General features: G+C 41.4%; 4 protein-coding genes, 1 long non-coding RNA gene and 1 pseudogene across 27 annotated transcripts, besides 9 other annotated features; 3 read left to right on the top strand and 3 right to left on the bottom strand.

The window, feature by feature from the left end:
• Positions 1-2,315: 2,315 nt before the first annotated feature.
• On the top strand, positions 2,316-15,830 carry LRRN4 (leucine rich repeat neuronal 4). The gene is made up of 5 exons (NM_152611.5): positions 2,316-2,546; positions 3,572-4,231; positions 5,393-5,597; positions 11,696-11,833; positions 14,130-15,830. Exons 2-5 carry the CDS (start codon positions 3,577-3,579, stop codon positions 15,352-15,354), a joined length of 2,223 nt encoding a protein of 740 aa, NP_689824.2. The 5' UTR covers positions 2,316-2,546; positions 3,572-3,576; the 3' UTR covers positions 15,355-15,830.
• Positions 3,178-3,979: an enhancer, noted in NCBI's record as "H3K4me1 hESC enhancer chr20:6033043-6033844 (GRCh37/hg19 assembly coordinates)". NCBI's record gives its function as "activates a minimal SCP1, AML or CMV promoter by ChIP-STARR-seq in primed H9 embryonic stem cells {active_cell/tissue: H9 hESC(primed)}" and the evidence as "EXISTENCE:reporter gene assay evidence [ECO:0000049][PMID:30033119]".
• Positions 15,831-16,322: 492 nt separating the features above from the next.
• CRLS1 (cardiolipin synthase 1) lies at positions 16,323-50,438 on the bottom strand. 13 transcript variants are annotated; one of them, NM_001323562.2, is made up of 7 exons: positions 50,265-50,438; positions 46,464-46,601; positions 40,886-41,015; positions 25,006-25,091; positions 24,296-24,364; positions 21,821-21,912; positions 16,323-19,302 (listed from the first exon to the last, which is right to left on the bottom strand). In NM_001323562.2, exons 2-7 carry the CDS (start codon positions 46,572-46,574, stop codon positions 19,218-19,220), a joined length of 573 nt encoding a protein of 190 aa, NP_001310491.1. In that variant the 5' UTR covers positions 46,575-46,601; positions 50,265-50,438; the 3' UTR covers positions 16,323-19,217. The 13 variants fall into 13 exon arrangements, 10 of the variants coding, with proteins under 10 accessions (NP_001310491.1, NP_001310492.1, NP_061968.1 ...); NM_001323563.2 differs by lacking the exon at positions 50,265-50,438 and adding an exon at positions 49,762-50,253; NM_019095.6 differs by lacking the exon at positions 50,265-50,438 and adding an exon at positions 49,824-50,253.
• Positions 47,759-48,053: a silencer, noted in NCBI's record as "tiled region #14083; HepG2 Repressive DNase unmatched - State 5:Enh". NCBI's record gives its function as "represses a minimal TATA promoter and a strong SV40 promoter by Sharpr-MPRA in HepG2 cells {active_cell/tissue: HepG2}" and the evidence as "EXISTENCE:reporter gene assay evidence [ECO:0000049][PMID:27701403]".
• Positions 49,790-50,179: a silencer, noted in NCBI's record as "silent region_12661". NCBI's record gives its function as "represses an Ori minimal core promoter by ATAC-STARR-seq in GM12878 lymphoblastoid cells {active_cell/tissue: GM12878}" and the evidence as "EXISTENCE:reporter gene assay evidence [ECO:0000049][PMID:35858748]".
• Positions 49,790-50,511: a biological region, named in NCBI's record as "H3K27ac hESC enhancer GRCh37_chr20:5986511-5987012".
• Positions 50,010-50,511: an enhancer, noted in NCBI's record as "H3K27ac hESC enhancer chr20:5986511-5987012 (GRCh37/hg19 assembly coordinates)". NCBI's record gives its function as "activates a minimal SCP1, AML or CMV promoter by ChIP-STARR-seq in naive H9 embryonic stem cells {active_cell/tissue: H9 hESC(naive)}" and the evidence as "EXISTENCE:reporter gene assay evidence [ECO:0000049][PMID:30033119]".
• Positions 50,270-50,359: an enhancer, noted in NCBI's record as "active region_17534". NCBI's record gives its function as "activates an Ori minimal core promoter by ATAC-STARR-seq in GM12878 lymphoblastoid cells {active_cell/tissue: GM12878}" and the evidence as "EXISTENCE:reporter gene assay evidence [ECO:0000049][PMID:35858748]".
• Positions 50,555-65,581, top strand: MCM8-AS1 (MCM8 antisense RNA 1). The gene is made up of 5 exons (NR_110101.1): positions 50,555-50,603; positions 54,979-55,100; positions 55,701-55,855; positions 62,452-62,582; positions 64,908-65,581. It is a non-coding gene; the product is annotated as an MCM8 antisense RNA 1 (long non-coding RNA).
• On the bottom strand, positions 54,346-54,643 carry RN7SL498P (RNA, 7SL, cytoplasmic 498, pseudogene; annotated as a pseudogene).
• On the bottom strand, positions 57,399-105,724 carry MCM8 (minichromosome maintenance 8 homologous recombination repair factor). Of its 10 annotated transcripts, none has more exons than NM_001281520.2 (19): positions 105,299-105,724; positions 104,213-104,365; positions 103,848-103,952; positions 101,686-101,768; positions 101,125-101,274; positions 99,147-99,250; positions 97,650-97,848; positions 93,017-93,102; positions 88,789-88,940; positions 88,351-88,546; positions 84,339-84,369; positions 83,180-83,320; positions 78,359-78,500; positions 73,211-73,406; positions 71,376-71,595; positions 70,245-70,454; positions 69,018-69,094; positions 62,681-62,870; positions 57,399-62,077 (listed from the first exon to the last, which is right to left on the bottom strand). In NM_001281520.2, exons 2-19 carry the CDS (start codon positions 104,358-104,360, stop codon positions 61,985-61,987), a joined length of 2,523 nt encoding a protein of 840 aa, NP_001268449.1. In that variant the 5' UTR covers positions 104,361-104,365; positions 105,299-105,724; the 3' UTR covers positions 57,399-61,984. The 10 variants fall into 10 exon arrangements, with proteins under 10 accessions (NP_001268449.1, XP_016883594.1, NP_877954.1 ...); XM_017028105.2 differs by lacking the exon at positions 84,339-84,369 and adding an exon at positions 83,650-83,800; NM_182802.3 differs by having other exon boundaries at positions 88,351-88,498.
• Positions 86,352-86,918: an enhancer, noted in NCBI's record as "OCT4-NANOG hESC enhancer chr20:5950104-5950670 (GRCh37/hg19 assembly coordinates)". NCBI's record gives its function as "activates a minimal SCP1, AML or CMV promoter by ChIP-STARR-seq in naive and primed H9 embryonic stem cells {active_cell/tissue: H9 hESC(naive and primed)}" and the evidence as "EXISTENCE:reporter gene assay evidence [ECO:0000049][PMID:30033119]".
• Positions 105,708-105,847: an enhancer, noted in NCBI's record as "active region_17533". NCBI's record gives its function as "activates an Ori minimal core promoter by ATAC-STARR-seq in GM12878 lymphoblastoid cells {active_cell/tissue: GM12878}" and the evidence as "EXISTENCE:reporter gene assay evidence [ECO:0000049][PMID:35858748]".
• TRMT6 (tRNA methyltransferase 6 non-catalytic subunit) lies at positions 105,843-119,148 on the top strand. 2 transcript variants are annotated; one of them, NM_015939.5, is made up of 11 exons: positions 105,843-106,098; positions 109,843-109,970; positions 111,462-111,571; positions 112,123-112,214; positions 112,345-112,428; positions 112,693-112,817; positions 113,590-113,948; positions 114,340-114,425; positions 115,031-115,133; positions 115,237-115,323; positions 117,650-119,148. In NM_015939.5, the coding sequence occupies exons 1-11, from the start codon at positions 105,971-105,973 to the stop codon at positions 117,839-117,841; spliced, it is 1,494 nt and encodes a 497-aa protein (NP_057023.2). In that variant the 5' UTR covers positions 105,843-105,970; the 3' UTR covers positions 117,842-119,148. The 2 variants fall into 2 exon arrangements, with proteins under 2 accessions (NP_057023.2, NP_001268396.1); NM_001281467.2 differs by lacking the exon at positions 111,462-111,571.
• Positions 116,255-116,443: a silencer, noted in NCBI's record as "fragment chr20:5920579-5920767 (GRCh37/hg19 assembly coordinates)". NCBI's record gives its function as "represses an EF-1alpha promoter that drives an FKBP-Casp9 reporter gene in an ReSE screen in K562 erythroleukemia cells {active_cell/tissue: K562}" and the evidence as "EXISTENCE:reporter gene assay evidence [ECO:0000049][PMID:32094911]".
• Positions 119,149-119,800: the final 652 nt, after the last annotated feature.

Raw genomic sequence — 119,800 nt, 5'->3', positions numbered from 1 at the left:
GACAGTCCAGAGGGCCAACCTCAGGTCAGCCTGGCCAGGCCAGGCCCTTGCCACCACTGGCAAACTGGCCAGCAAGCAGCAGTGGCAAGAAGTTGGCTCAGAGGGCCTGGGGCTTCAGGCAACCACAGGATGATGCCTCCAGGGGAATTCCTCAGCCAGGGCCACTCCAGAACCCTCGCCTACTGGTGCACAGAGGAGTAGCACCCCGACATGGCTCCCCAAGGTCCTGTTTTATAGGCCTCCGCAGTGAACCAGCTTCCTTCCCCCTCAGGGTCTCTGTTCAGTCCAGGCGTGTTTCCATGGATTTGGCTCCCTCTCATCTGGGAAAGCCCTGCCTGGACTCCCCAAACCCCTGCTGGCCTCAGCATGGTCAGTCGCCTTACATGGGTGGACCTGGCTGGTTTAACTCTGAGGGAAACATGATGTTCTAATTCTTTTTGTTTGTTTGTTTGATAGAGACGAGGTCTTGCTATGTCGCCCAGGCCTGTCTTGAACTCCTGCCTTCCTGCCTCAGCCTCCCAACATGCTGGGATTACAGGCATAAGCCACCATGCCTGGCTTAATGTTTTAATTATTGGGCGTGGAGCTGTCCGTGCAAAGGCAAAGAGGAAGCAGGCTGCCCACTGGTCTGCGTGCTGACCCCACCTCTAAGCTGAACCCACCTCTCTCTGACTTCTTCCCACCTGGCCTCCTATGTCTCCATGGCATGTGTTTATACCTCTGGGGCCTGGGCCCAGGCTCCCTGGGAGGTGACTGCATGAGCCCCAGGCTGGGGAGCACAGAGCGGCCTCTCCCTGCCCCGCTCGGGCAGAGGAGCAACGCTTGTGAGCAGCAGGGTCCTAGCTGGCACTGAGACTGGAAAGATCTTCAGGCTGTGGGTGGAGAAGGCCTCAATGGAGATCCTCGGGAATTTCCAATTAACCAATCAACCCTAATAGGCCAGTTTCTGAGGTATCCTGGAGTTCCTCAGGGCTGTCCAGATAAGGACTGACAGGAGGAAAGTTCTGGTCTCAGTGTCTGTCACGCAAAGCTGTGGCTCATTAACCCTGATGAACTCTCAGATGGGGCTAGGCGGGATTGGGGGAGGATGCAGATCAAAGGCCCTCAGAGGAAATGACCGAGCTCTGCCTTGGGACTCTGGGAGAGAGAGGTGCTGTCTGCTCTAAACAAAAAAAAAAAAAGAAAAAGAAAATAAAGCCACCTAAATCCCGTCATCCCACCATCTAGAGATAATCACTTCTAAACATTTTGTTATTTAGTATTTCCTTTCATTATGACTACAACATAGAGTATAATAAGTGAACATTTATTATATATAGGTGTGTTAGTCTCTTTTCATGCTGAAACTGGGAAAGAAACTGGGAAGAAACTGGGAAGAAAAAGAGGTTTAATTGGACTTACAGTTCTATGTAGTTGGGGAGCCCTCAGAATCATGACGGGAGGCAAAAGACTCTTCTTACATGGTGGCAGCGAAAGACAATGAGGAAGAAGCAAAAGCGGAAACCCCTGATAAACTCATCAGATCTTGTGAGACTTATTCACTATCAGGAGAACAGCATGGGAAAGACTGGCCCCCATGATTCAATTGCCTTCCTCTGGGTCCCTCCCACAACACACAGGAATTCTGGGAGATACAATTCAAGTTGAGATTTTGGCGGAGACACAGCCAAACCATATCAATAGGTGTAAGATAAAAATGAATATTTTTATTTAAAAACTAAAAAAAAAAAAAAAAAAGGTCTCTAAACAAAGCTCACTCAAGCATCACATCTTCGGGAGACCTGGGGCTGGTAGTCAGGACCCATCCTCCCAGGCATGCAGCGGGAATGTTCTTTCTGCATTTCTGTCCTCTGTTTATTCTCACTCCTTACGAGAGACAAACGTCCACACTGTCACTGAGCGGGGGCCCAGAGCCACCAAACAAACTGTCCTCGGGGCCTCTTGGGTCTGGTTTGAGCCTGCTCTGCCCCAGACCCTTCTGAGGATCCTCTCTCCTGCCACTTTTTCCTGGAAATCCCTGCAAGCTTCCTCTAGACTCGGATGCCTTCCCTCCTTTGGGAGAATTGGCTTCCAGCCATCCCAGAAAATGGGAGCCACCTGGCAGGAAGGATCAAATTCCTAAGAGGTGACAGCGCTGCTCTGCCTCACTGCACTCCACTAGCCCTCACCGCTACTCCTTTCATTTCTCCAGCCTGGGAAAGGTAGTGTTCCGAGAGGTAAAGATGGGGAGGGCTAGGAGGAGGTGCCAGGCCTGGAAAGGGCCAGGGGCAGGCCCTAGCGGGAGAGGAGGGAGCTGAGCAATGAGGGTGTTGGCTAAAGACAACAGCGTCTTGATGGGAAAGGAGGAGCAATGGGAAAGACTGGAGTATCTCAGTCCCTCTCAGTGGATGGGGGTTGTGGGAGAGAGGCAGCTGGGAGACAGGCCTCCCTCTGGAGTTCATAGCTGAGTTGCTGTCCAAATCAGTGGTCCCTAGAATCTATAAAACAAAGCTGAGAACTTCAGAGGTGCATCCAGAGAAGCCACACTCCAAAAGGACCACTTCCAGGTAAGCATGACACACTGCTGGGTGCACACGCTCCTGGCTTCAGGTTCCAGGATCTTTCTCACTGCCTTCATCCCCAGCTAGTAATAGGGAGACCCTTCCCCTGGAGCCTGGGTGGTGACTCGGAGATCTACTGGTCAGCACAGAGAGCTGGGGCAGGAATACACATCTGCAGTGATGAGGGATATGGAGCAGTGACCTCATGGCCAGGGCATGGTTAACGGTATCTTTGCCACTCCCAAGCTAGCCCATGGCTGCCGGATCTTCCTCTGCTTGATCTCCTAGCTGACCTGTGCAACCCTAGGTAGTCCAGAAATTCCACAACTAGCAGCTCTCAGCCATCCCTCCTGGGCAGGGCTAATACTGGGGGCTCTGGCTTTTGTTGGAACCCACATGGGACCAGCAAATGTTTGACTCCAGGGTTCACAGGGCTTTGTTCTTCTGCTGAAGGCAACCCTGAGCATGCTGCCAAGAAACTGACTCCAAGACTTATTTTAGGCAAACTAGGATTCCCCTGCGGCTGGGCAGTTCTAATGGGGAAAAGCGGGGTAACTGAGAGTTGCTGAACGGACAAAATCTTCCTCATGTTTCTAGCCTCCTGAGGGCATTCACGTTTATGGAGCAGTGACTGTTTACCTGGGGAGAGTTTGCAGCAATAAAGGGGACATCCCTTTCCTGTAGAAGCTCACAGGATGGGGGTACATAAACGGAGGGAGTTATTGAGAGATTCAGGCCCAGATTGGACAGATGAAGAAGGCCTCCCTCTCACGAGAAGAGGAAAAGGCATCCTTGAGGGGAGGAAGAGCAGGGGGTATCACCGTGCTCCTAGGGGAGACGACAGGGCAAAAGCAGACAGGGGAGAGGTCACTGCACACTAGGCGACTCTGGGAACGTCTCCCCGCCCTGCAGGGAACATCCAGCGCCTGTGCTCCTCCTCAGAGCCCTGGAGGTAGGGTTGGGACGCGCATCTGACTCTTTGTGCGGGGGTTCCTGTGGATTTGATGGGCGTCCTGCTGTTCTCTCCCCAGACGCCATGCGGCAAACCCTACCGCTGCTGCTGCTGACGGTGCTGCGCCCCAGCTGGGCAGACCCTCCCCAGGAGAAGGTCCCGCTCTTCCGGGTCACTCAGCAGGGCCCCTGGGGGAGCAGTGGCAGCAACGCCACCGACTCGCCCTGCGAGGGGCTGCCCGCCGCGGATGCGACGGCCTTGACCCTGGCGAACCGCAACCTGGAGCGCCTGCCCGGCTGCCTACCGCGCACACTGCGCAGCCTCGACGCCAGCCACAACCTGCTGCGCGCCCTGAGCACTTCCGAGCTCGGCCACCTGGAGCAGCTGCAGGTGCTGACCCTGCGCCACAACCGCATCGCCGCGCTGCGCTGGGGCCCGGGTGGGCCGGCGGGGCTGCACACCCTGGACCTCAGCTACAACCAGCTGGCCGCTCTGCCGCCGTGCACCGGGCCCGCGCTGAGCAGCCTCCGCGCCCTGGCGCTCGCCGGGAATCCGCTGCGGGCGCTGCAGCCCCGGGCCTTCGCCTGCTTCCCCGCGCTGCAGCTCCTCAACCTCTCCTGCACCGCGCTGGGTCGCGGAGCCCAGGGGGGCATCGCCGAGGCGGCGTTCGCTGGAGAGGATGGCGCGCCCCTGGTCACGCTCGAAGTCCTGGATCTCAGCGGCACGTTCCTTGAACGGGGTGAGTCCGGGCGCCCCGCGTTTTCAGCCGGCCTGAGCGCAGAGCCAGGCTGCGCGTGCGCTCCGGGGGGCAGGGCTGCGTTCTTCCTCGAGGGGTGACCCGGGTGCCCAGCTCGTAGGAGGGTTCAAAAAGACACCAGCTACATTTTTCGAGCAAGCGGGCCCAGTTTGAAGCGCCACACAGGAGTCACTTTCTTGAATCCTAAGAGATAGGAACTGTTACCATCTCCTTTTTACATATGAGGGAACCCTGGCACAGAAAGGCGAAACTTGGTCACACATTAAGCAAATCTGAACCCAGGCATTCTGGGTCCAGAGCCCAAAACTTTAACCACTCTGTTCTGCTTCCCAGCATGGCTGGATAAGTGCTTGTGGAATGGGGAAGTGAGTGCATGCTTTGGGGCTGATGAATGGAAAAACTGAGCCGCAAACATGCAGTTAGCTGAAGTGACTGAGGCTTCCAGGATGAATTCACTGATTTTTCTACCTGGTTGGGCAAAATAGTTTCTGTGAATGTTTAATCACTCAAGCCACAGGAGAGTGGTGAGGATAACCGGTCTCCTGTTCTTGGTGTTCTTTGATTCACAAGGTCGGTTTTACTATTTTTTAAAAAACACTTCACGTGTCTACAACCACCTGTTTCATCAAAGACAAAGAGAAAAAACAGCTAGAATGGGGAATACCGAGGGGAAGGGGCACGTTCTCCATGTATTAGGAGAGCCACAAAATGAGGTTTCTGGGGGCCCCTCGCCTCCTTAATTACGTTCCGCAGAAGTTCCCCACACTTGACAGACATCAGAGCAAAGTCTGGTTATTTTCTGTGTGGACTTTAATGAGAAGGTGGAGCAGCAACAGACTTGGAGACAGTGTCCTGGGTTCAAGCCTTGTCTCTGCCGCTTTCCAGCTATGTAGCCTTGGGCCAATCAATCCCCTCTCTGGCCTTGGCCGACTCAGATTGGAAGAAAGGAAGGACTGCTTGTCCCTGAGCACCCTTCCAGCTGAAATGACCACAATTCTGAGATTCCCAGAGCTGCTAACTGTGCCCGTGCTCAGCGATGACCTTCACCATTCACCTTGCCACTCTCGTTCTTCCTTCATGCCGTGCTGGCCTCCTGGGTTTGTGCGTTCTGGAGTAGTTGGCAGTTTCCCTTCTGTGTTTCAGTTGAGTCAGGGTGGATCAGAGACCTGCCGAAGCTCACATCCCTCTACCTGAGGAAGATGCCTCGGCTGACGACCCTGGAGGGGGACATTTTCAAGATGACCCCCAACCTGCAGCAGCTGGACTGTCAGGACTCCCCAGCACTTGCTTCTGTCGCCACACACATCTTTCAAGATACTCCACATCTACAGGTCCTTCTGTTCCAGAAGTAAGTGCTTCTGAGGCACATCTTCATCACATGACTGATTTTTGCCCATTACGCTATGTTGAATTTTATAGAACAAACCAGACCTTAATTTTTCTCCCACTACTCTTCCAAATCCTCTCTGGGGCTTTGTTTTCCCCCACCCTTTGGGTGATATCTTGGGTAGGTCCCAGATAGTCCACCCAGCCATCTAGCCTTGCAACTCAGTCCAGTTCAGAGTAGCATTAGAACGCCAAACTCCTATGCCTTTAAAGTTTATTTTAAGCCCAGTCTTAGAAATTTACAGTGGGAAGAGGTGAGGAGGACCTCAGGTCTCCTCTCTGTCTGGATCTGCTTTCTTCCCCACATGTCATGCAAGTTCAGTCCCTTCCAGAATTTGAGTGGGTCTAGGGATGAAAGTATTGATATTGTTAGAAAATCCCTTGGAAGTCTATGGGCAGGCCCTGTTAGTCCTCTTTTACACAATGCAGTCACTAAAGATGGAATTATTCTTCTAAAAGGATGAACAACTTTTCAAAGCAAAGGCAGAACCATTCACTCATTCTGTCCTTTATTCAATAAATAGCTATTGAGCACACGATGTTGTGAGGAGAAATGCTTTGTATCTCTGGCTCAGACTCCTTTGAGCTCGATAAAAACCCAAGAACTGTGTAAAGTGCCAGGATACAAATATCAAGCAGTTTCTTTATCTGTAAGATAGAGCTATGACAATAAAAGTTTGCTTTGGGGCTTTTCATGAGAAAAAAAGTATATGGTTTATGTAGAGCACTTAGCTCAGTGCCTGGCATATGGTATTTGTCCTCTAAAATTAGTGAAGATGATGGTGGTGGTTATAATGGAGATGCTGATGGTGATGACAGTGATGGTGATGGTGTTGATGCTGATTGATGTCAGTGATGGTGATGGTGATGATGAAGGCTGTTGGTGCTAATTATAATGCGAGGATAGTGATGATTGTATGATATAATAGTGGTGGTGAGGCCAGGCATGATGGCTCATGCCTGTAATCCCAGCACTTTGGGAGGCCGAGGTGGGTGGATCACCTGAGGTCAGGAGTTCGAGACCAGCCTGGCCAACATGGTGAAACCCCATCTCTACTAAAAGAAATACAAAATTAGCTGGGCATGGTGGCATGTGTCTGTAGTCCCAGCTACTTGGGAAGCTGAGGCAGGAGAATTGCTTGATCCTGGGAAGTGGAGGTTGCAGTGAGCTGAGATTGCGCCATTGTACTCCAGCCTGGGCAACAAGAATGAAACTCTGTCTCAAAATCAAAACAAAACAAAAAAATAGTGGTGGTGAGAACACTGACAGTGGCAATGGTGATGTGATGGTGGTGATATTAATAAAGATAATGATATTGATGGTCATGATGACTTTGGTGATGGTGACGTTGACAACATGGCCACTGCTTTCAGGGAGCTCACAGTTCAGTATAGGTAGCAGATATCTGCCACTTATCATAACACATCATGATCCATAGCAGAGACACACGCCATGTGCTGTGTTATAAGACAGGTGGGGGTAATGATCCATCAGACTGGATCAGAGAGGCTTCTTCAGGAACAGCATAATTGGTCCATATCTCAAAAGGCAAGTCCAAGCTCACCGGGTGAATGTCAGAAGAGAAAGGCCATCCAGGCCCAAGAAGAGCAAGCATCCCAGGTTGAGAAGTGATAACCACTTCCTCTCATCCCTCTACTTGTCAATTCACTGCAATCTGACCACCCACATCAGCTGCCAAGTCAGTGGACACTTACGTCTGTGGAGCCTATTGTTTATTTCCTCCCTCTTGATGTTCTCTGTCTCTTTGGCCCCCAGATGTTTCCCTGGTGCTTCTCCAGCCTTCCTGGCTAGGCCTTCTTAATGTCCTTGCCTATTTCCACTTATAACTGTCTTGCAGGTCATTTGTCACCCTATGCACTACTCCAGCACCATCCCCTTCCCTAAAGCCTAATGCGTCCTCCTCCATCTCTGTGCTGAGGATGCTTAGTTGAGTATCTCCAGCCAAGGCCTTCTGATGAGCCCCAGAATCACGTATCTAATTGCCTGCTGGATAGTAAAGATCTATGAGGCATCCAGGGGAAATGTTCAGTAATAATAACACGAACCTGTTGTACTGTGCCAGGCATAGTTCTAAGCATATATTGAAGTATTTACTCTTGCAGCAATCCAGATAGGGAGGATTCAGTCATTATTCCCATTTCGCAGATGAAAAAACTGAGACACAGGGATGTTAAATACATTTCCCCAGTTCACATAGCTAGTAAATAGCAGAATCAGAATTTGAGCCCAGGCAGTTTGGCTCCACATCTGATACCTTAAACACAATGCTGCATCAGACTGAAGCTTGGAGGAGGAGAGTCTGAGCCAGAGGTATAAATTTGGGAGTATAAAGATGATATTTGAAGCCAAAGAAATTCATGAGATCACCAGAGAGACAGTACAGAGAGATGAGGGCCCAGAACTGAGCCTTGAAGAACCCCAACTTTTAACATCGGGATGAAGAAGAACCAGGAAAGGAGATCAAGAAGGTATGACCAGTGGAGTAGCAGAAAAACCAGGAGAATGTGATGTCCTGGAGGTCAAGAGAAGAGAGTGCTTAAGGAGGGAGGGAGTGGTTGGCAAAACCATCAGGAGCCCTAGTCAGCTGAGAATGGGGTGACCACGGGATTTGGCAAAATGTGGGACATCAGCGACATTCATTCCCAAGGGAGCCAGGTGAAAGGGGTGGAAGAGTCATTGCAGGAGTCAAGTCCCCAGGACTCATTTCATTTCCATCCCCAACAGCCCCTGTGCCAGCCCCCTTCCCTTTGACCCTTTAGGGCAACTCTAGATCAAGTCCTCTTCGTCTCCCATCTTCCTTACTGCCTTCTGATAGATGTTTCCATCTTCACAGGCCCCATTTTAGACCAGGGAGGTCTTATTTTCATTTATATTATGGGCCCTTTTGACAGTCTCGTGACGCCTGTGGGTCCACTCTTTTTTTTTTTTTGAGATGGAGTCTTGCTCTGCCACCAGGATGGAGTGCAGTGGCTCTATCTCAGCTCACTGCAATCTTCACCTCCCAGGTTCAAGTGACTCTCCTGCCTCAGCCTCCCGAGTAGTTGGGACTACAGGTACACGCCACCACACCCAGCTATTTTTTTTTTTTGTATTTTTAGTTAAGACGGGGTTTCATCATGTTGGCCGGAATGGTCTCTATCTCCTAACCTCGTGATCTGCCTGCCTCGGCTTCCCAAAGTGCTGGGATTATGGGTGTGAGCCACCGCTCCCAGCCATGGTCCACTCTTACCAGAAGAGTGGTGTGTGTCTCTGTGTGTGTGTGTGTGTGTGTGTGTGTGTGTGTGTGTGTGTGTATGTGTGTCTGCTTCTTTAACACCTTAAGTGACAAAATCTACCAGTAAGTCTAATAACTTTCATCATTTTAATGATTGTAAATGACATGGAACTACTGGAAAGTGACATGGAAGTATCTGCAATTTCTATTAACAATTCTCCAATAGAAATTATTCAGGAGAGCAAATGGAGACTTCTTCCACACTAGGGCCCTATCAGAAGTAGAGAATACCCAAATGTGACATGCATCAGGAACCAGCCAGGCTCTCTCCTTCCTCAGCATGTGGGACTTCATCACGTGTAGGTGGCACTGGGTGGCAGAAAGAACCACCAAAGCGAATTGTACCTTTTCCCCTAAGAATAATTTTCTTTACATGTAGAACATGTAACATGCTGTCTACCTCACTAAGTCGTCATAGTGATGTTAATGAGACAATGTAAGGAAAGGACTCAGCGGTGTTACTCAAAGAAAAAAAAATATAATCCTCTTCCTTTCCCACTTCAGGGAAAAAGAAAAGCATTTCCTTTCCACACACACACAAAAATACTGATTGAACTCTCATTCTAACATTTCCATTCTAGCTATGTAAAATCTGCAAAAACAAGCATACACGCATATATACATATATACACTTGTATATGCACATATGGCTTAAGTTTTAATATAAATGGCACATACATAAATCTGGTGTCCCAGGGGTGACTGTCACTTTCCTACTGGCCAGAAGTGATAGAGCAGATGTGGGTGACATGTCCTTCCTTTCCCAGAACAACAGCATCTTCTCCAGAGTAGTAAAGGGCAGGTTCCCAGGCAGACTGAGGAAAGCCAGCCTTTGGTCAGAAGAGACTTGAATGTAAAATGCAGCTCCCATTGCCCATGATGAATTATCACTGAGTACATGTAAATGAGGTAAAATCTGGGAGGTCCAGGAGACTCAGGGAGTCGAGAAAGTCAAGGCCAAACACTCTGTGAGACTCTGGGTGAGAAAGAGAAGGGAGCCAGGAGCAGATCTGCCATTGCTAGGTATGGTAGACTCTATGCAAAAATGGCCTCAGTAATTCCCCCCATCCCTGTAGGCACAACTCTTTGCAACATGACTGCAGCTCCTCCTATATATATATTTTTAAATTTCAATTCTTTAGAGTCAAGGCCTAGTTCTGCTCCCCAGGCTGGAGTGCAGTGGCACAATCATGGCTCACTGTAACCTCTAACTCAAGCAATCCTCCCATCTCAGCCTCCCAAGTAGCTGGGACCACAGGTGTACTCCACCATGCCTGGCCAATTGTTAAATTTTTTTTGTAGAGACAGGGTCTTGCTATGTTTCCCAGGCTAGTCTGAAACTCCTGGCCTCAAATGATCCTCCCACCTTGGCCTCCCAAAGGGCTAGGATTACAGGCATGAGCCATTGCACCAGGCCCCATATTTCAAGGAGTCTATTGCTCTACCTCTTGAAGCTGGGCTTGGCCTTGTGATTTGCTTGGGGCCAGTGGGATATTAGCAAATGTGATGTAAGCAGAAACTAGAAAGCAATTGAGCACTGGGGCCTGCCCTCTCCTGCTATTGGGGATCCCTCCACTACCATGTGAATAAGCCCAGGCTAGCCTCCTGGGTGATGACAGACACATGGAGAGAAGTCCCAGCACAGCCAGTTGAGGCTTACACATGAGGCCATCCCAGATCATCTGGCCCCAGCTGAGCTAATCCAGACCACAAGAACCACTGAGCCAACCCACAGAATCATGCAAAGGAATAAATATTTATTGTTTTAAGTTACTAAGTTTGGAGGATACTCTCTACTTAGCAAGAGTTCACTGATGCACTTAAATGAGGCATCTTCCAAAGGACTGGTGTTGAGTGTCACCAGCCACAGTGCAATAACACTGGTCCATAATAACAATATCTATTTGTATGTGGAGATTTGCATTTACAAACACTTTTATCATCATGCATTCTTTTTTGTGTGTGTGTTTTTGTTGTTGTTGTTTGTTTTGTTTTGTTTTATTTTTTGAGACAGGGTCTCACTCTCCTGCCTATCCTGGAGGGTAGTGGTGTGCTCTTGGCTCACCGCAACCTCTGCCTCCCAGGCTCAAGTGATTCTCCTGCCTCAGCCTCCCGAGTAACTGGGATTACAGGTGCACCACTACCGCCCGGCTAATTTTTGTATTTTTAGTACAGACAGAGTTTCACCATGTTGGCCAGGCTGGTCTCGAACTCCTAACCTCAAATAATCCACCTGCCTTGGCCTCCCAAAGTGCTGGGATTACAGGTATGAGCCACCGTGCCCAGCCAACACACATTCTTTTTGATACAACGATCAGTCATGGGAATATTGTCCCCAGTTGATATGAGACAATGTAAGTAAAGGACTCAACGGTGTTACTCAAAGAAAAAAAATGTAATCCTCTTCCTTTCCCACTTCAGGGAAAAAGAAAAGCATTTCCTTTCCACACACACACAAAAATACTGATTGAACTCTCATTCTAACATTTCCATTCTAGCTATGTCTCCAGTTGATATGAAGGAATATTGTCCCCAGTTGATATGAAGCATAATATTTCCTGTTAGGTTGGTATCTCCATTTTACAACAGAGGACAAAAAATGAAGTTCGAGGTCATTAAGAGTTTTGCCCAAAGCGGTATTCTCCAACCCCTATCAGAATGCTTCTGATACCATGGGCATGGTTCTGACACCATGCCTCTCTGGGAATATCTTTGATACAATTGTAAAAACCTGACTTAATTAATTTTTTTGTTTGTATTTCAGCTGCAACTTGAGTTCCTTCCCTCCTTGGACCCTGGATTCCTCCCAGGTCCTATCGATCAACCTCTTTGGCAACCCCCTCACTTGCAGTTGTGACTTGTCTTGGCTCCTCACGGATGCAAAGAGAACTGTCCTAAGCAGGTAACACATTTACAAAGCAGATGGCTGAGGGCAGAGGGTCAGCCTTCAGGAGCTGAAGTTCTCCAGCTTACATCTTGCTCATGTGACCATGCTTGGCACTTTGGCCATGTTGGGCTGGGCAGCCTTTCCCATGTAGTCATACTCAGGGATCCAGGTGATGGAAGCTGCCTCCATTCCAGCCAGCCAGAAGGGGCAAAGAGCATGGAGGAGCAGACCTGGAGGCTTTTGGTGAGCCAGGCTGGGAGGTGTTACTCCTCACTTCCACTCACATTCATTAGCCAGGAGCCACACCTACCTGCAAGGGAGGCTGGGAAGTGTAGTCTGGCTTAACCACTGGGTTCTACTGAATCTTCAAGATGGAGCCTGGCCTCCTGCTCCCGGGTTATCCAGTCCTAGGCCCGTGGGCTTACAGAGCTCTCTTGGGAAATTCCTATGAAGACTATTGGCTAGAAAGAGCTGTTTTTGCAGTGAGGAGCCACATTTAGGCTGGCCACCAGGAGACAGTGGGAGCTGGGGGGCTGGGAACACCCCCAGTCCTGAGCACTTTCAAACCATTTCCACCAAGTAAACACTATACCTTGGGAGGCAACCCCCCTCACCACCATTCTGCAGGATTCTTTTTGTTTATTTGTTTGGAGACAGGGTCTTGCTCTGTTGCGCAGGCTGGAGTGCAGTGGTACAATCATATCTCATTACAGCCTCAACCTCCTGGGCTCAGCGATCATCCTACTCAGCTTCTAGAGGAGCTGGGACCAGAGGTGCAAGCCACCACACCCGGCTAATTTTTTTTTAATCTTTTTGTAGAGATGGAGTCTCATCATGTTACCCAGGCTGTTCTCAAACTCCTGGACTCAAGTGATCCTCCCATCTGGGCCTCCCAAAGAGTTGGGATTACAGGCATGAACCACCATGCCCGGCCAAGATTCTTTTCTCATCTCCCACCCAAGCCCAGCTGTGAGGTGGGGCTCAGTCTGCCCCCCAACCCCACATTCCCTCCAAAGAGAAGCACCTGGGCCCTTTGCAGTCAAGGGTCTCATCACAGTATTAATGATGAAGCTGAGACTACAGGCTCTGGAGCCAGAGAGTCCAGCTTCATCCTACTTACTACTATTTTATTAATTTATTTTAGAGACAGGGTCTTGCTCTGTCATCCAGGCTGGAGTGCAGTGGCATGATCATGGCTCACTGCAGCCTCAGACTACTGGGCTCAAGCAATCCTCCTGCCTCATCCTCCCAAGTAGCTGGGACCACAGCCATGTGCCACCATACCTGGCTAAGTTTTTGTTTGTTTGTTTTGGTAGAGACGAGGTCTCACTATGTTGACCAGGATGGTCTCCAACTCCTGGCCTCAAGTGATCCTCCTACATGGGCCTCCCAAAGTGCTGGGACTCCAGGCATGAGCCACTGTACCTGGTCTACTTACTACTGTTGATTTGAGCTGAGCTATTTCACCTGAGTTACTTTGGCCTCTACCTTCTCATCTGTAAAATGGGGTAATAGAGTCTACTGCAAAAGTAGTGCAGACTAAATTAGTTGACACATTGGAGTGTGAAGAATAGCGCCTAGCACGTGGGAAGCACTCAGAAATGGTAGCTAGTATGAGTATTTTTTTTTTTTTTTTTTTGAGACAGAGTCTCCCTCTGTTGCCCAGGCTGGAGTGCAGTGGTGCAATCTCAGCTCACTGCAACCTCTGCCTCCCAGGTTCAAGTGATTCTCCTGCCTCTGCCTCCTGAGTAGCTGGGATTACAGGCACCCGCCACCATGCCCGGCTAATTTTTGTATTTTTAGTAGGGAGGGGGTTTCACCGTCTTAGCCAGGATGGTCTTGACCTCCTGACCTTGTGATCTGCCCGCCTCAGCTTCCCAAAGTGCTGAGATTACAGGCTTGAGCCATCGCACCGGCCCGAGTATGATTTTTATTACTAGTGCTTTCTTGCCAGGAAGCAGACAGGTGAGAACAAAATGGCAAATGACACTCAGAGAATCTGGACTCCTTCTCAGTGCTTGCCCCGGGGTAGGCTCTGCCATTGCTAGCTATGGTGTCTTGGGCAATTAGTTCCTCCTTCTAAACTTCTGTTTGCTTCTTTGCCCAGTGGGAGTGAGGACAGGAGCTTCCTCCAAAGGTTTCCCCAGAATCAATGAGGTGATGTGTGTGTGCGGCGTGTGTGCCCTGGGGTGCCTGGCAGAGACGCGTTGATGGGCTTGGCAGGGGGTGACGTCGGCAATGAGGATTCAAAGCTCTGCGCAGAAGTGTCCCTGAAGCCAGACGTCTTCTAACTGGTTGGCCTCCCCTCCAGGGCAGCAGACACTATGTGCGCGCCAGCTGCGGGATCCAGCGGCCCCTTCTCAGCCTCCCTGTCACTCTCCCAGCTGCCCGGAGTGTGCCAGTCCGACCAAAGCACCACTCTCGGGGCTTCACACCCACCTTGCTTCAACCGCTCCACCTACGCACAGGGTACCACCGTCGCGCCCAGCGCAGCCCCCGCCACCCGGCCTGCGGGAGACCAGCAGAGTGTCTCCAAGGCCCCTAACGTGGGCTCTCGCACGATAGCTGCATGGCCGCACAGCGATGCACGGGAGGGGACTGCCCCCTCCACGACCAACTCTGTAGCAGGTCACAGCAACTCCAGCGTTTTCCCCAGGGCTGCCAGCACCACCAGGACCCAGCACCGAGGAGAACATGCCCCCGAGCTTGTCCTTGAGCCTGATATCTCAGCTGCCTCCACCCCACTGGCCAGCAAGCTCCTGGGCCCCTTCCCTACCTCGTGGGACCGCAGCATAAGCTCGCCTCAGCCCGGCCAGAGGACACACGCCACACCCCAAGCCCCCAACCCGAGTCTTTCCGAGGGCGAGATTCCAGTCTTGCTGCTGGACGACTACAGTGAGGAGGAGGAAGGGAGGAAGGAGGAGGTGGGAACGCCTCACCAGGACGTCCCCTGTGATTACCATCCCTGCAAGCACCTGCAGACCCCGTGCGCGGAGCTGCAGAGGCGGTGGCGGTGCCGGTGCCCCGGCCTCAGCGGGGAAGACACCATCCCAGACCCGCCCAGGCTGCAGGGGGTGACGGAGACCACGGACACGTCGGCGCTGGTCCACTGGTGTGCCCCCAACTCGGTAGTGCATGGGTACCAGATCCGCTACTCTGCGGAGGGCTGGGCGGGGAACCAGTCGGTGGTGGGGGTCATCTACGCCACGGCCCGGCAGCACCCTCTGTACGGGCTGTCGCCGGGCACCACCTACCGCGTGTGCGTGCTGGCGGCCAACAGGGCGGGCTTGAGCCAGCCACGGTCTTCGGGCTGGAGGAGCCCGTGCGCCGCCTTCACCACCAAGCCCAGCTTCGCGCTCCTGCTCTCTGGGCTGTGCGCCGCCAGCGGCCTGTTGCTCGCCAGCACCGTGGTGCTGTCCGCATGTCTCTGCAGGCGGGGCCAGACGCTGGGCCTGCAGCGCTGCGACACGCACCTGGTGGCCTACAAAAACCCGGCCTTTGATGATTACCCGCTGGGGCTCCAGACCGTCAGTTAGCCCAGCTTCTGGGATAACGCGTCTCATCGAACTGGATCTGAGCGCAAAAAGGAAGACACAGACGGTCAAAAACGACCCCATCCGCTCCTAGGGTTTCTAATTCCCGTGAAGCCAGAATGCCTTGAGCACACATGGAACTTGCCACACTGAGTGTCTGGGTCCAAGGAACTGCTGCCCTCCCTTCCTTCTACTTAACTCTGTTCCCAGAAACCTGATGGTCAATGCCAGATCGCTCCCCACTGCCGCCAGGCCTTCTTGTGTGTTGTTGGTTCATTTGCGGTTTTCAGCAGTCAGTGCCTCTCTATCCAGTAGAATAGTGTATGGACGTAGGAAGGGATGAAACAGAGAAGTTGCATAACCCAGCCTCTTTGATCATGTTAGAAATCACATCCTCAGGTCTTTCCAGCGGAAGCTCCTTCATGGTCAAGCTCTAAGACACAACGAGCTCTGTTATTCAAGAAATCAATTCCAGTGGATTTCCAGTTCCAATTCCTGAGAACTAGGGTAAGGGGGAGAGCTAATGGTTGCTTCCTAAGGCCTTCTGGGTTTATTAGTTCCATTTCAGGACATGACAAGAAAATGTACTCCCGGCTTTACAGTTAAAACCAGTTTTCTGGGAACATTTGTCAAACACAGGGAAAGGCTGTCCTTTTAAGTTAGTGTTTACTGCATTTCACCTAAGACTAAATGGACAAATGAATTATAAATTCATTTTTTAGGAGGCATAATAAACTTTGGAAATATTTTTTCTTAATTAGAGGGAAGAAATGAGCAAAAGAGAACCCGAGGCTCTAGCTAGAAGCCCGTGTTTCTCTGCCCTAATTGCATCAAACAATGCCTTAATAATCTGTGTCTTCATGTGGGAGGCATCTACTCTGTCCTCTACTTTTTCACTTTTATGCAAACTCAGGGGAAACTCAGGGGAAAAAATGATTCTATGAAATTATAATTAGAGCCATATTTCTAGATTTTAATTTTCAACATTGGCATTTATTAATTTCCTGCAGCTGCTGTAACAAGTTACCACAAACTGGTAAAAATGGCTTAAAAGAACAGAAATTTATTTTCCTACAGTTCAGGCCGGAAATCCCAAATCAAAGCATCAGTGGGGTTGGTTCCTCTTGGAGGCTCCGAGGGAGTTGTTCCATCTCCTCTCCCAGCTTCGGATGGTTGGCAGCAATCCTCAGTATTCCTTAGCTCGCAGACATCATTCCAATCTATCCCTCCATCATCTCACGGCATTCTCTCTCTGTTCACATTTCCTTTTTTTTTTTTTTTAACAAAAAAACCTAGTTATTGGGGCCCACTGTAATCCAGTATGATCTAATTCTATCTTGACTGCATCTAAAAAGACCCTATTTCCAAATAAGGTCACATGTACAGTACTGGGGGTTTGAACGTGAACGTATCTTTCTTGGGAGATGCGATTCAAGCCACAAGAGCATTTACTTCTACTGTAAGAAGAAAACAAATCGAGTTTAAATCCTATGTATCTTTTGTTTCCAAACCATGCTGCAGAAACTAAAACTGAACTGCACTATATATATTTCTAGGTGTCTGAAGTTTTGAAAGAGCTTCCCAAAACTTTAAGGTAGATCCCTAGTTTCATCATAAATGTAACTAAAAGAATTGGCCTAAATGATTTCAAAGATCTCCACCAGCTCCTGGTTAAAAACTGCAAAGCTATGATGTTGTGGGCTTGTAAAAAAAACAAAATACACACACACACACACACACACACACACACACACACACACACAAACAAAACTGCAAAGCACAGTTGGTGTGCACCTGTAATCCCAGCTACTTGGGAAGCTGAGGTGAAAGGGTCACTTGGGCTCAGGAATGAGGCCCCGACTAAAATTCGCTGCAAAAGCCCAAAATCTAGTTAGCATAAATTCCTCAGACATGTAATTAAATGACACTAATGCTTTAAGCTTACTGTCAAGGTTAAGTCTATTCAGTGAAGACAATGAAATGAATTTTCATCATGTTTTGAGTCTATAAACAAGTACATACTCAGACATGTCTAATACAATTCCAGTGTTTTATAAACTGGCAGAATTGATGTGTTTTATAACAATTCAGTATCCAAAAGCCTGAGGAGACTTGGACCATTTTCCTAAGGGATGAAGCGGGAAACGTTTATTAACCAGAGCCAGATTGAGACCTTAATAATAAAAAGATATGGGTCCAACCCATAGGTCACTCCAAATGGCATCAACACTAAACCATAAATAAGCGTTAACAAAGTGCAAAGTTCTAAATTTTCGCATAGCTACTTCAAGTCCTCTCTTTTTTAAACATTATTCTTATGTGGCTCACCCGTCACTAATGCTCAGTGTGCCTCTTGGGTGGCTCAGCAGTGGGAAGTCCACTTTCAGCCTAACTACTCCTAACAATGAAGCTGTTCTCCAGAGAGCAAGAATAGCCAGCCACATGCCCCCTTCTCTGCTTTTTCATCCCCCTCCATCTGATTCAATGGCGGTGTCCCTGGCTGCAGGCTTCAGTATGCTTCAAGCCAAGCGCAGCTCAGCTGCCAGTCTGAGAACAACCAGGACCAGCAAGCCACAGAGGGACACGCTGGTGCAGAATGCCTGGCCAAGAGGCATGAGTTTTACTTACAGCCTCCCATTCTAATTTAATGCAGCTCAACAGGCTGAGAATGGATAATCTCACTGCAGTATTCCATAATAGGCTTGGATTAAAACCAGGGACAATGGGCAGCAATAGGCCATAGGTTAAGCAGCAGCAACTAGTCACCACTGGACTGTCTTCTTCTCCCCTTCCCCATATCCCACATTCTCCTAAACATGATGTACGTGTAGCAACAGTCTTTTAAAGTCAGATGGTCAGACTAATTATTTTTACAATTTAAGTGTAAGTGATGTACATGAATGGACTCTGTGAATCGGAAAACTTACGTAACAGCAGAGAATACGTATGTTATATGGAACAACCTGAGTTGAAGGTACAATTTTTTTTCCAGCTCTTTTATTCCTTTAACTGCTTAACAAAAGAAAGAGTCTCCAAAGTTTAAAAAACCTTTGAAAAATATACAGCTTGATATTATTTACATAAAATATGAATCCAGGTTCCAATATCAAACAAACATTGCTATGTCAGAAACACAGTGGAAGGCAGGAACGTAACTCACTGCCTTTTAGATGCAAAGACTAATAGACACGTTCTCCTATCTCGACTATCTTTGTTACCTGTTATCCTCAAACATAAATTATTAGGCACCTGAGAGGTTGGAAGACTACCGAAAATGAACTTCATACCTTCTGTATGATTATTATCTTAAAAAGTTACCGCATTTTTAATCTCTTTTATAACTTTACTTCATCTACAACTAACTTCACTTTCATTATCCCAAATGATCAGGTATTAATTACATGAACTGTTAATGTATACACAGACCTAAAAATCAAACAAAAATGTATTGCCCAGTTGTGTAGGATATATATTTGAACCCCATGACATTTCCTAGTGCTTTGTGAGCAATCCAAATTTCACTTAAAAGAGAGGTGTCAATTCTGCCCATGCTCTGGACTATGTTTTTAAAAAACATACAAAAAAGACTGACAATAATTGATCTCTTATAAATTAATCAAGAAACCTAAGATTAAAAATTCTAAATTACAATTTTATTTGTATTTAAAAATACATTGGAAATTCTGCATATTCCCATGATCAACCTTATTTTCAATGCACATTACTTAAATTTTGATGACACAGTTGATTCTGACAAGTCCTTTTTCAAGCTGAACACCAAAATAGGGAAACTCCTGTACATTTCCATGGGCCCTGTTCCCATTGATGTATACTGCTTCCTTACTAACAGTGAGGGATGACTTTCATCAGTCTTTTATCACCTGAACAGTCTTCCGGCCATAATGATAGTAACTATAAGCTGATGCAGCTGTGGTGAAAGCTGTAAAACACCTTTTATGGAAGAAAAGAAATAAAATGTAGTTGTCAAGTCTAAAAAATAGTAGCAACGGGAATCATAATGAATACATGCAATGAATTTAAAATGTAAAAATGAATTTAAAAAGTAAAAAGGGCTCTGTGGTGTAATTTTTCTTAACTACAAGAGTCTAAATACACTGCTTTTCTTTAAGAGTTCATTTTAATTAGTAACGTCAAACAAAATTATTCTAGATAATGAGCCCTACAAATTACTACTACTAGCAACTGTCATTTTTTACTCGGGCATCCTCTAGGTGTCTTACATTCTCATTTTATTCTTACAACGAACTCATCCTCCAGAAGGACTTCATCCTCCAGAAGGACTCATCCTCCAGAAGGACTCATCCTCCAAAGGACTTCTCCAGAAGGGGGAAATGGAAGACCCGGGTAACTTGCTCAGGGCTTATCACAGAACTATGTTTGAGCCTGACTTCGTTTGAACTCTAAAGCCCACATGCTCTTTCTACTGCCCCATGCTTCTCAGGGTACCAGACTCTTATTTCCTGCAGCTTTTGAGAATTCTAAAGATACCTGAGTCATTTTAAATAAATTTCAGCTTTCTTTACCAAACTACCCTTAACCGGATTCTCCTTGAAATGACATCACCTGACACCCATGGCATGCTGCATGCCCACAGCTAGATTACTTTTTAGTGCGCCCACGCACTTCTGCTTTTATTAGGTGAGGCAGAATCAAGATTCCCTTTTGTTGGATCTTGAACCTGTTCATGCCACTTTGATATTCTAAATTCATACATAAACCAATGAAATATATGTGTTAGAAAAATTGCTATTTCTAGCTGGACGCAGTGGCTCATGACTATAATCCTACCACTTTGGCAGGCCGAGGCAGGAGGATTGTTTGAGGCCAAGAGTTTGAGACCAGCCTGGGCAACATAGTGAGACCCTGTTTCTACAAAAAATAATAATACAAAAAATTAGTGGCTGGGCACAGTGGCTCACACCTGTAATCCCAGCACTTTGAGAGGCTGAGGCGGGTGGATCAACTGAGGCCAGGAGTTCGAGACCAGCCTGACCAACAAGGTGAAATCCCGCCTTTACTAAAAATACAAAAATTGGCCAGGTATGGTGGTGGGCGCCTGTAATCCCAGCTACTCAGGAGGCTGAGGCAGGAGAATCGCTTGAACCCGGGTGGTAGAGGTTGCAGTGAGCTGAGATCAGGCCATTGCACTCCAGCCTGGGCAACAGAGCGAGACTCTGTCTCAAAAATAAATAAATTAATTAATTAAAAAAAAATAGCCAGGTGTGGTGGTGGCACATGCCTGTAATCCCAGCTACTCAGGAGGCTGAAGCTGAAGGATCGCTTGAGGCCAGGAATTCAAGGTTACAGTGAGCTATGATCATGCCACTGTACTACAGGCTGGGTGACAGAGCAAGACCCTGTCTCCAAAAAAATAAAATAAAAATTTTTTTAATTGCTATTTCTGAAAACTACATTGGATGCTTTAGAAAGACTCAATAAAGGTGACTTGATTAAAAAAAAAATACTGTCTCTCTCTTCATGGGTTCCTAGGGGAAAAAAATACTGTCAAAATAAATAGACAAGATGATTGTGAAAAGACTAGGGAAAATATCTAAACAGTTCTTAGACTGCTTTGCAAATGTTTTAAGTTCTTGCATCACCTTAAAGAAGTAAAAAATGAAAATCAGAGAGGTTTGTATTATGGATGTAGTTTATCCGAGAAAGAAAAAACTCCCACTGATGGACCTACACTCAAAAAGCCTTCATCCTATATCAGAAGGTATAAGATGAACTGGGATAAATGTACACTTAAATATTTTTAATTAAAATAAAAAGTTTAGAGTAGTTGTCATTTTTTAAAAGACTGCCTGGCTTAACTGACTGTGATTAGCCACCACTTTCTGGTCCAGACTGTACCAAGCAAGATAATTTTAATTCTAGTTAAAATTGTGCCAAAATATAATACTCCAATGTCAATGTGACTATTTTGAACTCTGAAAGCGTGAATTTGACACACTTTTAAGATGATAAATAAGCAATTAGTATAATAAAATTCAAACTCCTCTCTCCAGTTTTCCCTCCTACAACACCCTTTTCAACAGGCTGGACTCAGCTTCCCTACCCTCTCTCCTACACTCTATCTCTTGGCTTAGGCCCTGTCTTTCACCTAGTGGTCTCCTCTCAGTCTCTTCCTACACACAATCCACTTCATGCAACAAATGCCACTTCCTTCCTGAAACTGTCCCTCTTCTTCCTACGAAGTTATCTCTTCCTCCAAAACCCTTAACACATTATCAGTACCTTTTATCCCTTTTAATTTGTATGAAAGCTAACTTCTCCATCTCATACTTGGCAGGAAGCGTCTTAACAATGGTATCAATCACCAAATATAGCCACAGCTTTACCCAGTCAGTGCTCAACAAATGCTGTAAGAACAAGGTCATTCTAGGGCTATCACCATAAGTCATTCTGTTGACATTCTAAGAGAGTGATTCTAAATTTAGCTTACCATAGTATCTGAAGATAAATGCTGTCAGCATAGTTGAAAACTGGAGCTGCCAAAGAAGCTGCCACCAAGATTAACTGGACTGCTGTATTCACCTAAATAAAAAAAGAAAAAGTTCTAAGTGAATAGTGCCAACTGGATCCTATTTCAAGCTTTCAAGACAAAAGCACAGCCCATCACACTATAACATGACATACCCTCAGCATGCTTGCTGTTCATCTACACTATCCCTGCCCAATAAGCTTGCATTCACAGGTGAGCACACACAAAAGGGTCAGCTTCACTAACTGACCCATCTGTCTGCACAGCTGCCCTTAAGAGCAAGAGTAATGACAACTGTCAGAAAATACCACTACCTTGAATTCTCACAGCAACTCAAAAATGTTACAAAATTATTTGCCTTTTTTCCAACTGCCCATTAAAATGGAATACGAAAATAACTAAGCTACCTCTTCATGGGTAAAAGGGTAATGAGTTAGGTGACTTGCCTGCAGTCACAGCAGACAACAGAACCAAAGCTGGAACCTAGATTTCCTGGGGCCTTATCCGATGCTCCTTTCTTGCCTACCTGTCAAACCTTGTGAGGTTAGAAAATTAAAAGGCACTCATCTCAGGACAGATGCAGTGGTTCATGCCTGCAATCCCAACACTTTGGGAGGCTGAGGCAGAAGGACTACTTGAGCCCAGGAGTTTGAAACCAGCTAGTTAAAAACCAGCCAAGCATGGTGGTGTGCACCTGTACTCTCAGCTACTTGGGGGGCTGAGGTGGTAGGATATTTTGAGCCTGGGAAGTCAAGGCTGCAGTGAGCTATGATTGCGCCACTGCACTCAAGGCTGGGCAGACAGCGCAAGACCCCGTTTCAAAGAAAAAGCACTCATCTCCATAAAAGAACCTCTCTCAAGGAGGAAATGAGTAGGCTTCCCTACACTAAAAGACAGCACTGGGGAGAAAAGAAAATAGAACAAGAAATACACTGGAGACTCCCTCTATCATCATGAGAAGCACTCCATGGAAGAGTCTGCAAAGTATGAAAAAGCGAGTGAAGCAGACGAGCACCTCTGTTCTATCACCCGTTCTGCAGCCAAATGAGAAGGATTCTACTTCATTTAAAAAATAAATAATAGCCAGGCGCAGTGGCTCACGCCTGTAAGCCCAGCACTTTGGGAGGCCGAGATGGGTGGATCACCTGAGGTCAGGAGTTTGAGACCAGTCTGACCAACATGGTGAAACCCCGTCTCTACTAAAAAATACAAAAAAAAAATTAGCTGGGCGTGGTGGCGCATGCCTGTAATCTCAGCTACTTGGGAGACTGAGGCAGGAGAATCGCTTGAACCCGGGAGGAGGAGGTTGCAGTGAGCCAAGATCGCGTCATTGCACTCCAGCCTGGGCAACAAGAGCAAAAATTCATCTATAAAAAATAATAAAATAAAATAAAATTAAATTAAATTAAAATAAAATAAAATATAAAATATAAAATAAAATAAAATGTAAATTTTATCCTAAGGGCTTCCTATAAGGGTTTAAGGCACTTGTCCCCGTACCTCTTTAAGCACTTTCCATGTAACGCTACACTCAAATTGCCATACAATATAAACACAAGTCACTTGAAGCCAAACAAACAAACAAACAAAAAACAACAAAAAAACCCCAAACCCTATGCATGTAGATGAAAGTCCACCCCAGGGAGTTCTGTATAGAAGCAACTACCCTTCTCTCCCAAAAATGATGGGCATTCTTAACCTGTTAAATCCTTGACATTAAAGATGGGACAAAAGAATGAACTGAGAAAACTTATCAAAGCTACTAGAAAAACAAATATGGCTTGAGAGGTAGACTGGCATATACTTATTGCCCTGAATGCTCGGGAAAACAGAATGGACAACTAAGAGTAGCAGTTGTTTATTAGTGAACAAAACTTTTTCCTATTTTCCTATCCCTTTCCACTTAACTATCAATCCTGAAAATGAACAGCCATTTGGTATTTTCACCACAGGGAAGGAGGGAGTGAAACCACCAGGGACTCTTCATAATCTGTGAAACTGAATTAAGAAGCAGTTACAGCCAAGCTTGGTGGCTCACTCCTGTAATCCCAATAATTTGGGAACCCAAGGCAGGAGAATTGCTTGAAGCCAGGAGTTCCATACCAGCCTGGGCAACAAAGTAAGACCTTGTCTCAAAAAAAAAAAAAAAAAAAGGAACAATTACATTTCAATTCCCTTTCCCTAAACAGTGGCCCGATTACCTCATTCAGAGCTTAAACTCTCAGACCACCAACTCAAGGCACAACATGTATAAGGATGATCCAAAAAACACGGAGGACAAACTAGGTTAAAACTGCCTGCCCAACGCTACTCTCTAGCCTCTATACTCAATGCATTTAAATTTGTCTCATTTTCAGCTGTTCTTGACTAAGGTTTATATCCTGTATAATAAAAATTTACAAAGGAATAACTTCAAAGAACATTGCATTCTCTTACCTTGCTGATGAATGTTGGTTTTAACCTAGCAGTGGCATAGCAAGGATTGAAATACTTGGCAAGTGTTCGCTGGCAGAGGACCAAAAAAGATAAAGTAATTAACTTATTGTTTAAAATAACATTTTTATTTAAAATAGACATTTTGTTATTATACTTAGGTAACAACATAACTTTATAAATCATACATTCAATATATACTGAATATTGATTTTAAAAAATGTATAGATTTTTCAATTGCTGTAAAATTCGAACACAATACCTATCATATAGTTTGCTTTATAAAATTTTACTAAACTCAAAATTCCCTTATTCACTATTTTCTTTTTTGAATTAAAAAATAAAATGAACAAAATACTGCTCTACTGCTCTATTTTCAGTACATTGGGAGCCAAAAGAGGTTAATATGCTATGCGTATGTGTTCAAGTATTTATAGAGCCTGTGAATAAATATGCAAACAAACCATCCCATGTTCATACAACTGTGATTTTTAAAACCAATTCTAGACTATCCATGGTAGAGGTTAAATTAGACAATATGGCCTGGACCTATATGAAACACCTTTAAAGAATTTGCTTCTAGGGATAGGGGCTGGCTAGTCTGGGTTTCACGTGCCATCAATTGAAAAGATGTTGACGCAAAAATATGTCTTTTTGCTTTTTCCTTAAATCATATATAATGCTAAAAGAATACTTTTTGGAAACAAACTCACTGGTGTTGGAAGAGTTCGGTATCTGACATAAAAAACAGCAGCAATCAACATTACATCTCTCGAAATGATCATGTAAGTAAGTGGAACTGAAAATCAAACATAAAATAATTTTAACTGGGATTCTGAAGAGTACTAATATGCATTATGAATACAATAATATGTCATTCAGCCTTACCACAAACTGCTGTTTTCACAAATAGAAATTTTATAATGAACACCTATCGATGGTTTAGGGTCCCCTATAGCAAACTACTGATTTTTATATTCTTCTTTAACCCGCCCTCAAAACAAAGTGAAGTACAGACTATGGCTTTGAAGTCTGTATCTGCCTTTCAGTATGCTGATCTTCTCATCTGTTTGTGTTTTTTTCTTGCATGTTTTTAAGCTATTAGTCCGCAGTTATCAGCATCAGCTCTACTCAGCGCTATCTCCTCCTTTGCTACTTCTAAGCTCTGCACATTTGAAAAAAGATCACCATACTCAGAATTACATGAAAAGAGATTATAAAGAGGTGGAGAAGGATGTGGGAGGCCTCAAACTCTTCTGAAATCTCAGGAGCTTTGATTGCTTGTTCTGCATTTTAGACTATTCTCTGAAGAGTAAAATTTGCTGTTATGTGCAACTAGTAGAGAAACAGAATTTTTTTTTTTTTGAGACAGAGCCTTGCTTTGTTGCCCAGGCTGGAGTGCAGTGGCACGGTATCGGCTCACTGCAGCCTTGACCTCCTGGGCTCAATGCAATCCTCCCACCTCACCCTCCCAAGTAGCTGGGAGCACAGATGCACGCCACCATGCCTAATTTTTGTATTTTTGTAGAGAAGGGATTTCACCATGTTGTCCTGGCTGGTCTAAAACTCCTGAGCTCAAGCGATCTACCTGCCTCAGCCTCCCAAAATGCTGGGATTACATGCATGAGCCATTGTGCCCAGCGTGAAATATTGTATACTTATCCAGCCAGTTCCTTCCCAGGGATTGCTGTTTTTCTCCCTGCCCATTCAATGAATGCAACTTGTCAATATTTTTGTCATCATTCCTCAGATTTTACACCATGGTCCCAGAGCCATAGCCAATAGAAGGATATTTTAAAATAAATACCCAAGGAACCCCTATTTCCTTACTGAATGGGAATGAGATGGCAGAGAACTTGCTTCACTTTATATCCTTCTGCACCATAGAAAGTTTTTAACTGTGAACATATCTTTTATAAGAAAAAAAAATTATTATTTTTAAAAAGGGGGGAAAAAAAAAAGCCTGAGTTCAAACACTCGGTTCCAACAGCATCCAAACTATTTCAAATAAATAAAGATAAAAATAAAAAGGATCATGAACATCCCTTCCAAAATACTTTCAAACAAATCTTTTATGAATTATTGGAGGCTATACTTATGGTCCTCTCCAGTTTTGACATTCAATTGGCTCTGCAATCTGAAGAAAATCTCTAATTACAGATTTAAAATTTAAATCTCTGCTGTTATAGCTATGATGTACATATTGATCCTTGGCCTAGTCCTTGATGGATAATACTATTCCAAAGAAAAAATGCTTATCCACTCAAGTCACGGCATTTGGAGCAAACAAGATGTGGCTATATGAGCCAAGCATGAAAACAGTGAGTCATAATTTTTAGGAACATTTTTGTACCGGTAAACAAACTTTTCTGTAGCAATCATTAGCTGGCAAAATCTAACAACAATCACACTTTTAAAATGCAGCAAACCTGCACGGTGGCTCATGCCTGTAATCCCAGCACCTTGGGAGGCCAAGGCAGGCAGATCACCGGAGGTCAGGAGTTCGAGATCAGCCTGACCAACACGGAGAAGCCCCATCTCTACTAAAAATACAAAATTAGCCAGGTGTGGTGGCATGCCTGTAATCCCAGCTATTTGGGAGGCTGAGGCAGGAGAATCGCTTGCCAGGAGGCAGAGGCTGCAGCAAGCCAAGATCGTGCCATTGCACTCCAGCCTGGGCAACAAGAGTGAAACTCTGTCTTTAAAAAAAAAAAAAAAAAAAAAAGAGCAGCAAATCCATGCAAATTAAAATCTATGTATAGTATGCATGGAAGAACATGCAAGACTGCATTTAACCAGGAATGTAGGCCTATGAAATTCAGACTATGTTTGGGTCAGCGCATTAGGTTCCAACCCAACAGTGTGACCTAACAATTAGCATCTCTGGACTCAGTTTACCATCTGTAACCATCTGGTAGGGGAAAGAGCTATTAAAAAAAAAAAAATCAAGGGTTCCCCAAACTGACTGCCCATCCAAAAGTCACCTTGAGAGAGCTCAGTAAAAGCCTAGATGAAAGCTCTCCTCTGGGTGACTCCTATGCACAGCAAGGCTAGAACATTTCTGTACCAGGTGGTCTCAAAGGCCTCAGCCAACTGAAGGATATGGGCTCCTACTGTGGTTAAAAAATGTTACCAAATTTCCTGGCTTTCTCTCTTGGACTCCTCTTCTCTTCTAGAGTTAAAACAGTTTTCATTTTGCCTACTAGAGTAAGAAAGTGATGGGCAGGACAGTGTAAAATGTGTCAAGGATTTCTCCAGGTTTTCCTCCCTACTTGCTAACTCTGAAACATGGGTAATATTTGCAATGATATTTCCAGTGTCTGTAAGTAAAATTTTATTAGAACACATTCATACTCACTAATTTAAATATTTTCTGTGGCTGCTTTCACACTACAACAGCAGAGCTGAGTAGCTGTAACAGAGATCACATAGCCCACAAAGCCAGACATCATGGACAAGTTTTATTAGCATTAAAGGGAAATAGTTCATAAAATCGTTTACATATTAAAAATGGTTAACATCAACACTATAGGTTTTTACACTGAAAACGGTAAACTTAACAGAATATTCTAGAAATTGACTTAAACCAGAAATAAGAATTTACCAGATGGTAAACCAGAAACAATATAATAATACAAAATATAATAATACAAAATAAATAAAATAATAAAAATAAAATAATACAAAAATGTGGCAGAACAAATACACACAGATCTAAGTTCAGTGGACATAAATCTAAGTAGAAATTAACTTGGATTTGCCTTCCACTCTCTAATTAACATATAAGCCAAAGAATTTGTTTTCATCCTTCTCCCCCTCCCATAAAAAGACCAAAAAGAATAGCAGAATGATTTATTATTCTAGCGAAGGAAGAAAGCAAAAAAATTTCTTGATCTCCAATCCTGCAGAAGATATTTCTTACTCTTAGAGAAACAAAGCTATTAAAATGAAGGTAGATGTGACTTTTAAAAAATGCAGCATAAAAGTAGGAACATGCAAGACTGCATATATGCATCATTCTACTTTCCAAAATTCTCCTAAAATGACAGTAAAGAAATGAAAGGATATAAAAACACAAAGAGAATAAGTAGAGGAGACAGATTTCAAAGTTTTAACCAGGCTTATTAGTAATAAGGTGAGAAGAGCCAAAACCTAAGTCCTTTAGAAAGGAATTCCCACAAGAGAAACTCAGAAGTCCATATAAAGAGCAGTTAGATCCCCGCCCCAAGCGTTCCCTAACACCTTACTGCTAGGGCTGTGGCTCCCTGTGGCTAAGCGTGATTTTTACATTTTTTAATGATTGGGGGGAAAGAAAGTCAGATGACCAGTATTTCAAGACACATGAAAATGCTATGAAATTCAATTTCCAGGCTGGGCGGGGTGGCTCACACCTGTAATCCCAGCACTTTGGGAGGCTGAGGCAGGCAGATCACTTGAGGCCAAGAGTTCGAGACCAGCCTGGCCAACATGGCAAAACCCTATCTTTACTAAAAATACAAAAATTAGCTCGGCGTGGTGGTGCATGCCTGTAATCCCAGCTACTCAGGAGGCTGAAGCACAATAATCACTTATTGAAAGTTATTGGGAGGCAGAGGTTGCAGTGAGCCAAGACTGCGCCACTGCATTCCAGCCTGGGTGACAGTGTGAGACCCTGTCTAAAAAACAAACAAACAAAAAACAAAAACAAACAAACAAACAAAAACAGGCATGGTGGCCCACGCCTGTAATCCCAGCACTTTGGGAGGCCGAGGCAGGTGGATCACCTGAGGTCAGGAGTTCGAGACCAGCCTGGTCAACATGGTAAAACCCTGTCTCTACTAAAAATACAAAAAATTAGCCAGGCATGGTGGTGGGTGGCTGTAATCCCAGCTACTCGGGAGGCTGAAGCAGGAGAATCACTTGAACCCGGGAGGCGGGGGTTGCAGTGAGCCGAGATAGCGCCATTGCACACCAGCCTAGGTGACAGAGCGAAACTCCTTCTCAAAAAAAAAAAAAAAAAAATTCAATTTCCAGTGTCTATAAGTAAAATTTTATTGGAATACATTCACACTCACCTGTATATTTTCTATGGCTGCTTTCACGCTACAATAGCAAAGCTGAGTGGTTGTGACAGAGATCACATTACCCACAAAGCAGGAAATAGTTACTATCTGGCCCTTTGCAGGAAAAGTTACCAACCCCAACTCCACATGTTACTCTCTGAACCAAGGGGCACTGGAGTGCAATAGGGATCAAGCGAAGGTCTACATACCGAACACTGAGATCCCAGCCTCCTCCCACAGCTTAGCTCCCAAAACCCTGGTGGGAAGGCATTTATACTTCCCAAGCAGCAGATGGAGAGCTAGGATCTACAGAATAGACTTAAAGATACTGAGAATTCAGGCCCTGCACCCAGTGCCTACGGAGCTCCCAATGAACTTTTCATGCCTCATTCAAATATAAGTTAGCAGCCAAGGATCACCATACATTTCAATAAAGTCTCCATCACAAAAGAGAGGCCGAAACAAACAAAAAATAGAATCTGAAGGAAACACAACCAATATAGAGGTTTTTAAATAAATAAATAAATACAAGCATGCCTCAGAGACATTGAAGGCTCTGTTCCAGACCACCGCAACAAAGCTAATACTGCAGTAAAGTGAGTTGCACGAATTTTTCAGTTTCCCAGTGCATATGAAAGTTATGTCTACACTATAATCCATTTTGTGTACGGTAGTAGCACTGTCTAAATATATATATATACACACACACACACACACACACACACACAAACACTCACACCACATGCTAACAATCATCTGAGCCTTTAATGAGTCATAATCTTTTTGCTAGTAGAGGATCTTACCTCAATGTTGACAGCTGCTGACTGATCAGTGTGGTGGTTGCTGAAGGCTGGGGTGGCTGTGGCAATTTCTTAAAATAAGACAACAATCAAGTTTGCCACATAAATTGACTCTGCCTTTCATAAAAGATTTCGCTGTACCATGCAATGCTATTTGATAGCATTTTACCCACAGAAGAACTTCCTTCAAAATTGAAGTTAATTCTTTCAAGCCCTGCAGCGGCCTTATCCACTAAGTCTGTGTTATATTTTAAATCCTCTGTTGTCATTTTAATAGTGTTCACGACATCTTCACCAGGAGTATATTTCATCTCTAGAAACCTCTTTAAAAAGCAACTCAGGTAATTTTTATCAAGAGATTGCAGCAATTCACTCACATCCTCAGGCTCCACTTCTAATTCTAGCTATCTTACTATTTCTACCACATCTGCAGTGACTTCCTCCACTAGTCTTGAACCCCTCAAATCATCCATGTGGGTTGGAATCAACTTCTTCCAAAAATCCAGTTAATGGTGATATTTTGACTTTCTCCCATGAATCACCAATATTCTTAATGGCATCTAGAATGGTGAATCCTTTCTAGAAGGTTTTCAATTTACTTTGCCCAGATCCATCAGAGGAATCACACTATCTACGTCACCTATAGCCTTGGGGAATGTATTTCTTAAATAGTAAGACTTGAAAGTCAAAATGACAAGGACTGAAGAATGGATGTGTTAGTAGGTATGAAAACAACATTAATTTTCTTGTATATCTCCATCAGAGCTCTTGGGTGACCAGGTGTGTTGTCAATGAGCAGTAACATTTTTAAAGGAATCTTTTTTTTCTGAGCAGTAGGTCTCAATTGTAGGCTTAAAATATTCAGCACATCATGTTGTAAACAGATGTGCTGTCATTCGTGCTTTGCTATTCCATTTCTAGAGCACAGGCAGAGTAGATTTAGCATAATGCTTAAGGGCCCTACAATTTTCAGAATGATAAATTAGCACTGGCTTCAACTTAAACTCACTGGCTTCATTGGCCTCTAGCAAGAGAATCAGCCTGTTCTTTCAAGCCCATGCACTGACCTCTCTCTACCTATGAAAGCTTTAGAGGGCATCTTCTTCCAATAGAAGGGTGTTTTGTCTCCATTGAAAATCTGTTTTTAGTGTAGCCACCCTCATCATTAGCTAGATTTTCTGTATAACTTGCTGCAGCTTCCCCACTAGTGCCTGCTGCTTCATCTTGCACTTCCATGTTATGGAGATGGCTTTTTTCCTTAAACTGCACAAACCAAGGTTGGCTAGCTTCCAACTTTTCTTCTGCAACTTCTTCACCTCTCTGTGCCTTCAAGGAATGGAAGAGACTTAGGGCCTTGATCTATTATAGATTAGGCTTTGGCTTAAGGACATGTTTTGGCTGACGTGATCTTCTATTCAGACCATTCAGACTTTCTTTCCATAAGCAATAAGGCTGTTTTGCTTACTTAACATTTGTGTGTTCACTGGAGTAACAATTTTAATTTCCTTCAAGAACTTTTCCTATGCATTCACAACTTGGCTAGCTATTTGGCACAACCGGCCTAGCTTTCAGCCTCTCTCAGCTTTCGAAATGCCCTCCTCACTAAGCTTAATAATTTCTAGCTTTTGATTTAAAGTGAGAGACATGTAACTTCTTCCTTTCACATTGCAGGGTTATTAATTGGTCTAATTTCAATATTATTGTGTCTCAGGGAATAGGGAGGCCTGAGGAGAGGGAGAGTGATAGGGGACCCACAGATTGGTGGAGCAGTCAGAACATACACAACATTAATCGATTAAGTTCACTCTTGATTAACAGGATTTTGGAAGAAGTTGATTCCAACCCTCATGGATGACTCTGACGGGTTCACTGCATCCCAAAGCAATTAGACAGTAACATCAGAGTTCGCTGATCACAGATCACCATAACAGATTTAATAATGACGAAATCTGGAATATTGGCAGAATTATTATAACGTGACACAGAGACCAGGTGCTGTGGCTCATGCCTGTAATCCCAGCACTTTGAAAGGCTGAGGTGGGAGGATCACTTAAGCCCAGGAGTTCGAGAGCAGCTTGGGCAACATAGGGAAACCCCATCTCTATAAAAAAATTTAAAACTTAGCTGGGTGTGTGGTGGTGTACCTCTGTAGTCTCAGCTACTCAAGAAGCGCAGGCAAGAGGATCCCTTGAGCCCAAGAGGTCAAGGCCGCAGTGAGGCATAATTACACCACTGCATTCCAGCCTGGGTGACAGAGCAAGACCCTGTCTCAGGAAAAAAAAAAAAATGTGACAGAGAGGCAAAATGAGCACATATGTTAGAAAAATGGTGCTGACAGACTTGTGGACATAGGGTTGCCAAACCTTGAATCTGTAAAAAATGTCACTTTGCAAAGTGCAATAAAGTGAAATGCAATAAAAATGAGGTATGTGCATGTATGTATAGATATCCCGAATGACATTCATACACGATATAAGAACTTTTTTTTTTTAATGAAGACAAAGAACATGAGCTCTTGAAAAATTCAAAATGAGAGCCAAAAAAATTCAACGGAAGGTGGGGAATGGTAATGTTGGGGGAATCTTTCGGAAGAAAAAAAAAAACAAAGATTTTTAAAAGAAAATCTGAAAGATAAAAAGAGAATCAATCCATGAAGCTCAGTTATGATGGGGTGACAGTAGCTAAAGCCCAGAGCCCTCGAAGTTGGGCTCTGATAAACCACCTTCTAGCCTGCAGCTAGGATATGAATGACTATTCCCACAGGGTTGGGAGAAAAGATGGGCCAAAGTAAAACAGGACTCCCAGGATTGTCTCATCACCTGGTGGTCTATGTGGTCCCAGACTGTTAGCATTCCTAGGCACCTGGTAGAACAAAAAAATCTTCTCTGGTGAGTAATGCCTTGTTCATAAGAATCAAATATTCCTCCAAATTATTTTTCAAAGAATGTATCTAAACAGAAAAAAAATAACGAAGAATTAAAATACCATGAGTAAGAATCAACAGAAACAGTGAACAAATGAAAGAGACTACCAAAAGATGTAAGATTTTTGAATCATCAGAGTCTATAAAACAACTCATGTTCAAGGGGATAAGTCAATACTGAAAACTTCAGCATGGAACTAAAAACCATAAAAGACAACTTAGCAAGTCCAAAAAAGAATAAAATAGAAGTTCTATAGTTACAGAATACAATAAAGTAAGATTAAATAGATTTGGTACAGCTACAGAGACAGGTAATGAAATGAAAAATAGTAAACCCATTAGTACAGCCAGAATGGAGCTCAAAAAGATAAAATGAGCTAACACAGAAAAAACCCACTGAGATGTAATGGATACGGGGAGAACGTCTAACATAGGTATACTGTAGCCCCAAAAGAAAAGAAAGAATACACAACAACAACATTTAAAGAGATTGTGGCTGAGAATTTTCTAGCACTGACTTCAAGATATAATGCACAGATTGAAAAGTCCAATAAATCCCAAGCAGAATAAAACAGAAACTTGCAACAAGAAATATTATTGTGAAACTGAGAAAAACAAAACACAAAGAAAATCTTAAAAATAGCCACAAGAAAGCAAAATTGCCTTCAAAAAAAGCAACATGGCCGGGTGCAGTGGCTCTTGCCTGTAATCAGAGCGCTTTGGAAGGCCAAGGTGGGTGGATTGCTTGAGCTCAAAAGTTCAAGACCAGCCTGGGCAACAGGCAAAACTCCATCTCTAAAAACCATATAAAAATGAGATGGGCATGGTGGCACACACCTGTAGTCCCAGCTACTCAGAAGGCTGAGGTAGGAGGACTGCTTGAGCCCGGGAGGCAGAGAATGCAGTGAGCCGAGATCACACCACTGCACTCCAGCCTGGGTGACAGAGCAAGACCCTGTCTTGAAAAAAAAAAAAAAAAAAAAGCAATGGATTAACAGCTGATTTCTTATTATCAACAATGGAAGAAGATGACTGAGCAATACCTTAAACATGCTAAGAAAAACTAATACCAACTTGGAATTCTATACATAACAAAAATATTCTTCAAGAATAAAGGCAAAATAAAAACATTTTCAGAGAAAAAGAATTTACCAGTACACCTACATTAAAAATAATTCCAAAAGAACATACTTCAGACAAAAGGAAAATGATCTCAGATGGGAGGTCTAAAATACATCAAACAAGACAGACTAGCAAAAAGTAATAAATATGAAGATAAATTTAAATGAACATTGTATAAACAATATCTGTGAGTTTAAGAAATATATAAAAGTATGACAACAGTAGCCTAAGCTGAGAGAAATAATTGGAGTTCAAGAATTCTAAGGTGCCTCCCATGCCCAGAATGAGTACAGAATTATTAAGATCATATTTTTATAAAGATAAATGTTTTAACTTGGAGGAAAACTGGATGGAAACCGTGTAAAACTTTCAAACTAGTAGAGTGAAAGAAAATATAATTTAAAAATACTAAAAAGGACAAAACATATGTGCCAAATAAAATACTTCAAGTAAAATAAAAGACTGAATGAAACATCTATCAATCACAATAAATATTAATGGGTTAAATGCTTCTGTTAAAAGACTATATGGGTTAAGACAAAATGGGTTTTATTTAAAATATGTTATTTACATATATATTTACATAAATATGTTATTTACAAGTGATATCTAAAAAGATGCAGAAATGTAGAAGGTAAAACATTTATCATGCAAACACTACCAAAAGCAAGCCAGCAGAGCTTAAGAACCCACAAAATATATTTTAAGGTAAAAATCATTACTACAGCTATAGAGGGTCACTTCATAACAAAACATTCACTTCACCAAGAAGACGTAACAATTCTAATTCATATTCACTTTAACAGCATAACTTCAAGACATACAAAGCAGGCCGGGTGCAGAGGCTCACACCCATAATCCCAGCACTTTGGGAGGCCGAGGCGGGCAGATCACTTGAGGTCTGGGGTTCAAGACCAGCCTGGCCAACATGGTGAAACCCCGTCTCTACTAAAAATACAAAAATTAGCAGGGCATGGTGGCACGCACCTGTAATTCCAGCTAGTCAGGAGACTGAGGTAGGAGAATCACTTGGACCCAGGTGGCAGAGGCTGCAGTGAGCCGAGATGGTGCCATGGGACTCTAGCCTGGGAGACAGAGCGAGACTCCGTCTCAAAAAAAAAAAAAAAAAAAGATACAAAACAAAATCACAACTACAGAGACAAATACTGGAGAACCAGACATACAGTAGGAAACTCTAACTGCTGAACAAACCAAAAGCAAAAGAACAGTCAGTGAAGAAAGAGAAGACTTAAAAAGCAGGATTAGGCCGGGCGCGGTGGCTCACGCCTGTAATCCCAGCACTTCGGGAGGCAGAGGAGGGCGGATCATGAGGTCAGGAGATCGAGACCATCCTGGCTAACACAGTGAAACCCCGCCTCTACTAAAAAAAAAAAAAAATACAAAAAATTAGCCGGGCGTGGTGGCAGGCACCTGTAGTCCCAGCTACTCGGGAGGCTGAGGTAGGAGAATGGCGTGAACCCAGGAGGCAGAGCTTGCAGTGAGCCAAGATTGCGCCACTGCACTCCAGCCTGGGCGACAGAGCAAGACTCCGTCTCAAAAAAAAAAAAAGCAGGATTAAAAACTTGATCTAATAGACCTATGAAGAACATCATACCCAAGAACTGCAGAATATACATTCATTTCAATTCATTTCAAGTATTCATGGAATATTTATAAAATCTGACAGTAGTGGGCTGAAAGGCTGAAATCACAGAGCATGTTCTCTGAACACAAGGTTATTATGACTGAAATTGTAACAAAAAGGTAACTAAAAAAATCCCCACAAAAATGGCAACAAATTAAGATATATTTATTTTTAACCTAACAGGTCAATGAAAGAATAATAATGGAAATAGGAAAATATTGTATACTGGACAATGACACACTAAAACCAACATAGGAGATGCAATGAAAGTGACACTTAGAGGAACATATACAGTCTTATATGCAATCTTTAGAAAAGAAAAGCTGAAAAACAAGTTAGGTATCCACTTATAGCTGCACTGCTCAAAACACACACTAGACTATGAAGGCGTATAGGAAAAAAATTCTCATTAATTTATTGATTACATGTTAAAATGACAATATTTTTGATATAGTGGATTACTTAAAATATATCAATTTTCATGTTTCCTTTTTTAAAAACTACTAAAAATTTTTAATTACATAAGAATCTTCATTTTATTTCTAGACAGAATTGATCTAAAGAATTTAGAGCCAGGCATGGTGGCTCACACCTGTAATCCCAGCACTTTGAGAGGTAGAGGCACCTAAGGTCAGGATCACTTCAGGATCACCTGAGGTGAGGAGTTCGAGGCCAGCCTGGCCAACATGGTGAAACTCCGTCTCTACTAAAAATACAAAAAAACTAGCCAAGTATGGTGGCACACACCTGTAATCCTAGCTACTCAGGAGGCTGAGGCAGGAGAATCACATGAACCCAGGAGGCAGAGGTTGCAGTGAGCTGAGATCATGCCACTGCACTCAAAAAAAAAAAAAAAAAAAGAATTTCGAAAAAGAACAGCAAAGAAAACCTGAAGAAGAAAAAAAATAAAACTACAAGATGTAATGAAGTAGTAAACAACAGATCAGAGAGGCTTGACAAAACCCAAAGCTGATTCTTTCAAAAGATTCATAAAACTGACAAACCTCTGGCAAAAAAGATGAAAAAAAAAAAAAAAAAAGGGACAAAAAATAATCAAGAGGAAAAGGAGGACATTACTACATATCCTACAGACATCAAAAGGTTAATGAGAGCTATTCTGGGCCCACTGCCTATAGGGTAGCCCTGCTCCACAAGGAGTAGTAAGTAAATAAATAAAGTTAATGAGGATACCATAAACACCGTATGATACATTTTTTATAATGTAGACCAAATGGACAAATTCCTAGAAAAACATCACAACTTAAAAACTGGTCAAAAGGTGTAATATGGAGTGAGTTGGTTGAAGGTTAAAAAAAAAGATGTACTTTAAACCTGAATCATCCCGTAACAATTAAAGAAAATGAATTACCTATTTTAAAACTCTGCCCTAAAGAAAACTCCAGGCCTCAACGGCTTTAACAGATTCTACCAAACATTTAAGTAGAAATATTCATAATCAAACATCTTCCAAGAATGGAAGAAAAAAAAAAGTCCCCAATTCATTTTATGAGGCTAGTTATAAATTTGATATGAAAACCTAACAAGAATATATGAAGAATTCCAAGCCAATCTCATGAATTAAAATTTGAAATCTTCCACAAAATATTAGCAAGCCAAATCCAGCAATCTCTTCATAATATATCATGGCAATGTTGGATTTATACCAGGAATTGCAGCTTGTTTTAACATTAGAACTAATATTGCATTAATATGTGTAATTCACCACACATGAACAGCTAAAGGGAAAAATGATATGACCATAGGAATACACAAAAGGAGTTTGATAAAATTTAATATCCAGGCCAGGGGTGGTGGCTTATGCTTATAATCCCAGAACTTTGGGAGGCCAAGAGTTCAAGATCAGCATGAGCAACATAGCAAAACCGCATCTCTACAAAAAACACAAAAAAATTCAGTACCCAATTGTGAGAAAAACTCTTAAACTCCCAACAGAAGTGAACTTCTTAACTTGAAAAAGGATACTGACAAAAACCAACAGCAAACATCATCTTTAATAGTGAAACGCTAAAGGCTTTTCTATGAGGTTGGGAATAAGACATTGACACCACTCCTTGCCAACACTGTACTACTCAGTGCAGTAAGGCAAGTAAAAGAAACAAAGGGTAAAAGGACTGGAAAAGAAGAAATACGTTGTCATTAATTACATACAAGACATAAATAAGCATGTAAAAAATCCAAGCAAATTTATATGTATATTGTTAGAATACAAGTTAGCAAGTTTCGCTAGACATAACAATCAACATTAGAAACAGTACTGATTTTTTCATATCAACATGGAGTTATAAGAAAATAATTTTTTTTTTTTTTTTTTTTTGAGGACAGAGTCTCACTCCATCACTCGGGCTGGAGTGCAGTGGTATAATCTCGGCTCATTGCAACCTCTGCCTCCCAGGTTCAAGATATTCTCATGCCTCAGCCTCCTGAGTAGCTGGGATTACAGGCACGTGCCACCACATATGGCTAATTGTTGTATTTTTAGTAGACAGGGTTTCGCCATGTTGGCCAGGCTACTCTTGAACTCCTAATCTCAAGTGATCCGCCCACCTCAGCCCCCCAAAGTGCTGCGATTACAGGGGCAAGCCATTGTGCCCGGCCAGAAAATGAAATTTAAAAGCTACCATTTATAAAAGCACCAAGAACTATCATGTACTTAGGAATAAGTCTAACAAAAGTGTTTATTATCTTTCTGGAGAGAACTATAAAACTTTGAGAGATATTAAAGCAGACCTCAATGGAGTAGATACTGGACTGGAAGACTTAACATTGTAAAGATGCAAATTCCTCCAAACAGATCATAAGTTCATTGCAATCCCAATCAAAATCCAAACAGATTTTTCTCTGGAAAATTGCTGATTCTTAGAAAAGCTGATTCTAAAATTTGTAACAAATGGAAACAAATGGAAAGGGCTAAGAATGTCCAAGGTGGAAGGACTCACTCTACTGGATATCAAGACTTTTAGCAAAGCAATAAGAAGAATGCCACTGATGCAAAGACAGACAAACAATGGGGAAGAAAACAACTTAGAAATTACCTTGCACTGAGTCTGAAAAATACAAATTTTTCTATAAAAAGTGCTAGGATAACTGGGTAGCCATATAAGCATTAGAAAATGAATTAAGAGAGATAACTTTTTAAAGAAAACATCAATTAGGAATCACATTTTCTTAAAATCCTAAAAGCTTTCCAATACTAAACACAATCCCATGTAAAGGAAAAGGTATCCAAATGATAAGAGACTGTTCCGTAGCAAGTTGGAATCTCCAAGTCTATGGAAGAGGGTCTTCACAATTCTGAATTAAAATCATCTGCAGTTTAAAAATTATGCCTCCAGCCTGGGCAACGTGGTAAAACCCTATATCTACAAAAAGTACAAATATTAGCCAGGCGTGGTGATGCACATGGTGGTAGGTTCTTGGGAGGCTGAGGTCAGAGGACTGCTTGAGCTGGGAGGTTAAGGCTGCAATGAGCTGAGATTGCACCACTGCACTCCAGCCTGGGTCACAGAGTGAGACCCTGTCTCAAAAAGAAAAAGAAAAGAAAAAAAGATAAAAGATAAAAAAAAGTGATGCCTACTTCAACTGTCAATCATGTATGGAAGACAAAATAGAGACACTGAGATGTCTAAGACCTCTAAAAATCTGGCTGCCACACTCCATCCTTCTACAGAAAACAACTGGAGAAAAGGAGTAACTTAAAGCAAAGGAAGACATGGGAGCCTGGAAAAACAGACTCAACACAGAAGAAAGAAAATGGAAACTCTAAGATTGCCAGTGAAGGGAAGTCTCAGCTTGGAAAGCAACCTACACCAATCATATAAGTAAAACTCACAGCAACATTACCCATAATTCCAAAAAACCTGGAAACAATTTCTATGTTCAATAGCAAAATGACTGGCCAACCTTTGTAAAATACTACATCAAAATACAATGTAACTTTGAAAAAATGGCAGGGGCCAAGCAAGGTGATTCAAGCCAATAGTCCCATCACTTTGGGAGGCCGAGGTGGGAGGATCACTTGATCCCAGAAGTTCGAGACCAGCCTAGGCAAGAAAACTCACACACACACACACACACACCCCCATTCCCCAATCACATACACACCTCAATTCTAACTTTCAAAGAAGCACATAAAAGTAAACATTAGTCCAATTTATTTTTTATTTTGGTACGAGAACTTAAAAGACTAAAAATCAGAAAGAAAAATAATTTCCAGTTGGGGGAGACTAGACTGAAATGCCACTATACTTCTTTCTACCAAGTGTCAATAATAACATGATACCGAGGGACCATGTGGCAGCTTCTTTGTTCTCAGATACAATTTCTTTCTTTCTTCCTTTTTTTTCCCTTTTCCTAAACCTCAAAAATGCAAACTCTTAGACTGACAGTGAAGGGAAGTCCCAGTGTGATCAGATATGATTCCTAGCTCTTGGGAAAAAAACAGTTTAACTTGGTCTGAGGGAGAAAAACTGAGAAATACGACTGAAGAAGAAAATGAACAATCAGAAAAGCACATGCAAAATACAAAGCAAAAAAATCATGAAATCTTATCAGAAAAAGTATTCATATAATGTACAAACTATATATATGATTTAAAAATTGCATAATAGGGTCTACATAATGTGAAATTTTATAGACATCTTCAGAATTTCAGAGTTCTCACTTATGATTAAACGATATTAATAAAGATAATAAACGTAGGAAAACTAAATTGCTTTTGAAAAGCTAGGCACTAAAAATACATAATGTATCACCAAAAAATTTCAGAGTAATATGAATTGGCACTGTGAAATATTTATTCAATTTTAATTTTAAACAATCTTACTAGGAAAGCAACTGATTTTACTAGTAAAACAAGGACATAAATTCTAAAATCCACAAGTAGTTTGACAAAACAGTTCAACAGTTTAAAATTAGGGAAACAGTTTAAAGTTGAAAACTATATTTTTGGAACAAAAATTATTTGTCTCTCAAGAGAAATCCTAAGCTGACTAATGTCATTCTTCCCTGTGCTATTCAAAAGTACGCATGACGCGTTCTTACCTGGAATAAGATCTGCATAGGTCAAGCTAACATATAAGATACTGATAAGTATTTTATCAGCAAGTGGATCAAGAGCACTTCCCAAAGCTGATCTTTGATTGGCCCAGTTTCGAGCAATAAATCCATCCAACTGAAAATAGAAGTTTTTTTTTATATATATAAATGTCATAACAGGAACAAAGCAGATATTCTGAAGCTTAAGATATACCAGAATAACAATTATACTCTCATAAAATGTTAACAAAATGTCTTCTGTTTCTTACCCCCAAACATTCTCATTCTTTTGCTGGTATACATTTCGCTTTTAAATTAGCAACTGGTCTTAAAATAAATGCACATTTATTTTCTTTCCCCCTCAAGTCCTTCTGGTTATTTCTCGGTATTTTCACAAGGCCCCTTTGTGGGATGAACCCAAATACACATTTAGAGATACGGTTAGTGATGTATTTACAGCTATAAAGAACCCAAAGAAAACTCAAAGAAAGCATGAACGGCAGAGCCTGGACTAGGATAATATAATCCAACTCTGTTAAAACTTACCATTTTTCTGTTTTTCAACTCATTTTGCTCAATACCACTGTTTATTCCATACTCTGACTGTATCTGCATTACCTACATTTGAATAGAAAACTCAATCCTCTCTACCTGGCCTAGTTAAAATTCTGATACTTAAATTATTTATTTTTATATTATTGTGATTAAAAATAAACCATTTAAAGCATAAGTCACATCTAGTTGCTAGTGGGCCAAATGGAGCCTGTAAGCTGGTTCTGTTTGACCTATCAGAGCTTTTAAAAACTGTAATTAGTTATCAACATGTAAGTATTCAATTCTTCCCATAAAAACCCAGGTCTCCATCCTAACTTGAGAAGGGAGCGGTCTGGCCACTCTGGGGCCACAAAATGGACTGAAATCAAGTACTGTCTATTCACATTAAACAAGGCAGATATTTTCTGGTTTATCCAAGTCCCTTCCTGGCTTTTACTCATTTAACTTCAAGTTTCAACAAATGTTTGAGTTCTCTAATACTATTTCTAAGGGGAAAAAAGATTAATTTAGACGCAATTAATCATGGTTCATTTTAAAGAACAAGTAAGTTGTCCATATCTCAAGTATTCCAATGAGTTAGAGGAGACAGCGGTAGTCCAGGACCGTGGTAAAAAAAAATGTGGTCTTTGTAGCAGAACAGAAGCTGTTCAAGTCCTGGCTCTGCCACTTAGTAGCTGTGTGATCTTGGATAAGTTATTTGGCCTGACTAAGCCTTAGTTTCCTCATCTGTAAAACAGAGATAAATTACCTACCTCAAAGGGGTGGTTGTCTTCAGCACACAATGTGATTAATACTTGTTCAGCACTCAGCACTTAGTAAATCCTCAAAAAAAGCAGTTACTAGCTATTGCTATTGCAACTGAAAAAATCTATTTCCTTCTTAAGCATACGAACAGAAAAGTACCTAGCCTGGGGAGCTGGGACCTTGGAAGATCAGGTTTAGTTCAGTTTCTGACCTCAGGGAACTTAACCTTTCACTTTTTCGCCATCATCACCCTCTCATCTTCACTATTCCTCTAATCCACACTAGATTCCAAGGTCATCAACATCATTCCTTTATAAACATCTGTAACTCCCCTTCACTCCACTCTCCTTCAACACTGCTTAAAAGCAACTCTCCATGTACTCTGGGCCTGCACCTAAGAGCTGAATAGTGCTTAAGGAAAACACACAAATGGGAAGACTGGTCTCACTTCAAACTGATGACCACAAATCTCCCATGGGCACCCAATACTGCCTAGCAATCCCACACTTGTTTACCATATTTACCCTCTCTTTTCACACTGTCTCTTCCACACTGTCTCTGCTCTCACCTCAGACCTAACTCCATCCCTCTCGCTCATGGTCATGTCTGTATTTTCCTTAAGGAAAAAGAAAACCGTAGTCAGCCCATCCTCATATTCCCATCATCAAATCCCCCACCTACCTGCATCCATTCATTCTCTCTGCCTTCCTTCATCCGTTCCCATGCCCTCTCACCTTCTGTGACCTGCCTCCCTTCTTCCCCATCTCCCCTTGCATCATCCATCTCTCCCTTTCATTTAATCTTTCTACCTGATCATTTAATTAATCAGTTAACTAACAACAAAAATTCACTGGGCACAGTGGCACACCTATAGTCCCAGCTACTTGGAAGGCTGAGGTGGGAGGATCGTTTGAAGCCAGGAGTTCAAGGCCAACCTGGGCAACACGAGATTTATCTCAAAAAAAAAAAAAAAAAGGCCAAACAAAAATTCCCCAGTATATACATATACTCCAGCATATATTTTTATATATAGGATTTTATATCTATCTATCTATATACACATAGATATAATTCCCCAGTATATATCTTTTTAAAAGACCCTTCTGTGATCCTATTTCTCTATCCCCCTACAAAGCAAAACTGCTTCAAAGGAACGTCCAATGTCATTACCATCTCACATGTGTTCATCGACCCACTCCAATCGTCCCCACCCCTCCAGAGGTGAGGCTCATAAAGGTCACCAAGGAACTCCGCATTTTTAGAGTACCTGACCTCGACACAACTGAAGCACTTTCTCCACTTTCTGGGAAATCTCACTGCCTAATTTTCTTCCTCGCCAGCTATTCCTTCCCAGGGTTCCTGACTGGCTTCTTTTCTGGTGCTTTACTTGTTGCTCATTTCTCTGACCCTTCATTCCTGTTACCTCAGCCTGGATGATTTTACCCAGATCCAACCATCTATATCTGACAGCTCCCAAATTTCTCTCTCTGTAACGATGACTTCCTCCAACTCCAAACTACTAAACTGCCCAACTGATACTTCTATGTGGATAGGCAACAGAATTCTTAGTATTCTCCCTTAAACTCTGCCCTACTCAAGTGTTGCCCATCACAGAAAATGTCATTTCCATGAACCTGGTTTTAGAAGAGAATTTTTTTTTTAAAGTAAGTCCCTAGTATTCATATTTGACTCCTCCCACTCTCACTCCATATCTAATCCATCCACATATTACTTCTGTCTTTAAAATATATCTCAAACCCACACACTTCTCTCCAACTCCAAACTCCAACCCCAGTCTAAGCTCCCACCACGGCTGCCATGGAACACGGCCAGCCCCTAACCAGTTACTCTGCTTCCACTCTTGCTGGATCATGGTCAGCCCCCTAACCACTTACTCAGCTTCCACTCTTAGCTGTCTATAATCCATTTTCCACACACAACGCAATCAGACTTTGTCGTTCCCTGGCTTAAACTGATGAGTCCGACCACCTCCCAGTGGCCAATTGAAAGGCACTAAAATCTCCATGGAACAAATGTGAAATGTGGCACCAGTTAACTTAGGTTTCCACAAACATCATCTTATATATTTAGTAAAATGTTAATGGGGCCTCTCTAACATTCAATGAATACTGCAATCTCATGTGGCAGCTTACAAGAAAAAAAAAAACGTAGCAGACAAAAAAGGAGACTACAGTAACTGAAAAAGATCTTGTCTGTTATGTTAAAAAAAAACTGTTATCAGTATAATGGCCTTTGACAGACTTGGAGATAATATTAACAATGAATGCAGGCTTTGGGATAAAAGAAGGGACAGGCCAGGTGTGGTGGCTCACACCTGTAATCCCAGGCCGAGGGAGGCCGAGGTGGGTGGATTACCTGAGGTCAGGAGCTCGAGACCAGCCTGGCCAACATGATGAAACCCCATATCTACTAAAAATACAAAAATTAGCCAGGCATGGTGGTGCATGCCAGTAATCCCAGCTACCCAGGAGGCTGAGGCAGGAGAACTGCTGGAACCCAAGAGGCAGAGGCTGCAGTGAGCCGACATCACGCCACTGCACTCCAGCCTGGGCGACAGAGTCAGTCTCCCCAAAAAAAAAAAAAAAAAAAAAAAAAAAAAAAAAAGCAGGGACAAAAGAAAAGGAGAAAGATTGTGAGAATGGGAAGAGGTAGTGACAAATATTAGTAGACGCTAAACTCTGGAAAAAGAGAGGTAAAGCCAATTTGGGAGGCTATGTTTGAAGCAGGTTTGGAAATGCCATGTAACAATGCAAATGCTCTCTTTTGTCTGCACTCCAAAATCTTCTGTTAATTTTATGTTGCCCACCAATGCTACTGCTACTAGGAAGGTGGAATTTTGTTTCTATGAACCTCGAAGAGAACAGCTGATGTTACAAAGAAAGACGGCATACAACTTTTATTAATATAAAACTAGTTTCTCTCGATTCTCACTCAATAAATATTGAGCAAAGCTTTTCAAACATAAATTAGTTTGAAGAGGCACCAAAGCACCGCCTGTCTGGATGCTCATATAGATCTCAGACCAACCTTGTACAAGAATATAATGTATCTATTTCTCCTGCTAACTCTGCCCTGGTTTAAAATTATTCCTCCATCTTTTCCACACTTCCCTCAACTATGTTTTTATACAGCATGAAGTTTTTCCTTTTTTTTTTTTTAAGAGACAAGTTCTTGCTCTGTCACCCAGGCTAGAGTACAGTGGTGCGATCATAGCTCACTGCAGCCTTGAACTCCTGAGCTCAAGCAATCCTCCTGCCTCAGCCTCCTGAGTACCTAGGACTGCAGGCGTATGCCACCATGCCCAGCTAATTTTTAAATTTTTTGTAGAGATAGGCTCTTGCTATGTTGTGCAGGTTGATCTCAAACTCCTGACCTCTCAAAGCACTGGAATTACAAGTGTAAGCCACTGTGTCCAGCCAGTTTTATAATGCATTTCGAAACTTTTTTGAAATAAAGTTGGTAATACAAATAATGTCATACATGATGATGGCTAGCCAGTCCACAAAAGCCTATTTAATGTAGCCTTCTGTTATAAAATTATTTTCCAGTTCTAATTTGAGATCATCTGAATAAATCCTCCTCTCCTCTATCAAAACTAACAATGTAGTATCAAGGAGAGCTCCTCTTCTTTGTCCATCTGCTGAGGGAGGAGAATGAAGGAAGGACGTCCAATTGTCAGCCCAGAGCAGAGTATTCTGCAGGGCAGTCAGAGGGGTGTAGAGCAGAGATCAGAAAATAAATCTGTGGGGGTACCTACAGCCTTCTGCTAGCATGAAACCTGAGCAAAGCTATGACTTCTACATGCTTCTGGTCATATCCCAGTTCCCTGGGTCATAACAACTGGTCCAGTTTCCCTCTCCACTAGGAAAACCAACTTTTTTTTGCAGATCTGAGTATTCCTCTTTACCACAATACATAGAAAAGTCATCTCAGATCTCCTCTCCTTTATTTCTATCCCTAAAGCAAGCACTCAGCTCTTTGGAAATTTCTAAGGGTGTTTCTTTCACTCTTAAAAACCAAGAGTACAAAGTATCCCCTCCTTTACTTCCCTACAACTTTCGCTTCCTCCTTGAAATCATATGAAAAAAAAAAAAAAAAATCCCATATAGATGCTAAAGACAAAGTCCTCACAAAAAGTACCACGTCAAATTCATCTTGAGGTTTTCCTCCCAAGGAAAAGCAGGCTAAGGCTATGCTATTTCGGTTTAGTAGTACAGACCAGGATTTGGAAGGAGAGCAAACTGGGAGTGCATTTACAACTTACCAAATCTGTTAGTCCAGCTAAAGCAAAAACTCCTAGTGCAATATTAAAATCTTCTTCAATAATCAAATAGCCCAGAACTGGGGCCAAGCCAATTCTCGTCATTGACAACATATTCGGGATTGTCCATGGGTTTTCATACTGAAACACAAAGACAACAAAATTTAAGTAAAATACTATGAATTCATACTTTGAATAACTATATACATACATTAGAAAAATATACTTCATCAACTTCAGTCAGAAGCTACATAAACTTTAAATTTAGTACATTAAATTGAATTTTAAAATCCATTCTGTTCTTTTTACAGATATCTCCCTAAAATCTTCTTTCAAGAATACAGAAGATGGCTGGGCATGATGGCTCACGCCTATAATCCCTGCACTTCAGGAGGCTGAGGCGGGAGGATCCCTTAAGCCCAGGAATTAGAGACCAGCCTGGGAAACATGGAGAGAATCCCATCTCAATTTTTTTTAATTAAAAAAAGAAAAAAAAAGAATACAAAAGATGAAGATGTATCATGTACCGAAACACAGGGTAAGGTGTCTTACATATTATAGGTTTCCTTTTCTCTTTTTTTTTTTTTTTTTTTGAGATGGAGTCTAGTTCTGTTGCCCAGGCTGGAGTGCAGTGGCACAATCTCGGCTCACTGCAACCTCCACCTCCCGGGTTCAAGTGATTCTTCTGCCTCAGCCTCCCAAGTAGCTGGGATTACAGGTGCCCGCCACCATGCCCAGCTAATTTTTGTATTTTTAGTAGAGATGGGGTTTCACTGTGTTGGCCAGGCTGGTCTCAAACTCCTGACCTCGTGATCCACCTGCCTCGGCCTCCCAAAGTGCTGGGATTACAGGCGTGAGCCAGCATGCCCGGCCTATTATAGGTTTTCTTAAGAGAGGGAAGACAGAACACATGTATTATCTGCCATATAAGCTAAGCCTTTAATATATAACTTCATTGTAAGAACTCAGAACTTTCAACACTCTGCTTTTAAAGGTGAAACTTCAGGAAGATCTTGTAAATAGACAAACAGTGTCTACTTACAAGTAAAAGTGTCAGGAAAAAAGGCCAAATTATCAACTCCAGGCATTCAGCTTTAAATACTGCAAAGAATCTCCCTCACTCCCTTACACATATCTAAAGAATGCTAAATGCTATATAGAGTGTATGGAGGTTTGAATGAAGAGAACAAAAACAGATTTAATTCTATAACCTCATCACTAAGTCAGAGAACTGCTAGAAGAAAATGGAGATAGGAATAGGGATTGTGATATTTGGAAATCGAGAAATTGTGTAAATTTGTTCAAAACAGTCATGGAAATGTTAAGATCCTCAACTAAAAACCAAGGACTTTCACAGCTCCCATCTGGGGGCTTTGCAATTCCTAGACAACTCATTTGGAGCCAAGCTGTTTGAAGTTGGCACTAACAAAAGAGCTCTTTGGCAGCTGTCTGAAGAACATCCCCTTCTTGCCAAACAGAATCTGACTCATGAGAGGATATTTCAGCTTTGAAAAGCCTCGGCCCAGCGGAGCTAAGACACCTTGCACAACAGGGTACAGAAATAACAACAAGAAAACGCCTTTCCCTGAAGCCTAGATTTTTTTTCTCCGCTGTGTCAAGACTGCCAATTCCACTCCATGGGACTTTCTCTTCTCTAGAACCCCTTTTAACCTCTTTCTTAATCAGTACTAGCCAACTTGCCTGAATCTTAATTTTGGTTGTAAAAAAGGTGGCAAAGGCCATTTCTGAAGATTCTTTTAAAATTCCATTTCTGAAGATTCTTTTAAAATTCTATGAACTATCCTGTAAAAAAAAAAAAAAAAAAGTATTCTCTAAAGACACTATGTCTGTGTTTATAAAAGAAACCCAGCAAGAAAGCACCTCAGCTTGGAGGGATAATTAAATAGTTATTGCTGGGGTCAGGTGGCAGAATACTGTCATTGAAAGCTATAGAAAAACTTCAAATTATCCGAAGAGCAATCACAAAACAAGAAGCAATACAAACCTCTACTCTGAGATCTTTTACTGAAAGTAATCCACATTATACAATGAAAACATTCTTGGAATACATCCCAAATTCAAGTTCAAATATCAGAGTGTTTCAGAGTCCAAAGAAAAAAGATAAGTCTGTTGACCATACTATGGTAGAGAATAAGTCAAATACTGATCAAAGGTTACAGCAACTCAAAGGGAAGAGTGGGAGGGGAGAAGGCTGCACACGGTTGCAAAAAAGCAGTAAGCAAAAGATCAGAAAAAAGGTCCCCAAATTAACTTCAGAAATTATCCACAGGGCAAAATTAAAGACAAAGTTGTAAACAGAAACATCATTTCATTTGGCGAATTAACAAACAGAACTCAATGTTGCTGGAACAGTGAAGGGAGTTCTTTTTAGCTCCACATAGAATATTTCAGTTAAGGTGTCTCATTAATTTGTAATCATTAAATCCGTAAAAGTTTCAAAGTTAATGTTAGGAGAGCTAATCTCAGATTACTCAACCAGATAACCTGTGGCATACTCGACCAACTACTGCCGTTCTGGGAAGGACTTCAGTCAGGATATGGCAACTTCAAAGTATCCAGCATTCAAACCCCAACATGCTTTAGCTATCAGTGGAGTTGAGACCCCTGCCAGGATCTGGCCACCTCAACCCATGCTGTACAACTGATGAAAGCAGTACAGGGGCCACTGAAGACATAACAATTGAAGATGTAATAATTGCATGAGTCTTGCTAACATGACATCAAAAGCTCTCCCACACTCATGCTCGGGTGTCTTCTGTCTGGGTAGCATATCAACAGGTAAGTGGACAAATACTTCCCTCCGTTACCTCAAGAATAGTTTAAATCTTTTTCTATAATTAAAGGTTAAAAGATCTTTTAATTACGACCTAAATTATTTAATTACCTTCATCCTATAATGTGTAAGGTTACCAAAGGTCAAATGATGGTGAACGGAACTTGCACAAGCAAACAGAAGGGCCTGTATACCTTTCTAAATATTCCCAAAGACTTGCCCTAAACACTGGGGATTCACTTCAAAAGAATTAAAAATAGGCTTTTAGTAAGACAAGCGAAGGCTACCTTTATCAATGCAATATGCAGAGGCGGCCCTTCCAGCAACGGGTGCAGATAGAAGGGGGATGAGAGGATTTCTAACTTGACCACAGAGACCGTAGGTGGACCCCGCTGGTGACCCTGAAATTCATCCCGACCGAATGACCTGCCAGTAACTTCTTTTCAGGGAAGAGTCTAAAAGTTAGGAAACGGAAGCGTCCGAGCTGCACCACCCAGAGCTTGTTACCTGAGTGCAGGGGCGGCGACCCCAGCCCAGGGCCGGCCCGCCGCCGCCTCATCGGTACGTACCAGGCTGGGGGTGCTCGCCGGGCCCCACTGGCCGCCCGGGGCTTCGGCAGCGGCGCCCGCTCCGGCCGCTGGCCTGGGAGCCGCCTTCCCCGCGCCCGAACAGTGGTTCCGCTGGCCGATCCCGGGCAGCCGCAAGCCAAGAGCGGCCGGACGCAGCCTCCAGCGTTCGGCCAGGCAGCCCAAGCAGCAGGGCACGGGCGGCAGCAGGGCCCAGCAGGCGCGTCGCTTACTCGGCCGCGTTCCCGGAGCCCAAGCGGCGCCGCGCAGGGCCCCCCACGAGCCGCGCGCCACGCGCAAGGCTAGCATGGCCCTGCGGCCGCGCCGCGGGGTCTCGGGCGGCGAGAGCTCAGCAGCCTGGGACACTGGCGAGCCGCTTCTCCATGGAGACCCGGCAACCACTCAGACACTGGGCTACCGCTGCCTCCATACTACTTTACACACCCCAGCACACTCCACTTATACAGGTGGCAGGAAGCCGCCAAGGGCGGACGCCTTCGCGACGCTTTTACGACACCGTCGTCGTCGGGCTTCCCGGCGCCCCTGGCACAGCGGAGGCGCGCGCATCAGGCTCAGTGGGTTTTGGGAAGCAGCGGGTACGCGGCGCTCTCTTCTCCTGGCCCGCAGCCGGGAGCCAAGGCCCGGGGGTGGGCGGGGAAAGGGGAGAAACGAACAAGATAGGATGACCGCGCAGCCGACGTAGCCGCGAGGGGGCCGGAGCCACCTCAGGCCCTGGCCTGAAACCCTCTGAGGCGGGTGGCCGGCAGAAGGGCCCCCTCCAAGGTGCGTGCGGCGCCCTACGGTTCTTGTGGGTGGTTTACAGTATCTAGTGCAGAAGAAATGATTAATAAATATTGGCTCTGTAATTCTCTCCTCTTTGAGCATTGAATAAAGATGCATATGCTAAAAATATAAGCATTAGTAAATGTTAGTAATAGCAATGGCTGATTGTTTTGCTGAAAACAGTAATACTATATTATCCAGAATCAATGTTTACCTATGAGAATTGTCTTTTTAAATAGTTTTTATTTTAAATTTTTACATTGCTAGTACAAAAGTTTCAATTATACTATATAACCAGGCTATAGTGCATCATCCCGTTTAATCCTCCCAACGACTGCAAGATGAGGGTTCCATTATTACTTTTACAGATAAGGAAACTTAGGTTTAGAGAGGTTAAGAAACTTGCCTATAATATCCGAGACAGTTATGAATCAGCTCACCATTAATTAGCTGATTAATATATTCAGATTAGTATACTAAACATATTGATACATCAATATTTGCAATGTTACAGAATTTTTTCTTGTTGAATTCAGTGTTGAACTGAATTTGAATGATTATTGCCGCCTCTCCACTATCGCCCCACTAACCCCATCTATGATGGCTGAACTACCTTACAGTTGAGTTTAAAGTCTTAATTCGGGTAGTTAGGAAAGGGAAAGGCCAACTGAAAGTGAGCAACATTGTAGATGAAGCAGCGGGTATTTATCCAAAAAAAATCTATTTCTTACATTGAAATCCTGACATTGAGAGAAAAATGGAAACTTCTGCAACAGCAATGTAAAAATTTTAAAAAATTTAAAAACTATTTAAAAACACAGTTCTCATAGGTAAACATTAATTCTGGATAACCCTGGCAAGAGGGAGTGGGCAGGATTCCAGTCTCTCCCTTCCTTTCATGAGATTGCCTTTATTCACTCTCCGCTTCCTAAGACACTCATTGTGTCTTGGGACTTCTTTCTATTCCCTATATTCAGCCTGTACTTCATCTGCCTCTAATCCTTGGCACTGAGGACACAAACTTGTTTTTGTGTTTTTTCCCTTTGTTGCTCTGATAGGTTTTATTTCTATTACTTATGGTATTTGTCCAACCTTTTATTAATTTTTTCTAAATTAATTCTAGTTACTGTGTTGATTTCTTCAACTTCCGTACTACTATTTATGGTAATCTAGTTTTATCCAGGCTTTGTGCCCTCAAGAATAACACCATTACCTGAGCTCTTCACTTATTTGCCTTATTGTTTGGAGCTAGCATTCATAGGTTTCTGTTTTAGATACCATTTTAGTTGTATATATTTTTTGTATATTTCAAAATATGGAATTATACTGTTATCAATGTTTAAAATAGAACATCCCCAAAATTATCTATGTAGCAAATTTTATGTTCTTCCTATTTTTCACTTCAATATAAAATTAGAGAAAAAAACTCCAAGATACAATAGAGTCCGCCAATTAAAATATAATAAACTGTTTTGTATTTAAAAAGCCAGCTCTACTACAAACTGCTGATGGCTAATTGTCTTTAAAAAGTAGGAAAATAAAGTGGCTGGCATTTTGGCCTGAAAGACAATGACTGCTCAATACTTATGACTAAAGAGTAACATGCTTTTAACAAACTGTTTCCCTAACATTTTAAGACGGGAGAACATCCAGCTATCAGTCTTTGATCTCATTTTCTAGAACTTGACAGAAGTCAATAAATGAACAGGTTAATCTGGGATAAAGGATGGAGAAAATGCAGAAACCCAGTGAAGTAGAGTTTAGAGCAGGGCAGGGGGCAGAGGAAACCAAAATATTCTACAGTTAGTAACTGGTTTATAATGTTCATTTCCTGTTTTATGAATTCTGTAATAATTTCTATCCAAGTAGATTAAACACACAGGCACCTCATATGTCTGAAGGGACTGGGAATATCTGTCACTGAACTTTTTTCCCAAATGGGGAAAAAATTAGAATAGTAAGTCTGTAATAAAAATATAAATAAAAATCTATATATAAATTCTACGTTTCATGAAGTTCATTTCAAATTTTTCTCTCTCCACCCTTGTATCAGAATTATTTTCATAAGTAACCAAAATGTACTGGTCAGGTGTCTTATCCCAACTTCTGTAGTCAATCATGTAGTGCTTACCCCAAGAGAACGTGAAAAGAGAAAGGATTGTTCAATCTTGAATAACTGGCCTGTTATTAACTGTTTAGTTCATCCTTTCATTGATCCTTTGCTGAGTTGTGAACATAAAAATTTGGCCCCTAGAGGGTAGTATTGTCTTGCCACTTTTAATGTTTTCCTTGGTTAAGTTGCAAAGTGCTGTGTATGACTGTGCTGTATATTGGAACAAATTACCTCTTTGCTACAACTTCTTGGAACCTGTTTTTAGGCTTTCTGTTTTTGTTTTTTTGTTTTGTTTTGTTTTGTTTTGAGATGAATCCTCGCCCTGTTCTTGCCCAGGCTAGAGTGCAATGGCGCTATCTCGGCTCATTGCAACTTCCGCCTCCCAGGTTCAAGCGATTCTCCTGCCTCAGCCTCCCAAGCAGCTGGGATTACAAGCGCATGCCACCACGCCCTGCTAACTCCTATGTTTTTAGTAGAGACAGGATTTCACCATGTTGGTCAGGCTGGTCTGGAACTCCCAACCTCAAGTAATCTGCCCACCTCGGCCTCCCAAAGTGCTGGGATTACAGGTGTGAGCCACCATGCCCAGGCTGTTTTTAGGCTTTTGAAAATTCTGCAACCCAATCATTCTTTCTCACTTATCACTTCTATTTGAAGTTTAAGCTTTTTGAGAAGAAAATCTTATTCCAAATCTATTATGAATATTTTCTGCCTGGGGATAAATGAACAAAGTCTAGAAATATGTGTACTGCGTTCTTATATCAGATATGCAGTGTAATGTAGTGTTACTTGTGTTATTTAGTCTAGGACACAATAAACTTGGGCTACTTTTTGTTTCCTAAAACCAGAAGAAGATAATGTAAAGAAGGCAGTTTTGCAAATGAGTCTTATGTAAATATTGATTGGAAGTTAAATCAAATTAAAACAGCTGGATATGGTGGCTGATACCTGTAATCCCAGCACTTTGGGAGGCCGAGGTGGGTGGACTGCTTGAACTCAGGAGTTCGAAACCAGCCTGGGCACTGTGAGGACCACCCCCCCACCCCCCTGCCCCGCACACCGTACCCCCCGGCTCCCCCCGCCCGCCATCTCTACCAAAAATACAAAAATAAACCTGGGCATGATGGTGGGTGCCTGTGGTACCAGCTACTCAGGAGGCTGAAGTGGGAAGATCGCTTGAGCCCAGGGAGGCAGAAGTTGCAGTGAGCCGAGATTGTGCCCCTGCACTCCATCCAGCCTGGGTGACCCACCGAGGCCTTGTCTCAAAAAAAATTCTCTAGGAATCAATGACAGTTAAATCTTACAGGAGTAAGCTGTAATTACCAGGCACTAAACCCAAAGATGTGTTTTGAATAACCAGTAATCCAAATAAGGCACAGGTTTCAATCATTGTAATAAACGCACCGTCCCACAGCCTAAATAGGAAAAAACTAAATGATGGGATTTAAGATTTGAAACACATGTAAGCAAAAGAGTGCATTGCTGGTAGGGCCAAGCACCTTGGGCATAGCTCCTCAGGACTTGCAGAGATTAACTCCACCTAAACTCTATAATTTAGATTACTGTTTAAATTATCAAGAGATCTAAACTAATTCTCCTTTTCATTTTTGTTATTTTATTTTTTATGTAAGAGACAGGGTCTTACTATGTTGCCCAGGCTAGAATGCCGTGGCTTTTCACGGGGCGATCCCACTACTGACCAGGACGGGAATTTTGACCTGCTCCATTTCTGGCCTGGGCAGGTTCATCCCTCCTTAGGAAACCTGGTGGTCCACCACTCCCAGATCAACATGTTGATGCCGAACTTAGTGTGGACACCCAGTCAGCATAGCACACTATAATAGCCCAGAATTCCTGGCTTCAAGCAATCCTCCTGCCTCAGCCTCCTGTGTAGCTGGGACTACAGGCATGTGCCACTGCACCTGGCTAAACTAATTCTTATGTCAACTTCTAGTGCCAACCTTTCCACATTTCTTCCTGAAAATGTACTGATGTCACTAGAATATGTGAACAATTAAGTCATTACTAAGTTTTTATATGGTTGTTTTGGAACCTTTAAAAGAAATAACATTCTCGTAAGGCAGGCATTATCTACAAATAAGAAAGTAAAAAGGGTTGGTTTTAATATTTCTTTCCTCTCTGCTCATATTTTAAAGGTGATAAAGGGATTGTTAACATCATTTAGTGTACAACTAGCTTTATTTTCCATTCCATTCCTCCTTCCTGTAAAGATTTAAGAATCTTGTTTTCCTTTTGTTACAGGGGTCCCCAACCCCTGGGCTGTGGACCAGTACCAATCCATGGCCTGTTAGGAACCAGGCCACACAGCAGGAGGCGAGCGGCAGGCAAGCGAGCATCACCACCTGAGCTCTGCTTCCTGCCAGGTCAGCAGCGCATTCGATTCTCATGGGAGGGTGAACCCTACTGTGAACTGCACATGCGAAGAATCTAAGTTGTGCGTTCCTTATGAGAATCTAACTAATGATGACTTGAGGTGGAAGTTTCATCCCGAAACATTCCCCCATCCAGGTCCGTGGAAAACTGTCTTCCTTGAAACCAGTCCCTGTTGCCAAAAAGGTTGGGGATTGCTGGTTCAGAAAGCTTTAACGTTACATCCAACTATCCTTTCTATTCAGATCATGTGACAGAGTTTCCAAAAATGGTAAACCACCTGTTTCCCTCTGGTCCTGCAGAAAAAAAATTAAACCAGTACTGTGGTCTCTTTAAACAGTTTATTTCTGAGAAGAACCTTCAAATGCGAGCACAAGATAATTTTTCCCCCCCAAATCCTAGGCATTTTAGTTCATTTAAAATGGGTTTATGTAATACCTGCAAATGGAACACAAACATACCATTTTTTTCTTTCTTCTCTCAGCCACATGAAGAATTTAGTTTTTGAACATGGTAAAATATTCTTCAGCTATTAATTTCCTGTACATACCTCATAGTCCCTGTTTATATTTTGGGTATTTTTTTTTTTTTAGAGACATTGCACTCCACATAGACTCGCTCTGTACCTAGTCTGGAATGCAGTGGTGTGATCACGGCTCAGTGCAGCCTCAAACTCCTGGGCTCAAGCAATCCTACTGCCTCAGCCTCCTGAGTAGCTGGAACCACAGGCATATGCCACCATGCCCAGGTAATTTTTTTTTTTTTTAAGAGATAGGGTCTCCCTATATATTCCCTGGGCTGGTTGGTCTCCAACTCCTGACCTTCAACAGTTCTCTTGCCTTGGCCTCCCAAAGTGCTGAGATTACAGATGTGAGCCACCATGCCCAGCTCTGTTTACATTTTTAAAAACCATGTCGCCACACAAGCGAGCATTTTTTATTCAGTTAAATCAGATTGTTTAAAAACCTTAACTGTGAGGCTGGGCACAGTGGCTCACACCTGTAATCCTAGCACTTTGGGAGGCCGAGGTGGGCGGATCACCTGAGGTCAGGAGTTCGAGACCAGCCTGATCAATATGGTGAAACCTCGTCTCTACTAAAAATACAAAAATTAGCCGGGCATGATGGCACGCACCTGTAATCTCAGTTACTCAGGCTGAGACAGGAGAATTGCTTGAACCCCGGCGGCGGAAGTTGCAGTGAGTCGAGATCTCACCATTGCACTCCAGCATGGATGACAGAGCGAAACTCCATCTCAAAAATAAAAAAACAAAAACCTTAACTGTGGCATACATACTGAGATGTAAAAAAAGATTCTAGAGCCACCCACAGTCCTTGGCTGAAGGCCTCCTTCCCTCATCTGCAAAGCCAGCAATGCTGCATCCGTGCCTTCTTCTGTAGTCACATCTTCCTCTGGCTCTCTTCTGCCTCCCTCTTCCACTTTAAAGGTTCTTTCTAATTATATTGGACCCATGCAGATAATCCAAGATGATCTCCCTATTTTAAGGTCACCTGATTAGCCATCTTAATTTCCCCTTGCTATGTAACCTAACACATTCACAGGTTCTGGGCATTAGGATGTGATGTCTTGCAGGGTGGGTACTATTCTGCCTAGCAAACACGTGAATGCAGTGTTCCGAGGTGTTTCTCAGGACTTACAAGAGTCACTTTAATACTAAAGATAATATACATTCTCTAAGGAAGAGGAGTTTGCAGACTATCCAGTGTTTTCAATATATCTAGATGTTTCAACCTGAGGAAGCTGATTACTATATATATATATATGGAGAGAAAGAGAATATATATACACTCCATAGAGTATATATACACTATATATATATACTGTACTCTCTAGAGTATATAGACTATATATAGTGTATATATAGAGTATATATACTCTATACATATCTGTATAGTATATATATACACTCTATAGTGTATATATATACTGTAGAGTATATAGTATATATAATATATAGTATATATAATATATATACTTTATAGAGTGTATACTCTAGAGTGTGTATACTCTAGTGTATATATATATACACACTAGTATATATACTGTATATGGAGTGTATATATATACTCTATATAGTGTGTGTGTGTGTGTATATATATACACATATATACTCTCTCTATATATATGACATGTTGAAATTACTATACATTTCTAGAAGCAAAGACTAAGAGTCTGTAGTCCCAAGGAATTATTCAGTGACTTTGCAAGTCTATGTACTAAGAATAATTCTGATTTAAATGTCAGAATCTGGCTCAGTTTTTGTTTTAACCTTTTTTTTAAAATTTTTAATCAGTGTTATGTATACACATGGTAAGTAACTCCATGGTATAGAAAAACTGATGATGGAATTCAATAGGTGCACTCTGCCTTTCCATTCCCAAGCCCACGCTCTAGAGCAAGCCTGGTATAGCTTTTGTTTTCAGTTCTTCTGAGGGTTAAATAAAACGAGTAGGTAGTTTTGTGAATTAATATTGCCTTATAATTTTAAGTATAGTACATGACCCAGGTGGAGTGCTTTAGATACAGATGTATGAGTGATTAGTTGCAGGAAACACAAACTACTGTAGCTAGCCACATTTAAAAGGACTGTAAAACAGGGAACTGGATGCTTGCAATATTGTCACAAGGGCTAGGAGTGGGTTCCATACTGGGTCTCCAGAATTAACTCCCAGAAAAACACTGCAGGTCTGTCTGGCTTGCCAGAGGCGCTGCTACCCCACAATAATGAGAAAGGTGAAGAATCAGGGTTGCATCCACCACGCCACTTGCCTCAACAACTGACTGCAAGAATTCTGCTGCAGGGAAATTAAATGTCTCCTCAACCACACATGCCACCAGAACACAAGCAAGAGGAAGATGGCTCTCTCCTCAGTTCTGCATTCCAAATCTCACACATGGGTGTCTGATCAGTGGAACCCAATTCACATCTGGAAATCTACCTGCAAAGGGAGTCTGGGAAATGTGGTTATTTTCTCACCTTCCAGCCCCTGCATTATAGGAAGGCACACTAGGAGAGCAGAATGGACACTGAATACCAAATCACCGTATCATTGTATCTACATTTATCCACCTCTTTGGCTAGTCAATATCCATACCATTGTTTATGAATTCAATGCATTCATAAACAATATATGAATATTGTTTAATATTCTTCTGTATAACAACAGCAACTATAACATGCTAATGTAAGTACGATATTTCCCTTCTTTATCAAAGGAGAGCTATAAAGATCCATCAATCACAGGGTGGTGTTTATTCCTCTTCTCGTTCAGTTATACCCTCACCTTGATATCTCTATCCTAAAAATGAAATGATCAAGTTGATTACCACCAATACAATTTACTTAACACAATATTGGAAAAGAGAGGAGGCTGGGCATGGTGGCTCACACCTGTAGTCTCAGCTACTCAGGAAGCCCTGGAGTTTGAGACCAGCTTGGGCAACAAAGGAAGACCTCATCTCTACTAAAAATCAAAATTAGCTGGGCATGGTGTTGCATTCCTGTAGTTCCAGCTACTCAGGAGGCTGAGGTAGGAGGATTGCTTGAGCCCAGGAGATCACGGCTTGATCATGTCACTGCACTCCAGCCTGGGCGACAGAACAAGACCCCCATCTCTTAAAATTTCATCTCGCAGCCAGGTGTAGTGGTGCATGCCTGTAGTCTCAGCTATTCAGGAGGCTGAGGTGGGAGGACTGCTTGAGCTGAGTAGTTCAAGTCCATACTGGACAACATGGCAAGACCACCATCTCTTGAAAAAGAAACTTTTGGCTGGGCACAATGGCTCACGCCTGTAATCCCGGCACTTTTTGGGAGACCGAGGCAGGCAATCACCTGAGTTCGGGAGTTAAAAACCAGCCTCACCAACATGGAGAAACCCCGTCTCTACTAAAAATACAAAATTAGCCATGGTGGCACATGCCTATAATCCCAGCTACTTGGGAGGCTGAGGCAGGAGAAACGCTTGAACCCAGGAGGCGGAGGTTGCGGTGAACCAAGATCGCGCCACTGTACTCCAGCCTGAGCAAAAAGAGCAAAACTCTGTCTCAAAAAAAAAAAAAAAAGAAAAAAGAAAAAAAAAGAAACTTTCATGATGTAATGTTTTCTTGCTTTGCATGTTTCTGTTCTGACATTTGTACTTAGGATTTGTTTTAATCAGCAATGGTGACACAGAAACAATTGCCTATGGAAGATTACTTTCATCTCCCAAGAGGGCGTGCCATGCCACACCAGGCCACATGAGGAAACACCAAAGTCAGTCAGGCAGTAAAGAAGCAAGTGAAAAGCCTAGGCCAGAGCTTTGTTGCTACAGTGGTTGAAAGGTGTGGGGACACCCACTATTGGGCAGGAAGTGAAATACTATATGTTGGGGTTTGTGGTTGGAGGGACTGTAATGTGATGTTTGCACACCCATAAAAGCTGGATTGTAAGGGAAAGCTAAACAACTTTTGTTGTTAGTTTGGCCCTGTGATTAATGGATGCTAAATACATAATCTAAGGAAACATGGAACTTCTTCTTCTGAAAATGTAGGTTTATGTCTTTTTAAAAATAAATTTATATAATAGCCTTAACCTTTGAGACTTATTTTCCTCTTTGAACAATAAATTAGTATATTTTCTCTTCTGTCTACCACTTTATTTTGGTTGATATTATTTATGTGTTGACTTTTGTGAAATGTTTTAAATTCTATTAATAGATTTTTTTTCAGCTTTAAATATCTCTTATTTAGTTTGGAGAAAGAGTCTCACTCTGTTGCCCAGGCTGGAGTGCAGTGGTACGATCTTGGCTCACTGCAACCTCTGCCTCCCGGGTTCAAGTGATTCTCCTGCCTCAGCCTCCTTAGTGGCTGGGACTACAGGCACACACCACCATGCCTGAGTTATTTGCTTTAAATATCTTTTAACTCCTAGCTTTTAAAGACTTCACTATATTTATACTACTATCTACTTTCTCCATTTTTTTTTTTTTTCTTTAAGAGACAAGGTCTTGCTCTCTTGCCCAGGCTGGAGTGCAGTGGTATAATCATAGCTCACTGTAACCTCAAACTCTCGGGCTCAAGTGATTTCCTACTTCAGCCTCCACAGTAGGTAGGACAATAGGCATGCACCACCGTGCCCAGCTAATCTATTTTTTGTAGAGATAGGGTCTCAATGTGTTGCATAGGCTGGTCTCAAAACTGGCTTCAAGTGATCCTCCTGCCTCGAACTCCCAAAGCTCTGGGATTATAGATGTGAGCCACTGCACCTGGCCCCTTTTGATTCCTGATTTTTCCTTCCTCACTTAAAAATTTACATTGTGGTCTATGGCAATAGTCTCCACATCTTAGTTCTGGTCCTATAGTTAAACATCTGATATACACTGCCAGTTCTTTTTATTTACATTTTCCATTCATCTTCGTTTGCGGGAAGCCGTATTTTAGTAGATTCTCCAACAATGGTTCACATTTCCTGAGTTCTTGTATGTTACAAAGTGTTTGTTGGATTTATACATGATTGATAGTTTGGCTGGCAACCCTGTAACATTTGAATCCTCTCACAACATATGAGAAATTCTGGTCTTATTGATCCCACCACCTGAAAGTAGAACCAGGAAAACTCCCTAGCAGCCTATGAAAGGGGCATATAACATACCCTTTTTCAATCAGATGTCTTTGTATGCAACTTCTTTTTTGAATTCAGCAATTTAGGGAGGCATCTCATGCAGAATCCTTTTGTTGCTGTTCCGGTGCGGGTGGGGGCATTCTTCTACCTATTCCTGCTGCAGAAGTGGCAAAGGTGGGGCAGGGAGGCAGCAGCACTTTCTTCCAGTGCCCTGTGTGGCAGTGGAGTGTCAGCAGCTTCTTCCTTAGTCCAATTCTAAGGCATGGTTTTACAAATTGCTGCTGGAAGCTTACCCTCCTGGTTCACCTGCCTTCTAATAATTCCGTGAGCCAAACAAAATTCTTTCAAAAAACTTCTCCTGCTTAATCAGTCTGTTTCTATTGTTTCAAGCAAGACTACAAACTACAGCCTGTGGAATAAATGAGACCTATTATTAAATAGCTAAAAACAAAACTCAAGTATTTTGTATTCTTGACATGGGAAAATTTTATGAAATTCAAATTTTAGTGTCCATAAATAAAGTTTTATTGGAACACAGAATATGTAATATATTCATTGGTTTATGTATTTGTCTGTATGCCTACATCTGATATGCAAAACTATGAAATATTCATACATATAAAAGGCAGGTCAAAAATACAACTATAAAAAATTTATAAGTAATTTACTTTTAGCCCTTTGGAGAATTTATTTAACAATTAACACATGGCTACCACTACAATTTTTTTTATTTTTTTGAGTCAAGAGTTACTTTATTGCCCAGGCTGGAGTGCAGTGATTGGTGTGATTGTGGCTCACTGTAACCTCAAACTCCTGGGCTCAAAGAATCCTCCTGCCTCAGCCTCACAAGTAGCTGAGACTATAGGCATGTGCCACCATACCCAGCTAAGTTTAAATTTTTTTTTTTTTTTTTTAAGAAATGGGGTCTTGCTATGTTGCCCAAGGTTGGTCTCGAACCCTGGCCTCAAGGAATCCTCTCACCTCAGCCTCCTGAGTCACTGTGATTACAGTGTGAGCTACTGCATCTGGAGACTTTATCACTTCTTAAATTAGTTTATTATATTTAATGCTTTTTTCCTATTATAATACTTTTGGGACATCATTTTTCAGAGAACAGTATTTGACTGTGTGTGTGTGTGTGTGTGTGTGTGTGTGTGTGTGTGTGTGTGTCTGTCTGTCTGTGCGTGCACGCATATCTTCACTGAGATGGCTTTAATCTGCAATAAACCCAGGAGGCCCTAACTTGGTGAAGTCCTTTTACATAGTTTGAAGCTGGTAAACTTTTGGGCCTTTTTTCAAGAGGTAACCCTGGTCATTTAGTGATCCAATAAAATTTTCAAAATCAGCAACCTGGAAGAAAACATCAAAAGGTTTAGCCCATTAAGTAACATGTCAAAATATTACTTTTAAAATAAATCTCTCAAATAATAATATGTACCTGTAAAGTTTCTTGGCCAAATAAAATTATTTTTATTTCTTACAGAGCAAACTGCCTATATTTGAGTTCTGGATTCTATAATGCCTAAATAAATAAAAAGTAAAAATTCCAATATGCAGAGAATATTTTACATTTGTTTTAGGTTAGCTGAAAAAAATCAAGCTAACTTTTGAAATTAAGAAGTTAATTTTCCATAATGTGTAACAGCCCATGTTTGAAGTGCTATTACATTGATTTTCACGAGAACTTTGAAGTAGGAATTGGTATAATCATGTCCATTTAACAGATGAGGGATGCAACGTTAAAAGATGTTAAAATGACATATCCACAAGAGACAGTCAGAAAAACATAGAGACTGTCTTACTACAATGTTTCCCTCTGACTATCAAGATGCTGAAAACCTTTGAGAAGAAGCAGGTATGAATTTTAAATAAGTAAAAACTGTTTCTGTTCTACTATATATTAACAAGGACCTCCTGAAATTATTACAAAAGAGATTAACTAGTTTAACATACCTGAATGTTTAGTTCTTTGGCAATCTGCCGAAGTTGATGAAATTGAAATATATTATTATAAGTTCTTTCAGCAACGTTGTTGAGAGCAGAAATAAATCTTTTCGCTGTTGACCTGTTGCTCATTCCAGAACCATGCTGGGATCGCTCAAAATCTAGGTTCCCAAATTCATCAGAGTAAGTTCCTAGCATGCTTAAAAAGAAAGGAAGAAAAAATTACCCAATGTAGCACTGCCATAGAAATTGTTGTCCTGGGCTTTCAGGTTACAGAAGAAAAATTTGGAAGTAGCCACAAGGCTCACTTAGCAAACATTTCAACATGTGTTTATTGAGGGGCCACTCTGAAATTCACTATGATGGATTGATAAGGAATAAAAATATTTTGGACACAGTTACTGCTTTTAAGAAACTTCTAAATTTGGAGAGAGAAATGCATAAAAACACAAAATTGATAAACTACAATATAAATACCTGGGACATTCTTTTTGATTCATGAAGAAAAGAAATTCTAAATATAATAAATTTAGACTTCACTAAATAAAAATGTGTCCCATCTCCTGGAGCAGCATCTGGCCGCACCAGTATTTTAAATAAAAGGTATTTAAAATACTCTAGGAATGAACTAGAAAGGTTATGGTGAGTTGCAGTGATACTGGTTAGATATTAAAGGATGCACCTATTACTGCCAGATTTCTTCTGCTTTCTCTAATTTTCACAATATCACCAAGGAAAGAAGTACGTACTTGATAGTGAATTTTAGCTAAAGTCTGAAAACACTAGTTAGAAACATAATTAACCATCCTGTTTAATCCAACTCTATTGCTGATTCCCTGCCTCAACAATGGGATAGCTATATTTCACAGCCAGACTAATTGGCAAAACTGTTATTTAATCAGGAATTAATTAATTAGTCAAATACATACTGGTCACCTGCTGGGCAACAGGCTTATAGTGGTGAACAAAACAGGTATAATCCCTTCCCTTAATGAGCTGCAGGAATGATTTTAATGGGTTATAAACAATAAAGCTTCCTTTTGTTCCTTGAATAGTTAAAAGCCTACGTTATGCAAATAGGAATGAGTCATTCAAATAAAACTATTAAAAATGATAAAACAGTAAGATGGTAAGTGTTTTCCTCTGAAATACAGCATAATCTCTTTTAAGATGAACCTCCCATATGCTTGTTTCTCATGAGAAAGTTGTTAAAAATGCTTTCAGTTAATAATAATAGGTAACATTTATCTTAATTATATTTGTTTAACATAGGCTATCCCACTTAATCCTCCCAGCAATCCTGTGATTTAGGAACTATTCTTATTCCCATTTTACGGATGAAAAAACATTCTTATTAGGTTGGTGCAAGAGTAATAGAGGTTTTTGAAATTGCTTTTCTTATGGCAAAAACTGCAACTACTTTTGCACCAACCTATGCTAAGATTAAAGTGACTTGCCAGAAGTTACACAACTAGTAAGTGGCATATCTCAGATTTGAATCTGCTACACTGCTTCAGATTTTAAAAAGCTATGTAAAATATTTGAGCTAGTTTCCTGAAATAGAAAAAAACAATGATCTTTCACCTTTGAAGGTGGCTCTGTTCTCTTCTGCTACCTAGTATGTTTTCAATTTTAGGAGAAAGCTTATGTGAACTGTCTACTAAATATAAGCATTTAGTTTTTTAAAATACAGCTAAGTGCTCTGGTAACTCAGACAAGCTATGTCACAGTTTAAGAATTTTCTTATTCAACTGTCAGCTTCCCAGTTAAAATGTAATCTTAAAAGGTTTAAAACCACATTAAGGGCAAAGACTGAACGAAGCTGAAGAGATGAAAACTCTGAAATGGAAGATTTAATGAATGAATGAATCATTACTAAGGTCAACTTTACTATCAGTGCAGGACATTTACTGAAGGCCTACTTTATGACAGGCATGATTCTGGGCCCTGGGAATATACTGGTAAATGAGTCAGATAAGGTCCCTGCTCTCATAAACTAAGGAAAGAATGCATGTTGAGCATAACAAACAGATAATTCATAATCTAATTTCATTGTGTTTCACTGGATCTTGATCTCTACCATGAACATAGTGTCAGGTAATTCCAATCAAACTATTTTCTTTTTCCTGAAAATTTTTATGAATGCCAGTAAACATACTGAGACAATTCAGGGAAACAATCTGGTAATGTCATGTGGGTACTGTTTACACTTAATAATAAGACCTCTTTTTTTCAGGGGCCCAGATGTAAACTGATCTGAAACTTGTTCAAATTTACCACCAAAGCAACTCTGGGAAGCAGTACAAATACAGAGTTCCATGAGACAACACTTAAGAGTTCCTCTTGGACAGGAAAGCACATGCAAACACTGTCCAACATGAGTATTCAGACATGCAGAGAAATCTTATACCAAGTATAACCAACCATAAATGGGCAATATAGCATTTTTACTGAAAAGGTAAATATAGCCTAATTTACTCTGCTTAAGCATGATGCTCAGATAGGAGAACTAATCTACCGTGTCCACAGACCAGTGAATTTACTGTGGGGAAACAGTAAACAGTTGAGGTGACGTCTATGGTCTAAGGCCTGCAGAAATTGAGCAATGGTAAAGCCTCAAGAGGAGAATGTTACAGGTTAAGAGAGAAAAGGAGCAGGGTAGTGTACCCCTTAGTTTGCTCGACAGATGAACAGTCTACAAAGTAGAAACATGACATTCAGGAGAGCCAGGCACCAGAAGACCCAGAGGGCCAGAGATCATTAAAAGGAAAAAGAAATCAGGAGTGGGAATCTCAGCCACACTCCCAAAGGTGGAGTGTTCAAGTGCAGGATGCAGAGAAAGCAAGATGCACACATTCTAGACTGTAAGTCAACAAGCAACTTCTCATCATTAAATAAGAAGTGCCTATTTTTGGTCTTTGTTTTTTTTATAGGAAAAAAAGTTAAAATTAAAAAAAATTCTGAAATTTTGGTTGGGTTGTGACTTACTTTCCTAATGGGAAAAAATATCTCTGCTAGGTCAGTCTCTAGTCTGGTCTCTTAGAAAGCCATACCCACAAGAAGTCAGGCAGACAACTAGATTTTGTGGCCATTCTTTTACTTCATATGCTAGCACACCATGCCCCTAGCAGCAAGTTGTATGAGAAAGTCTAGTAAATTCCTAGACTATCTGGTTGCTTATAAATGGCAACTAGAGGGTCTCCAACATAATGAGATCAACTGGAGAGGGACTAAAGCCAGGTTGGTAAAATTTTCAGCTACAAGATCCCTCAAACCCTAGTACTGAATCACATAAAGAGAGAAAATTGATGGGTCAAGGACTGTGTGATGTCAGGCGCGGTGGCTCCCACCTGTAATCCCAGCACTTTGGGAGGCCAACGTGGGCAGATCACCTGAGGTCAGGAGTTCAAGACTAGCCTGGCCAACTTGGCAAAACCCCGTCTCTACCAAAAATACAAAAAAATTAGCTGGGCGTGGTGGCAGGTGCCTGTAATCCCAGCTATTCAGGAGGCTGAGGCAGGAGAATCGCTTGAACCCAGGAGGCAGAGGTTGCAGTGAACTGAGATCACGCCACTGTACTCTCCAGCCTGGATGACAGAGTGAGACTCTGTCTAAATAAAAGAGAAAAAAAAAAAAGCACTGTGTGATGCCATACCAATAGGATACTTAGACACAGAAGGTAAGTTGTTAGAAATTAGCTCAAAGGGTTGGGAGTCAATAATTATTAATTTTTCTTATTATGAGGCAGTTACTTTGGTGCCACCAATAAAAAATTAAGAGCTGTCAATTCTAGAATCTTTAAAGCTTTCAAAGACAGCCAGTAGAACCTCACGGTTGCTTACAAACTCTGAGACTGAATTAAGGAGAAAGGTTCCTCTTCTTCCATGGACTCCCTCTAAGGGCAGGAAACAACCTGCAGATTCTTGTACCTTCAGGAGGTGACATGGGTGCCCTTCTACCCATCTGCATACCTCTAGAGGCAGCAGAGAGAAGACAGCAGCCTCCAGGGATGGGGCAGTACCAGGCTGGGGACAAAGAGACAACTAGGTAAAGTCTCTCCCTATGAGGAAAAGACAAGAAGAAAAGGATCTGCAGCTAAGACATACTGCACAATTTAGATGGAGAGCACTGAGGACTAGACCATAAAAATTCTTTGAAAAGGGTGATTTTGGAAACTTCTTATCTAGGGTGAGATCTGCCAGTTTTTGAGGCCTTTGGTTTATGGTATAACTCAGAGAAAAGGGGATCTGCTCAGCCTCATCTGAGTATCAACAAAACTTACACTATCAGGCCAGGCGTGGTGGCTCATGCCTGTAATCCCAGCACTTTGGGAGGACAAGGCAGGCAGATCACTTAAGGCCAGCACTTTGAGACCATCCTGGCCAACATGGTGAAACCCCATCTCTACTAAAAATACAAAAATTAGCAGGTGTGGTGGCATGCACCTGTAGTCCCAGCTACATGGGAGGCTCAGGCAGGAGAATTGCTTGAACCCAGGGGGCGCAGGCTGCAGTGAGCCAATATCACACCACTGCACTCCAGCCCGGGCGACAGAGCCAGACTGTCTCAAAAAAAAAAAAAAAAGACTTGCGCTATTGATAGTAAACAGTGTTTACTGAGTGTTCTCTAATGTATCAGAACCGTATTCGTCACTTTATTGAGCATCACTGCATGACACCTCAGAGCACAATCCTTTGTGGTGTGTTTTACACCAGAGGAAACTGAGAAGCAGTGTGTAACCTGCCATGGCAGCTCCAGGTTGAACTCCAAAGCCCTTGCTCTTCCAGCTATGCTGCACTTTTATTCACAGCCAAAGGGGAATAGCTGGGCAAAACCACCTGGGCAAAACCACCTGGTTCTGACACCACGCAAACCTCAGAATCAGCAGCTACTAGGACAAAAGAATTCATCTACCTTAGAAGAATTAGAAATTACTTAACAAAATTAGATAATTTCATCTTCAATATATTTTTTGGTCTTGGAAAAGTAGACTCCTAACAGATAATGTATTTTCATTGCTATCAGAGGATATTAAAAATGCATTTTAAATGAAAAAAGCAAGGTATAGCATGTATATGGTATGTTGTTATAGTTACCATTTGTCTACAAAGGGGAAAAAAGAATATATAGATATGTAGTCACACAAAAAACTGCTAATAATTGCCACTGGCTAGCAGGAAGAACGGGGTAACTATTAAGCTGAGTAGGAGGAAACTTTTTCCACTATATACTTTTTTTTTTTTGAGACAGAGTCTTGCTCTGTCACCCAGGCTAGAGTACAGTGGCACAATCTCAGCTCACTGCAACCTCCACCTCCCAGGTTCAAGCAAATCTCCCGCCTCAGCCTCCCAAGTAACTGAGATTACAGGCACTAGCCACCACGCCCAGCTAATTTTTTGTATTTTTAGTAGAGACGGGGTTTCACCATGTTGCCCAGACTGGTCTCGAACTCCTGACCTCAGGTGATCCACTTGCCTCGGCCTCCCAAAGTGCTGGGATTACAGGTGTGAGCCACCATACCTGGCCTATACTTTTTGAACTTTGGAATTTTGAAGCTTATGAAAGTATGGACCTATTAAAAAAATTTTTTTATCTGGAATAAAAAAAACTACCCAAAATAATATTACTGATTTTTAAAAATCTATGTCTAAGGTAAACATATATGCTCAACTAATTTTTCTTTTCTACCTTCTAGGAATCATTATCTACTAAATGATGTAAAATGCAAAGGATACAATTTAGCAATATTTATCAAAAACCTATAGTATTTACTGTTGAACCCAGAAATATCGCTTCTGAGAATTTATCACGTAGGTGCACAACTTACCCACATATGAAGTATCTTACGTAGAACATTACTCATTGTAGCATTATTTAAAAGCACAAGAATGGAAAATATTTATGTGTCAATAGGGGACTGATCAAATATACTATATAGTATATCTACACAATAGAATACTCTAGCTATAAAAAAAGAGTCTCTAATAAAAAAAGATCTCTGGATATATTGTTAAAATTCAAAACCAGTACAGAAGAGTATAAACAGCAGACTGTGGAAAAGCAATGGGTGTCTGGGTGAAGGGCGAGTAGGTGGTAAATAGCTCTTCTCCAATAGGTTTTGGAACTGATTTTAGCACTATGTAAATGTATTACTCATTCAAAAAAATTTCTAATGTAAAGATTATTTACACAGTGAGAAATATTTTAAACTAAGAAACGGTACTCTGTTTAGGAGGAAAATAAGTGACCCAATGGGCTAAATAAAAGTAGCCTTGGCCTATTACCTAATTTGAGATGGGAAGATAACTGGTATTTCATTTAAAACAATTTGAAATTTTTATCTTACCTATATTTCATAATTTCCACTATATCCTCAGCGTCTTCTTTGGTTGCTTCCTCTCTCAATTCCAACCTTGCTCGTGCCTTTAAAAGAAAACACCATTTTCAGATGACGAAAGATGAATATATTTACCATAGTATGTCTAAGCTTTACTTCATTTACTTGTTTTACACAAAAACTGACCTTTAGGCGAGGAAGGTTATAACATCAAAAGTCAAAATATGGAAGTAATTCTCTGGGCTGGGGGTGGTGGCTCACGCCTATAAACCCAGCACTTTGGGAGGCTGAGGTGGGAGGATCACTTGAGCCCAGGAGTTCGAGACCAGCCTGAGCAACAAAGTGAGGACCTGTCTCTACAAAAAAATTTTCAAATTAGCTGGGTGCGGTGGTGTATGCCTGTAGTCCCAGCTACTTGGGAAGCTGAGGTGGGAGGATCCCTTGAGCCTGGGAGGAGAGGCTGCAATGAGGCTTGATCATGCCACTGAACTCCAGCCTAGGTGACAGAGGGAGACCCTGACTCAGGGCAAACAAACAAAAAAAATCTGTGAAACCTTGACTATGAAAATTACAACTCACTTAAAATAAGGATAAACCTCATTTTTACTTGTTAACGTATATTTCTGAGTGATCATTTCAGGAGATTTGATGATGAAATACACTTGGTTTTCCCTTGCCTTTTACTTTTAGGAAATCATACCTAACCAATATGGTAAAACAACAAAGAAGAATTAATCAGATTTTAGGAGCAAAAAGCCCAAACTCTGAGCTAGCTAATTTTTACTGCCAGAGTTCTCTTAGTATTTCAAACTGTGAATAGATATTACTGCTGTTAAAAACACAGGAACTATCCTTGTGGACCTGTCATGTAAAAAAATAAAATACTCAAGATACCTGACACATTCCATGTTCCCATATACTCAACTTGGGTCTCATACTCCTAGTTAACCTAACCACTTTTCAGATATTCCAGGAGTCTCCTAAGAGTCAGTCAAAGAAAAACAAAAGAAAAGTTGCATGCTAAGTAATTGATTCTGTGACTAGAAAGAAGTAGCTATACTTGGATATGTTATAGACATGACAAAATCTTTTAAAAAACTTTCATCCATCCATTTCTAACATCTCTCTATAGAAAGGAAAATGGAGTCAATTATGCAGAAAATACTTCAAAAGAGAAGTCAAGGCACACCCTTCCCCTTTAAGCCAAAAAAAGCATGACCATAAAAAGAAACAAACCTCTGTCAGACGAATCAAAGATTCCAGCTGCCTGGTAGTGATTGGTGAGCTATTTAACCTCTGGCTCTGTTTCCGGAGCTCAAGGTAAAAATCTTGAAGAACTCGAGCAGCTTCTGTGGATAGCCTTGGGTACACATACTGCCGAGCATAGCCAATGTACTTTCTCAATAGCTGGTGGGGAATGGGATCTATTGTTTCTCCAGGAACCACCTGAAGCATGATTAAAAGGCCCAAGATAACAAGGATAAGTAGCAAATAAAATATTTCTGCTAAAATAACTTGTTTAGGCCAGGTGCAGTGGCTCACGCCTGTAATCCCTGCGCTTTGGGAGGCCAAGGAGGACACATCACCTGAGGTCAGGAGTTCAAGACTAGCCTGGCCAACACAGCAAAACCCCATCTCTACCAAAAATACAAAAATTAGCCGGGCGTGGTGGCACGTGCCTGGAGTCCCAGCTACTTGGGAGACTGAGGCAGGAGAATCACTTGAACCCGGGAGACAGAGGTTGCAGTGAGCCAAGATCACACCACTGCACTCCAGCCTGAGCGATAAGAGTGAGACTATGTCTCAGAATAAATAAATAACTTGTTTAGATAAATATACAATTCTAAAAGACTCTCCAAATCAACCAAACACTTTATCTGTAGGTCTCATCTTAGCTGACTTAGATTCCTTTTTTTTTTTTTTTTTGAGACAGTCTCGCTCTGTCACTCAGGCTGGAGTGCAGTGGTGAGATCTCAGCTCACTGCAACCTCCGCCTCCCAGGTTCAAGCAATTCTCCTGCCTCAGCCTCCCAAGTAGCTGGGATTACAGACACGCACCACCATGCCCAGCTAATTTTTGTATTTTTAGTAGAGATGGGGTTTCATCATGTTGGCCAGGATGGTCTCGATCTCTTGACCTCATGATCCACCTGCCTCGGCCTCCCAAAGTGCTGGGATTACCGGCATAAGCCACCACGCCAGGCCGACTTGGATTATTTCAGATGAAGTTTACGTAAACTCTAGTATGGAAATATTAAAAAGTTCTGGTAAAAAAAAAGTTTGTATCCTACTGCTCTACAATAAGCCACACACTGAACTTTGACATTCAAACAGAACCAAACTGAATAAGGAGAAGAAACATTTATACCTTTAGTCTTTCTGATAATGGCTTCTCAGAAACTACTTCAAGTACGGAAGTATTTGAATCTTGACTATTCATACGAGCTACTGTGGCACTGCTAATGGTTCTCTGCTTTCCAGCTCTTATTGCAATCACATGTTCAGAGAGTAAGTGATCATGATGCTCATTTGGAGTATCTAACAGGATAAAGACCAAATCAAATCTGGATAGTAGTGCACTCCCCATTCTATGAAGGATGAAAGAAAGAAGAAACAATGATTGGAATCAAAAGGAAAAACTAGAAAACTGTCTACTCACTTATTTACTACTCAAGTTCCACGCAGAACTTGAAAAACCAAGATTTAGGTTAAAGAAATAAGCAAATAGCTTCTTGGATTCGATATATCCAACCACTGCAACATGGGCACAAGAATTACATGTATCTACCCTGGGTAGGTTGAGGACATGGCTCTTTCTCACACCCCCAAACCCACTGAATTCTTCATGTCCTATTATCACTAATTGGCAATACTGCTACATGACATATCAGAGGTTAGCTAGTTCAGTATTTTGTTCATGATACCATTAAAAAACAGAATCCAAGTCTGCTGGATTTTTGTTCAATAGATCTTTCTGATTTTTCTAATATAGCACTTTGTCATTTTACTAAAGAAAAACTACTAGTAGGTTGATTTTTTTGGTGGTGGTGGTAAATACCCTAAATCTCCAAGTACACATTGTGTATTTCACTATGTATCAAAGACTGTTTCTATATTGATACATTATTAAACAACAAGAAATTAACTCCACCCCCACTAGGCTTAAGGCTCTAATTTTTCAGGAGGTACTCTTTTGTCTTTTTCTCACTTTTGTATCACTTAAATATATTTTTCCTTTTCCACACATTTTGTCCAAGCTGTACAGAATGAATTAGAAGAGAAAGCATACATACAGATATAAACATTGTTTTTGAAAAAAGCAGGATCATACCACATATTTAAGTTTGTTAATGTGCTCTTCTCACTTAATAGTACAGCACAGACATGTTCCCCCATTAGTACATATAAAGCCACTTTCGTTCTCATAATCACTACAGTCTTATTATAGTTTTAAGGTGTTTCCAATGTTTGGCAGCAATAATGCTGCAATACCCATGCTATAAACCTATCGTTGTGCACTTGTATGACTATTTCTGTGAACAGTAGTCCTAAAAGTAGAGTGGCTATAACAAACAGAATGTGCATTTAGAATTGTGATCAACACACCAAGGGGTCCCACAAAATAATAAATTGTGTATGTGAGAAACAATTTCTTTTTCTTTTTTTTTTGACATGGCGTCTCACTCTGTCACCCAGGCTGGAGTGTGGTGGCACAATCTCGGCTCACTGCAACCTCCACCTCCCAGGTTCAAGCAATTCTCCTGCCTCAGCCTCCCAAGTAGCTGAGATTACAGGCGGCTGCCATCATGCCTGGCTAATTTTTGTATTTTTACTAAAGACGGGGTTTTGCCATGTTGGCCAGGCTGTTCTCAAACTCCTGACTTCAGGTGATCCACCTGCCTCAGCCTCCCAAAGTGCTGGGATTACAGGCATAAGCCACCCGCCCAGCCACTGAGAAACCATTTCCACACTACTTTGCCAAAAATGATTAATATTTAAAATGTTTGCCAATCTGGTGGATCTCATTCGTACTTCATTGTTTTACTCTGCAGTGTTTAAGCACATTTTTGTGCATTTATTGGACATTTATAACTTCTGTGAAATATCCATGTTTTTCCCCTGTAGTTCTGTGAACTATTTCTTTTTCTTATTGAATTAAAGTGATTCAATACATTAAAGGTATAAATATTTGAAGAGACTTACTTTAAATTCTCAGAAACTGTTTTGGCTTTATTGTAATGTCCTCCAACTGGATTTGCAGCAGCAATAATGGAAGTTCTTGCAGGAAGGCTACAAACCACACCAGCCTTAGCAAGACTAATACTTTGCTGCTCCATGGCTTCCAACAAGGCTTGATGTTGATTCCCCATCTTATCAAATTCATCGATTCCACAAATACCTACAATCGAAGTAGAATAAAGCAGAAAAAACATTTTTTCTTTGGTCAAGTTCCAAATTTTATAGGATAGAAATTGTTTCACAATAATTATTTCCATTTGTTTCAGCAGTTAAAATTATAAAATGTCATACAATGGAGAATTACTGTTTGTTCTGCAGCAAGTTAATACATTTGTCTTATTTAACTAAGTTTTGTGTAATAGTTCTTCCTTTAGCATTTTTCATACGCACAGCACTATGTTGTGAGGATTACAAAAACGAAGAGGAGGTAAGAGTAATTCTCAAAATGCTTAAGGAGTTAAATTCAAATGGGTGTGATGTTACATACACACACAAACACACATGCACAATTTAATAAGTATACCTCAATACACATATAGTAAGTTTATTATGTTTAATAAGTATATTTCAAAACCTATACCAGGTATTGACTATACACTTGTATGCACTTATAGGGAAATCACTTAATCTCTTTAAACATAATACAATGCACCACCACTAACTAAAGGCACTGTATGTACCAGGAATGTCATGTCTATTGCATAAGTTATTGGAGATTCTCTAACATTACCTCGTAATGCTTGTCTTCCTTTCTCCCCATACCAGTTAGGTTAGTATCTGGGGGTCACATCTGAAGGGCTTTGCTGTGGTTAAACCCCTCCGTATCTACTCTATACCTAAGTAAGCCTTACTAGCACAGAGGAGTATATGGAAAATAACTGCTGATTAGTCTTTTTGATCCCCAGCTGCTAACCTAACTGGTATGGGGAGCAGGGAAGACAAATATTGTAAACTAATGTTAGAGAGTCCCCAATAACTTGTGCAATAGACATGACATTCCTGGCACATACAGTGCCTTTAGTTTATTTCAACAGATTTTCTTCTATCCTTGAATCCATTTCTGGTTTCATGTTTGGGTTTTCTACTTCATGGAACCAATTATGTTGAATTTCCTTTGTTCTCTATCTCTGTTACTTCCCCTCTAATTGTATTAAGCTTTGTTCTTTTGCATTCACTGCAATTATCTCAAGCCTTTCCTCTTTATAATTTCTCATTCAGCAGTGTCAATTTTATATATTAGTTTAATAACATTGTTAGTCATCAATTTGTCTCTCATAGCCTTATCTTTTTGTTTTGAGCTATTTCATTAATGTTCTTATCAAACATGAAACACTCATGGGAAATTTTCATTTGTTCCTTAGATTATAATTTTGTCTACAGTGAGGTCTTTTACTGGGCATATTAAATGTCTTTCTTTCTTCCTACGTTATTTCTTCACAGCTGCTATGCTGTCTCTTTGCCTTGCTCATGTATAATAACGGCTGCTCTGTCCAAACCTATTTCTTCCGACACAGTATATATGAATTCTTGTCAATACGCTTTTCCCAATGTAATTTTGACCCATTTTTTCCTTTCCAGCTACAGTTTGCACTTTTTGGTAACGTAATGATTTAGGAGGGGGAAGCAAGGGGGGCTTTGTTGAACTTTGTGCCACCTTTCTTGCTGATCTCTTCTGAGAGTTCACCCCCCTCTGTTGGGAATGTGTCCCATATTCATGGCAGGGGATCCCAGTGCATTAGCCTGTTCCTGCTGTTCAATGTGGAGCTCTGGGACATAGTGAGCCTTCCCTGCCTGTGCTAAGATCCTAGCAGTGGTAGACTCACAGGCTTTATCTCCACCTTTCCCTGAGCTGCCTATTGCTCCGTCTGCCTATACCTCTCTGGATTCATGGTATTACTGGAAATTATCAAGATTGCTAATGCAATTCCTCAGAGATGGGGTAGGAACAAAGTCAAGCTACTTCCTACTTTGGCTGTCACTTTTCAAAGTATAAAGCAGGAGCTGGTAAGCCTTTTCTGCAAATGTGCAGAAGTATATATTTTAAGTTTCACAGGCCATGCACAACCTTACATATTCTTGGGCTTTTCTGTTTGTTTGTTTGTCCTTTACAATCTTTTAAAAATATATAAGCCAGTTTTAGCTTGTGGACTGTACTAAAACACACTGTTGGCTGGTTTGACCTATGGACCAAAGTTTAATGACCCCTTGTTTTAAAGCATAAAACATAAACTTTGAACTTTTTTTTTTTTTTTTTTTGAGAGACAGAGTTTCGTTCTGTTACCCAGGCTGGAGTACAGTGGCACCATCATGTCTCACTACAACCTCCATCTCCTTGGTTCAAGCGATTCTTGTGCCTCAGCCACCTGAGCAGCAGGGATTACAGGCATGCGCCACCTCACCCAACTAATTTTTGTATTTTTAGTAGAGACAGGGTTTTGCCATGTTGGCCAGGCTGGTCTCAAACTCCTGGTCTCAAGTGCTCTGCCTGCCTCGGCCTCCCAAAGTGCTGGCATTAAAATTTTTTTAAAAAACCTCCAAATCACCTTCTACTTCTAGTTAATGAAGTTGCATGGTTTCATGAGTATCATCTTTTTATTACTATATTTTACCTGGTAACTTAGCAAAGATATTCTCACTTCTGATGAGCTATATAATAACGAGATACATGTTTTTGGTATTTATTTATTCAGCAAATATTTACTAGATATAAATGCAATAAATTTATAAATTCAATAAACTGAATGCCTTCTATATACCAGTACTATGTTCTAGGAATGCCGAGTATGGCACTGAAAAGACAAAATTCCCTGCTCTTGGAAGCTTATGTTCTACTCAGCCAATAGGGGGTCCAGGCAATAAAAAAGTAAACAATATAGAAGGTAAAAAGTGCTATGGAAGGAAAAAGTAGATTAGGGTAAGGAAAATAAGGTCTGCTAAGGTGCAGCAGGGGCAGGGGAGGTTATAAGTTAAAATACGGTATTTAGGGAAGACCTCACTGGGGTCAGGACAGTTCAGCAAAACATTAAGGGGGAAAGAAAACAAGCCTTTGCAGCTCTATCTGGGGTAAGAACATTCCAGGCAAACAGAACAGTAAGTACAAAGGCCCTTATGAGGAAATGTGACGTGCCTGGTGTGCTGGTGGTGTCCAAGGCAGAGCCACCAATGGAGCTAGAGAAGAGGAGACATGGGAAGCAGCAGATAAGGAGGCAAAAGAGGTGAAAGGCCAGAACATGAATGGCCCTGGGCCACTCTCAAGACTTTGGCTTTCACTCTGAGCGAGACGGGCAGTTACTGGAGGGTTATGAGCAAGAGTAACACAATCTAATTTTTAATGAGATTACTGTATTAAAAACAACAGGAAGGGGCAAGCGTGGTTACAGGCATGCCAATTAGGAGATTACAGTAATAATCCATGTGAGACATGATGGTGCCATGGACCAGGGTAATGAAGAAGTGGTTAGATAGCAGATATATTTTGATGGTACAGCCAACAAGATTTGCTGACAGATTAATGTGGGGTATGAGAAAAAGTCAAGGATGGCTCCGTGTTTTCTGATTTGAGCAATTATAATGAGAGTTGTCATTTACTGAGATGAGGAAGACTGTGAAAATAGATTTGAAAGGCAAAATCAGGATTTTAATTTTAGACATGTTAAGTTTGAGAAATTTGTGGAGATACTGTGTAGACAATAAGAAGTATGTGCCTGATATTTAAGGGAAACGAGATTATAAATTTAGAATTTTTCACGGATAGGTAGGTAAAGCCAATGAAACGATACAAGATCACCAAGAAGGTAAATACAGACCCAGAAGACAAAAGGTCCAAGAACTAAGCACCTTAGTTAACAACAGGTAAGAGGTTGTGGAGATGAAGAACCAGTAAACGACTGAGAAAGAAGTAAAGAATGAAGTAAAGTGGCCTGGAAACCAATGAGAGTTTCAAGGGTCTCAAGGAGGAGGGAGTGATTAACTGTGTCAAATGTGGCTACCAGGTCCTGGGTTCAGAATATGGAAGTCACTGGCAAACCAGAAGGAATGAACGACCTTAACTGGACTGGAATCTGGACACTGCCTGACACATGCATGGAAACATGTTTTCCCAATAAGGTGAAGGCATCACAAAGAGAAACTTAGGTGACAAAGCCCAATGTAGAGGTTTCTTCTTGCTGGGCCCTATGCCTGGACTTCTTACCACCTGTCACTCAAATCCTGAAAAAAAACCAATGAGTTCAGTTACAATACGGCAAAACTATTCATTCTGAAGTAGGCCAGGTGTGGTGGCTCACGCCTGTAGCCTGTAATCTCAGCACTTTGGGAGGTGTGGTGGGTGGATCACTTGAGGCCAGGAGTTCAAGACCAGCCTGGCCAACATGGTAAAACCCCGTCTCTACTAAAAATACAAAAATTAGCTGGATGTGGTCACGCACACCTGTAATCCCAGCTACTCAGGAGGCACGAGAATGGCTTGAACCTGGAAGGCAGAGGTTGCAGAAAGCTGAGACTGCACCACTGCACTCCAGCCTGGGTGACAGAGCAAGACTCTGTCTCATAAAAAGAAAAAAACATCGAAAGTAACACCTGTAATCTCCTATTGCAAGTCCTCTGTGAGCAAAGGATGACATCCACCTTTTTGTCAGTGCCAAGGTTTCCAAACTATTTAGAGCTAAATCATAGTAACGCATTCAATAAGTATTTACTGTGCCCCTATGTACTAGGCAATGGGAACATGGCAGTCCACAAGACATCCAAATCCCACCATACAGGGAGCTTACTACAAAGCTTCAAAACAGGCTTTTAAAAAAAATGATCACAAATATGATAGGTGGTATGAAATGGGAAGTTCAGGGAGCTACACATATTTATTTGATTTTTACATATACTTGTATCGGCTATAAGATTCTGAAAATGAATGACATTAAGTACAGTTCCAATTCTGTAGTATAAAAATGATGATACTGCATTTCCAATGATTATTTCTGACAGTGTCAACTTACTGGTTAGGACTTTGCTATCTAAATGTTTCTCTTAAACAGAATGTAAAGAAATTAACTGAAAAGGAAAAGGCTTTTCAAAAAGTCCCAGAATCACTAATTATTCCCTTTGGCCTCTCACCTTGATCACCAAGTACCAGGGCACCAGCTTCCAAAGCAAAATCTCCAGAGGAACTATCTTTTGAAAGAGTTACCGTCAGACCAGAGGTGGTCGTGGTGTTACCACAAACATACACGCCACGTGGGGCAACATTGCACGCTGCCTAAGGAAACAAAAAGTTTAAGAGAATCATCCAAAGTAAAAGGGAAGTAATAGCTAACAGCAGTTGCTCACAAACGTTAGGTATATGCTAGGTATTCTTTTAAGAGCTTTAGTGTACAAGGTGCACCATCACCAGCAGAGAAAGGTATTATTATATCCTGATTTACTGATGTCAAAACCAAGGCCAACAAAGAGTGAATGAGGAACTACACAGCTATCAAGGTGGAAAGTCAGGATTCAATCAAACCCAGGCAGTCAGATTCTGAAGTCTGTGGTCATATAAATACTCAACACAATTCCAATTTATGCTTCATTTTCAAGTTCGAAAAGCAAAAACATGAGTACCAATTTTAATTTTGAAGGTTCCAATGCTTCTTTAAACATCAGGTAATAAAGTGACTTAATACATGCTCACCTTCTGAGCAAACATGCTATAACAGGCCAGAAAAGTAAACAGCACAAGAGTTAAAAGCATAGCTCTCTGGAGTCAGACAGACCTGTTTAAATCGTGGCTCCACCATGCACCAGCTGTGTGGCTCTCAGACCTCTCTGAGCCTCAGCTTCCTTATGTTTTATCACAGCATTGCCCTGAACAATAAATGAAATCATGTATGAAAGGCATTTAATTTGGTACCTGGCACATAAGTGCCCAATGTAAAACTGCCGTGTATGGCAGTGCACTGCCCAATTCTAGGGGACAGTATTCACATCTCAAACACCCACTGTTATCCTATGCTGCTGGCTCAATAAATAGTAATTATCATTATTTTTGTTACTTATATAGTCTTTCTGAGAAACCTTATAACACACAGAGTATGATGGTTTACTAGGTGGTAAGAAGAAAACACAAAAATATAAAGTAAATGGTTCATAACAGTTGGTGTTAGCCTAATTTTTAATTTGTTTTGTTATATTTATTATTTTTGAGGCAGGGTCTCACTCTGTCGTCCAGGCTGGAGTGCAGTGGCACAATCCTAGCTCACAGCAACCTTGAACTCCTGGGCTCAAGTGATCATCCCACCTTGTGATATCCTACCTTGTTTTAACCCGAGTGACTCTCTCCTAGCAGAGAGAGAGCCGGACAGACTCCATTTTAGCTTCTTCACTTGTAAACCCTTTCACCTCCCTCCAGGCATAGCTAGTGTAAAACTGACTCAAAGCACGTCCAGGAATGCACCTGTTGATGAGATGCTGAGGCGAGTTGCACCAGCAGCTCCTGGGGGCACGCGCAGTGCATGGCACCCAAAACCCCTACATTTATCTCTTTGTGATAGTTTAAGCCCCGGTACCTGGAACTGTTTATTTTTTTGTAACTGCATTTGTAACCAATTAATTTTTTTAACTTTCTGCCAGTTCTGCTTCTGTAAAAATTGCTTCAGCTAAAATCCCCCCTCCCTATTTAGACCATGGTATAAAAACAAAACTAGCCCCTTCCTCGGGGCTGAGAGAATTTTGGGCGTGAGCTGTCTCTGGGTCGCTGGCTAATAAAGGACTCTTTAATTTGTCTCAAAGTGTGGCGTTTCTCTATAACTCGCATGGTTACAACAACCTCAGCTTCCCTAGTAGCTGGGACTATAGGAGCATGCCACCATGACTGGCTAATTAATTTTCTGTAAGAAACAAGGTCTCACTATGTTGCCCAGGCTGGTCTAAAACTTCTAGGCTCAAGTGATTCTCCCACTTCAGCCTCCTGAGTAGCTGGGACTATAGGCACATGCCACCACACCTAATTTTTTTTAAAATTGTTTTTAGAGATGGGATCTCACTATATTGTCCAGCTTGGTCCTCCTGCCTTGGCCTGCCAAAGTGTTGGGATTACAGGCATGAGCCACTGCACCCAGCCTGTTAGTCTCGTTTTTAAAAACCCTGGCTTAGTGTGGCTTACATGCCATACTCTATTCAGGATGTTTAATTTCCACTAACATTACAGATTCTATTTTTAAATTGAGCCAAAGGCATTATTCCAGGTCTGAAAACAAGAAAAACTGCCAATGTAACTTCTTGGTATTAACACTTTCAATACCACTGGACACATTTTAGAACAACTATCTGCCAAGAAACATTTATTAAAAAAAAAAAAAGGCCAGGCGTGGTGGCTCATGCCTGTAATCCCAGCACTTTGGGAGGCTGAGGCGGGCGGATCACAAGGTCAGGAGATGGAGACCCTCCTCGCTAACATGGTGAAACCCCGTCTCTACTAAAAATACAAAAAATTAGCCGGGCGTGGTGGTGGGCGCCTGTAGTCCCAGCTACTTGGGACGCTGAGGCAGGAGAATGGCGTGAACCCGGGAGGCGGAGCTTGCAGTGAGCCAAGATCATGCCACTGCACTCCAGCCTGGGCGGCAGAGCGAGACTCCGACTCAAAAAAAAAAAAAAAAAGAGCAAAAAAAGGAAGTTTTATATACTGCAAGCAGTATGTATAAATTATGAGATTTGTACAGATAAGACACTCTAGGGGTTAAAACAGGCTCCCACCTATAATTCACTAATTCCAAAGTTACACACACGAACAGGTATACCACACAAAAGACAGAAAAGAAAGCTGTAACAATTCAGATCCCCACTTGCATCTTTTCCTACATATTCTAAACATAATGTTTTCTTTTTTTTTTTTTTTAAAGACAGGGTCTTGCTCTATTGCCCAGGCTGGGGTACAGTTGCATAACGATGGCTCCCTGCATTCTCCAACTTCTAGGCTCAAGCAATCATCCTGCTGCAGCCTCCGGAGTAGCAGGGACTACAGGTGTGCGCCACCATGCCCAGCTAATTGTTTTCTTTTTTGTAGAGATAGGGTCTCACTTTGTTGCACAGGCTGGTCTTGAACTCCAGGCCTCAAGTAATCCTTCCGACTTGGCCTCCCAAAGTGTTAGGATTACAGGCGTAAGCCACTGCACCCAGATTCCTGTTCATGATGAGCTTTGTTTCACCTGTAAGGGGTACCCTGAGCCTCTGTTGTCAGGCTACATTGTAGCGAGGTCTCAGAACAGAATTTATTTTTTAAAAAGTAGCCCCAGATGGCCAAAAGGAACCAAACATAGATGAAATATCTATGGAATTATAATAATATCTAGGAATTAAAATGACTGGTTTAACACTCAACCACAGGCAATAAAGGATGACTCAGATATGAAGGACAGTGGGTTTATAATGTAATGACAAGATCAAAGCAGTTCTCAAGGCTGGCTGCATATTAGAATCATCTGTGGACTGTTGTACACATATAGACACTAGGACCCTAACTTAGAAACTCTTAACTCAATTGGCTTGCAGTGGGCTATGGTATTTTCAAAGAGCTCCAAAAGTAATTAAGATGTGCAGCCAGGATCCCAATCCTTGGAAAAAGATTTAGGAGCCATACTACTACAACTTACTAAAGGGCCAGAGAAGCCCTGGTCAATTTTCCACATCGAGTGAAGAAGGGGGCCACAGGCATTTTTAGAAAGCACAGTGGCCAAGCACAGTGGTTCACACCTTTAATCCCAGCACTTTGGAAGGCTAAGGCAGGTGGATCTGCTTGAGCCCAGGAGTTCGAGACCAGCCTGGGCAACATGGCAAAACCCCATCTCTACAAAAAAAGCATTAGCCAGGCATGGTGGCACATGTCTATAGTCCCAGCTACTTGAGAGGCTGAGTTGGAAGAATTGCCTGAGCCCAAGGTGGAAGCTGCAGTAAGCCAAAGTTGCGCCACTGTACTTCAGTCTGGGCAAAAGAGGAAGACCTTGTCTCAAAAAAATAAAGTAGAAAGCACATTACGGCTGGCTTACCGGTTGTCACTTTAAGGAAACTACAAGCATACCAATAAGCAGCACCTTCTAAAGCCATCATAAAACCCAGGAAAGGAAAACCACTAGGCTCTGACTGGCAGAGGCAGAATTTTCTTGGGGATCTACAAATGACTGATCACAGCAGTTGCCTTGCTTTGGACAGAGCGTGGTGGCTCACACCGGTAATCCCAGCACTTTGGGAGGTTAAGGTGGGTGGATCACTTGAGGCCAAGAGTTCAAGACCAGCCTGGCCAACACAGCAAAACCCTGTCTCTACTAAAAATACAAAAATTAGCTGGGCGTGGTGGTGCGCACCTATAATCCCAGCTACTCAGGAGGCTGAGGCACAGGGATTGCTTAAAAGTGGGAGGCAGAGGTTGCAGTGAGCCCAGATCATGCCACTGCACTCCAGCCTGGGCAACAGAGTGTGACTCCGTCTCAAAAAAAAAGGTTGCCTTGATTTGGACTCACAAGCAGTGGAGATATATACAGACAGATCCCACACCTTTAGCAGACTGTTCTTAAAGCCCAATACAGTGTTTATGTACTTGTATGAGGGAGAATAGGTGACCCTGCTTTAACTCCCCTGAACTATTCTGTTCATAGGTGAGGTCACATAACAACTAACAACAACAAAGACTAGCAAAACAATGGTTAGAGAAATGGTTAATATTTCCTAATAGTTGATGTCTCAACAGACCAAGATGTTTGTACAGCCTCTGTAACAGGAGACTGGCTCAATTTAAAAATATGGTCAGATATAAGTTACATATTACTCACACAAATTCCAATTCATTTACGCCACCTAACCATGTCCTCTGGAACACACACACTACATGCTTTGAGAAAATTCACTTGTGAATTATTAACGCATTTTACAAGCAAAAGAACAAACACTAAATGACTGATTGTCTACCTGTAGCATTTGACTTTTTCCTAGGCCTGGATCTCCAACAACAAGGATGTGGGGGTCTCCCCGAATTGGAATTCTGTTTTTGTCATCTGCGTATTTCTGGCTTCCTCCAAAGAGTGCTAATGCCAAACCTGCTTTAACAAGCTCAAGTGCGAAAAAAGAACAAAAAACAGAAGTAAGGAAAACATAAAGGTGACTAGTAAAGGGGGTATTCCTCCTTCTATAATATTAATTTGTTTGGGGATTGTTTTAAAAGCATGATAATTTTTTTCTAAGAAAAGGAAGTCTAAAAACAAACTTCTATCACGTAAATGATTAAAAAGTAAAAACTTGAAAACATATAAAATCAGAGCTATCTTAGAAATTACTAAGAGCTACCTTGCAAGGCATAAATCCATTCCACAAAAACGAGAAATATTTGTTTTTGCTTTAATACTGGCAGTGTCTAGTCACTTTAAAAGCCCATTTCTTACCAAAAGTAGCTGGGTCTGGTGGCGCATGCCTGTAGTCCCAGCTACTCGGCAGGCTGAGGTGGGAGAACTGTTTGAACTTGGGAGGTGGAGGTTGCAGTGAGCTGAGATCGCACCACTGTACTCTAGCCTGGGCGACAGAGCAAGACTCCATCTCAAAAAAATAAATAAATAAAATAAAAGCCCATTCATATTTACTCTAGTTGGTAAAAGTTTTTTCTTAAAAGGAGCTATACGGCTGACACCTATAATCCCAGCACTTTGGAGGCTAAATTGGGTGGATCACTTGAGGCCAGGACTTACAGACCAGCGTGGGCAACATGGCAAAACCCCATCTCTACAAAAAATACAAAAAAATTAGCTGCACATGGTGGTGCATGCCTGTAGTTCCAGCTACTCAGGAGGCTGAGGTCAGGAGGATGACCTGAGCCCCAAAGCTGGAGGTTGCAGTGAGCCATGACTGTGCCATCACACTCTAGCCTGGGTGACAGAGCAAAACCCTGTCTCAAAAAATTAAAAAAATTAAAAAAAAAAAAGCTATAGTTTGCTTGCCTCCCATATCATTAATTTACAAAGCATATTAAGATATAAATAACTGGCCAATAGAAATTTGCTACTTTCTGTAAAGTTTTTATATGTTATTTTTGCTAACCTTATATACTTTTTGAGTAAAGATGAAGTAAAATACTTACTTCATGACCAAAAATGACAGGGCAAAGCGAGCTGAAAAACAGAACACAACTTATAAATTCTAATTTATACTTCATTGATCCATTAGGAGATCTCCTCTACAATTTGTTTAACCTGCTTAATATCAACAAAGACAAATGTAAAAAATTTACATCCCCTCAACTGAAATTTTATTCTTACAGTACATTTCTCAAAGTTCTTGGTTAATCTATAAAGGTTAGAATTTTTTAAAAACTCTGCATAAGGAACAGAGGATACTTGCAAAGCATCTTAAAGTAACTAAATACAATGTTGCTCTTCTTACACAACTAGCCTTAAAATGCGTCACAATCATGGTCTTCCATTTTAGGATACGGGATTATATTGTATTTTATGTGAACAGACATCTTGAGACTGTGCAGCCAAGTCACTGAAAGGAGACTGAGAAGTGAACTCAGTATATAATACTCTAAGATGGGATAAAATTTCATTTTTTTCAGTTCAAGTCAAAAGGTCAAATTAAATAAGAAAATGAGGCCAGGTGCAGTGATTTGTAGAACCAGAAAGTCCAGAAAGGTGGGATAACTCAAAGCATGGGCTTCCAGCCTACAGGTAAATCTAAACATTTTCTGGTTGACAATTGGTTGAGTTTGTCTAAAGACCTGGGATCAATAGAAAGGAATGTTTGGGATGCAAGAGGTTGTAGAGACCAAAGTTTTATCATGCAGATGAAGCTTTGGCTAACAGGTTTCAGAGAGAACAGGCTGTAAAATGTTTCTTATTAGACTTAAAATCTGTGTTGATGTTAATGCCAGAGAGGTATAATAAGGCATGTCTGACCCCCACTTCCCTTTGTGGCCTGAATCAGTCTTTCAGGTTAAATCTTAAGAGCCCTGGCTGAGAAGGAAGTCTGTTTAAATGGGTGGGGGGCCTTGGAATTTTATTTTTGGTTTACAGGTTCATGCCTGTAATCCCAGCAAGCACTCTGGGAGGCCAAGGTGGAAGAACTGCTTCAGCCCAAAAGTTCAAAACTAGCCTGTGCAACAAAGTGAGACCCCGATATCTATAAAAAAAAAAATTAAAAATTAGCCAGCCATGGTGGCATACACCTTTAGTCCTAGCTACTTGTGAGGCTGAGGTGGGAGAATAACTTAAGGCCAGGAGTTTGAAGCTACAGTGAGCTCTGATTGTGCCACGGCAATCCAGCCTGGGCAACACAGCAAGACCCTGTCTCTAAAAAAAATTAAGAGAAAGAATATAAAACAGTACATTTACATTTGTCAATTTTATAAACAAGGAACAAACAAAAATAGGGTGGGAGAGAAAATCAGGAGTAAAACATGAGTCTTTATTCCCTTTTAATATATGTAAACACAGAAGGAGGTGGTGGTGTGCTCATATCCCCTTGGCACTCACTGTTCAGTATGTTCCGGCTTCCTACTGGCATCTGCACCTGTCTGCCAAAGACCTTTCTATGGCCACACAAGCATCATTGGCAGGCAGGATGGGCAGGCCAGAAGTGCTGAGGTGTTTAATACTCCTGGGGGCAGTCCCAAATGTAGGCCCTTAAATGGAAAAATACTGAAGCTGGCTTTCCACAGTGGAGTTTTCCACTGGCCCAGGAGGATTATGTCCCAGATGCTAGTGGGTCACCTGTTCGTTAAGGCACCTACACTGGCTGCCATCATTTCCCTACCAGTAACTCCAGAATCACCTCCCAAGTAAACTATGTTGATCCAAATCATTGCTTCTGAAGGAACCTAAACTAAAACATAAACTTCTACTGTCACCTAGGCTGGGTTGACAAACTTTTTCTTAAAGGGCCAGAAAGTATTTTCAGCTTCACAGGCTATACTGTCTCAGTCACAACTATTCAACTTGTAGTGTGCAAGCAACTGTGAACAGTAATGTAAGTAAACTGGGTGGGGCTGTGTTTTAATAAAATTTGACTTACAAAAACAGGCAGCCTGCCTAGTTTGCCAATCTCTGCTAGACTGATAATAGAGGACCATGAAAAATTCTAGTTTTGATGCTGAAATCACAAACATGGAGGGGGAAAAAGCAAACTGTGGGAAGAAAACTAAAGTTTTCCATACTTACTCTTCTATAAGTATGGGAGAAGAGGGACCACTAAAAATGTTCAGTTTTAATTTACAACTGTTAAGAGGAACCAAAGATGTTTGGATTGTCGACCAGGTTGCTTCCTTGGCCACCTGCTCAAAGGACTCACTCCAAGACCACCCCAGCAACGCTAAGTTAGAGCAGCCTCTCTTCCAGGGTGGGTCTGAATGGCTTTTATTCAGAGGGAAGTAGGATTTAAGGACAAAAAACCCCTGTGGAGCACTATTCTTTACTCAGTCAGCTAATTAACATATTAAAGCCAGAAAGAAAAAGCATCAAATCCTCTTACAGACCTGAGCCTACTGAACAGAAAAGCATGACAAAATCACTTTTTTTTTTTTTTTTTGTGAGACAGAGTCTTGCTCTGTTGCTCAGGCTGGAGTGCAGTGGCGCGATTTCAGATCACTGCAACCTCCGCCTCCCAGGTTCAAGAGATTCTCCTGTCTCAGCCACCCAGGAAGCTAGGATTACAGGCACCTGCCATCATGCCCAGCTAATTTTTCTATTTTTAGTAGAGACAGGGTTTCACCATATTGGTCCGGTTGGTCTCGAACTCCTGACCTCAGGTGATCCACCCGCCTCGGCCTCCCAAAGTGCTGGGATTACGGGCTTGAGCCACTGTGCCTGGCCAAGATCACTTTTTATAATACAATGCATTTCAAAACGTTCTCAGTTCTTTACCTCTCTTAGATATATCTATTATTCAGTCTCTCTCATTTTCTCCTATTTCTTCAAAATTACCCCACAGTTGTCAAAAAATTATCAAAAGTAACAGTATGTTGCAGTAGTTATGTTAAGTACATTATAAAATCCCACTTAATCTTTAGAACAACCTTCTGAGGTAAGTCTTATTATTTCCATTTTAAGGTGATACAAATAAAGGGGAAATTAAGTAATATGTCCCAGATCACACTGGAAGTAAATGCCCAAAGCAGGAGTCTAACTTAGGTTTGTCTCCAAAGAAAAGCTCTTAACCACTAAAGCAAAAAATGCCTATACTTTGCTGCTTCTCCACGGCATGGCAATAGCATGGAAATAAAATTATCAAATACTTTTTGAATATATGTTAATTCGATTTGAATCTCTATGAGCAACACCCTACACAGAACTAATTGAAATGGCTTTGGAATTCACTGTTCCCTCACTCTTCCGTTGAGTGACAAACTTCTTGTATAAGATAGTAAATATTCTGTATTGTTTAAACTAGAGATCAGCAAATTTTTTCTATAAAAGGATAAAGCAAAAATATGTGAGCCATATATATGTTCTCTGTCACAACTATTCAACTCTGCCACTGTAGCACAAAAGCAGCACACTTATGTAAATGAATGAGTGTGGCTATGTTCCAATAGAACTTTATTTATGGACACTGAAATCAGAATTTTTTTTTTTTTAAAGACAGAGTTTCACTCTTGTTGCCCAGGCTGGAGTGCAATGGCACGATCTTGGCTCACTGCAATCTCCATCTCCCGGGTTCAAGTGATTCTTCACTTCAGCCTCCCGAGTAGCTAGGATTACAGGCGCCCGCCACCAAGCCCGGCCAATTTTTGTATTTTTAGTAGAGACAGGGTTTCACCATGTTGGCCAGGCTGGTCTCGAACTCCCGACCTCAAGTGATCCGCCTGCCTCGGCCTCCCAAAGTGCTGGGATTACAGGCGTGAGCCACCATATCCAGTTGAAATCTGAATTTCATATAAGTTCATGTGTTGTGAAATATTCTTTTAATTTATTTCAACCATTAAAAAATATAAAAACCATTCTTAGTTCATAGGCCATACTCAAGGGGATGGAGTACTGTATTTGGTACATGGACTGTAGTTTGCCGACCATTTTGACTAGTTTTTTGTTACCTGTAGCCAAGAGAACCCCCAACATGCATCTATGTAATAAAATTTCAAATGACAGCATACATACTTGACAATGAGTTTAAACAGGTTTTCTTCAGCTTGAATCTCTTGGATGGCATAAAGGTCTTTAAGTGAGAACTCCATCAACATTCCATGCTTACACCCATCCTCAGAACTCTTTGTTTTCTGTCCTTTGCTATTACTAATAGAATTTGCTTCAATATACAAAAGGAACATACACTTGTCATTCTTATTTCGAGAACCTGTAAATTAAAAGTGTTAAATACAATAGTTGGTATTTTCATTTTCCCTACAATGACTCAACTAGAATATAAAACAAAGTCATAGGGAGCTACAAATACATGTTTTTTTAAAAGGGAATGTTTCATCTTATGTAAGCAACAAGAAATTCCTCAAATTATTTGAGGTTCAGGAGCATCTTAGAAAAGATGAACGTTGATGAATCATTATTGAGAGACAAATAATGAAAAGAGTTGTACCCTACCTTCTTCCGCATTTGAGACTTTGACAATTCCAGTAATAGTCACTGTGTCTCCCGGGACACAGCTATCCACAAGATCATGAACAAGCTCACATTCTATTGTTCGTGGAATCCGACCTGCTTCTCTCTGATCATCAGACATCAATTCCTGGATTCTAAAAAGTTTAAATAGTTTTCAGTTAGAATACTTACTTTGGATGGTTTCTGCAAGATATTAACTATTCAGGGTTCACATGATGCTGAGGAAGATAAAAGCAGATTTGCTTATTAACAGTTTAATGGTATATCTAAAATTACTTCAGCAGTTTCCAATTCAAGATAGCCAAATGAACATATGTATTTGCCTAGCCTCCCTCCAAAATGTCCACCAAAATGAGTCACTAAAAATTTGGGGGTATGTAGAGGTATCATCAGCAAATGAGATATTAATGAAATTTTTGAAACCAGCAAATGGTAAAGTATTGATGGATAAAACAAAATAAAGTCCAGAATACACATGGGCAAAAGCTATAAGCGTACAAGCAAAGTGGGACCCAACGTTCTTAGCAGAGCCCCAGAGAAGCTTCCAAGTTGGATGTGGCAGGAATAGAGAGCAGGAGTAGATGGCTGGAAGAAAACAGTAATCAACCGAAAGACAAGTCATGGAATAGCTGTTGAGAATTTTTGGAGAAGGTGAGTGGACAGGTGGGTAGGGGAAGAATGCGTACTTTATCATCTGGCAAAAACCAGAGCACTGTTCTAAGGAAACAAACCCATCCCCTCTGTGAAGGGAGCTAAACTGTGCAGTGAGAATATCAGAGCTTCAGAATAAAGACTCTTCATTCTACCATCTGAGAAACCCAATTCCAATTCAAAAACACATTCATAAAGCAAAATCTGATAGCCCAAACCCCTATCTTTGTATTTAGAGGTAAAGTCTTGTGAGAAAAAACTACTACCTAAAAAATTGCAAAGGAAACCTATCCTACCTACTTCAAATACTTTCTCATTCCTCATCAGACATTTGAAAATTAAATGGCAATAATTCAGGGAGTATTAAAAACAAACTGCCTAAGAGTTTTGAGAAAATATTGCCATGATAAAACAGGAATAAGCCACTACAAAAAGGGAACAATGGGGAAACAAGTACAAAATCAAGAAAATTTAAAGCATGTATATAAAAATCAAGCATTTATAGAGAAGATATAAGAAAAAGCCAAAGAAATCTAGAAAACAGAACAAAGAAAATGAAAGAATGAGGAAAAACTTAAAACAAATAATCCAAGCAATGCATCTGATAGGAAGCTGAGAAATCAGTCAGATATTCTAGAGTTGAAGACAAAAGATCCTGCCAATCAAGCAGGATAGAGACAACTAGATACACTTTCACTGTTTCACAGCATGATAGATAAAATGGTTACAAAGAGGAGGAAAAGTCCAGTCCTCAAAGGAATGAGAATCAGATGAGCACCAGACCTCTCATAAACAGCAGAGAAAATTAAAACCAAATAGACTTCAATAGCTAGCAAACTCTTAGCCAGACTAAGATCCAAATAAAGACATTTTCAGACATGCAAGGGCTTAGAACTTTTTACCTGTCCTGTATACTTTCTGAAAATTTACTTGGGAATATTCCTTAGAAAAAATGCAATGAAGCAAGATCCCAGGATGAAGCAGGAATGCAGGTCTGGAGAACTACTGATCCAGACTCAAGCAGAAGGAAGGTGTGTTTTTTTGTTTTTGTTTTTTAAGAATAAAAGGTGGATTCCATGTATTCCATAGTATATTGAAGAGAGAATGGAAAATTATGGTGAAATGGTACAGGCATACTCTAAGAAGTAAAACCAGCACTTAGAAACCTTAGGAAAAATAAAGTACTAAATGACAAAGTTACAGTCCAAATATGATGCACACTAAAATGTGGGATAATTCCAAATAACTAGCAGAGTATAAGAAAAGATAATTTGATGCTTGAGTCATTTTCATTTAAGGGGTAAAAACCAACAAAACAAAACCCAGTGACATAAATTACAGCTCCTTTGCTTGGCATTTGATCATTCATTTGGTTCTTTGTTGAGCTATATTTACATTTTTATGTTAATAAAATGGGAAGGGAAAGGAGTAGAAGGACCGCCATAATAAGGACTTACCAGACGAAAAGGGGTGTTTGATATTGGGACAAAGCTGGAGGTTTTATGTTAATTATTCTGGTAATAAAGTTAATGGCCCCTAAAATGGAAGAGACAGTGGAACGTGAAGATGGTCAGATCCACAGAGGCTTGTGCATGTGCTAGGTTTTTTGCTAAGGGGGGATAAACTGTCCAGCCAGTTCCAGCACTGGCTTCGACCACTGAAGACGCAAGTAGGAGTAGAAAAGATGGAGGGAGAAGTCAGAAGCTCATATTATTTATCCCGGGGAATGCCATATCGGGCATTTTTATTAACATAAAAATGTAAATGCCTGTTTATTGTTTTTGTTAGACATGACCTATAAATAAACTCTGGAAGACAATTATAATTAGAAGACAAAAGGTAAACCTTGACAATTTAAAGTAATGTCGGAACGGAGAAAGTCTAGAAGATAAAAGAACAAGTATGTTTCTAATGTCCTCAGCTCACATAGAATGACTGCAGTAAAGCGAAGGATGAAAGACACAAGAATGGTATCTAAAGTTATGTATAATGTAACAGCAAGTTGTGGGGACTGTGCCTTTCCACACTGATTGAATTTTTAAAAACATGCACATGTTATTAAAGCTTTTTTTACTTAATTAATGTAAGTACAATCATTGAACATTAAAATAATAACTTTGGAATACATTCATCATACATCTAGACTACCTCTCAATGTTTTTCAGGTCATGGGCCAGGCGCTGGCATCCACCTAACCTGCACGACTTCAAACCTTGCTCCAAGATCACTCACCACTTCACAATCAATTCACCCCCCACACCCACTTTTTTAAGATGAGTCAAGTGCAGTAGTGAGAAGGGAGGAAAGAGTAGAACAAGAAGTTTGATCTGTAAGTGACTGTGAATAATCAACTGAAATAACTTACTACCTCCAGACTAACCCTTTGTCCCTCTTAAGTGGTAAAAGTCCCACAGACTAGGTTGGAAATCAGGCTCTACCATACTCATAGGCCACACGATCATACTCAAGAGTCTTAACCATTTCCTCTTTTATAAAATGGGGTGTTTGTAAAGATCTCACTATAGTACAATTAATTATTATATATGTTGGTCTTAATTTTTCAGGGAAGAAGGGGGTGAAGCAGTTAGCAGCAGATCATCTTATCTTTTCCCTAGGTTCTTAGTTCTTAGGACCATCTCATTTCAGCCAGGTTTGCTAGAGAGCACTGACTTCAAAACCATTCATTATTTTATATTTAGGGATGAGCTATAGATCTACAGCTAGAAAAAATGTAATCAATTATGGGATGAAAAACACATACACAAAGAAAACTCTGACTTGCAAAAAAAAAAAAAAAAAGCTATTAAAAAACCCTATAGTAAAATGCCCCATTGCAACATTGAGAACATAAAATGAAACATGCCATTTCAAAGGGAGTCTTTATTTGAAAACTTCAAAACAATATTATTTCTATCACAGCTCAATATGGAATGAAGCACACAGCTTTGCTTATGGCCTATATCCAGTTCAATTAATCACATAATTGAGATATAAAATCAACTATTTCTCATTAGGACACAATATTTGCATAATGAATCCTTTCTGGAATCTGACAGAGAATAAATTTCAAATAAAGACAATTAGGCTAGGAGCGGTGGCTCACGCCTGTAATCCCAGCACTTTGGGAGGCTGAGGCGGGCAGATCACGAGGTCAGGAAATCAAGACCATCCTGGCTAACACGGTGAAACCTCTAAACTAAACCTCTACTAAAAATACAAAAAAATTAGCCAGGCATTGTGGTGGGCGCCTGTAGTCCCAGCTACTCAGGAGGCTGAGGCAGGAGAGTGGCATGAACCCAGAGGGAGAGCTTGCAGTGAGCCAAGATCGCGCCACTGCACTGCAGCCTGGGTGACAGAGCAAGACTCCGTCTCAAAAAAAAAAAAAAAAAAAAAGAATTATTTTAACATACAAACTCTTCATCAAATAAACCATCTATTATACACTATTATACACTTTGTCATTTAGATAAAACGTACAATATAATACAGTAAAATTATGGATTTTCTCAACAGTGTGACATCTAAAGCCTGCCTTTTATGTAACAGTCTGATCGCTTACTTGATTGACTGCCAGTCCATCGTAACTGTGAGAGGAGAGCTGCGGAGAGCAGTAAATGACCTGCCTCGACACACAGGCACAGGACACTGAATGAAACAAAAGTAATTCACATTCAGATTTTGATAAACTATAATCACACCTCAGGAAAATTCAGTTAAAACATTTCATTTAATATTGTTTTAAAAGTTGGTCTCAGGATGCTAGTAAAGTAAAATCCACTGAGAGATTAATGACTTTCTATTTCCTCCTGCAACAATTTAATATCGACAGCTTTTGAGGCACTTTCCAATTGATCCTTCTCACTTACTGTTCGTATCCTGCTATGGGTATGCAAGGTGCTTTGCTTGCCTCCCACATGAAGCACTTATTGCTTCCTCTGTGCCCATGCCACCTCTCGCTCCTTCAACAACCCTCTCATTCTGTCCCACATGCCCAATGCCAATCCTCTCCTTTTCAAAAGGCTTTCCAGAGTTTTCTTTAATCCCCAGCTTTCTCATCTAGGCTCCTTTTGCACTTTCTGTAGAGTGTAATACTTATTATGCCACACAGGCACTTGTTTGGTGTTTGGATCTCAAGAAGCATTTATAAATTCAGACTGTGGCAGACTGTATTTGCCAAATATGATTGCAACAATATTTATCTTCAAGACTTTTTAGAACCTTGCTACTCCTCCATTAAGAAATGAAGGCCGGGCGCGGTGGCTCACGCCTGTAATCCCAGCACTTTGGGAGGCCGAGGCGGGTGGATCATGAGGTCGGGAGATCGAGACCATCCTGGCTAACAAGGTGAAACCCCGTCTCTACTAAAAATACAAAAAATTAGCCGGGCGCGGTGGCGGGCGCCTGTAGTCCCAGCTACTCGGGAGGCTGAGGCAGGAGAATGGCGTGAACCCGGGAAGCGGAGCTTGCAGTGAGCCGAGATTGCGCCACTGCAGTCCGCAGTCCGGCCTGGGCGACAGAGCGAGACTCCGTCTCAAAAAAAAAAAAAAAAAAAAAAAAAAAAAAAAAGAAATGAAGGCTAATTCCTTCTCCTGGAATTTGAGAAGGCCTGGGACTCACTTTGTTACCAACAGAATGTGACACAGTGATGTTGCACGACTTCTGAGACTAGCTCACAAAAGGCAAGGCCATTTCTGCCTACCAACTGCACTTCTTGACCTGAACCTGTCAGCAGCCATATAAGCAGACTGAGTGCCTGAGCTGCTATACTGTGTGCAAGAAGCCCAAACTAGCCCACACAGCCACATGGAGAAGAAGATGCCTGGCCAGCCCCCAGCCACCTTGCTGTACTCCAGCCACCATCTGACTACAACTCCATGAGAGGCCTGGAGCCAGAACTAGCCAGTTGAGTAGTTCTTCCAAACTCCTGATCCACAGATATCATGAGAACTAATAAAATGATTGGCTTTATTTTCGGCCACTGAGTTTTGGAGTGATGTGTTACGCAACAATAGTGGCGGGAATAGAGATCAACTGAAACAGCCATCTTTCTGTCACTTCAAAGCCCCACAGTTCAGACAAATGGAGGACCTCTTCACGACATCACACATGAGTCAATGCTACTACCTAATTTATTAGGGGGCATGAAAATACCCTGAACAAATACTGTCTAGAAAATATCTGATTTAAGGAGGTCAAGGCTGCAGTGAGCTGTATTCATGCCCCTGCACTCCAGCCTGGGTGACAGAGTGAGACCCCGTCTTCAAAATAAAAGGAAGAAAATATCTGGTTTAAATCAGGATTTAAATTCTGGCCTCTAAGCTAAAGGTTATACCTTGAACCTTAAGCCAAGACAAACACCAGATGAAACCCATCTATCAACACCACTGATTATTCAGAACCAATAGCTGAATCTCACATACCCTCTTCTTCCAGTCAGAGAAAGAAGCCTTAGGAATTTCAAACATAAACATCTTATGTTTCCCTTTTTAATTCTTCAAGGGACTATTTACCTCACTAAGGATTCAACCCTTCACATGAGCAAAAATTTAGCAAATGTTAAATTTAGTAAAGCCCAATGGTGATAACGATGACTCTGGGTACCACCGAGGAAACATTATACATCCATGGTAACAAGGGCTTAATTAATAAATGGTGTCAGGATAAATAGCTTTTCACCTAAAAATTAGATCACTAGTTTGTTTTTTTAAGAGATGGGGGTCTCACTATGCTGCCCAGGCTAGTCTCAAACTCCAGGGCTCAAGCGATCCTCCTGCCTCAGACTACTGAGTAGTTGGGACTACAGGCATATGCCACCATGCCCAGCTTAAATCCCTAGTTTTATGCCCTTCACCAATGGCTTAAATTCCAGATGGACAAAAGATCTAAAGATAAAAAACAAAACTTAGGATTCTTAGAAGCAATGTAGGAAATATGTTTATAATGCTTGAGTGAAAAGGGCTTCTTATTTATTTATGTATTTTTTGAGGCGGAGTTTCGCTCTTACTGCCCAAGCTGGAGTGCAATGGCGTGATCTCGGCTCACTGCAACCTCTGCCTCTTGGGTTCAAGCGATTCTCCGGCCTCAGCCTCCCGAGTAGCTTGGATTACAGGCATGTGCCACCACGTCTGGCTAATTTAGAATTTTTAGTAGAGATGGGGTCTCTCCCTGTTGGTCAGGCTGGTCTTCAACTCCTGACCTCAGGTGATCTGCCCGCCTCGGCCTCCCAAAGTGCTGAGATTACAGGCATGAGCCACCAAGCCCAGCCGAAGAACGGCTTCTTAAGCAGGGCATAAAATATACAAATTAGGGAGGAAAAGACAACAATTTGATCATGTCAAAATGTAAAACTGTACAACAAAAAAACCCACAAAGTTAAAAGACAAACCAAAGACTGGGAGAAAATATCTAATGTATATAATCAACAATAATTAGTATCTAGAATGTATAAAGAACTCCTATCAATAAACTAATAGAACCAGGCACAGTGGCTGGCACCTGTAGTCCCAACTACGTGGGAAGCTGAGATGGGAAGATCACCTGAGCCCAGGAGTTCAAGGTTGTAATGAGCTATGATCATGTCACTACACTCCAGCCTGGGCAACAGAATGAGACCCCATCTCTAAAAAACAAAATTAAAGAATAAACCAATAAACAGGAAAATGAACATTAGATATAAATAGAAAATTCGATAAAGAAACTGAATGGCCAGTAAAGATATGAAAAGATGCTCAACCACAACAGAAATCAGAAAAATTCACATTATAAATGCAGTATTATTTATACCTAACAAACTGTCAAAAATGTACAAGTCTAACAATACCAAGTGTTAATGAAAAGACAGAGAAATGGTAACTACTTAACACTACCAGCAAAGATTTAAGTTGGGAACAATACTCTGGAAAGTAATTTGGTAACATCTAATACAGTTAAAAATAAGTACAGCCGGCCAATCCCAGCACTCTGGGAGGCTGAGGCAGGCGGATCACCAGGTCAGGAGTTTGAGAACAGCCTGGCCAACATAGTGAAACCTTGTCTCTACCAAAAATACAAAAATTAGCCAGGCATGGTGGCGCGTGCCTGTAGTCCCAGCTACTCGAGAGGCTGAGGCAGGAGAACTGCTTGAACCCAGGAGGCGGAGGTTGCGGTGAGCCAAGATCGCGCCACTGCACTCCAGCCCGGGCAACAGAGCGAGACTCCGTCTCAAAAAAAAAAAAAAAAAAAAAAAAAAGTACAGCCTACAACTTAGTATTCCTCTGCTAAGGAGACATGTACAAGAATGTTCTCTGCAGTATCATTTGTTCTTATAAAAAACTGGAAAGAGCACAATTGTCTACCTCCAGGAAAATGGATAAATTGTGGCTATTTATTTAAAGCAACACTCCACAATAGTAAAAATGAAAGAATTTGATATGTATTAAAATAGGTAGAACTACAAAATAACCAAATAAAAAAACAGCTGCGTGTTACATTCAGGATACCATTTACGTAAACACAATACAAAAAACTAACTCTACACATGTAGTCAAGAATAAAAATGTAAACTTGAAGAATACATGCCAATTTCAGCATAGTGGTTGCATCTAGGGAGCAAATAAAGGGAATAAAACTGAGAACAGAAAGACTTCAACTTTATATAACCATATTTTTGTTACAAATTAAGCTAAAATAATATTAATATTTGCCAAATCATAGAGTAGATAAATGTTAATTACATTATTCTCTGCACTTTTCTATAGTTTTAAAATCCAGTTTAATAAAGGCTAATAAAGATTTAAAAAACCCATCACTTCTAAATAGTAGAAGAAATAAAGGGGAAAAAAAACTTGGTGTGTATACCTAGAAGTCAACAGAAATATGAATGGAAGGGATGCATATTATAATAACTTCAGGATAATGATCATCCCTGGGAATGGTATAGGTAAAAAACAGACACTAATTGTGCCAGTAATGCTTTATATCATTAAAAAATGTGTCCGGAGCTGAAAAATGTAAATTCGGGGTGATGAGTAGTGGAATGTTTTATTTATTTCTGTATTTTTCTTACCCTGAAGTATTTCATAATATAAAAGCAGAAAATTGAAAATAAAAAATAAAAATAAGCTCTGTGTTCAGAAACACTGGGAAATGTTTTCTGTATTCTGATTTGCCTTCTTTACCAAGATAAATAAAGAAGCAGTTAAAGAACGTATTACCTTTGTGGGAAGACTGTATTTTCCATCTGGAAGAGGAAAGCTCTGAATTTCTCCACATGCAGCACAAAGAAAAGCCATCTTGGTGCAAAGAGGCTTTATATTACTGACACGAACCACTGTCCCTCTTAGAGCAATGTATTTTCCATAGTAATTTGCTCTGACATTCTTGAGCTGTGTCAAAGGCTCATAGTTGTACACCCTAAAGACAAAACAGGAAGTAATGAACAGAAAATTGATGTTTTTTATATTTTCACAAGTTCCTTTTAGGAGCAACTATGGAATTCTCAAATCAAATCATCCCTTCGATATATCAGAAATATCACAAGAATTAAACCATTCTTGTTGTGTTTTGTTTTCTTGAGATGGAGTCTCGCTCTGTTGCCAGGCTGGAGTGCAGGGGTGCCATCTTGGCTCACTGCAACCACTGCCTCCCGGGTTCAAGTGATTCTCCTGCCTCAGTCTCCCGAGTAGCTGGGACTACAGGTGTGTGCCACCACACCCAGCTAATTTTTGTATTTTTAGTAGAGACAGGGTTTCACCATGTTGGCCAGGATGGTCTCGATCGCTTGACCTCGTGATCCGCCTGCCTCGGACTCCCAGTGCTGGGATTACAGGCATGAGCCACCGTGCCCAGCCAAACCATTCTTAACAAGAAACAACACTAAATCTTCCTTTTTCTTCTTGTCTCACAGGCTGTTCTCAAGGAAAAAAGAAAAAAGAAATTTAAGGAAAAAAATAATGCCAAAAGGAAAATCTACAGATTCAAAAACCTTTGGGTTTCTAAGTTCTTTTTAAAGAACTGCTAGGAAATTTTCTTCTATAAATTCTGGAAAAGAAAAACAAAATGCTGATGATTACCTTATAATGAATTCTTCTAATGAATTTAAAATCTTAAAGATGAATTCAAGAAAAACAAAATAATTTCATTATTCCCTTGTATCTAACAAAAACCTAATAATTTAACAAAGAACACTTAGTGTATTACAGACTGAGTATATCCCTTATCCAAAATGCCTGGGACCAGAAGTATTTTGGAATTTTTGGACTTCCAAATATTTGCAATATTACTAGTTGAGTATCTCTAATTCAAAAATCTGAAGTGCTCCAATGAACATTTCCTTTCAGTGTCGTGTCAGGGCTCAAAGTTTTGAATTTTGGAGCATTTCAGATTTCAGATTTTCAGATTAGGGATACTCAACCCATACATGGATTATTAAACTTACACAGCAGGGTCTTGATAAGTTCACATCCAAAACCAATGTTTACAAAAATCTGCAGGTTAGGAAATCAACATTTTCTTCCTTATTTAGGAAGTATCTGTCATGATGTCTTTGAATAATTTTCAATGAGTTTATTTCAGTGTGATGATCAATGAGATGGCAAGGAACTCATGTCCTTTTTACTGATTTCCTCATTTTTATAAAATGAGCGTTTTCATTCTTAAATGGCCTTCAATGTCCCATTCTAAGTAATACTTTAATACATCAAATTCCTCACCTTGCATGAATATGTGGCACATTTACCATTGTTTCTCCATCATTAGACAATCCTTCCTGGGCTTGTAACTCAGCTGCATGCCTTTCAAGGTCCTTAGTTAACACCTAAACAGGACAGACATTTACTCTGAAGTTGGAAAACAAAACATCCTCTTTATACAGAACTCTATTTTTATAGAGAATATAAAGTTTATGGACAGAAACAGAATAAAAACAGAAAACTTTAACAGCCCTTTAAATATCTAATATTTAATTATGACTACTTACTTTATAGTGGATGTTTTACATTGGATTTTGCTGTCCCTGTGCTGAAAAACTCCAGCATCCCAGTCTGCTACTTTCTGTCCCAACTAAACCTAACATTAAAAGCCCTTACATTAGTCCCCAAAACCATCACCTCTTGATACTAATTAAAAAAAAAAAAATGCATTCCTATTTCTCTATATTCACTGACCAATCAAGACACAGAAAATAAAAATGACCTTTAAAATACCTAATACTCACTCCCTTGGCATTTAACATTAAATAATATAAACACGCTGGGCGCAGTGGCTCACACCTGTTATCCCAGCACTTTGGGAGGCCAAAGTGGGTGGATCCCCTGAGGTCAGGAGTTTGAGACCAGCCCGACCAACATGGTGAAACCCCATCTCTACTAAAAATACAAAAATTAGCCAAGTGTGGCAGTGCATGCCTATAATCCCAGCTACTTGGGAGGCTGAGGCTGCAATGAGGCAAGATCACACCATTGCACTCCAGCCTGGGCAACAAGAGCAAAACTCCATTTCAAAATAAATAAATAAATAAACAACAAACAAACATTTAATACCACTTGTACACAGCAGTTTGCTGGCAACCTAAGAGGCAAAATAAGATGCATATATACAGCTGTAATTGTCATAAGGACCATAAAGATGTACAGACAAAATACCATGCAAGTTTCGAAAAGTGGTCATGAGAAAGGTTTTACAGACAGACAACTGAGCTAGGCCCAAATAATCTGTCCATGTGAAGGGAAGGGGATTCTATGTTGAATGGACAGCACAGGCAAGAGGTAGAAGAATGCCCCTCTGAATGCCCCAGCACTTTGTGTATGCCTGTCCTGAGATTTGCTATTCATTACCTTGAAGCATGTATCTGTTTGCTAGCCTAAAAAATGTTTTTGGCCGGGCAAGGTGGCTCATGCCTGTAATCCTAGCACTTTAGGAAGCCAAGGCAGGCGGATCACAAGATCAAGAGATCAAGACCATCCTGGCCAACATCGTGAAACCCCGTCTCTACTAAAACTCCAAAACTTAGCTGGGCATGGTGGTGCACCCAGCCACTCGGGAGGCTGAGGCAAGAGAATCACTTGAACCCGGGAGGCAGAGGTTGCAGTGAGCGGAGATCATGACACTGCACTCCAGCCTGGCAACAAAGTGAAACTCCATCTCAAAAAAATAAATAAAAAATAAATTTAAAAAATTTAAAAAGTTAAAAATGTTTTCATATATGTTGTATTACCTGACCCTGAAAAAAAACTCAGGCAAGCACAGTACAAACTGTTATTTACATTTGATATACAGGGACACTCAGTGGTTTGCTTCATGCCACAGAACCTAAATCTAAGGTTGCTCTTTTTTGCTCTAAGTTCATAACCGATAACACCATGATTCCTTGTTTTATCTTCCCTATGAGATTGTATAACTTCTTGAAAGCAAAGTTTAATTTCTGCACAATCTTTAGCAAGATTAAGCAAATCCAAATAAGTTGGAGGTAAATATTTCATTTAGATAAGCTGTTGTATATAGAATGAATGGTATCTTTCAGAACGGAACTGCAACCTCTCAGTTCTAGCCAACATCTTTTCGTAAAAGCTAAGTATCTCTTATAGAAAGTACAGTCACTGTAAAATCTTCCTTTAAACTTAGACAAGGTGTGCATGTGTGTGCAAACATTAAAAAAGTTTAGACAAAAGTATGCATAAGACAAATAGTTACCTGATGTATTGCCAAACCCATGCAAGCCAAGGTTTTCTCAGGTGCATCTCTTAGTTCAGTTGCTATATCTGGTATCAAGTTAGTTACTTCACCACCTTCTGTCAGTTCTTTAAAATCTACCAAAATACTTCCCTTTCTTTCTATTTCATCCTATAAAATATAAAAGTATGAAAACAATAATTGCTTTTCTGTAGTCAATTACCATTAACTGAGCATTCTATTATAGACTTTGAGAAAGCATACAATGTTTATATGTGATAATGGTAAGTATGACATAAGTATAAGCTTTGTGCCAAGCATGGTTCTGATATTTTAAATATATTAATGTATTACTGCCTCTTAACAATCCTTTGAGGTAGGTATTTATACCTCTATCTCCAAATGAAAGAAAACTGAGGCACAGAGAAGTAATTAATCAAAGTCCATACTGCAGGTAAGTGGCAGAACTGAGGTCTGAACCAAGGAAGTCTGACTCCAGTGCCTACGATCATAATCACAAGTACCTCGAATACATTGGTAAGATGGCACATGACTGGTAGCTTTGCTGTAGAGGAATCTTACCTTGTCATACAAATCAATATGCCTTGTGAAAAATTTTTCAAATGCTTGAATCTTCTCAATCAAAGGAGAGCTATCGCTGTAAACTAATCCAACAAATATGGCATTAGCACAAATAATCACACAGGTACATGCACATTTTTCATGAGACAAAAGCAGCACTATATACATGGTAGATGATTTTTTTCTAATTGCTTTGTATTTTGATTACATTCATATAAGAACTAGTATAGAATGTAAACTTAAGATTCTAAAACAAATTTAGGTTTGCATAATGTGAAATGCAGACAGAAACTCTCTCTCTCTAAAAGCCCCACTATCTGGGAAACTTTGTTTTGCATCTTTGACACCTAATAGGACATGTTAGTTCAGATAATTTAGACAATAAGCTTAAACTAAAAATTATAATAAAGCCAAAGCCAGACACATAAACTAAGCTCTTACTCTGACAGAGCTGAAGACAATCACAATCACAGTCTTTCCTGAGATCAGGAGACAGACCAACACTTGACCCTGGTGGCAAAACTGAAAAGCCTTTTTTTTTTTAACACTCTAAAGTTCTACATTTTCAAATATGTCTCTCACAGAAGAACAGTACAATAAAGTAGTTTGGAAGCACAGATGGTGAAGGCTAAGGCACCTCTTGAACTCCATCTTTAGGACTGTCCAAAGATCACTTATAGTGTTCTGAGCTATCTGCTAGGGGAGCAATGGGAGTGCTGGTGGCTAATACATCCTAAAGGAACAAAAGATCATTCATGAAACAGATTCTATTGATGGAAAAAAACGAACAGATTTCCAATAAAGAAAACATTTGTAAAGTACTCTATTCATTCACAAAATGACTACTGCATGCCTGGTATGGGGCAGGGAGGGTCCTGGACCTCAAACGTCTAGTTTTCCTAAAAAAAAAAAGTATGCGGCTGGGTGCGGTGGCTCACGTCTGGAATCCTAGCACTTTGGGAGGCCGAGGCGGGCGGATAACGAGGTCAGGAGATCAAGACCATCCTAGCTAACACGGTGAAACCCCGTCTCTACTAAAAACAGAAAAAATTAGCCGGGCGTGGTGGCGGGTGCCTGTAGTCCCAGCTACTCGGGAGGCTGAGGCAGGAGAATGGCGTGAACCTGGGAGGCAGAGCTTGCAGTGAGCCAAGATCGCGCCACTGCACTTCAGCCTGGGCAACAGAGCAAGACTCCATCTCAAAAAAAAATAAAAAGTATGCACACACACACACACACACACACACACACACACCCCTCATGAGACATAAGAAACAAATGGGTATTTTAACAGCACAAAAAAGACAGTTCCCTGCACCTATACAGACTGATGTAGGTTAATTGGTATTCCTAATTATCAAAGGGAGATTCCTTACCTGTGTTTCTACACAAAGCTGTATTTGTTATTGTCCCTTGATTTCAGGCCCACTGTTCTACTTCCTGCTCTGCGATGCTATAATTCAGATCTGTACCCTACATGTCTCAGATTCTCTTTAAATTCTGCCAATTGAAGGCACTTTAGAGACGGGAAGGTGGCAGGAAGAGAAAGGAATTTATTCTTGTTTCCAACTCTTTTCAGCATCTCTGCAGCTGCAGAAGATAACGATAGTGCTAGCCTCCAGTTCCAAGCACCACTGAGTCATGCCCCCTCAGTTACCAGTGGCAACCAGCTTCATTTGCCTTAGTGGTCTAAGCACAGCTCTGTAAGGTAGCCTTCAGAAGTCCAAGCATAGCTTTGTAGGGTGCCCCTCAAAAGTCAAAATAACAGCTATGCTGTGACCTCTCCAACCTTTGAATTCCCACATTCTGGTAACCTCAGAACTTCTTTTAGTCTCTTAGCCATAAGGATGGTTGCTGCTTCCTGAATTACTACTTTCTGGGGAGTTACCTCAATATTTCCTTTCTGCTCTTTCAGTCTTCCATTTTTGTATCCAATTTCTTGTATTAAGTCCCCTTTTTGAAATACCTAGTATGGTTTCTGCTTTCCTGACTGATATAAAGTCTAAAATGCTTTTGAAACATAAACATCATTTAATTGTTTGGGTGAACTAAGATTAAAGCAGGTATATGTTAGTAAATGAATTACAGTAATACAAGATGTAGCATCCAAAGACAAGTTAAGAAAATATGATTTATGGTGCTTTTTTGTACTTTTTAAACCCTACCTTCAGAGAAATAAAGCTTCCAGCCTTTATATGGTATGAATCGATCCAATGTTGACTGCATTGACTGTGGGGTCTTTGTTGAAAGCAAAAACTGTGGGGTTTGTTCTGAAAAAAATAAAATACTAGGTTAGTAGAAACAGAGTGAACATTTTTCCAATATGCTTCTCTTTCCAAATGAGACTCTCATTAATAGAGTATCCAAATTAGGGGTTTTAGTAAAAATCTGGGACATCAATGTTCAAATACTTACTAAGGAGTAGCATGAAATAAAAGACAAACTGAAGTATGAGATAAACCGCCTTGTATGATAGACGTGAATTGCTTCCTTAAGTGAAAAAAATTGAACAATCATTGACCTCACCTACCAGAAGTACGTTTTCCTGTGGTTTTACTCAGATCAGGTCTGTGTTCTCTTTCTCTCCATTTTCCTGAGAAGTTCCCACCACCTCTTCCCCTTTTCCAGCTTTGAAATCTTCCTCGTCCAAATCCTCTGCCTCTATACTCTCCATTCATCTCTCCTAAAAGATAGATATTAAAAAGGTCTTCACCAAAACTGTAAGGAAAATAGTGCTCTTAAAAATGTATTAATAAAAAGGGAAAAATTAATGTATTCTAGGTTCAAGAGTAGCAAACAGGCTTGCAAAGTTGTACAGCTATGATACAAGACCCAAATATTCTGCAGTTAAGTTTCTAATCTCTATCGCTTTTTAAGGTATACCATAATAGTTTAATAACTATTAAATATGGTTTACGTATACTAGACGCTCACAGGTTAAAAATAAGGACAGGTACTGTACCTGTTTACAAGTCCCCATTACAGAAATGAAAATAGGACAGGTAATTAACTCTATGAAAACTTATTTGCAGTATTTGAGACTTCTTATTATAGGGCAGGACAGGATGAACATAATTCTGGCCTGTGAGACACTAGGGATACATCATCATAGCTTCTTACATACAGTCAATCCTGCAGTGTCACATCCATTTTTTGTGCAGTTTTTCTGTAAATCCAAAACTGTTCTTATAAAATACACGTCTACTTAAAAATGATTCATATCCTAAGTATACAAGTAAATAAAGATATACCTGTACGCTGCAGTGCAATTCATTATCAAATACTCTACCCAAATCCTTACTTAAAAGGGGTTTAGTTAATAAAACAAGATAGTAACTAGAAAGTTCACGATTTAACGGCATGACAGGGCTCCAATAATTAGGCATTACACATTATGAAACTGATGCTCAAAGAAATTAAGCAAACCGATCAAGATCAAAGTTGTTTGTCGACAGTACAGAGATAAAACTTTCAGCCTCCCAAGCTGAGGCGCTCCTTCAACAACGCTGCGTGCCATACCCTTCTCAAACGAGACAATATGCTGAGAACAGTAACAAATTCAAAAAAACGTTAAGAAGTAGGACTGGAGAAAGAGTAAAAAGAAACAGTTGGGTACCTGTGCTTCTTCAAATACTACTTTATTTACATCTCCTAAGGCTAAAGTTCTTACTTGCTTGGGACAGAGGTCCCAAAGCTCTCCTAGTTCACAACTGGGCCGGCTCCAGGATACGCGCAGATCTGTCCGGCCGGATTCTCCCTCCCTCCCTCCCGTAGAGAAGCACCACGGGGCTAAGAGTCTCCGGGATCTTAGCTCCTCAGGCGACTCCTGCCAAGTCCGCAGTTCTCTTCAGCCGCAGCTTTCCTGTCGTCCCCGCGCGGTGCTGAACCCCATCTGTCTCAACGGCTCGGGAAACTCAGTTTCCCCACCGCAGCTTCCAGAAGGTGTCTGTAGCGCACAGCGCCGCAAAAATGCCTCAAGCGAAAATCAGGTCTTCCCCTAAATTCTTTTTTGGCGCTTCAGTGATCCAACTTCCGCTCAAAGAAGCGGCAAGACGAGAGGGGCGGGGCGGAGTGCAGCCAATCAAGGAGTTTGGCCAGACGGAAGCCGAGAGGCTTCCGGAAGCGGTCTTGAGGTCTGGGCCGGAAAGCGGAAGCGGCGTGCAACACGTGGGGGCGGTGCCGGTCGGAGGGCTCCTAGTGCGCCAGGTTGTGGGAAGTGAGGCTGGCGGTGGCGACAACCGAGGAGGAGGGGCGGGACGCCGTGGAGCACGGCGACCGGCTGAGCGTCATGGAGGGCTCAGGGGAGCAGCCGGGCCCACAACCACAGCATCCCGGAGACCACCGCATCCGCGACGGCGACTTCGTGGTGCTGAAACGTGAAGATGTGTTTAAAGCAGTACAAGTCCAGCGGAGAAAGTAAGTCAGATCGCTGATTTTAGGGGTCTCCCGCCCCCACCTTGTAGATACCCCCTCCCTCCAGGTTTCTCCACAGAATTCTTCCGCCAGGGTGCCATTCTTGGCTCTCTCGGTCCCCATTCCCCGCCCTCGTTGTCTCCTCGGGTCTTTCTGTCACAGAAGGCTTTTCCACCAGGATCCCGTCTTCGAACCTCATAATCTCCCTTAACCCTCCTGTTTTTCCCGGAGCCCCCTCCATGATTTCATATCTGGCCGTCCACCTTCAGCATCCTTTTCAGTCTTTCCACAGAGTTCCTTCCCCAGAATTCCATTCTTGGCCCTAGGGTGCCAATGCCTCCCTCTCCACACCCTAATCACCTGTCCTGAAGTTCTTTCCCTAGGACCTTGGGATCTTCACTGTCTTTCCAGAGACACCCCCTCCTTTCTTCACTTTAGGATCTCATCCTTGTCTCCAGAGTCTCCTTCAGGTTCCCCCTTTTTTTCCACCATAGATCCTCCTTCTTCCCTAATCCCCCAGTCAGGATCTATCCCACAAAAAATGAAACGTCTCCTACCTAGTCTGGCTTTCTATCCTCTTCTCTACCCAAGCAGGATACACAGAATAGATGAAGGAGACAATTCACCACAGAGTGTGGAATCACTTTGAGTTTCCCTCGTTTTACTCACCAAAGGATTCAACGCTGGGAAAATTGCTAAAAAGCAATTTGCTCAAGGCCTCAGAACTCCAAATTAGGTTTGGTTTGTGCACCTGCTGGCTAGTATCGCTCTGTTTTATAGAAGTAAAGAAGTGGGATTTTGATAACTTTCTGGAAGGGCTGGTGAGGTTGTTAAGTCCTAAGAGCTTATTAATGGTGAAAATTTATTGGGATATTTGGATTAATTTATCTGAGAAATACAACCACAGTGTTTTTGTTTTTGAGACGGAGTCTTGCTTTGTCACCCAGGCTTTAGGGCAGTAGTGCAATCTCGGCTCATTGCAGCCTCTGCCTCCGAGGTTCAAGCGATTCTCCTGCCTCAGCCTCCCTAGTGGCTGGGACTCTGGCACCATCACACTCGGCTAATCTTTTTTTTTTTTTTTTGTATTTTTAGTAGAGACGGGGTTTCACCATGTTGGCCAGGCTGATCTCGAACTCCTGACCTCAGGTGATCCACCCGCCTCGGCCTCCCAAAGTGCTGGGATTACAGGTGTGAGCCACCGCACCTGGCCACAGTTTCTTTTGAGCTAGGTTATTGTATTACTTTTGACAGAGATAAGTTGAATGCAATGTCAGGAGAACAGCTTTCTGCAGACTGGGAAGTATGAGATTTGGAATTTCTGATAAGTACTTACTTCAGATGAATTCTTTTACTCCTGGTTTAAGCAAACTGTTGACTGGTATTTAAGGTGAAGCAAGCATCATAAAATAGTCAAGAAACAAGTCTCCAGAGCACTAAGCTGGTGATAACCAAGCTTTTTGCACAAGCACTAATTTAGTAAAGATAAAAAGTTTCTTTTATGAGGGGTATGTTTCTTTTAGTCCGGAAATGTAATACCTGCACCAACCTTTAACCATTTTTAAATTCTTCTTTTTTTTCTTTTTTAAACTAATTAATTTTTTTTGCAGAGACAGAGTTTCACTATGTTGTCTAGGCTAGTCTCCAATTCCTGGGCTCAAGTAATTCCGGCCACCTCAGCCTCCCAAAGTGCTGGGATTACAGGCATGAACAGTAGTTGACCTTCCCCTTTTGTGGTGCCAAAAGGGTTGGAGACCACTGCCCTAAACATTTATTTGGAAATACTTTTCAACAGGCCCTCTTCTTCGCAGAAGTCATAGTGGCAGTTTCCATTTTATTTAGGAAATGACTCTCTCAGCTCAGCTGCATCCCAGGTCAGACTCCCTCATCACCCTTGGGGCTACACTCATCTGATTGGGCAAAAAACAGTCCAGGCTCTCTGAGAAGTAGACTCTGCAAATCCTACTCCTTCCCAGTAAAGATGTGGCCTCCTTATCCCTCTAACGGGGCCCCACATTCCCGACTGGGGCAGTGACCTGTCAAACCAGCCAGTTTTAAGTGACACGCATCATCCCCTCTGCATATCACATAGGCTCTCAGAGAGGTAAACCCACCCATCTCAGATCCAGTGTTTTTGTTTGGTTTGTCTGTTTGTTTGTTTTGTGAGACGGGATCTCACTCGGTCCCCCAGGCTAGAGTGTAGTGGCGTGAACTTGGCTCACTGCAACCACTGCCTCTTGGGCTCAAGCAATCTTCCACCTCAGCCTCCTCAGTAACTAATTTGTGTACTTTTTGTAGAGAAACTCCTGAATTCAAGTGACCCTCCTGCTTCAGCCTCCCAAGTAGCTGGGACTACAGGTGTGTGCCACTACACCTGGCTAATTTTTTTATTTTTTGTAGAGACGGAGTTTTTCCCCGTCAGCCAGGCTGGTCTCAAACTCCTGGACTCAAGTGACCCACCTGGCCTCCCACAGTTCTGGGATTACAAGTGTGACCCACCACACCTGGCCAGATCCAGTGTTTCAAAGCACCTAGGTGATTAAAGGATGAGGATAGGGGGTGCACATCTGGGCTGAGCTGAATTGCAACATCTGAGGAGGTTTACATTAGCAAATATTTTGAGTGTCTGTTACATTCTGTTGTATGTAAGTATCTAGGGACCCAGCAAATAACAAGAATTGGCCATATCTGAATCACTTACGATCATACAGGATTTCCCTCAGATGGTTTGAGTAAGCTTTAATGAAGATGTGACTCAAAAGTGTGGCCGATTTAGGGAACCAATAAAGGTGACACACCCAGAGACCAGCAATGGTGGTAAGCCTCTGACACGGGAGCGTGGGTGATGTGGCAGTATATTCTGTCGTAATCAGCTTCCTGGTGGCACAGAGAAAGGAAGAGAAGGAGTGGGATGGGGCACAATCAGAATTAACCACCACATGATTCCCAGAATTCAGTGTTCTGTGCACATGGGCCATGTCCTGAAGCTAGGTGGGCTTTCTACCGTCCTTAGGTCTTTGCTGGAGTAGACCGTGTGGTATAGTGGAAAGAATGAGGCTTGGGGTCAGACACAGATTTGAATTTGAATCCCAGCTCCAACAACACCTTGCAACTGTGAATCTTGGACAAGATACTTCTCCCTGGGCCTCGGATTGCTCTTCTGGAAAGAGCTATGTCCCAGGATTACCGTGAGAATTAAATCAAAAAGTGTGAATCACACCTCGCACACACTGCCTAGCCCCTGGTTGGCACTCAGCAGATGTTAGTTTTCTTTTGAGAAGAAAGCATTGTGTTCCTGTGGGATTTCTCTTTTAAATTGCAATAAGATAAAAAATCTATGTCATAGGAAACCTCAAGTTGCCTGGTCCTCAGTAGAGCATTGTCAGTGTTAGGCTCCATTTCCAAGTGTGTAGATTGTCAGTGTTTATTTGCAAGTATAATTTGCTTTTATTAGATAATTTTCAAATAAAATGGCCGATCAGACCAAGCCCAAGAAATTTGTTAAATCCTTGTTACTTCGATGAGTCTTTGCTTCCCCTTTCCAAAATTCAGTGTTCTTGTGGCTTATTCATTAATTTTACGTCTCTATCCCAACCAGGTTCTCTCTAGTTCCTTTGTTGCTTTATGTTCAGAGATAATGCTGCTGATCATCCATTGTGGAGACCACTTTTGAAATAAACTGTAGTGAACATGTCTTTTCTGTACTGGATAGAAAAGATATTCAGTTAATTGATTACTTTTTTTCCCTAGAAAAGTAACTTTCGAAAAACAGTGGTTCTACCTGGATAACGTCATTGGCCATAGTTATGGAACTGCATTTGAAGTGACCAGTGGAGGAAGTCTACAGCCCAAGAAGAAGAGGGAAGAGCCTACTGCAGGTGCACATTTTGGATGCGTGAAATAGATGCTCTCCAACTGACTAGTCAGAAACATCTCAGCCTCCACCTAATTCCCAAGTGCTAGGCCATGCTATCCCAAAAGAAATCTTAACTCATAATCTAAGAACTGCAGCTCAGTGGAGTGAAGCAAGTACTGCCTTTGGCCATGAGATAACCTGGATTCTGGCTCCAGCCCACCATTAAATGGTTCTCTGTTCTTGGGCCAGGCATTTAATCCTATGAGTCGTTGCTGCGTCATTGCAAGAACATAATGTAAAGTTCTTTCAGTGCCCAGAAGTTATGTAACAGCTGTGAGGTGGTTAGCATATGGTGTAGAGGTTAAGAGGTCTGGTTTTGGATCCAGCTAAGTTCAATTTCTACCTTCATCACTTGCCTTGTACCGTTGGGCAACTTATTTGATTTCTGTGAGTCTTATATCCTTATATATGTAAAATAGGGTCATAAACACATTTAATGCCTAGGTTGTATTGAGTGTTCTATGATATGACTCATAGGAAGTTCTGAATAGTGTCTTGCTTTTAGTAAGGGCCCATAATTTTAGCTATTACTATTATTATTTCTTAACAACCTCTTGTCCAAAAGCTGTTATTGTTAATTAAAATTATATTTATTAAAATGAACATTGAGAGTATCTTATTAATTAAAACACAAGTAATTATTTGAAGTTAAATACTGTTAAAGTTTTGAGTCAAACCTGTTATTTAGATACATTTAAATTAATATCCATATTTTTACTAAGCACCAAATATATGCCAGGTATAATTTGGCGCTGCAATTATAGCAGTTCATAAGATAGACTGTCGTATAAAATGTGCTTACCAGTTGGAACACCAAAAATAATCAAGTAGACAAGCAAACAGCATGATTTCTGATGGTGAAGTGACACATGCTATGAAGATAATAAAGCAGGGGCGTGTACTAATTTGGTAAAGCAAGAGAATGAGCTCAGCCTCAAGTGATAGAAAGGATCCAGCCACTCAGACATCTGTCGTAGAACCTTCCAGGCAGAGGAAGCAGCAGGTGCCAAAAGCCTGCTGTGGGACCTTGCTGGGTGTGTTCAAGGAACAGAAAGAAGGCCATTGTGGCTGAAGCTAAAGTGTCAAGAGATCAGGCCAGGAATGATAGGCAGGGGCCAGATCATTTATGACCTTGCAGGTCATCTTTGGAGTGTATTCTTATTGCTATGGGAAGCCACTGTATGGTTTTAAGCATGGGGTAGATGAGTCAAATTGCATTTAAACAAAGAGCACTCTGGCATCCAGGTGGATAGTAGGGGGGCAAGACTGGGAGCAGGAAGATGACTTAGAGGCTTGGAGTAGTTTTGGCAGGAAAGGATAGTGTGATGGGGGCAGTGCAGCTGGGAGGCCAGACTTGAGTGGCTGATGGACTGGATGTGGATATGAACTCAGAAAAAGAAAGTGTCAAATAATTTCAGACCATAAATGTCAATAGAGCAATTTCTTTCCTTAGAGACTAAAGAAGCGGGCACTGATAATCGAAATATAGTTGATGATGGGAAATCTCAGAAACTTACTCAAGATGACATAAAAGCTTTGAAGGACAAGGGCATTAAAGGAGAGGTAATATTCAAAGGATTTTTAGTTTTGTTTTTGTCTGTTTGGCATTTAGGAAACTGTTGGGTTTTTAAAGCAGACTGTACCTAAGGTAAAACAAAAAAATAACGTTATAGCTTTGATAGAAATAGGTTGAAATGTACATGTTACTCAACATTTCAAAGATTTTATGTCTTATATACAGGAATATAAGTGAATGACATTACTAATGTCAGTGGTAGAGAATGTAATAACAGTGCATATCAGGATTTAACTTTGTTCATTTTCAGTAATGTTTTCAGCCAGTGTCTTCAGAAATTAGTTTCCTTTACCTCTCTTCTCCTTTTGTTGGATATCTCTGTTCTTTTACGTTGGTTTAAGTGGAGTTATAAAGTACTTGTATTTTATTATAAATTCCAAATAGAGTATAGAAATATAAAGTTCATCTATTTGGACTTCTGTGGAAAAGGGATTGGAGAATCAGACCATTGGATCCATTCTTGGGTAAGAAGCCTTTGGAAATTACTTGTTTTGTGAAAGTAAAGTTTCAGAAAATCTACTTGCTCCTTTTCTTATAGGAAATAGTTCAGCAGTTAATTGAAAATAGTACAACATTCCGAGACAAGACAGAATTTGCCCAAGATAAATATATTAAAAAGAAGAAAAAAAAGTAAGTAGTTTTTATTTTAAAAGGCCCACAATATTAAACTTCTTATATGTTTATAAAATATACATTTTATTACAAATAAAATATTTTAAGTCATTTTTTTAAATCAGCGTTCTGTTTTTTCTTCCCCCAGATATGAAGCCATCATTACTGTTGTGAAGCCATCCACCCGTATTCTTTCAATTATGTATTATGCAAGAGAACCTGGAAAAATTAAGTACGCTTTGTTTCCTTTCAAAAGTATAATTGGGGGAAATATGTCTTTAAGAAAGTCATGATTTTAAGTAAAATGAAAAAGCTTGCTCACCTGCATAAAGTATCCTCCTACCTCATAAATTGTAAGTCCTTTTACTGTCACCTCCAAAGCAATCAATAATCTTATCAACACAATTTTAATAAAGCAAACAAAACTTGAAAAATGATGATTAAAATAATAGGCTTTACTTAGCTAAAAATGAACAAATTATTGTTTTTACTTTAGCCACATGAGATACGATACACTAGCCCAGATGTTGACGTTGGGAAATATCCGTGCTGGCAACAAAATGATTGTGATGGAAACGTGTGCAGGCTTGGTGCTGGGTGCAATGATGGAACGAATGGGAGGTAAGATTTAATATTTCCATTTTCAACAAAACCCCACCCTGATGTGAGTAAAGGTGGTCCAAAAATGTAAACTCATGGAAAGCCAAATTGAATTACTTCAGGGTTAACAAAGTGACTTGGGTGAACCTGCACGGCTCCTAGCATGGGGACCTTCTTACACAGTCTCCATCACCCAGCCCCCCACCCATGGGTACCCCCAAACCCATGGCAATTGTCCTTTCTAGCTTCACTGTCAGTGGGCATGATGCTGGAGCCTGTGGCTGGCTAGGGCTTTCGGGACAGTGATTTTAGTAAACTCCTGGGTAGCTGGTGCTCATTTCATTGGGCCTAAATTGAAGGGATTGAGTGGGAAGATTACTAAGCATGTATTCTCTCTGGAAGAATACAACACAGCCTGATTTGTCTGGTTTTTTTCTGACCCCATAGAAGGTAAGAACTTGTAACTGCTCCATTTGAGGATCGGAGTGAGGGGAAGCAGAGTCCGTCACCAATCATGTGACATCCAAATTTGCAGACACAGGGTTTTACAATAGTATCAAGTGGGGATAAGCTTCTTTGAGTCTTCCTGCTATCTGCTTTAGAATTATATTACCTCCATTGGTAATACTCATAGACTCCAAACAGACTCCCTGAGGAGCTGCACCATCCTTCAGCCTCTGAATAAAGTACTAATAGAAAGACCTTCAGTCTCATTACTGTGGAGGACTCACTGAGGGTTTACGTAGTCTAGAGTCACTCCACGGGCAGATGTTTGTTTCTTTTATCTGTTCAGGTTTTGGCTCCATTATTCAGCTATACCCTGGAGGAGGACCTGTTCGGGCAGCAACAGCATGTTTTGGATTTCCCAAATCTTTTCTCAGTGGTCTTTATGAATTCCCTCTCAACAAAGTGGACAGTCTTCTACATGGAACATTTTCTGCCAAGATGTTATCTTCAGAGCCAAAAGACAGTGCTTTGGTTGAAGAAAGTAATGGCACACTGGAGGAAAAACAGGCTTCTGAACAAGAGAATGAAGACAGCATGGCAGAGGCCCCAGAGAGCAACCACCCAGAAGACCAGGAAACAATGGAAACAATTTCTCAAGATCCAGAACATAAGGGGCCTAAAGAGAGAGGAAGCAAAAAAGATTATGTAAGGATGCCAAGAGTCCCCACCACCCCCATAATCTCAGTCCCTCAGTTAACTTCAGTTAAGTCATGAGATTTAGTTTGGCTTTGGTGTATTAGCTCCCAAGATGATAACTATCAAAACAGAGAACGAGTGTGTGTACATGTATACAAACGTGTGATTCGGTCTTCGGGATGGAGCTTTAGGATACAGAAGCGTTGCATAGATAGCTTAATCATGGTTTTTATAGTATATAGGCTTTCTTGTGTATTTGCAACTTCCTTATAAACAACCTGCTTCTATTGGTTTAGTCCAAGTTGATAAATATTGTTGAAATGTTTTGACAGGCCAGAGCATTTCCATAAATTTGACTGAAAGACCCCAGTACATTGATTTCTTATTTTTCTTTTTGAAGATTCAGGAAAAACAGAGGAGACAAGAAGAGCAGAGGAAAAGACATTTAGAGGCTGCCGCTCTGCTGAGTGAAAGAAACGCAGATGGGTGCGTTGATGGAAGAAGGCAGGAGACTCCTCAGTGCATGTGGGCTCTGCTTCAGACAGATTGGCATTCTCTTTCTCCTTGTCTGCTTTGACTCTAGTGGGACCCGAGATGAGGATTTTGTCTTGGGGGTTTTTTTAAAGAAAGGAGGCTGAGGCTGGCAGGGGTGGGGAATTGATGATGCTGGTTTCAGGGTTTCAGAAGAAATTGAATCTTCTCCATCACTGCATCAAGATGGGCCCTGTGGTCCCACTGGATGCAGGGGATGGGGCACTCAAATGCTGCGATACAGGCTATAACAGATATCCACAAAGCAGCTTATGCAGTGTTGGATTTGTTTCCAGGTGATTTTTTTTAAAAAATCAAGAATGTCATTAAATGCGACTTAGAGTTGCCAAGTACCACAAGAGCTTCTAACCTAGTTCGCGTTTCCTAGAAAGAAATAGCTCATGATTGTATTCTGTTTTGGATTTCTAGAATGTTATATTTAAATCTCTTCTCTTTGTGAGTCATGCAAATTAAATACATGATCATTTTAAATGCATTTTAAAACCTGTGCTCCACTTTGAGGGTGTAGAGAAATAATTTGTCTGGCATTTTCCTTACAGTTTAATTGTAGCTAGTCGTTTCCACCCCACTCCCCTGCTGCTGTCTTTGCTGGACTTTGTGGCCCCTTCAAGGCCGTTTGTGGTCTACTGTCAGTACAAAGAGGTAATACTGGAATGGAATGGGCAGGAATTCTTATGTCTGAATGTTGATTCTTAAACTGCATCCCAGGAAGTAGTTCTTAACAGAATTCTGTTGTTGTCTGCAGCCTCTGTTGGAATGCTACACAAAACTGCGGGAGAGGGGAGGGGTCATCAACCTCAGGCTGTCTGAAACCTGGCTCAGAAATTATCAGGTACGTGTTCTTACAGCCAGTCCCAAGAGCTGCCCTCCCGAGACTTGACTTTCCTTGCAGTAGTACTAGAAGTCATTAAATAGAGTTATCTCAGCCAGGCACAGTGGCTTATGCCTGTAATCCCAGCACTTTGGGAGGCCAAGGCAGGCAGATCGCTTGAGCCCAGGAGTTCAAGACCAGCTTGGGCAACATGGTGAAACCCTGTCTCTACAAAAAAAAATACATAAATTGGCTGGGCATGACCCTGTATCTACAAAAAATATAAAAATCAGTCGAGCATGGTGGCAGGTGCCTGTAGTCCCAGCTACTCAGGAGCTGAGGTGGAAAGATTGCTTGAACCCTGGAGGTCGAGGCTGCAGTGAGCCGAGATCCCACCACTGCACTCCAGCCTGGGTGACAGAGTAAGACCCTCTCTCAAAAACAAAACAAAATAAAAATAGAGATGTCTCTGTTTCTTTCTACAGGGATGGAGATTTCTCATGGCTGTTACTCAGAGAATATGCCCCTGACTTTTTGTGACCCTTTTTTTCTCTTGTTATGTCAGAATATATTACTCTGTAACTCTGCCCTAAAGGCATTTAAAATGCAAACCATTATGGTTCTTATTTCCCCAAGGCCTCAGTATCACTGTGGATGATGTAATTGACAATAGCAAAATTCCCAGGTGGATGAGAAACTGGCCCTTTCCTCTCTGCCAGGATGTTTTTGCAGCAAGTTTTCAGGATTTACTGGTGGGCTCTGTGTCAGTTCAGGTCTTCTGGAAGACATATGCTAAGATGGAAGTTGAAGTGTAAGAGATTTATTGAGGGAAATGCCTTAGAAAGATAAGGGGAGAGGGAGCAAGATTGGTGGTGCAGGTTGATGCCTGGGCAAGGAGCGGGTAGAGAAAGGAGGATGGTAGGAAGAGCCTGCAGTGCTGCTCTGGAGAAAGTCTCCATGAGGCTGATGGCGAGCCCAAGTGGAAAGATCGCCATTCAAGGAGCCCTGTGTTAAGCAGAAATGCTCCAGCTCTGGTACCCATGCTCAGTTACTGACTGGAAGCAACCCATGGCCTCCCTCGGTATGAATGCTGCAGTGGATCCCAAAGGAGCGGCAGCTGGAGGTGTTCTACTGCCTGAATGCCTCTCAGCTGTTCCCTCATGAAGGGAGATCTGAGGGGAGCACCTCCATGCTGCCGTAGGCCCCGTCTCATTGCTTGGTGTCTTACCATACTGTAGTGGGGATGCTATTGAGCCTTGGGTAACCCTGCCCTTTGTGGAGGTTGTCTGTCTTGGCTAAGGTTACAGGAGAAAGAGGAGAGAAGTTGCCTTGGCAGAGTTAACAGGGTAGCGGGGAAGGGAGGTTTGGAGTGTAGTACATTCAGTAGCAACTTCTCCATAGACCCAAGCTCCATTATTGGCCATGAAGCTTCCTGAAGCCAGGAGAAAGAAAGCTATATGCACAGTTCTAGAGTACTGCCAAGACCATTACCCATTCTCCGCCAGAAACATGCTTCAGTTTCTAGATAAACCTGGGCTGAACTGAAAACTGCTTCAGTTCTTTTTCTTCTCTTTTTTTTTTTTTTTTCATTTTTGAGACAGAGTCTCGCTCTGTCGCCCAGGTGGGGTGCAGTGGCGCGATCTTGGCTCACTGCAACCTCTGCCTCCCGGGTTCAAGCAATTCTCCTGCCTCAGCCTCCCGAGTAGCTGGCATTACAGCTGTGTGCCACCACGCCTGGCTAATTTTTGTATTTTTAGTAGAGATGGGGTTTCACCATGTTAGCCAGGCTGATCTCAAACTCCTGACCTTGTGATCCACCTGCCTCAGCATCCCAAAGTGCTGGGATTACAGGCGTGAGCCACCATTCCCGGCCAGTTTTATTTTTCAAAAGAAAATCAATTAAACCAATTTCTACACTTTTCTTTGCATTGTAATGTGAAGAAATTAGTCCTTAGAAGTTGGTCCATTTAAAGCCTGGTGCCGTGGCTCGTATCTGTAATCCCAGCACTTTGGAAAGCCAAAGTGGGAGGTTCACTTGAGGCCAGGAGTTCGAGGTTACAGTGAGCCAAAATCTCACTACTGCACTCCAGCCTGAGGAACAGTGAGACCCTGCCTCTTAAAAAGAAAGAGAGAGAGAGAAAGGAAGGAAGGGAGGGAGGAAGGAAGGGAAGGAAGGAAGGAAGGGAGAGAGGGAGGGAGGGAGGGAAAAGAAAAGAAAGAAAAAAAAATGTCCATTTAAATCATCAAGAGAACCTGTGTTGTTTAAATTCTGATTTTTGGTATATGTGTTGTTAGCATGGACTTTATTGTCTTAGGAAAGCATGAATGTCTTTTCTGTCTTGATTAGGTTTTGCCAGATCGAAGTCATCCTAAACTGCTGATGAGTGGAGGTGGGGGTTATCTTCTCTCCGGCTTCACCGTTGCCATGGACAACCTTAAAGCAGACACCAGCCTCAAATCTAATGCAAGCACTTTAGAATCACACGAGACTGAGGAGCCTGCAGCTAAAAAACGAAAATGCCCAGAGTCTGACTCTTAACCCTTTTGAGAATTGCTCTGAATTTTGTTCTCAGGCATTATACAGTTAGTAATTAAACTTTAAATGCCATTACTACTTGTTTTTTCATATCCCAAGAATAAGAACATGTCTATGTACCCGTTTCTAGGAAGGAGGAGTATATGCCTTTTGTCTATTTCTGACACAGATGCATTTGGTCTGTCAAAACTGCAACCATGGGGTATGTAGTATGACCAACTGCATTTAACAAAACTCCTCTAAGTACTTCTAAATATTCTGTGCAAATATCTTGAGAACTTCAACATCCTAAAAATGTGTTTCTACAAGACTTTATATTTTAAGCTAAGTGGAATAATACAACGTAACTAAAACATGGCGGGTACCGAAAGGAGGGCAATTCATGGAAGAAATTTCCTCTGTTCATTCCGTTCTCTTCAACCTAAGCAATATGGATGTGTGAGTGTGTGATTTATTATGGTACCAAAAATGTCCACCTTCTTTCCTGCAGCGGAATAAGCTTTTTTGAAATGCTGAGGTTTTATTTTAATAGTTGACAACCTGGGAAAGTTCTGAGTATTTATTTTACTGCTCTTTTTTGTGCATAGAAAGGTTTAGTAGGGTACTTTTTTGCATTAATTTGCCAATACTCTTATTCTTTGTTCTAAATAAAGTGACTAGAATTTTTGTGTACTATTCAATTAAAGGAAACAAATGTCTTTTCCCCCTCTATGGTCTTATGGATACACATTTGCACACACACACATATGTATATAGATGTTGGTATATATACACACATATATTTATATATACACAGATATATACATACACATGCAAGTGGAGACATAGATTGTACCACCTGTATGAATATGTATGTACACATGGGGACAGAAAGAGTGTGCAGTCTATTTGAACTGTATCAAAGTCTTGTGCAGGACTTAGACCAATTCTCATTGTATTAGTGTCATTCCTTGTCAAATGTCCCTAAAGTGCCTTTCTTGATTATTAATGCTGAAGAACTCTGTCATGATTAGATGGTTACCCTTTCTAAGCTCTGAAAAACTCTAATCATTTGATCATGTGCTGTAGCAAAGAAAGTGTTTAGAATCAGCCAAGGCTCTTGTTCATTTGAGAGATTGAGTCTTGCTCACTGGAACATGGTCATCGTTTGCGTTGCTCCTGTCATAGAATAGGCCTGTATCATACAGCAAGGAACATCTCAGAAAAAAAATTTTTTTTCCAAATAGCATGTGCTATGCCAATGTGATTACTAAGTACAATTTTGAGTCCTTTATCCTAATTGCTATTAAAGAATAAAAATGTCGGCCGGGCACAGTGGCTCATGCCTGTAATCCCAACACTTTGGGAGGCCCAGGCAGGCGGATCACCTGAGGTCAGGGGTTCAAGATCAGCCTGACAAACATGTTGAAACCCCATCTCTACTAAAAATTAGAAAATTAGCCATGCGTGGTGGCTAACGCCTGTAATCCCAGCTACTTGGGAGGCTGAGGCAGGAGAACCGCTTGAACCCGGGAGGCAGAGGTTGCAGTGAGCCGACATCACGCCATTGCACTCCAGCCTGGGCGACGAGTGAAACTGTCTCAAAAAATAAATAAAAATGAAAATGTTTCCTACTGTGATTCTTCTAACAGTGATGCAGTCAGTGATGTCCTGTGGGCTTTCGGCCGATTGTGACGTGGTCTGTCTATTGTAGAGGACATGCCTGGATTGGCACCTCACGGAGTGTGTTGCAAGCTGGTGTCACACACACATGTAGCTAATCAAGTTTGGACAAGGAGAACAGAAAACTGCATAGATTAGAATCAGTAGTGGCTGGTCTCCTGGTTACTGGTTTGCAAGTTGCATTCCGTTCCCTAAATCTTTTCTCTTGAGTTTCTTGAGCAAGGGGTCTGGGGTCTGAGCTACCAAGGCCCTGCATGCTCATGTTACCTTGTGAACTCATCTTACCAATGCCAACAGCAT

The sequence above is a fragment of the Homo sapiens genome, chromosome 20 (assembly GCF_000001405.40).
Source record: "Homo sapiens chromosome 20, GRCh38.p14 Primary Assembly".
Taxonomy (NCBI): Eukaryota; Metazoa; Chordata; class Mammalia; order Primates; family Hominidae; genus Homo; species Homo sapiens.
The sequence above is the reverse complement of the archived record's forward strand: the minus strand, read 5'-3'. Positions and strand labels throughout refer to the sequence as shown.

What these genes read in the sequence shown, in the direction of transcription:
- LRRN4 (NM_152611.5), top strand. Translation starts at nt 3,577, where the DNA reads ATGCGGCAAACCCTACCGCTGCTGCTGCTGACGGTGCTGCGCCCCAGC. An exon ending in CAGGTCCTTCTGTTCCAGAA is followed by an intron (nt 5,598 to 11,695) that starts GTAAGTGCTTCT and finishes TTTGTATTTCAG; the next exon opens with CTGCAACTTGAGTTCCTTCC. An exon ending in AAGAGAACTGTCCTAAGCAG is followed by an intron (nt 11,834 to 14,129) that starts GTAACACATTTA and finishes CCTCCCCTCCAG; the next exon opens with GGCAGCAGACACTATGTGCG.
- CRLS1 (NM_019095.6), bottom strand. Translation starts at nt 50,129, where the DNA reads ATGCTAGCCTTGCGCGTGGCGCGCGGCTCGTGGGGGGCCCTGCGCGGC. An exon ending in CGGCGAGCACCCCCAGCCTG is followed by an intron (nt 46,602 to 49,823) that starts GTACGTACCGAT and finishes TTTGTGTTTCAG; the next exon opens with TATGAAAACCCATGGACAAT. An exon ending in ATTTATCTTCAGATACTATG is followed by an intron (nt 19,303 to 21,820) that starts GTAAGCTAAATT and finishes CTTCCATAAAAG; the next exon opens with GTGTTTTACAGCTTTCACCA.
- MCM8 (XM_017028105.2), bottom strand. Translation starts at nt 104,360, where the DNA reads ATGAATGGAGAGTATAGAGGCAGAGGATTTGGACGAGGAAGATTTCAA. An exon ending in GTGCCACATATTCATGCAAG is followed by an intron (nt 97,849 to 99,146) that starts GTGAGGAATTTG and finishes TTTTGTCTTTAG; the next exon opens with GGTGTACAACTATGAGCCTT. An exon ending in GTGGAAATTATGAAATATAG is followed by an intron (nt 62,871 to 69,017) that starts GTAAGATAAAAA and finishes TTTCTTTTTAAG; the next exon opens with CATGCTAGGAACTTACTCTG.
- TRMT6 (NM_015939.5), top strand. Translation starts at nt 105,971, where the DNA reads ATGGAGGGCTCAGGGGAGCAGCCGGGCCCACAACCACAGCATCCCGGA. An exon ending in ATTAAAAAGAAGAAAAAAAA is followed by an intron (nt 112,215 to 112,344) that starts GTAAGTAGTTTT and finishes TTCTTCCCCCAG; the next exon opens with ATATGAAGCCATCATTACTG. An exon ending in CCTGGCTCAGAAATTATCAG is followed by an intron (nt 115,324 to 117,649) that starts GTACGTGTTCTT and finishes TGTCTTGATTAG; the next exon opens with GTTTTGCCAGATCGAAGTCA.